General features: G+C 27.1%; 2 protein-coding genes and 2 long non-coding RNA genes across 6 annotated transcripts in view; 1 reads left to right on the top strand and 3 right to left on the bottom strand.

The window, feature by feature from the left end:
* Window positions 1-11237: 11237 nt before the first annotated feature.
* On the bottom strand, window positions 11238-21357 carry LOC136081768 (uncharacterized). 3 transcript variants are annotated; one of them, XR_010639089.1, is made up of 8 exons: window positions 21222-21356; window positions 15091-15155; window positions 14818-14949; window positions 14629-14745; window positions 14391-14524; window positions 14193-14270; window positions 13023-13164; window positions 11238-11904 (listed from the first exon to the last, which is right to left on the bottom strand). XR_010639089.1 is itself a non-coding variant. In XM_065799824.1 (7 exons), exons 5-7 carry the CDS (start codon window positions 14451-14453, stop codon window positions 13766-13768), a joined length of 288 nt encoding a protein of 95 aa, XP_065655896.1. In that variant the 5' UTR covers window positions 14454-14524; window positions 14629-14745; window positions 14818-14949; window positions 15091-15155; window positions 21222-21357; the 3' UTR covers window positions 13171-13765. The 3 variants fall into 3 exon arrangements, 1 of the variants encoding a protein (XP_065655896.1); XR_010639090.1 differs by lacking the exons at window positions 11238-11904; window positions 13023-13164 and adding an exon at window positions 13171-13912; XM_065799824.1 differs by lacking the exons at window positions 11238-11904; window positions 13023-13164 and adding an exon at window positions 13171-13912 and having other exon boundaries at window positions 21222-21357.
* Window positions 21358-43179: 21822 nt separating this feature from the next.
* LOC100201447 (uncharacterized) lies at window positions 43180-87289 on the bottom strand. Its single transcript, XM_065799823.1, has 12 exons — window positions 87149-87289; window positions 69797-70234; window positions 51971-52156; window positions 51099-51140; window positions 50606-50806; window positions 49691-49798; window positions 48999-49187; window positions 48791-48895; window positions 45361-45565; window positions 45018-45145; window positions 44882-44907; window positions 43180-43386 (listed from the first exon to the last, which is right to left on the bottom strand). The coding sequence occupies exons 1-11, from the start codon at window positions 87218-87220 to the stop codon at window positions 44896-44898; spliced, it is 1686 nt and encodes a 561-aa protein (XP_065655895.1). The 5' UTR covers window positions 87221-87289; the 3' UTR covers window positions 43180-43386; window positions 44882-44895.
* An 11810-nt stretch (window positions 87290-99099) lies between these two features.
* On the bottom strand, window positions 99100-104176 carry LOC136081767 (uncharacterized). Its single transcript, XR_010639088.1, has 2 exons — window positions 104044-104176; window positions 99100-99214 (listed from the first exon to the last, which is right to left on the bottom strand). It is a non-coding gene; the product is annotated as an uncharacterized LOC136081767 (long non-coding RNA).
* Window positions 104177-109073: 4897 nt separating this feature from the next.
* The window catches only part of LOC136081003 (uncharacterized), a 1735-nt gene continuing 514 nt past the window's right edge, over window positions 109074-110294 (top strand). Inside the window, exon 1 of the long non-coding RNA XR_010638804.1 lies at window positions 109074-109300. This is a non-coding gene — a long non-coding RNA (uncharacterized LOC136081003). The remainder of the gene's footprint in view (window positions 109301-110294) is intronic.

Below are 110294 nucleotides of genomic sequence, written 5' to 3'. Positions count from 1 at the left end.
TGTAAAAAATCAATTTTAGCAAATATTGCTCGTGTTAAACAAATGAATTTAAAATCGAATAATGAAGGAAAAAGTAGAAGAAAATCTTTAAGATCAAATAAAATGGTTTCCCGTGATGCTGAACAGGATAAGAAAAAAGAATTTTATGTAGCTGGTGGTTTTTAGTAGTTTTAACACTTCAAAATGATCTATTCTTTTTTATTTCTTGTTTTTTTTGCATAAATGTTTTTTTAGGGTTTTTTAAAATTCAAAACATGATAACTTAAGTACAGTTTATGTTTATGAGCTGAAATTTTCAGGAAATGTTTATTTAATATTGATGCTCCGGTTGACCCATGGGTTTTTCTTGGATTTGGTTAGATAAAAAGTTATTGCTATAAATCTATAGAGGAAGTCAAAAATTTTCAATTTTTTTAGTAAATTCGTGATAAAAAGAGTAATTTTCAAAAAATTTAAAAATGCATGGGTTAAACGGTATATAATAAGTTGTTTTATAACTGTATCGATTTTTAATCCATAATCTTTTCACTAGATAAAGATATTATGTTTTGAAATACAGCCTTTGTTGTTCTTTTTTCCGCCATTATGCATTTTTAATAAGTTTTAAAATTTATCTTTTTAAATAAAAATAATTATAACAGTTTATTAAAACAAGTTTTCATCAAAAAGATACATTTTATATAATATTTCACAGTTTCATTTTTTCCCTGGTGTACCACCTTAAAGTAACTGTGGTCAAAATAAAGTTTTTATTAACTAAAACTATTATAACTTAATCAATTCTTATCCAAAAGTTTATATCTTGGTATCAAAAGATAGATACAAGAGTTATCTACAAATTTATAAAGGTTTCTAGATTACGGGCGTATCCGGGGGCAAGAGAGGGGCACAAAACCACCATCTATACCGGCAATTAAGACTAACAATATTTATAAAAAAGTGTTTTTTTTTAATGAAAATGTAAATTTTTATATACAAGATGTTTTGTAATTAGCTATTAGACCACAGTCAAATATAGAAGTTTTATCATTGTCTTTGGGTGGATGTAAGGGTGATGGTTTCAAACGCCCTATTATCAAAAATGACTCTTTTTTTTTATAAATATTTATCTTTATAATTAAAAAGAAATCTAGTATCAAATCAAAAATTATATTTTACTACTTTACAACATCACTAGTAGCGCACCCTTTGTTTCAAGGGGTGTAGATGGGGAAGGAGGTGTGTCATCGTCCCCCCCCCCCCCCCACTCTTTTTACAACCTGAATTTTTAATGAGATTTGAAAAAATATTTAAATGTAATTAAAATAATAAACTTTAATATAAAAATATCTTTTACCAAAATTCAAAATACATCACATAATGCTTAGTGATAGTTATAGATGGTTCGCCATCTGACCTGAAAAAAATTTTAAAAAAACAAAAAAAGTTTTATAATATTATTTTAATTAGTTTACATCTTGGCTTTTAGTTAATGATTAAGATATTAAATTCCCTTAATGAAACTATATAAGAATCATTGTTAACAATAGACACGACGTGAATGTAAGCTAGACCGGTCTATCAAAAAAATTGCAAGTTCCACTACTCGCTTTATATTTTTGCAAGTTCCACTACTCGCTGTAATTTTTTTGTGCAAGTTCCACAACTCCGTGTACATATCTTTGCAAGTTCCACTACTTCCTGTACATTTTTTTTTGCAAGTTCCACTACTTGCTGTAATTTTTTCTTGCAAGTTCCATTACTTGCTGTAATATTTTTTGCAAGTTCCACTACTCGCTGTAAATTTTTTTTGCTAGTTCGACTACTCGCTATACATTTTTTTTGCAAGGTCCACTACTTGCTGCACAGTATATATATATATATATATATATATATATATATATATATATATATATATATATATATATATATATATATATATATATATATATATATATATATATATATATATATATATATATATATATATAGTCAAAAAATAGTAAATTCAAGTAGTAAGATAATAAAATGCATGTCAAATAGTCAAAGTATAATGGCAACATTAAGAAAACATCAACTCAATAAAACGTCAACTACAATGTCAGCAACTAGCTGGAACTTTTTCATATAATAATCAACAGCTTCAGAATCATTTTCTTTTCTAGTCCAGTAAGAAATAGTAATAGTCTTTCTGTGTTTTTTTTAACTGTCATTGCTGTATCGGAATCATATCATTCATAATTATTATTGATATAGAATGTATTAAATATATATTATATTATAGTATATATTTAATATATACTATAATATAGTATATATTAAATATATAATATACTATAAATATAATATACTAGAACTAGTGTATTAAATTTAATATACTATAATTATATTATATATGTCTATATATTTGTAGACAAATATTAGTATATTACTAATATATGATATATTCTAAATACATAAAAAAACAATATATTATATTATTATATGATATAAAGCTTTTTAAAAATGTAATAATGTGATTAGACTGAGCAAAAAACATGTATTATTGATTTAATATATAATAAATGTTATTTTTACATTGATACTTTATAAATGTAATATTAGTACTTATAGGGTAAAGGAAGGTATGTTCGTGATATATGTAATTTCGTGATATTTCGCTCGGCATTTGTAGCGAACATACCTATTAGTCAAAAACATCGAAATTGCGTCAAATGGTACCCCGGGGTACTACTGTCGATTCACAAATAGTCGTTGGGTGCGTGTGATACGTCAATTGTTTACTATCAGTTTGTACATTCTTTAGCATTATTTAACGTGCGTTCAGCACATTTGTTTGGAGTACTTGTCCAACATTTTTATTTCCAGACTTGTGTTTTAAGGTAAGTAAATTATTTTTATTAAATATTAAACTAGAAAAGATGCTTGATTTAATGGTAAAACTTTTGTTTTTTTATTAACTTCCTATAACTTATGATTCCTTATCGCAGTTACACATTTTCTTAACGTTTTCACCTCAAATGAATTTACATTTTTAATCATGTTTCTTTCATTAAATATAATGACATTAAAAATTGTTTTATTAAATATAATGACATTAAAAATTGACAAACAGAGAGATTCAAAGTACAGAAATTCAACCACACAGTAATACTGCTATACAAACATTGTTAGCTATTCCATCTGTAGAGCCAACCACACCTAACCCTAATAGGCCAAAAAGGGATTCAAGTGCAAAGTGTCTGACTCCTCCTGATCAACCTATTCCATTAACTTCAAAGGATTCTATTCCTGTATGTTCTAAAAAAAGTAAAAAAAATAAAAATGCTTCAAAAGATGATGATTGGGAGTGCGGTGTTTGTAAAAAAAGTTACAACAGTGATGTAAAAAAAAAAAATGGAAAAAAATGGGTGCAGTGTTCCTATTGTTTAGTACCTTATCACGAGAGTTGTCAAACATATGAGGAAATTGGTGAAGTATTTATGTGTGATACATGTTGTCAACAAGAATGTGATTTAGAAAAATAAGTTAATCAGATATAAGTATGGTTAATATTATAGTTATTATATTAGGAGTTTTTTGTAGGTCTGTTATTTTATTTTCTAAGCTACCTATGTTAAAAGTATATTTTTTTTATATATAAATATAAAGTAATGAAAGTATTATTATAATTTTATAACTTATAATTTTGTTAAATTTTGTGAATACACAATAATATTTAAATTTATAATTTAAATTATAAATTTAAATATTATTGTGTATTCACGAAATTACCTAACCACTATCACGAAATTAAATATCATATCACAAAATTACCTAACTTTTCTCAATGACTTTTGAGCTTTTATAAAAACTTATCAAAGGACTTAAAATCCCAAAACTGCATAGATTCTAGTAACTTTACTCTATGTACATCAAACAATTAAAGTAATTAAGTAAAATTACTGAAATTGACTTTGTAATTACACATCTAGTTAATTTATCACGAACATACCTTCCTTTACCCTATCACAAAATCATTGTATAGAAAAATCACATAAATTTTTTAATAACAATTATTATTGGCTTATAAAAACGAATATTTAATATCCTTTAATCCCCCTCCTTCTCCCCCAAACAGAAGTCAGAAAAACGAAATTTTGGTACCCAAAAAGAATAGGATTGAAAAAAAAAAGATAGTATCTTCAACATTTACTAAGCACAAGAAGTACAACACACTTTTTGATATCAATAAATAACACTTTAACTTTCGTCAATATAATAAAAAAATACTCTTTAAAAAAGATCAACTATTCTACTTTTAAAAAAACTTCTAAGTTAATATAAAGTTCTAAAAAAATATGCTACAAAACACCATCCTACCATACTGCCTAAACGCCAAGTTCTAAAAACGTGGAACAGTTTTTTAGCACAAAAATCGGTTCCGTAAAACACGGGATTTGACATACCTAATCATATCATTCTATGTTGAAGCAACATTTCAAGTTAAATACCAGGTAGCAACCCTTCTACAATTTCAGAAAAATCTTTTTTATTTTAATATATTTCAATACTTTAAGCATAAAAGAAAATATTTGATGAAAATTATTTTCAAAAATGTACACTGAATCTCTTCAGGTTACCTTAGAACATCGCTAAATAGTTAAATTGAATCAAAAGATAGCGGACATGCAGTTTGAGGGGCTCTAGGCCAACGAAAACTTGAGGCCCCATTTGTAAAACCAAAATGTTAATTCCAAAAAAATAATTTTCGTTTAATTTAATCAAAGATTTTATTTCAAGTTTTTAAAATATTGTTTACTATATACATAATTTTTTTTAAATATTATTCATCAAAAAAGCTGCTAATCAATGTATTTAAATTAATCGACTTCATTTTGTCTGCGTTACTTAATAACAATGCAAAACTACTTAAGGTTTCTTGTAACATAGTTGATCGCAAATCATTTTTTGTTAATATTATATGGAAAATGACCTCTCTACAGAGCAGCTGGATACCATAAAACATGCTATATGATACAAAACATCGTTAAACATGATTTGAGTATTTGGAAATGCAGCTTCCATTTTTTTTTTGCTAAGTAAGTTTGTACAAATCCAAATGAGACACTTAATGAGCTTGAGCATTAAAATGATCTTTCAATTATAGGTATAGATGTTCGATTTCTGCTATAAATTTTTGTCGATGTCTTATGTGAAGTCTTCCACCAGACGATCAACACAAATGTTCAGTTTATCTTTATTGATTCTTGTGTCGTTTAGAAAAAAAAATTGTCATTTAATTCCTAATAGCATTGAGCTCTTTTTTTCAAATTCATGGCAAAATTATTGATTATTTTAAAAAAAATTGCCTTAAACTCTTCACGTGGACTAAAAAATAATCCATGAAGATAATCACCGTGACAGATCCAAGATTTTTTTTTGTTGGGGGGGGGGGGGGGGGAGGGGCATGTTGATACCAAATGTGGTCAGCGTAATTTAAAATAAAACTCCTAGGTTTCTTTACCAGTCGTTCTTCGCTTATTGTAATCTTAATCTAGAATTATATACGCATATATATATATATATATATATATATATATATATATATATATATATATATATATATATATATATATATATATATATATATATATATATATATATATATATATATAGAATATATATATATATATAAATTAGTAAAAGACACTTATTTAACTTTTTTCTTCTACTTGAAGTTTCACCATTGCTAGATCATCAGAAAGAGTTATTAAATCTCAAAAAAAATTCAATTTATAGAAAAAAATGTTTTACAGGAAGTTATAAACTATTATAAAAAAAATTTAATTACTATATTTTTTTGGTTAACGGGAAGTTACAGAAAGTAATTATTAAATAAGTTTGGGAGATGATGTACCCAAGGTTGAACTTATAGACACAGATCTAAGCGAGGATTCTTTAATTGAATCTGATTTTGATCCAGGTGATTGGTATCATATAGAAGTTTCTGAAAACCCAGATTCAGTAATTGCAAAAAATCCAAAAATATTTCTCTTACTGCCACAGCCTGTGATATATCGCCAAATATTTTACAGAAGATTACAAATGCTATTCTATATCAATCAGGTGTTGACCTTTAAGAAGTTAAAAGTAGTCAGTCTACCGCATATAGAAAAATAAAAAAGAAAATGAAAACATATCAACCATTACAAAATAAGATCTTAAAGTAGCCATTGACGCATCTCCATATCCATGGATATGGAGATACGAATTATACATGCATGTATAATTCATTTCGACGGCAAGACATTGTTTGAACTAAACAAAGAAAAAATATTAAAGAGGGATAGAATGGCTGTTTTAGTTAACATTAATGGAGATTCTTATCTACTTGGAGTACCTGGCGTCATCCACCGGTGAAGTTCAATTTTTTGATATAATAGATTTAATTAAAGAATATCAACTTACATCAAAAACTAGAGGAATATGCTTTGATACAACATCATCCAATACTGGGACGAATATAGGGTCCGTTTCAAGAATATCGAAAGAACTAGATAAATATCTCCTCCAAATAGCCTGTAGACATCATGTGAACGAACTAAGAATGCTTTACTTTTGGAAATTAGTGACCAATGATAAAACAAATGGACCTGATAATCCTCTTTTCAAAAAATTTAAAAATATTATTGAAGAACCTAATTTTAAATATAATCCAATACAACTCTCACGGTTTGATTGGAATAATGTTAAAAGCAATCTTTTAAAGAAGGCAGCTGAGAATTTATTAACATTTTGCAGAGCTTACATTTGTAAACATTTATCCAACCAACTTTAATTTGTTCTAGATAATGATAAACTAAAAACTGAAATTTGGCTTATTAGAGAATTTAATATTTGCTTTTATGCAAAATGGTATTTACAATCTGAGGATGTCATCAAAGCTCCTTTTCTTGATATTACAGCCATACATCAAATGCATCTGTACAAGAAGGTATGTACAAACGCAACTGCTGTTGATGCTGTATTGGAATCTCAGTATAAACATTGTTGGTATTTGGACTCAACAATGATACCTCTAGCTTTGCTAGATGATGATTTAACATTAGAGGAGAAGATAAAAGTTGCATCAGCAATTCTGTCATTTGACATGCCTAGCTCTGACTATTATAAGCGTGAGAACAAAGTAAAACAAGATGTCAAGAAAAGTTATAAAATGAATACAAATATTGGAAAAAAACCATCATCCCTGTCTGCCTTAGTTGATGAAGTTTCTTACCTGATTTTTGACATGATTGGTCTTGATAAGCAACGAGTAAAAGACTGGCTCTCACTTCCACCAAACTATTGGCATACCCAATCATTCTTTGAAAGTTTTCAAAAATATGCTGAAACTTTAATACTTTTAAATGACCATTCGGAACGGTCTATAGGTATGATGGCGCAGTATATTTAAAGATATTCTAATGAAACTGAAAAATAAATAGATTGCTCACTGTAGAAAAAGTTCGATTTGTATTCAGATCACCAGGACAAAAATCAAGTAAAGTTTCAAAGATTAAGTTAAATGATGGGCTTGGTGTGATGCAGAAAAAGATAAAGAGATAAAAATTATCAATGTTAGTCGAATGTATTTTTATCTTTTCAGGGTTAGGGTTAGGGTTAGGGTTAGCATATATATATATATATATATATATATATATATATATATATATATATATATATATATATATATATATACATATATATATATATATACATATATATATATACATATATATATATATACATTTATATATATATATATATATATATATATATATATATATATTTATATATGTATAAATATATAGATATTGTATATATATGTATATGTGTGTGTGTGTATATATATATATATATATATATATATATATATATATATATATATATATATATATATATATATATATTATATATATATATATATATTTATATATATTTATATATTTATATATATTTATATATATATATAAATATAATTATATATATATATATATATATATATATATATATATATATATATATATATATATATATATATATATATATATATATATATATATATATATATGTGTGTGTGTGTGTGTGTGTGTGTGTGTGTGTGTGTGTGTGTGTGTGTGTGTGTGTGTGTGTGTGTGTGTGTGTTTATATATATGGCTATTTCCACGTAGGAAGAGATAAATTTCGTGTTTAAAAATATTTTTTTTCAAAAGGTTTTATTTCTTTAGTTATAGTTTAAACACCTTAAAATTATTGTTAAAATAAATTTTGAGTAGAAAATGTTTGAACCGAGTAGATAAATTTGATGAATGTTAGCAACTGTTTGTTCTTTTTATTATTCGGAAAAGCGAGTAAAACTTGAGGGCGAGTTATTGCAATATTTTAAACAAAACATATCCATGTTTTTGTTTAGAAAGAATCTTTGAGATTACATATATGTCTTGAGTAAAAAAAAGAAAACGCGCTTTAAAAAGAAAACTTTTAAATAAGCTTGGTCTTTGATATTGATTTAAAAGTTTTCTTTATAAACGCGCTTTAAAAAGAAAACTTTTAAATCAATATCAAAGACCAAGCTCATCTTTTAAAAACGTTCAACAAAGAGGAAAAGCATTGAAAAAAGTTTTAAAAGCACTACCAACTTCAAAGGAGAAACAATCTTTCTATTCTTTCAAATAGCTCTGCTTGTAAAGATAATTCGGGTCTACCTCCAGCATGTTCAAAGCTGTATGGTCTTTCTGAAAGCGATGTTTTAGCAGTTGTAAACTTTTTTAATGAAGATGAAGTTTCCTAAATATCACCAAACAAAAAAGATGTCACTCGAATTCAATTATCTGACGGAAAAGCAAACAATATTCAGATACGTCATTTATATTATACGCTAAAAGAAGCTTTCGAGTTATTCAAGGAAAAGCATCTGCACATAAAAATTGGACTCAGCAAATTTTGCGACCTTCGTCCACGCAATGTAAAATCAGTTACAAAATTTCCGCATAATGTTTGTGTTTGTAGTTTGCATGAAAATATGCGATTTGCCTTAAATGCATTAACAAAATCAATTCAAGCGCCTTCAATCAAAGTTGGATCTGAAATGATAAATAACTTTGTTTGTGAACCGTACACATACGATTGCGCCTATGACAAATGCGTTGCATGCAAAGGTATGAAACAGTTCGATAAACACTTGCAAACTGTTAATACATTTGGTTTCGAAGTATCCTGCGACGAGTGGAGAAAGCCTGAAACTAAAACATATGCAAACATCGAAGACATTTCAAAAAAGTCTACTGTAACAGAACTCATCCAACACATATCAGCGATGCGTGATAAGTTGGTTAAACACGCATTTGTAAAGAAAAACCAATCAACAATTTTTAATAAACTGAAGGAGGTTTCGATGAGTATTAATTCTGAAAATGCGGTAATCCAAGTTGACTGGGCTGAAAACGCCAGATGTTTCTTTCAAAATGAGCCACAAGCGGCTCGTTTTGGTCAAAATCAAGTTTCTATCATGACCCTAGCAGTCTGGAACATTGAGTTAAAAACATTTGCCATAGTTTCAGATTCAACTGATCATACTAAGTCTTCCGTTATACCGTGCATTGACAAAGCCCTTCACTTTATTCCTGATCAAGTCAAAGAAGTACACATGTTCAGCGATAATGCCACTTCTCAGTTCAAAAAAAAAAACATGGCTGCAATGGTTGTGTTTGAAAAACGTTTTCATAAAAAATTCTTCTGGCATTTCTTTGCAGCGATGCACGGGAAAGGAGTGGTTGACGGAATAGGAGCTACTGTTAAGCGAATCGCAGCCTCGAGAGTTAAAACTAGTCAATACGAAATCAGGCCAGCAGCAGATTTTGCTGAAGCAGAATTCACATGTCAGAAAACGATACAAGACAACAAAAAAATGAACTTGGATTCAGTTCAATTTTAAGTTATTCAAGAAAAATCAAAGGTATATCAAAATCACATTATTTTCATGTTCAGAATGATAATGTTGTTTCGATGCTTTTTTCACCTGAGTATAATTAAAATTTATTACAAAATAACAAAACTTTTTAAAATGATTTTAATTTCGTCTTTTTGTTTCGTCACTGAATGTTGCGTCACTGAACTGATAGTTTTTTTTCTGTAAAATAAAACGATATGAAAACTTTATTGTTTGTGGCTTTTTTTATGACTGCCTTATTGCCAAATGAATAAATTACAACAAAAAAATTTATTAAGTCAAGCAAGAATTAAAATTTCAGCGAAAACTCCATTTAAAAGTATGCTGATAAAAAAACACTTTTTTCCGCGTTGCGTCACTGAACTCATGTTTTAATTTTTGCTATGTAGCAGTGTTATGTTAATACAATTGTGTTTAGTTTATATTATAAAATTTTAATTCAAGATTGATTTAGAGTAATAAAAAATTATTTTTGAGTTATAGAAAAATTTCTATTAAAGAAAATCTTTCCGCATGATGCGTCACTGAACTATGGAATCGGCCATATGTATAAATAACCCCTCCCCCCCCCCCCCTCCTAAAAAAAAATTACTAGTTTTTTTGATTTTCAATACCACGAAACATTAATTTTTGAAGGGTAATAAAAAAACCATACAGTTTTAAACTAAAATATAGTCCTTTATATTTTAGTTTAAAACTGTATGGTTTTTATATAAAAAAGTGAAATAAAATATACTTAACCCCTCCCTCAAGAGGTCCGAAAAAGACCACTTTTTGGTCATTTTTTCCCCAAATTAATGGTTTGAGGGGGGGGGGGGGCAAAAGTGATCCAACAGCGCTCAAACTTTTTGAGGCTCATTTTTTATATATTTGCCTTAAATTTAGGGGGTATGGTTTTTTTTTTTTCAAAATTTACTTTTTTTGACTCCCCGTAATATATATATATATATATATATTCCCAGAGCGACGAATCTTGCAAATCTTAATAAGATTTCCTAATAAGAATCTTAGTAAGATTAGTAAGACTTGCAACACGTGCAAGAAAACTAGTAAGATCTTATTAAGATTTGTAAGTTTTCGTGCGATTTCTTAGCAAGATTTGTAAGATACGAAAGATCTTAATAAGATTAGTAAGATTAATCTTAATTTCTTAGTAAGATTTCAATTTATAGTAAGAATTCGTAGTGAGATTTGTAAGATCTTATAAGATTATTTTGTATTTATTCCGATCCTACAAAATTCCACTTTCGCGTAGAGAATTAATAAATTAATAAAACAATTAAGTACTTTAATAAATTTTTTCTAAAAACAAATTTATAATCACAATAAATAACAACATAAAAATACATTATAAATACAACATTGCTCATGTTAACAGAATATGTAATACATATACATATAATACTTAATACAACAAATCACTTAAGTGATTTGCATAATTATGCAAGACTATTCCATAATGCATAGACACTTTAAATGAGAAAATTGTATTTTAAAACCTCAAACACAAATAACGAAAGTCAACTTTTTTATAAGTGATAAAACTATGCAATATAAAACTGCGCGCAGTTTAACTGTTTAAATACTTCTGTTTTAAATCAAGTTCCATCTCATTGATACCGTTTACAGCTGTGTCAAAAGCCACTTCACTAAAGCGCTTTACAATTATATATGTTCACTAAAGCGTTTTACAATTGCGTTGCGTCTACACAAAATTGTTTAGGGTAGCTTTTTCTAGTGTTTTACCAATATAATTTATCTTTGGATCGACTTTGTAAAGTTTTAAATTTTCTGCACCAAGCCATTTTATGCCAAATTAATATTGTTTTATTCGTTTCCAACAATGATGCATATAGATCAACACCCTCCTGACAACAATGATGCAATAGATCAACACCCTCCTGAATCTATTTCATTCCAACAATGATGCATATATGAACACCCTCCTGAATCTATAGTTTAAAGAAGAAAAATTATTATTTTTATTTTTAACTAACTGTTATCAATTTTAAAGTTAATTTAAAAAAATAAAAGAAGTTATTACTCAAGACTAAGAATAACACTAAAGAGTAAAACTCTTTAGCACTGTTGAAGACTATGCAGTAAAAACAACAGTTTCACATGTTTGTGCACCCAGTGGCATTAATTTGTGTATATGCATCCATCATGCACTGGTGTTTAACTATTACTTTTATTACTATTACTGACATTATAAAAAAAAAACTATACATAACTGAGACGTTTGAATATGATGGCGTACAGAAAACAACTAACAGTCATATATAACATATAAGACTAAATTCATCAGATAAAAAAAGCTATTTTTATTAAAATTAAAAACATGAACTAATGAGGGTTTTTCCCTGTAGTCTTCAAATAAATATAATAATTAATTTCTTACAACTATTTATATTCTTCTCCCAGTGTTCCAAGGTAGGGAAAATGTTGTTTTCTTAGGAAAACAAACTTCAGAGAAAATCCATTTAAATTCTTTCGGAAAAATGCTTTAGTGCAAATATATATAAATATAATTACAAGCAACATTCAAATTATCAATAGAAGGCCATAACAAAAATCTGCTGAATAACATTAATAACATTATGCGTATGATATAAAACTGCTGAATAACATAATAACATTATGCGTATGATATAAAACTGCCATACGTCATGTAAGTTTGCCACATTTCTGATTTCCCCCTGATTTTTTCAAAATTGAACCCGATTTTCCTGATTATTCCCTGATTTTTTTGCAGAAACCTGAATTCCCTGATTTCCCTTGATCTGGCCGACACCCTATAATAACTTCCACAAAATCTTTATACATATTCTGAAAACGAAATACTGCATAATTTTTTAAAATATTGAAACTAATTATTTTAAATTGATTTCACAGTTGTTACAATATGGGAAATTATTGGGGTACGTACTTTTCCTTAAACAACTAAAATTCAACATAATAAATAAATCTTAACCAGTCTGTATAATATTATTATTAGCAACGCATATACTATATTTTATTCTAATATATTACATTCTAATATATTACAATTAAACATTTAAAATCTTACACTTTTATTAAATAGCTTGTTTTTGCTAACTCATCCGCAAGATTTGGCATCATTAGTTATTTTGCCACAAATAACATACTTGAATTTTTGTTTTTGCAACCATTAACAAGTTTTTGTTGTGTGATCATCATGTTCGTCATTTCTGAAAACATATTAAATTTAACTGAAAATTGCATTATATTAGACATACTATATTACATTAGGACATATTTAAGCATTTAAAAATTTTTTACAGCTTTCTTACTGTCAAATCGTCAAAAATTGGTTAAATTTGTGCAAAACATAAAGTAGTCCTTTTTATCTTACTTCACATTCCATAATATATATTTTATTATATAATTATATAAGTAGTTTAAGTAGAACGTTGGTGTTGCTCAACTTATCCCTAAAAATTATTAGTGGCTTGTTGAACCTGCTTGTCATTATTTGCTTCCACATATATATTGAAATAAATACATAATATTATTACAAGAATTCAGCAGCAAAAGCCAACCTATCTTTGCTTTAGGACACCATACAACTGCCGACTTGAATCTCATAAAGTATTGGCATGCTAAACTAAATATATGTAAAAAATAAATAGTATTTGTTCGATATAAGTTCATCATTTAGTTATTGTAATTACTTTTGGATAAATTTTGAAAATTTACATTTGGCAAGTTCTATTTAAAAAATAAAATTCATTCTTTTTTTTCTCATGCCTGAAATCCTTCAAATTTTGCAGGCTATTTATACATTTTCAATTATGCATTTTCCCCAGTATAGTTTCTTTTTGGATTAATTATATACATCTTCAAGTTTTCCAAACTAATTAATTTTGATGCCAAATTTATGCCATATTTGGGTGGCTCATTCTCAACAATGGAGCATAGATTAACTCCCTCATGTATCTATAGTAAAAAAAAAATTAAATTACTATTATTATTATTATTATGTAACTGTTATCTATTATTAAACTATAATCTATTATGTATCATTATTATTATGTCTACTCAATATATAACTCCTTAGAAGTGGCAAAGACTACACAAGGAAAACCATAGATGTTCAAACCACAAATTTGTGCATTTTTAAACCCAGTGTTTGATTTTCTTTCAAAGTAAAAAAAAAAATGAACAACTGTGGGTCAGGCCCTGTATTCTTCAAATAATTCAATAATTAGTCACTTACAATTGGTTCTATGCTTCCAACTGGTTCTATGCTTCCACAAGTTGTTGCAGTATGCCCAATGTTCTTTTCCTTAAACAACTAAAATTAAATATAAGAACTAAATCTTAAACAAAACCTGTATACTATATATCATACATACTATAAAGCATACATTTTATGATGTACTGAATAAATGAAAATAATTATTGTAAATCTTACGCTTTTGAGTAAAGATCTTGTTTTTGCTTGCTCTGCCGCAAGATTATCAACCGATTTTGTCATATTTAAGTTTTATTTAAATTTTCAAGGACATTTACAAGTTTAAGTTCTGGAACAACATTTTCATCATATTCCTAAAACAAATCAAATTTAAATAAAACTTCATTAAATTAGAGCAAGTTATTATATGGCATTTAACACCTATTTATAACATTATCGAAAACTACAGCTTTCTCACCACTGAATCATCAGGAATTTCCTCAATATGTGAATCAGTCCTTCTTCTTTTATTTAGAATTACATCATAAACACCCTCTGCAGAACTATGTGTGGGTGTTGCTACATGTGTATAAATCTGAAAGAAAAAAGTATATATAAATAGTGACCTGGACAGAACTTTAACTTTAATTAAAGTCAATAATCACACCTGCTTATTGGGAAGCTGAATATTTTCTTCCTCGTTAAGGAAACTTAGGGCATGCACACTCATTTCCAGCAAATTTTTCTTCAAGGTGTTCCTTTTTCGAGTTGACAAAGTTTTCATCTCCAATGGCAATAACTATTGAATCATAAAATTGATTGTTATATTTTACCTGAATGGTGCTACCAGGTTTAATTACAGAACCAGTTGAAATAATATTTGAGTTGCTTGAAATAATAGAATATTGCTGTTCTTTATAAAAAAATAGCAATAACTTACCATTACAATTCATGAGCTGCTTATTGCAATTGCTTCTTACCAATCTCTTCTCCATTATCAATAAACTAAATACATGAATTTATTATAAGAATTTAAAATTGTAGGAAAAATAATTTATTATAAGTATAGTATTTGTATTAACATTTAATAATATGAAAAACTCTGTTTAATATAAAATAACACAAATATTTGTTAAAACAGTTATATATATTTAACAATGTTCAAAAACTTAGTCATGCTCAAACTCAGATAAATAATTAATGACATAAATCATATCACAATTCTCTAAAACAACGCAATTATTTTTTACATTCTCACACTTGACATATTTCGTTTCTAATGACTTTCCACTATATAATTTAATGTGAGCAGTATGGTTAAATGTTGATTCATAAAAATCACTAAAGTCAGTACCATTAATAAGCTCATTTACAGCTGCGATCCAATATATACCATCAAAATAAAAAAAACTGCATACAACATGATCATTATTGCTCAATTGAGCATAATGCATCGATGAACGTTTTCCATTTCTATCATACATTGTGGAGTTAAACTCTTTGCCAATAATAATTATTCTAGCATAAGAATTTGTGGAAACTTCAGTTATAAAAGATTTTCCCAAGGAATTTATGCTACTGTTTACACTAGAATCTATATTTGATTTCAATTTCTCAACACTTTGCTTCTGTATAAATTTTCGGACTACTTCACTAACAATGTTTCTTGGACCACTTATCAGTCTGCGCAGTTTGCCCATGGCCGATTCAAAGCTAAATGCTGGGGTCTCTGATAAAATACCATATTTCTTAACTTGGTCCGGCAAATGTAAAAGTAAGTGGTTGTTTATAGTGTAACAATTTTCCAAAAATGAAGACAAATATTTATGATAATATTTTAATAGAAACTTAGCATTTTCAAGATGCTCTACATTAGTGGATTCCAGACAAATTTTTACACCATTTGATAAATATAAAAAATTAAGGTAGCTTTTAGCTGGGAGAAAACCAACTAATACAATCCGCCCAGAGTACAAGAGGAAAAATTTCCACTGTGATGCTTTCCAATCTTTAGCCTCTTTAAATGACTGTGGAGGCCTGTTTATTGAGCTCGGACTCAAAAAGGATAAATGAATTTGACTCATTTTATTTATGTCAGTCTCCTTAAGCATTTGAAATGCCTTCCAATAAAAGTATAATGATCTAACTGAACCTAAGCAAACATTATGCACATAGTCTATTGGTGCACCTGTTGGAATTTTCATTAACTTATGTAAGACAGATAAACCAGTTACCCCATTAGTTTTACTTAATATATCTTGTTGGTGACTTTCATCTGTTCTCAGTTCATATTTACTGTCACTGATATACAGGTGTCTGTAATTTTTATGAACACCTGGAATTTGACACACAGTACAGCCAAAATAACCATTATATTGCACCATATGCAAAGTATTAACTTTAGCAGGTAAATCAGCAATTAAATACAAAAAATTTACTTTCATTATTACTCCTCGAAATTCTATTTCAGTAAGAAATTTGTTCACAAATGTCTTCAAATAATTAGAACTATCTGTTTTAAAATTGTACTTTGATTTTCCAACCCATATACCAGCTGATATCATATTCTTATAGCTACTTCTGATTTTTTGTGGAAGTTGCTTTATTGAGCCCAAGATAGGCCACATGGACAGTTGTGAAGAGTTGTCAACTGCACCACCATCAATATTTACACAAAGATCAATTTTGCTGCTGCTTTCCTTGTTTCCATGCTTTGAAGATAAATAACTTGACAATAGATGCCAATTTTTCTGAAGAATTGTTTTCAGTTGTTGCTTCATATCAAGGATAACATAACTAAAATGGTTACCTTCCTTAGACATCAAAATATTCTTTTTATAATCATTGTAATAATTTTGTAAAGCATAGTTAGTTGGAAAATTTGCAGTGGGAAATATTCCTTTAAATAAATTATTAACACTTGCAACCACTTCTTTACTTAAACTGTGATCCTAAAAACAGTAGAAAACAGTTTTAAGTTTAGCTATAGTTACTATAGAATTAACTTTCATATTTTACAAACAAAAACTATACTTAATAAAGATATATGGTTTTATACATCACATATAACATAAAGATAATAATTTAATAATGTACTTAAGAATAATATAAAGTAGTTTTAGTAGTAATAAAAATTAATAGTAATTTTAGTTCAACCAGTCACAGATTAAGATAAAGTGTATTTTTTAAAGCAGAAACAGCATATATGTAGCAAAATAAATGGGGGCAGGATCAGGTATCTTTTATGACCCAGGGTCATACAAAAATACCCCCCCCCCCCCTCATTTATTTTATAAATCAGGGAAAATTCTACCCAATATCCCTAAATTGCAGAAATCTGAATTAACTGTCCTTTCCCTGATCTGACACTCTGTATTAGTATCAACAAAATATTAATTTATTGCATATACTATATGGTATACTAAATAAGGGTGTTAGCTAGCACAATGGCAATGGTTTTAAATTCCCAAAATTCAATGAATTTCTAATTTTCTGTAGAACAATAACAGTAAATATTCCAAATATTGCAAAAACGCTGTTTAATATATATTCCTGGCTAACACCCAGTAAATATATTTAGTTTATTGCACCATATAAACATTTATTACTTACTCTACCAAGGTTATTTAACTTTGAAATATAGCACCCTTTTGATATGCTTGTTCCATAAATAACAGAGCTAATATCAGAACTTTAAACGCTTGCAGAGCTAGTATTACTTGAATCGTAATCAATTATAAAATGATTTATTACAGGTGTTGAAGAACGTGGTAAAACCTCAAATGAAGATTCAACATCACATGTTTGTCCATCAATGTAATTATTAAATGAGTTTAGACAATTTAAACCTGTTTCAGATCCAGTAAAAGTGGATAATTCTAATTCATCATCACTTGAAGAATCACTAGTAGTTTCAGAGTAAATCATCATTTTTGGCAAAAATTAATTATAACTTATATATTATTATATACAACATATTATATATATATATATATATATATATATATATATATATATATATATATATATATATATATATATATATAAAAGATATATTTAATTTTCACTTTTTTAGGCATTATTTTCTTTTTTGAATAATATATTTATATATACATATATATATATATATATATATATATATATATATATATATATATATATATATATATATATATATATATATATATTTATACATATAAATATATATATATTTAAACATATAAATATATATATATATATATATATATATATATATATATATATAAATTAAAATAGAAAGATATTGATTATTGATTAGGATATATAGTTTATCCGTTAAATGAAATGAAGTAATTTTTTTTTTTAAAGGTACATATAACCTTAGACTAGATATATTATTTGCAAAAAAAGTAAAAACAAACTCAAGTAAAAAATGTAAAAAAAAACTCTCTTGGTCATCTCCGAAAACACTTAAAAAATTGGCGCAAAATAAATAACCGACGACCTAAAGATATTTTAAGAAAATGTAACTTAATCTAAATCTTACTAAGATCTTAGCAAGATCTTGTTAAGATATTTATAAAATTTGTAGTTTTTCCTCGCATTCATTTCTTATTAAAATCTTAGCAAGATCTTTTAAGATCTTTATAAGTTTTGTAGTTTTTTCCTTCATTTATTTCTTAATAAGATCTTAGTAAGATCTTAATAAGATCTTAACAAGTCATTCAAAGAAATATTTCTGACAAAACTTATTAAGATACTAATAAGTTCTTACTAATTTATATAAGATAAGAAATATCTCACAGATCTTAATAAGATTCGTCGCTCTGTCACTTATTCGGGTTCTTATATTCTTAATATATTCTTATATATTCTTTTGAATATTCGTTGAAATAAAAAGTAACTAAAAAAAAAGATAATATTGGTTTGCGAAAGGAGCTTAAATCGCTCAAGGGTAACCCCAATTTTAAAGAAATGTGTTGTGCAAATCAAAAACAGGAAACGTCATATTTAGAGACAGGTTGCAAAATTCAATAGCAAACCAACAGTTTTTGTAACTGTTTGAAAACATTACATTTTTAAATCGATTTAGACTTCGACTAAATTGATAAAAATGTCTATTAGTCTAAAATCAAAATTAATCGACTTTGAAAAATCGAATAGTCGATTTAATCAACTATAGACTTCCTACTAATCAACTTCCAACTAAAATCCTTATATTTTTTCATTCAATTAACTTTTCAATTTTTAGTTTTTGTTTGTTCATTTAATAACAATAGTAAGTGCTATTATAACTATTACCTAGTTTTTGTTTACTCTCCAGGGCCACTCCAAGCTGGCTCGGGGTCCTGAGTCAAAACTAAATTATAAAGCTCCAAAATATACAATTTAAATATACAATCACATTATAAATACGATTGTTATGACTTTTTACTGCGACTGTGTCACGAAATGACTTTTAATTCGAACCTCTTTTCCAAAAAAATTTGGATGTGTCTGAAATTTCTGAGGTGACAAACAAGTCAGAAAGATGCTTTCCAAGAGACTCAAAATTTTCTTTGAAGTTTTTTTCAACTACTTGCTACATTGTTAAGTATTTGAAAGCCCAGTCTGGTATTGAACTTGTATAAGGTTTTGAGCAGTCAAAGTGGATTTCTCTGCAGAAAAAAAGTTTTCTTTGTCTTGATGGCCCTGGAAAAAAAGTTTACATCAACATAACACAATTTCTCATACATTATAAAGTTTTCATGTTGTAATAAAAGAGTCACTAAAACAAAAAGCATATAAAGCATATATGACTAAAAGAAAACAATTTACACCTGGAGTAACTGGAAGATGTCTTCCTATTCCTTGACTAAGACGCACAGTACCATGGGGTGAAGGGACCTTGTTAGCTATAACAGAAGCAGCTACTCTCTCTGATGCTTTTATGTCTTTTGTGTTTAAGCAAGTTCTGTTATTCCTTATGTACAATTATGTGGAATCCCTCTTCCAATCAGCAAAAAGCATGCTGCTTTATGTTTCTGAACAACTGGGAGTTCTTTTGGCTGACTGGTTGTGTTTATTGTTCCAATCAGCTCAAGGTTTCTAAACCTGGCTCTTCCCACATAAAAAATCATGCAATCACATAGTGGTTCTCTTGTTGCAGGAAGAATCTTTATGTTTTAGTATTCAGGCAGTGAGGGAAGTTGAATATCTTCACCATTGTCTCTTTTTCTAAGGCCTACTCGACAGTTTTTGCAGATACTAATTGGGACTCTTTGATCTTCAAAGTTGATAACTTGAACAAAAATTTCTTGACAACGTTTAATTATAAAGTCAGTCAGTTGCCTGCTGGCTTTTTTCAAACTAAGAAAACAGACAGTTTTTCTGTTGTAATTATGAGTTTTTTCTTGATTTGGCATTTTAAACAGTTTTGTACTTGTATTTTGGTCAAAAGGCCTAAAGAAACTGTTTACTGGCCTTTGCCAGAATTTTAAAATCAACACAGGGCCTAGGAACTCCTACTTAAACAAGATTTAATAATCTTAGACATGTTACCTAATACACCGTACAAAGAGAGCTTTTGGAGAAGACCAGCATACCAAACTTTATTAAAGGCTTTAGAAATGTTGAGAGCGTTAGTCTTAACCTCTCCACATCTACTTAATGCACGATAAAACCTATCAGTTATTACCGTTAACAAAACAACAGTAGAACAAGAAGATTGAGAACCATATTGATGATCGGAGTTAAGTTATTAGATTTAAGTTATTAGATTTAAGATAAGAGATTATGTTTGTTGATTAAAGAATCAAAAAACTTGCTTGTTATAGTAAGAAGTCTAATGGGACGGTAGTTAGACAATTCAGATCGCTCTTCGGAGCATTTGGGAACGGGGATAACGGATGTCGCTTTCCAGTCGACTGAGAACCAAGACACTGATAAGCACTTGTTAAATAGTTTTGAAAGTATAGACAACAACTATGGAGAAAACTTCTGCAAAACTGCAAAAGGTATGTTGTCCGGACCATAAGCTGTAGAAGAGCCTAAGTAGGAAATAAATTTAGATACAGAAACTGGAGTTATACAAATGTCAAATAATGGATCAACCTGTTTGTCGGATGTATCCGGTAAAACGCAACTAGTAGAACCAAGAGATAATATTGATGAAAAGTTCTTAGCAAACAATTCAGCTTTGTCTTTAGGTAATGCATGACCTACCGTTGTTATACGGCCTGATTTGTTGCATTTTCCGTAAAAAATTAATAGGCCAGTTTTTTTACGGCAAATGTTTATTTTATTAAGATGGTCGAAGAATACTTGAGATTATCATCATGTAATTACATTATGCTATTCAATATTTTTCGCTAACTGATTCCCTGTTTCAGTATATTCCAATAACATATGAAACACTGAAATAGGCTTTAAAATAGCTATGTATCAAAATGCTACTAAAACAAACTTACATATTGCAAAGACTACTTACAACTCTTATGAGGAAATAAAAACAAAAGTTTGTCATTTTATATGTATTAAGGATTTGAGAAAAAATCTTTTATTAGCATCAACTATCAGTTCTTTAACTTTTTTAAAACTCTTTTACCTGATCTTTTCTTACAGAATCTGTTATTTCTTTTTGTAAATCATTATAAAAAAATATTAATAACAATTCGAGATCCATATTTAATTCCCTATTCTTGTTGATTCTCGCATGTAAAATCAACACTGCTATAATAAATCTTAAAAATTTCTTCTGCAAAACTTTTAATTGATAAAGAATAACTGCAATGTTTGATTAGAATAGGAGAAACAATATCTAGAATACTAAAGAGATGACAAATAAAATCTGACAAAGATTGACTTGGACATATAAGTCCACCTCTGGATAATATTTTCAGATATTCGTTATTTAAAACATCTTGGTCTGTAGAAACCATTTTTTGACCACAAGATCATTTAAATCTTTTTTTCAATTTTTAGCAATGTAGCCAGATATAGTAACAGCAACTTCCATGCTATCTTCAGAAAGCTGACACTCTAATATCTCTGAAGGCAATAATGTAATATCTTGCATAATGTTTTCTAATGTAGAGTATTCAAATGTTTGATAAATATTTTCATCCCAGAAATTAATATCTTCCTTTAGAAGACTTCTTACTGCTAAAATCTTTTCACTGCTGCAAACTTCTAAAAGGATCACTTTGTAACCTGGAAGTAAGAACAAATGTATAGCTTTCAATAAGCAAGTAAATCATCAATAAGAGATGCAGTTGCACGTAATGTTGTGATAAGAGCATAAGAAGTTTGTTTGGTTGAAGTAAAATATTCACATGTTGACCAAATTTCAATCCAATTTGCTATTTCTCTATAAAATGTGGGTTTTTTGATCTCCTTTTACAGCAGCATTGCCGAGCTAATTGGATTAAACATCTGCTTTGAATTAAGTGTGATAAATAACTTATGAAACAATGATAAAAATTGTGCTGCATCATTTCTTTCAGGAAAATAACTTAGTATCGCAGCTGTAGTTGTTTCATCAAAAATTGCTAATGCAAGGTGAATCCTGGAAACAATAAACATCTTGTTTATTGTTTCCAGGATGAGTGACCTGATAATTAATTTTCCTCGCTTTTTTCAAGTTTCCATTTAATAATTGGTCTTTTTCATAAACTTTATGAAACAAATCCTAAGTAATAAAACCAGCTGGAACTTCAACTTTGTCGCTGAGGAAATCAAACGAAAAAGAAGGAAAAACAAATTTTTTTCCATTCAACAAGTTATTCCTAACATTTTTTATTAAATGGATTATATCATATAATAGATATGTTTTTAAAACTCTATGGATGATAAATAAATAGTTTTCCATCTCCAGAATATGATTTATGTAACTCTGAAAATGCATTAACATTGGTAGAATGATTATCTGTAACAATAGCTCTTACTTTAAAACCTGATTGGTGCAATGAGGTAATGCACTCATCAATTTCTTCTTTCAACCATGATCCTGTTGTGCAAACTTCAGGCGATGATCTCACAATATAAGGAAGCCCTACAATCATAAAAACAACAATAACTTTATAAAGATTACTTTCTGAATCTTAACCAATATATTTCCCACTTTGATATTGAGCTGATTTCTGCAGATACATTTCATCCACAAGAAGCACACAATCACTTGATACACAATGTTTTTGTAACAAAACTGTTATAGCTTTATACGCATTTATATCACCACTTTGGATTTTTCTAAGTAAACTAAAAGATGGTAAAGGTATTCTAACAATAACTTATACAACTGTGCTGAAGAGTGACGTAAAATTAGCGCATAACATATCATGGATGCAGAATATGGAGGTCTGCCTTGAAGAGAATAGTATCTAATTTCATTTAACTCTGTCAAAATTGAATTCATATCATTGGCTTTATTTCTAATATAGACAAGAAAATTTACTAACATACTACAGTTTGTTAATTTGCAATTATGACCACTACGAAACCATTCAGGTAAAGAAATATGATAGCCTTTATGTGACAATGAAACATAAAGATCTTTATTTAAAGTTATTGACTCAAAAACAGTTGGCATACCTGATTTTTCATCAAAACATAGTTTATAATAAACAACACTATCATGAACTTTTTTAAATGTATAGCCTGGCGGAGAATGTTGTTCTGTCAAAGAATCAAGATTAACTATTTTATCAACACGTTGAAAATCTTTAAACTCATCTTTTCCTAAATATCTCAAAGTTGGTTCTTTTCGGGGCAACTTTGGAACCCTTAGAGTCGACGATCCACTTATTTCATCAGTATATTACATATTAAATGACTATAAAAGCATAAACCAATGCATGCAAGCAAATATTTATATAGTAATTGTTACAATATTATAATACAATATTTCATTCAACTGAAATGGCCACTTCGCTTTGTATTTTCAGTTTTGTTTTGAAAAACGATGAGCTCCGGTGGTTGAACGAGCTCATCGTTCAACCACCACTTCGCTTCTCATTGGACAATCCAAAGCTCATTCGACAATTCAAAGACAGCAAACTAAGAACATTAGTCTTATAACTCTTAAACTTCCAAGACAAAATCAAAATTCTCAATGCTGTAAATTATCTTAAAGGAACTGGCCTATTCATAAATGAAGACTTCGTTCAAGAAACAATATATCATCAAAGAATGCTATTGGAAGAAGTTAAAAAACTAAGAATGAAAGGTAAATACGCCATTTTAAAATACGATAAAATATTTACACGAGATTTTAAAAAATAGCGCTACACAACTTTTGTTTTACTGAGTAAACGTTTTCAATTTTACATTCTAAAATAATGGCAATAAAAAATGAAACAAAAGATTTTGAAATGATGCGCTTTAATTGTATTTAAAACTGCGAATAATATACTCAATGACGCTGATACGCAAATTTTTTTCCAATTTTTGGTACGCAATTTTTAATTCTCGATATTTTGAAACAGAGCTTTTTAAAACTGAACTTGAAGCTTATAAAAATAATTTTACGGTAATTCACAGAAATATAAGAAGCATAAATAAAAATTTTGACAAACTTATACATTTCCTAATTGATTGCAATCATTTATTCAGTATGATTTGCGTAACAGAAATTTGATGTTCTGACGAATCAATCCAAAATAACTCTAATTTTCAAATTCCCAATTATAAATTACTATCTTCTGATAGGAAAGCATACGAAAAAGGAGGAGGGATCGCAATTTATGTTCGGAATGATCAAGTGATAAAAGTGAAAAAAGATCTTTCCATTTCTAATCCCGGTAGTTTATGTTTTCATTATTTTTCAGGTGCCCCAAGAAGTCCTAACGGTCTTGTCACAGAGCATCGCGGAAGTGCATTTAACCGGGAAGTTCACGCCTCTCTCCTTACAATGACGCGAAAATTTGTCCAGAGCTCGTTTCGAAGTAGTGAGGTCTTTACAATAGAGATCATCAACTCCAAGTTTGAAAATATTATAGTCTCTACCTGTCATAGACCACCTGAAGATGATATTAAAAAAAGTTCTAATTATATAGAAGAAATTTTTCTCAAAATCAATAAAGAGCAAAAAAAGTTGTTCTATATCGGGACTTAAACATAGATTTTTTAAAATTCAAAGAGTATCCGATTGGTTAATTTTTTTTCTGAATATAATACTTTCACAGATATTTTTCTAAAACAATATAATAATCATTTTCCAATCAAAGAAAAAGAAATCAAAGTAAAACATTTGAACTCCATGGATCACCAGCGGAATCAAAAAATCTTCAAAAACAAAACAAATACTATATGTTAAATATTTGAAAAACAAAAATGAAGATAACCTATAAACAATATAAAAATCTTTTTTAAAAAATTAGAAAACATTCTAAAAAGTTTTATAATTCTAAAGTACTTTAAAAAACAACTGGTAATACCAAAAAACATGGAACATCATGAAAGAAATAATCGGAAAAAAAAAATAAAAACAAACAGCTTTATCAGATAGAATTATTATAAATGAAACAGAACACAACGATAAAACTCTATTGCCGAACAATTCAACAATTTCTTCGCAAATATTGGCCTTAACATGGCGTCTAAAATTTAAATCCCAAATAACTCCTTTGAAAATTATTTTACTGATCTAAGTAGGGAACTAACTTTCGACGGATTAAGCTATGAAGAACTCAAAAATGCAAAAAACTCACTTGTTAATAAAGAATTCGTTCTAGGAATCTTTATAGATCTATCGAAAGCATTTGATACTGTTGATCATGCTATCCTGCTCAAAAAATTGGAAAAATATGACGTAAAAAATATTGCATTACTCCGGTTTAAAAACTTTTTGCTAAACAGACAGCAATGTGTTAATACTGATGAAAATATCTGCTCAAAAATGCTTAAGATTAAATGTGGCGTTCCCCAAGGTTCCATTCTAGTTCCCATATTGCTCCTAATATACATTAATGAACTTCCAAAAGTCTTAAACAAACTTGATGTCACAATGTTTGCAGATGATACTAATTTATTTTATTCATCTCAGTCTTTTAAAGAACTTTTTGAAACAACAAATATTGAACTTGAAAAACTTAATATCTGCCTAAAATCTAATAAATAATCTTTAAACACAGAAAAAACCAATATTATCTTATTCCATCCCAACCAAAAAAGAAAAAAAATACCAAATATATTACCATTGCTAAAAATAGAAAACAAAAATAGTGAAAGAACCTCAACAACTAAATTTCTAGGTTTACTAATTGACGAAAATATTTCATGGAAAGCACACATTGACTATTTAAATACTAAAATAACAAAAAACATTGACGTGCTATACAAAGCTAGACCAATGTTATCCCAAGAAAATCTAAAATATCTTTATTTCTCATTTATACAGACCTATTATACATATGGTAATATAGCATGGGCAAGTACCAATAAATCCAATTTGAAATCACTTTATCGACATCAAAAACATGCCGTTAGAATTGTCTATAAAAAAGATAAATTCACTCATGCTGAACCTTTGTTAAAACTCCTTAATGCGCTAAACGTCTGTAGAATAAATATTTATCAAAACTTATTGTTTATGCTGAAATGTAAACTCGGGCTTGTCCCATCACATTTCTTAAATGATTTCTTTAAAAGTAATAGAAATAAATATGACACTCGAGAAGTAGGAAACTTTATAATACCGTTTAGAAAAACAAAACAATCGCGTTTCACAATTTCATATCGCGGTCCCTATCTCTATACTAAACTGATATCCAGAAATGCCATAATGACAAAATTAGATAGTCTAGATTGTTTGCAAATCTTACTAAAATAATTCGTTTAAAATATAAACAATTATATGAATTTACACTAAACTAATACTGAAACTAGAACCAAAATTAGCGTTGAAACGAAATTTCCAAAAACATTAATAACAAATATCAATACAAAAAATATATTAATCAATAATAATTTTATTTACGCCTAATCACATATTGATGTGTACAAAGTCTAGCATTTATCATTTATTTATTATCTTACATTTTATTATATTTGAATCCAATATAAAATGAACGACCATTATATTTTGTTAAGCTAGAAACATGTAAAACGAAAATACAAAAAATATTACTAGTACAAGCGGTTTCTTGATGACAAGACCATCTGGTCTTCTGCAAGTTTCCCGCGTTCTTTTAATAATAATGATACCCTGTGGTTATATTTTTTTGTATTCTATATAATTGTGAGATTTTTTTTTTTTTTTAACGCGTCACGGTACGAAAGAAGGCATTAACTTCTTGGTTAAATGCACTTCCATGGTACTCTGTGACAAGACCGTTAGATCTTCTTGGAGCACCTAAAAAAAAACAAAAAACAGCTGTCTGTTTTCTAGGAAATTGTTTTAGCAATAGATATGGAAGTATATAAGCAACATAATGAGAGAAAAACCATAGAGAAGAGTAAGACTTGACTTGGAATTGTCAAGAGGGAATAAAAGATTCAGTGCCAGCCTGAAACCAACATGTTACATAAAAAACACATTTGTCAGCAGGAAAACAAAAGATTTCTACCCTAGGGCTATCACAAAGAAAATCACATAAAGAGTCCCAGTCAGCTTTATAGTAGTCGTAAGAGATACGATGATGGGGGATTCTGATGATAAAGAAGAATGAGATATTAGTTTTAAAGAGATTAAACCGTGATCAGAATCACCTAAGGGTGAATTTAGAGAAGCTGAACTCTAGCTAGGAACAAAAACAAGACATAAGTTGACTAGAGAAGGTAGATATTTCAGATTGTCTGAAAAATGATTTGAAAAATTGACTATTTTTGTTAGAGATTGAGAAAGGCAAAATTTATGAGCCTTTACACTTGCAGAGTCACTAGAACCAGGTCATTCAGTGTGATGGGCATTAAAGTCACCAATAACAACAATATTGGCTATATATATATATATATATATATATATATATATATATATATATATATATATATATATATATATATATATATATATATATATATATATATATATATATATATATATATATATATATATATATTACATAAGCGCGCGCAAGAGGGGGTACTTGCCCCCTCCTGTATTTTCTAAATTTAGAAAAAAAACGTCGTGTTTCTTACCAATAAAGGTTGTTACTATTGTACGGTTTTGGTAAAGATTAATTTTTTGAATCTTATAAGATTCAAAAAAATTTTTTTTTTTTTAATAATGTTTGCAAATAGAGCAAAAGTCTAGTCACTATTTGGAACACATCAGGCCGTCAAGTCCTTAGTGAAAATGCAAAAAAAATTATTTTAGAGTAAGTATTAAGCAAGTAATTATCATAAGGACAAAAGTCCAGTTAGAAAGCTTATAATTTAGTGGTAAAAATGGGCAGGACTTATTTCCGTATGTTTTTATCGATAAGGGTTTCCTTGTATAACTTCGTATCTGAACCCCAAAAGAACTGAGTTACTTTAAGGAACACATACAGCTGTAAAAACGTGAGTGAGAAAGAAGCTATAATTTTATTGGAGTTAGTTAGACAATGATCAAAAAAGTTAGACAGGTGCCCAGTATAGAAGATTGAGTGAAGTGGGGGAAATTCTAGTCACTGATCATTTATATCTTTTTTTTTTATATATATATATATATATTGAGTGCCCCAAGAAGTCCTAACGGTCTTGTCACAGAGCACCGCGGAAGTGCATTTAACCAGGAAGTTCACGCCTCCTTCCTTACCGTGACGCGAAAATATGTCCAGAGCTCGTTTCGAACCTGGATCTCCTGCTTATAAAGCAAGCGTTCTAACCACTGCGCCACGGCCGCACAATATATATCTCTTATGCCATATGAAATATATATCTCTTATGCCGCATGAAATGTATACCATTTTAGCGCAGATATTCAATTTATATATAGTTTATATCTAAATTTTGTTTATACTGCTTTATTGAAAATATTCACTCAATAGTTTATTAAGAAATTATAATTAGTTTATATTATATTTGTTTATATTATGGTAATAAAACTCTTTCAGTTTAAAATTTTTTTTTTTTTTCTTTTTATGTTATGTATTTGCCAGTTAGTAAAAAAATTTTACAATCGTAATTAATAAAAGAAAAATTTACATGACTGGGGCTAGAAGAAAACAAAATTAGTCTTATCATTAAGCCCCGAAAAATGCATCATTAAAAAATAACATTTTCCAAGAAAATGCAAAAAATAAATAAAATATAAAATGTTTTACAATATTTAGCTTTTAAACTTTCAAAATATTTAGTAATTTAAAGAGTTAAATTTAAGAATTGGTTAGTAAAGTAAGAAATTATAAACTAAAAAATATAATTTTAGCTGGTTCAATTTACAAATAATTATATTTGAGTTAATCTCAATTCTTTATGTTGATGTTGTTTTAATAAGAGTCAACAAACAGTTATACGTGGAACTATAAGATTAATAAACACAACAAAAGATAAAAAAATTACAATAATTACAAATTACAATCTAAAGTTTGAAAAACTGCAATAAGATTTAATTGAACCTGTCATTTCAAAAAGGACATAAGTCCAAAACTTTTAGCATTTAGTTTATAAGTTTGAATTAAAAATTTCTGTATGATTTATGTTTTTTTTATAAAAAACAAAAAATACATAAGTTATATACGTTCTTTATTTATCTACTTCTATGTTTAATTTCTTTAGCAACGTAGACATTATTTTAATAAAAATCATATTTTTGTTGATTTTGAAAAGTTTTAGTAAATGGACTTGTACCCTTTTCGAAATGACAGGTTCAATTACAAGTTAATTAATTGTTAGTATTGTTCGTAAATAATATAGTAAAAAATATATATAAATATAGTAAAACATAGTGAAAAATTAAAAATTTTAGAAGAAATTTAATTCATTTTCAATTGCCATCAGCATTTGCTTAAGGTCTTTCCAGGTTACATTTTCATTCAATAACACGCCTAAAAACTTTATTAATTGTTCTCTTTTTATTAGTTTATTATCAATAAACAGATCCGGTAGTTTTAGGGGGAAAATATGCTTTTTTATGAAGACGATGGAACAAAGTGTACTTAGTTTTATTAATGTTTAAAGACAGTTTGTTTGACTTAAACCATTGGGTTAATTTTTCAAGTTCCTTATTTACCGTTTGAAACAATAAACTTATATCTTTGCTGGAATTAAACAAGTTGGTATCATTAGCAAACAAAATGGAGCTTAAGATGTTAGAGAATTTATTTAAATCGTTTATATAAACAAGAAATAAAAATAGTCCTAATATTGATCCTTGAGGGACACCACAGGTATTTGTTTGATAATCCGTTTTTCCTCCATCATATAATATGTACTGCTTCCTATTAGTTAAATAACTTTCAAACCAGGACAAACTACTATTTATAATACCATATCTTTTGAGTTTTGATAGAAGGATTTGATGATTGACTGTATCAAAAGCTTTACTTAAATCAATGAACACCCCTAGGGTATACTTGTCTTCATTAAATGCTTTATATATATCATTAACAAGATGAGTGATTGCATGCTCTGTGGTATGACCAGATTTAAACCCAAACTGTTTATTATAAAGAATATTTAACATTTGAAAAAGAATATAATCTTTTTTACCCTAACCCTAATATTTCTAATAAATCGTAATATTAACGTAGGGTTTTGTATTTATAAATTCATTTGTAATAACTTGATCTAAAGAAGTTTCACTTTCCCTAGTTATTCGTGTTGGTTGATTGATTAGTGGAATATAGTTATTTTGAAAAATGATGTTAAAGAAATTTTTAATGTTTTTATTTTTTTTCGTAGTCTAATATATTGAGATTGATATCACCAACAATATAAACCGCTTTATTTATAGATGTTTTGTTTTAATTATATTTTTGATGTGAAATTTCCTGAGGGCGGTCGGTATAAAGCATGGACGACAATGTTTTTTGAGGTTTTATTAATGATGCATAACGATTCGTAATCATTTGTGATTAAACTTGAATCTGTTTTAACTTTGAATAATATTGAATTTTTTATGTATATACACAAACCCCCACCTTCCTTATTCGATGCTCTTATTTGATGAATCACTTTATAATTAGGTAAATGAAAATTAGAATTGTTTTCAGTGTTTTTATCGTGATACCATGTCTCACTTATACAAATTATTTGAAATTTAATATCAATGTTATATAAAAACTGTTTAAACGACTCAAAATATTTTTGAATACTTCTAATATTAATATGAAGTATTGAAAACAAATTTTTCTCCATACCATTATCAATTTTTTTTGAATTTGGGTTATATTATAACGGGTTAATATTTTTAATTATTTCGTTATTGTTATAAAAATTAATATCAGGATCAGAATATTTATTTAAAAGTATTGACTTTTTAGATTCAAATGAATTAAAATTTATGTTTGATAAATCAATTTCATCAGCCATTTTAAAATCGAAAGTAAATCCTTATTAAAATATTAAAATTCAAAAATTAATATATAAAATGTTAGAAAATCATTTAACATGATTTTTTTTTAATAAATTTTCTTACAATTAACTTATCATAGATAACAACAGAATATTTACCGTTTTTCCTATTAGTTCTGCTGTCCTCGAGAAGTTTTTTTCTTATTGAAGACGTTTCCAGCGAAAAATCCTCGTTAATATAAATTTCGGATCCATTTAGTTTATTAGCATTTTTACTTTTTCTTTAAAGTTAAGTAATTTGATTACAATTGTTCTTGGCTTTACATTGCCAATTGAACCAGTCCTGTGAACTCTTTCTATGATAAGGTTTTTTACATTAAGATTGTTTTCAAATAGGTTTACTATTTTTATTTCTGTTTCATCCCAACTTTCATTTTCATTTTCTTTGACTCCTTCAATTCAAAGATTATTTCGCCTTTGGCGATCTTCTAGTTGTCTAATTTTATTTTTTTCGTTCTCTCCCATGTTTGTATTTGATCCTATTTTTGAATTTAGGCTCATTTTTTCTTTTATCTTTTTTTCTAATGCTCTAACTTTTTTGTCGTTGCAATCTTGGTAAAACGTTAGATTTTCCTCGATTTCTTTTTGAGTTTTTTCATATTTTATTAATTGATTGTTAGTTATTTTAAAATCGGTATTTCGGTTTTCGTTTTCTTTTTATAAATCTTCACAAGTTTCTTTTAATTTACTAATTTATTTTAGCAATCCATCGATTCGATTGTTAGATAGTTTTAAATTTGCACTTATTAACGCTAATATATCTTTTTGTTGCTTACAGAACATTTCTTGAAATATTTCTCGAACTAATATAATCGAGATTTCGGTGATTTCTTTTTTGATAGAAGTCATATTTGATAAAAATACAACGTATATATGATATTAAATTATAAATAAACAAGAACTTGCAAATTTATCATTTGTATCTTTTTTGATAATTTAATTATTTTTCAAACAACAACGTCCGTTCACTTCCACGTTTTTGATAAATCATAATGTATATCCTTCAGGGGAAGTATTTGTTTATATTTAGTTTATAATTAATTATAATTTATACCGTTTAAATGGAGCTATTCGATTTAACTAATTTTATAAATGATTATGATCTATGCCGTTTAAGTGGAGTAACGATATATATATACTCCTAGTCGGCGCATACAGGGATATGTTTTTTTTCTTCCCGTTTTTTTTTTTTTTTATACTATTTCTATCATGATTATATATTTTTTTATATTCATTTTATTTCTACTTTTATTTATACATGTTTAAATTTATTATTTTATTATAAAAATATGTTTTTTATATTGATTTTTATTATTTTTATTTATTTACGATATATTATATTTCACTTTTATCTATTTACAAAAACGATTAATTACAGTAATATTACCATATTTAAACCTTGCCGTAACCCAAACCCTAACCCTTAGCCTGACCTTGATGCTGACCAAACCCTCAGTCGATGTAACAGCACTCCCATGCGAGTCAGTACCGCTTATAAGCGGTACGGTTTCGTTACAAACATAGTTTTTGGTGATGTTTCGTTACGGTTTCAGAAAAAAAATTAATAACTTGTTTGTACGGTTTCGGAAAAAAATCGTAATATTAACGTAGGGTCATTTCGGATAAAGCGAGCCATCGGATAAAGCGAGCCGGTCGCCTAAATATTGCAATTTTACAAAATCAAATTATGCTTTCGATTTATAACAATTTATTTAATATTAGTTATTCATTTTAAAGTCTAATAAATATTTTAAAAACAGTTGCTAAGCAATTATTTTCGCGGTGATGTAAATATAATCATTCGAGTAGTAACAAAACGTTTTTTCGCTTTAAGACCTTATATTTTGTTTAGCTTCAATTAAGAAAAGTGAGTATTTCATATTTGACACTATTTATAGTAAATATGATTGTAATATTAGTAATATGAGAAACTATTTCAAAAAATACAGTGTTGATATGTATTTGAGCGATGATAAAGTTTTTTAATCGAATTTTCAACCTGGCTCGGTTTTGCATAACTGTTAGATAAACCGAGCCAAGGGCATTCAGGTAAACCGAGCCATTAGCTCACTTTTCCAAAAATTGCAATAATAAATAAATGTAAAAAATATTATAAATTTTTTTGCTTTTTGACCCACATGAATTGTTAATTTATTGGAATTTTTTATGATATTTTTACAGAATGGTACGTTATCAACCGATCACGGCTTGAAGAAGCCAAAAATCTCAAGGAAAACAAAAATTGTCCGAGCAGCTAATAAAGATAATATTAATGCATCTAATTCTAATACTTGCCTAGATAAGCAGCATGAGCAACATGTCAATACTGATATTGCTGGTAGTACTTGTTTACCTACCACTGATGAAAATGCAATTGTGTCAATTGAACAAGCAGACCTCAATGTGTCTTTCGAAAACTTGATGCCAGTGCCACACAGAGATCGACCACAAAGCAGTCGGCCACGTAAGAAACCACCATCTTATGAATTGACATCAGAAGAAAATGTTGCATTTATTCAAGAAAGAACCAAACCAATAACAAAAAAAGCAGCTAAAGAGAAAGAGACCAGCAAAGAAAAGAAACAGAAGAAAACTGTTAAACAGAAGGTTATAAAGAAAAAGAAAGAATCCAAAAAAGAAAAGAAACAAAAAGAAGAGGACATTTGCAAATATTGTGGGTTTGCATATGGTGAAGCAACTGATCCTCTCATTGATGATAAATGGATTGAGTGTGACGCGTGCCGTGATTGGTTACGTGAGAGCTGTATCGAAATAACCGTGCGTGGACAACTATGTGCTGATTGTGTTCAAACAACAACTAAGTAAATTAACTCTAGTTAAGACTTGATATTTTGCATTTTGTACTGCATCATTTATCTGCAGCTTTAGCAGTATTATTTTTATTAGACTAGTCGCTGACATTTTTATATTGCTTTTGTTCTTTAAAATTTTTGCATTGTATGCATTTAAGGTTAATGTTTGCAAACTTTTAATACCAGTTTACTATATCGTAGGTAATAAAGTTAATATTAATATAGTAAATATTATTTGTAATAATACTTCCAATTTTGTAAATTTTTGTCTGAAATAAAAGCTAAATGGCTCACTTAGAATAATCATATAAGCTATTGGCTCGCTTTACCAATAATGGTGGCTCACTTTATAAATTTGTTAATATAAAGCGAGCCTTTCCTATGTATCATATATAGTTTACTTGGCTCACTTTATATTAGTGTGGCTCACTTTACATTATATCATAGTTTAAGTATCTTTTATAGAGTATTCTAGTACAAGAAGTATTAAGATATCTCACATAGTTATTAATACACACTTATTTTAGTTTTATTGGCTCGCTTTATCCGAAATGACCCTACTATTAAGGTGAAAAAAAATTGTTCAAGGATTCAAAACTGTTTTAAGATAGTCAAAGTAAAAATATTTTGAAAAATGTTAATTAATCTCAACAAATTTTAACTAAAATAATTGAAATTTAATAAAATTAATTTTGACAACAAATTATGCGCAAAGAGTTGTTGATAAAATAATAAAATGAGATGGTGATAAAATATTTAAGGATCAACAATAAAAGAAATTTTTCGTTTGCTCAAATCTTTTTTTTTTTATTTAAATTTTTCTCTAACTAAAACATTAATTTTTTAGTGGTTTTATTTAACATAAAGATAACGCGATTAAGATCTCTCGAACGCGATTAAGATCTCTCGAACGCGATTAAGATCTCTCGAACGCGATTAAGATCTCTCGAACAAGAAGCAGACAAGCTTAAAGTGGAGGTTAAATTACGACATTGGACTCTTTGTAAAATGTAGTATGAAATTTCCTATTGATCTCACATATTGTTTGTTAACTGATCTTTACTAGCCTCATTCGCCCTACAATTTAAAAAGTGACATTTTTAAATACCTACTATACTCAATGGTTATCATATTTACCTAGATAAAAAGGTGTTTTGGATATTTTGTGTCTAATTTCTCCAACCAGTTTAAAGGAATTTAAGGTGCCTTCATAACTTACCTTTTCATAAAGTATAAAATTTTTACTGAATTTGCTAAAAATGATATTAGCTTAGCATGGCATTGTGGGGCTTAGCTAGATGTTGAACACTTTGCATCAACAATAAGAGATAAAAATATTCTTTGTCAGATAGATAGTTCAGTAAAACGAACTATTAAAAACAACTGAAAGAAGCTGTATGCAATTATTTTTACAATTTAGGAATTGTCCTGCAACGTTATGAGTATAAAGTTGAGAGAAGAGACGTATTTAAAAAAAACTTTTGAAATAGCAGCTGAAAATGCCCGTTAATTATCACATTGCAGAATTATTTATTTAACTAGTCTGAACATGCTCTGCAAGAAGATACTGTAAAAGGTGCCAAAAATACTGTTGAATTCTCGATCATAGTCGATGAAACAGCAGATATTTTAGGAACTGAACAATTATTACTGAGTGCGGTTTGTTAAAACGTCTCAAGAAAAGGCTATAATTTGAGAGGAATTTTTTATAGATATTTACCGCTGAATAATATGAACGTTGCTATGATATCTGATTATATCATTCAAAATTGCAAAACATTTGGCTTTCTCCTTAATAATTTTCTCGGTCAAGACTATGATGGGTGCTCCACACTGGCTAGAAAAGAAAATGGTATTCAGGAAAAAATTTGAAGGATTTACCTTAAGGTCGCTTTTGTTTACTACACTTCACCTAAACTTAATCTTGTAGGTATTGTTTTAAAAGATGTTGCGGTGGTACAAAATGCTATTGGTACTGTTGAAGCAATTATAATAATTGATAATATTGTTATTTAGACAAAGGAATTTACATTCCTTTATTCGTTTCTCTTATTGGCTCGTTGGAGAGTCAATTTTGTGAACCCAACAGTGTATAATTTAACTTAGTATTTCTGAATCCGTCTAGAATAATGCAAACTAAATTTAACATTTTTTAAGACGATATTTCTACAACTAATAACCTATACAACATAAATAGTTTTGAAACTGAGGCCCTGAGTTGGTTTGATTTTGGAACGCTCAAGAACATAACAGTAGCCAAGATTTCATCAACTTATTACCTTTTACAAAATTTTATCCAATTATCAGGTATGCCTTACTAGTGTTAACTTTACTAGTAACATACTACTACTCTGTGTACGCCAACATGCACAGTGAAGCGATTGTTTAGAGCATTACTTTGAGTAAAAAAAAAGGTCAACGACGTCAGATGACCGTCTGTCAGGATTGTGCATGCTAGCGTACATAGAGACAAAATAAACTGCAATAAAAAAGACTATATAGATAAAATTGTTGGTACGTTTGGTATTGATACCAGACGACTTCAATTCTTGATAAAAAATGAATTTGATTTTAAATCAAATTAAAAAAAAAGTTTTTTTTATGAGTACTACGTTTACTATAAATATTCATTGTGCCATTAAAAATTGTTGCTGCTATAGTACGTACTATAGAAGCAATTTTTATAATGGCACTATGAATGTATATAGTAAACGCAGTACGCGCAAAAAACATACAGCATATTTAAAATCAAGTTCATTTTTTAAACAAGAATTGGAGCAAAAAAAGACAATATTACATTACTGCGTACTAGTACACCGTTATTTACTACTGCGTCCATTCGTCCGTGACAAATTTATACTGTCTTCTTTGTACTTTAAAAAAACATATATATTTTTATTTATTGTATATATTTCATAAATTTAACATATTAAACCGCAAGTAGAAAATAAGACAAAAAAAATATATATTATTGAAAATATTTTGTCCCCCTTTAGAAAATTTTTTTGCGGGCGCCCATTTCTATATATATATATATATATATATATATATATATATATATATATATATATATATATATATATATATATATATATATATATATATATATATATTCTTTTTTTTTCGCTGTTTATATAAAAATAAAATAATAAAATTACAATGAAACTTTTACGTTACAAAAAGAATATATATAAAACAGACAGGGACTCAAAGAAGATACGGATGACTGGTGTCACCACAATCTCTTCATAGAGCCCCTTTACAATAACGTTTTAAGCCCACATGGCTTTAGTAAATTTACAATAAAATATTTTTTCTGAAAAATACTAGGTGAAGAATAAAAACTCATATATACATCCTCATATGTACACATACACAAACACATATACAAACATACTTGCACACACATATATAAACGTACTTGCATATATATCAGAAGTTTAGGAGATGCAATTTTATTTGTCGTTTAAAAGAGGAAGTGCTTTTCAAATTTTTTATATTGTTATTTTTTAATTAATTCCATAATGACGGACCTTGGTTAAAAATTGAGAATTTTGACACTTGTGATTTTACTCTGCTCAATTGATAGTTATGGTTGCTATTTGACCGAAGATTGTATTTTTGTGAAAACGCCAATGTAAAAATATCAGAAAATACTTTTGGCAGCAAGTTATTCTTATATTTATATATAAATATTATTATTTGAAGCGAATTAAGTTTTGATATATTTAACATATTCATGTATTTCATTACAGGGTAAGGGTTTTCTAATCTTTTTAAATAGTAAACCGCTTTACATGCGGGGTTTTGCAGCCTCTGTAATCTTAATAATTTAGTTTTGTGTGTGTTAGCCCAAACAATATTAGCGTAAGAGAGATGACAGTGAACAAAACTGAAGTAAAGCATTTTGCGTGATTTATAATCAAGAAAGGCCCTAGATTTATATAATACACTTATAGCAGAAGATATTTTTGCTGCAATAAGACTAATATGTTTTTTCCACGATAGGTTCTCTTCAAATATTACTCCCAAAAACCTTGTATAATTTACTCGATTTATTTCATTTTTATTAATTGTCAGTTTTGGTAATTTTAACGGAAGATTAGTTGATTGTCTTATTTTATGGAAGAGAGTAAAACTTGTTTTTTTACATTTTAATGATAACTTATTCGCTATAAATATATTATTACTATATAGCTATATATATAAAAATATATAGCTATATATATAAAAATGATTTTAACAAAAATTTAAAAAATTGTCTTATTTATTAGAATATTTACTCAATTTGTGCTGAAGAGAAACTTTGGATATATATACATATATATAAGTTAGTAAAACATTCTGTGTATTATGCATGAGTAACATAATTTTTAGTATAATATGGTAATACAAGCTTTGTTGTTTTATTTATTTTTAAACGTTTAATTGTTTAAAAATCTGTTAGTTTACTGAAAGATAAAAGCCTTATTTAATTATTTATTTTATACTATTAAAAACATGCATATACAATTAATCCATTTTTTAATAATTTAAACTCATGTTGTTAAACATATAGACCTGATTAGTGCCAGCTCGAGATTATGAGAATCATGGCCTAAAAATTGTTTTAAACAAGAAAAGTTAAAAATATTAATAAAAAATTTAAATTAGTGCTGTGGTTGTAACAGACTCACCAATATTTGAAGAACTTAATTAAAATCATATTATTTATATATGCAATCAAATTACAAAAAAAAAAAGTCAAAAAATTTATTTTCTAGCATCCACCCAACCCACCCTTTTAGGGGTCTAGGTGCATATAAAAAGCAATTTTTCAGACACCCCTTGATAGATGTGAATTTAATTTTTTTTTTTTACAAGTAATTGATAGATATCATAATAGGGAACAAAACAAATTCAGAGTGGGCGGACATAAAACCTGGTGGTCAATTTAGCGCACTGCGAATAGTCATAGCGCCATCACTTATATATACAATGGTGGCCAAAAGTATGGAAACTTTTCAAAAATGCTTTTTATTTATTTATAAAAAATGCAACACTTACTAAATATTATGCATATGTTTATTGAAGTCGTAATACAACTTTTTAATAAAATAAAACATTTTTTTTTATTAACATATACAAAAAAAAATTAAATTTTTAAATTAGGCCTGGTCATAAGTATGGAAACTTATGACCATTTTAAATGTTCCCTTGCAAACAATCTACCCATCTTAATTTTCTTAGAAATTAACGGTTTTTTGACAGCCACTCTTCCAAATAAGCCCGCATCATTTAACCTTCTACGAACTGTCCTGTCAGATAATAAAACTCCATGCTGTTCCAAGATTTCTTCTTTTATATCGTTTGATGACTTTCTAGGATCTTTTGTAGAAGTATTTTTTATAACTTTATCCAATCATTTGGTTGTTTTTCTTGGTCTTTCAGGTTTCATTTTCACTTCCACAGTTCCCCTTTCTTTGAATTTTTTAATAATTTTTGAAACTGTACCTTTTTGGAACTTGATAATTTCGAGAAATATCAATTGGTTTATTACCGTTTTCAAAACACTCAACTATTTTATTTTTAATATTACTAGAATAAGATTTGTTTATGTTTAGTGACAAGTTTGAACAAGTTTCCATACTTTTGTCCAATCGAAATTAAGAAATATTAGTATGTAATAAAATGTCTTAGAAAAGACAAGTTCAAACTTGTAGTTGATATAAAGTAGACTATTGCAAGTACACTCGGGTTGAATAAATTTCGTTCTATTTAATGCAAATAAAAAAAAATGTAATTTTAAAAAAATTTCCATACTTTTGGCCACCACTGTGTGTGTGTATATATATATATATATATATATATATATATATTTATATAAAAAATCAATTACTAATCTACACTACTCGAATGTTTAACGTATCAACGATATTTTAATAAAAATCTAATAAAAATTTCATTTTTTCCTATTTCATTTATTTATTATTTATCATTTATCTATTAGTCATTTTAATAAATCTACCGATCATTTTATTTAATTTACTGATTCTTTTATCTGATTTATTTAAAAAAATAATTAAAGTACTGATTAAAATTTATTCGTTTCTGAATAATAAAATACTGATCATTTTATTAAAAGTACAGATCATTAAATATTGACATAAAAATACTATTTGTTAAAAATGAACACAATTATGCACACATGTGTAGATCATGTAAGTTTATCTTAAGTGATCATCATAGGTCAATATTTAAATCTTGCATCAGATCCAAATTAAACGATTGATAGAGTTGTTATCAATTTTAACCATCGTATATTATTCTTAGAGCCATCCTAATATATACGTATATTTTCACCAATTTTCAACCATTAATATCAAATTTTTCACCAATTTTCAACCATTAATATCAAATTAAACAATTAATAAATGACCATCAATTATTAATTGATGGTCATTTATTAATTAACTTGACCACCAATATTGTAATAATTTTTCTACATAAAAAATGTAAGGATATATTAAATAGGAATACGTTTTTTTTAACTTATAATATTTGTACTTATAAATATCAACTTAAAATTAATATTTAGAAAAAACAAAGCAACCTGTAAACGTTCATTTTGGTCTTGCCCAATAATTATGCACTGGGTACCTCTCATCAAAAAGTTTCACTACGCATTCAAAAACGTTATAAAAAAAATTATTAGTAAATACAAATATACAAAATTTTATTTTTTATAAATATAAAAAGCTAAAAAATAAATCAAATATGAATACACACACATAACTAAAAAAATAATAGTAACTAATTTAAAAAACAATATTTATCTGACAGGAACAACTAGCCCTACTTCTCGAGAAACATATAATAATTTATTTCCATTTATAAAGAAGAAAAACAAATGATTATTCTTTTCTTCAAATTTAAAATAATTTTTAATAAATAGAATGAAGTCGAATTTGTAAGGTGTTTATTAAGTTAAATGCTTATCTAAATCGATGTCCACTGAGTAGAAATGGCGGAACGAAGTGTTTTTAAAATACGTTTTATATTGAATAAAACCGATTTTTTTTTAATGAAAAAAAAATTTAAAAACCGAGCGTTTAAAAAGAAAAAGAAATTGATTAATTAAAATAGTTTTATCTAAGAATGTTTAAAACATAAATAGAAACGCATAGTTCTGCAAAAATAGAAATAATAAAGGTTTACTGCTTTATATTTGTTAACAATAAAATTAGATTCTCCATAAAAGTAACAAAATTGAATTATAAATAATTACAAATAATTGCATAAGAATGCAAGATAATTGCAGCATAAAATATGCCATATCCAAGGGGTCATAACCATTACTGGGTTGATTAAAATGGAAAAAATCAGCATGGAACTAGTAGTCATTTCTTCAAATAACTATTTCAGCAATCATAGCCTAGTAGTAAAATATTGGCAACTTTTCAAACAACGATTCCAACGATTTGAAATCAATAATAAAAAAAAAGCAGTTTCTTTTAACAAAAATCCAAAAAAAATATATAATACTGTTAATTGATTATTAATATACAGTAAGGACGGAAAGAAGTTTTATTATTGAGATTTATTATTATCTGTTAATTTAATATAAATTAATTTAAAAGGGACTTGCTAGACAAGAAAAAATGAGTAAAAGAAAATTCAAAATTTATTAACTACTTTACTTACTATGTAACTACTTAAAATAGGTACTTTACTTACTATGTAACTACTTAAAATATCTAACAAGAAGGTATAGATTAAATATTACAAAAACAACAGGTTAATAAAAACTTTAAAAACAAGCATAATTTTATACAGGATTAAAGCGAGTTCTTTGAGTTAATACATTTAATGTTATAAAATAATTAAAGAAAACATGATACATTCTTCTTATATATATATATATACATACCTCTTTAAAGTCTTCATAAAATTGATATAAGATCGATTTACTACTTCATAAAATGCATCACTTGAAATCTTAATGGTTGATCAATAACTTCATGCTAAATACGTCTTTACCAATAACAGACTTCGTTAATTATTTCATAGCTATGGTCACATAAAAGATGGCTACCGTAGTGCATTAAACGTAAATGCAGTACTCTACCATCAAATTTAAATTTGATGGTGTTCTACTATTTGATGGTATTCTACTGTTAAACATTTTGTTTACTAATAAACATGTTAAAAATTTTTTTTAAAAGAGAATGTGTTGTAGTGTTCAAGAGTAAATGTTAGTAATTTAAATAGAATTTAAACATTTAAACAGTAATTTAAATAGAATTTAAACATTTAAACATAATAAACATTTAAATAGTATCCAAATTTTTTTATTAAAAAAAAAGGTTTACTTTAAAAATGTGGACTTGAAAGTGGCACGTTGAAACATGTTTTTTAGTAGGTACTAGTTTAGATGACTAAGTTTTCAAGAAAAAAAAAATCAATAAAAAGCAGAACAAAAAAGTTTAAATATTGCTATCATAATCTGTGTTTGATTTATTACCACAAAGGAATGAAAACAATTTAAAACCAATACGTTAATACGTTTTGAAAGTTGAAAAGTTATGTTTATTTTAGTTAAAGACAACAAAATTACACATTCATTAGAAGTAGAAGATTTTATATTATTAATATCATTAAAATATTTATAGCTCAAGCGTAATTGAAAAGAAGCTTCTTGAACATCATATGTAATAATTGAAGATAATAAGTTGAAAATGAAATTTTATACACCTTTGTTATTAATAAAAGAAAAATTTAAATTAAAAAGTTGCAATAAAAATGTAAAAATAAAGGAACATAACACAAAATACATGAATGACCATACGATAGGTCAGTATTAAAATTTCTGAAAATAAACAACATAACAATTTTCCAAATGTTTTAGCTTGGTCTTTATTATATCCATAAGTATTAAAAAACAAGTTGTGTTCAAACAGCAATTCGTTTCCAGGATTCGCTGGCGCAACCTAGAAAGGACATTTATGGTAACATCTAAATTCGAAAACCTACATATATTCAAAAGGTTTGTGCGAAACAAGCAATAAATTAAATCTTACAAATAACTTTTCACAAAATATTAAAAAATTATTTATTATTCTTTTACATTTAAAAACTTGGTATTGAATGGTTGCTGTTGGAAACTTTAATGGTAGGTATTGACAGGTTGGTAGTGGAAACTTTAAGTTGGAACTAAGCAGTTGGTAGTGGGTAATTTTAATGGTTGGAACTAAGCAGTTGGTACTGGATCATTTTAATGGTTGAAACTAAGCAGTTGGTACTCGGTCATTTTAATGGTTGGAACTAAACTGTTGGAAGTTGGTAATTTTAATGGTTAAAACTAAGCAGTTGGTGGGTGGTGGATAATTTTAATGGTTGGTACTAAGCAGCTGGTAGTGGGTAATTTTTATAGTTAATATTAAAAGGCTGGTAGTGGTAAATAGAAACTTAATGGCATAATCAATGATCGCAATAAAAACTTTTCATATAACTGAGACAAAGATAAGGATAGTAAACCAAAAATTAGGGCTACGTAAGAAAAGAAAACGATAAAAAAATCAAACATTTGTGACCTTAAAAACTAGAGTGCTATGTGATAAAATAATTAAGCACACAATAATACTAAATTTTAACAGTTATAAAACCCAATAAGAAAGATAGTTTTATAATAAAAAGGTGTAAATAATATAATAGGTGTAATAATATTGTTTTTTTTTTTTGCTATCAACATAATAATATTGTTATTTTTATCAAAATAATCAGAACTAAAGTGTATTAGATTAATACATTATTTTTAGTATAGGTAGGCGGTAGGTGGGTAGGTGGTAGGTTATCAGTTGTCACCAAGACACAGGTTTAATGCAGATAGATTATCATTAACTGAAAACAATTTTTTAATTAGGTCAACTAAGCCAGTGCTTGTAAAGATTATAAGTAAAATTTTTGTTTTTTTATTTACAACACACACAAAACATTGTGAAATATTGTTTTCTGTTAAGTAAATAGGCACATCAGCTATACAATGGGTAAAAAATTAATATTTTTACTCCATGAGTTAAAACATTATAAGCAACTAATAACATTTAAACAACCATAGCTAACTGCTAACACAAGTTTCAAAACTGTTTCAACCTATAAATCCTTAGTTCTTTAAAATTGGTTGTTATTAATTTAAAGATGAAATGTGTTTTTAAAAGTATTTAATTGCATCAACTTTAAAGTAAATTTTTATATACTATTTAAAAGTATTTGTCAAGTTTATAAAACTAATTATGCAGTGTTACATATTATGATACTCTTGAGAAAATGAGCTGCAAATGAAATTGATGTAGCTTTTTTTTTACGTATTGTCAGTATAAGTTTATACAAATCTGATTTAATTGACCATGAGCTTAACCTGTTATCATATGTACACATAAAATGACAAAAACAAAAACAACAACAACAAAAGTTAGTGAATCTTACTTAATTCATTGACATCATGAAAGTAACTAAAAAAAAAAACCCACAAAACTTTTATGCAAAAAGTGTTATACAAAAAAAAGATTAAGTTTTAAAGTAACTATACTAATGATATCAAAGTAAAAAATAAAGTAGTTACCAGTTTCTTCATTTTATTAACATTTGAAATATGAGCAGTTTGTTTTGAGTGAAATTCTTTATCTGTGGAGTCTGGAAGAAATGTCTGACAAGCAGTACAAACAAAACCAGTCAAAGGAACAAACCACTCTGAAAAATAATATGAAACTTTCATATTATTATAAATATTATTTATTGAATTAATATTCAAACTCTAAAACTAAAATTCAATATAGAGAAAAGCTTATATTTTTTATTTTTTATTATAACTAATAATGAAATTAAATGTATTAACTATTCTTTTCCTACAAAATCAAAATAGATTATTTTTTCAGTTTATCATTTAATTGAAGTCTTATATTTACTTTGATCTTTTTCATCAAGAAAGTCATCTTTTGTTAGGCTTTTCTTTGAAGAGCTTGCCGAAAAATCCTGTGGAGCTTGTCTTTTGCTTCCAACAAGAGGAGTAGCTTGATCTGTTAGCTTGTAACTAGCTGGAAAATCTTTGTTATTCTCTTTGTGCCAATGTTCAATTGCACACTGCTTGGTTCTTTCCATAAGGTCTAAAATCTTTTGAAATTAACAAAAATTAAAATCAGTTAAAAATAACCAAAAATTGTTAATAATAATAACTTTCAAAATAATAAGCTATTAAAAAAATAATAAATAAAATTAGTTATTATTATATTCAAGTCGTATTTTAATAAAAACTTTAATCTAACATATAAATACAATGACTAAACAAGAGAATTTTCAGCGATGCCTATTTTTAATTGCTGTTTACAAATAAAACTATTTTTATTTGCTGTTTAGTAATATATAAAAAAAAAAAAAAAAGTTAAAAAGAAAAAACTTATTATGTATTATGTAATACTTAAAATCTATTTTTAATTAAAAGGTTGATTTGTGTGCGTGTCAGTGTAAATATATGTATATGGATATATCCTAATTTCTTCAAATTTTACTTTAAGTTCATAATTATTATAAACCATATAACTGCTAAAAAATCTATGGTAATATGGTAAAACCTTACTTTGCTTAGAAAATTCACTGATTGCTAATTTTTGGTGCTAACTGTGTTGGTTGCCAGTATTAATTTGAAGGCAGAAACTCTATGTTTATGATAGTTTGAAATATATTTAAGAAAGTGTTTATCAATAAGTTTTGATTTCATTAAAATTTCTACTTATCACTAATGGCTGAAAGACTACAGAAACATCTTTAATGAATACAAGATATTTTTAAAGATGCAAACCTACATTCATGCATATAAATGCATAAACATATATATATATATATATATATATATATATATATATATATATATATATATATATATATACATATATATATATATATATATATATATAAAGCAACACCAAAATTGGAAAACGTGATAAGAGTCAAATAACTAAAAAAGAACAATTAAAAAAAAAGAAGAACAAAAGCAACAACAAAAAGATGAACAATCGGAAATATATACCTTATAATAATTATTATCTTGACACATAAATATTACATTTCGACCAAAATCTTATAAAATTTATCACCAATGAAAATTTTGTTAGACCTCATGTTGGTAAACTTCAACTAACCAACATCAGGTCTAACAAAAATCTTTTCTTTTAGTTCAACTTTATTTAGATAAATGAGAAAACTTTAGGCAAAGGTTTTATAAATTGTTTCATTAAACTTTAGGTGTAGTGGAAATGATATCTTTTTGGATCCATTAAAGTATTATGCAAAATGTTCTTCTTGCCAAAATTTTTCTTACAAGCCTTTGTTTTTTAGACCAATAATAATCCCTTGCTCACATATAAAACAAGGGACGCTGAGAGTGTCCTTAAGTTATTCAATCATATGGATGACATGATCAATTTGTGGATTAAGTTAACAAATATTTTTTAAGTTATTAACAAACTTGAAATTATGTGTAAAGTCTCTTCCAGACTTGTGCATTTTTATAGATAAAAGCTTTCTTTAGCTGACCAAGGACAGAATTAGCTTTTGATGATATTATTTCAACATGCATGTCCCATTTAAAGTTCTGTGAAATGCAAATGATAAGATCTCTTTTGTTGTAAGAGGAATTGAGAAACTGCATCCATTGTGGAGTCAAGATATAGTATTGGTGGTTAGGATTTTTGCTTTTGTTGAAGTGTTGTTGAAGACAAGGCAATTTTTGTAGTTAAGACGTAAGCGCAAGGTTGTAGTCCAAGATGTGATTTGATTTATATCATTCTGGAGTATAACTGGGCTGTCAGGGGTCGAATTGTTGGAAATAACTTTGCTATCATAAGCATATAATTTCATTGGATTACTAACTAGGTCTGTAATGTCATTGATGTATAAGACAAATAGAAGAGGTCCTAGAAGAGATCCTTATGGAACACCACTAGTGACTGGTAACCAATCTGAAGTAGCAGAACCCATAACAACTGGTTGTGTTCTGATAGAAAGAAAAGACTTTATCCAATTAAGTAGCATATGAGACATCATAACCAGAAAGTTTGTGGAGCATAAGATTATGAAGTGTGTTAAATGCTTTTTCATAATCTAGATATAAAGCATCTACACTCTAGCCCTTTGCCATTGAATATGAGATCTGATCTACAGTTTCCAATAAATTGGTAATGCATGATTTATTTGGAACAAACCCGTGCTGATTTTGAGAAAAAAATTAAGATTTAAATCCCTTTTATATCCATAAAGACATTTAAATCTCTGCATAGCATCAAATTATATGTTAAATGCTATCATATTGACTGAATGAGCAACAAGTAATGTACCATAAGGACTTCTATTGTGTAACAGAAAATATTTTAGACTAGGTTATAATGAGTATATAGTTAAGAATATAAGTCTGTATTATTTTTTCTTGTATTCAATATGGAGTTTATTCATTACGCTGCTAATTGCTGCATTATGATACTAAAAGGTAATATTATGACAGTATACCATACCATGTTCTTGTTTAAAAAATTGAGCAAACTATTGATTTCTTGTTTTATAATGGCAAATAGGTGTTCCAAATACAATGCTTTTCTTTCAGTTTACAACCATTTAATTCTACTTTTTTCTTAGTCAAACACAAATCTCCCACTAAATCATTCAAATTAGTTTTAGTAAAAAAATGTGGCTTTAGATTTTCTGTAGACAAAAGAATCATCACTTTTTTTAATGTTATACATTTCTCCAATGCCAAAAGGGCCCCTACAGTAGAGGAGGCTGCATTTTTTTGGGTGTGGTTACAAGCCTCTCTCAACTTTAAAGTCTGAAACATAAACATTGACAAACAAGAGGTTTAACTACCAGAGGTGTGGTAGGGGATTTTGGGTGGGTACTGTAAATTAAAAAGAAAATTCTTACTCCTATACAAATCATTTTTTATCAAATAATCACATTACCAATTTTTACACCTAGATATGCAAAATATACTTTTTCACAAAGTCAGTAGTATTCCATTGGTATATTTTAAGTAATAACCAAATAATTAACAAATAGTGAAAAATACTTGTTGGTTATTAGTGGTTAGAATTTCTTTATTATTTCATTAACTAAAAAATTTAATCCTGCCCTACTGAAAATTTTCTGACCAATTGTAAACTTTACTAATTCTAAAAATTTTATATAATTCTCTATTATAAAATATAAAATTTTATTAAATATATTTGAGTTTAAGAAACAGTTTTAATCTCTAGTTTTTAGCTATTTAAATTTAAGTTTTTTTTGTATGTAAAAAATTTAAAGAAATTAGAGTTTAAAAAGCTAAAAACTCATTTTATTAGAAATAACCTTAATGTGATCAATACTCTGTTTATGTTCACTCATCTTTTTAGCATCAATCAAATGAATTTGGCAATAAAGGCAGAAGGCTTCTTTATATGTACTCTCTCTGTCCTAAAGTAAAAAAAACAACTTTGTGAATATAACTAATGCAACATACAACAAATTAAAAGTAAAAAATAATTATATTTAAATTCTAATAGAAATAAAAAGCTACTTTGTGCTCTCTTGTCTTTTGATGCGCTTCATGATCTTGAGAAGTGCGAAACTCTTTATAATTACATATACGACAATAAAATTTACTCTTGGGAACTGGCCAATATGCTCGCATAACACTTTCATATATGCCCAAAATATATGAATCAAGATCTACAGATGTTGCTTTTAACTTCATCTCTTCTTCAGCCTACAAAAAAGAAACAGTATCTTAAAACTTAAAACTTGTAACATCTTTAAACTGCTACCCACCCAATCCATTGAACCATGTTCCATATATCCATTGAACCATGTTTCTTTCTTTTTGTTTCTGTTGTAAAACTTAATCCATATATGAAAAAAATTGGTGCAAAATTTTTGCCTAAAATGTTGAACAATTTCAAAATACTATTTTTATACAGACCTGTTTTCTACTATATACCTGTTTTCTCAAATTTTTTACTTGTTGTTTTTTGAAACGTATTAACTTTTCAAATTAATTTAAAAATCAACCTTTCATACTATCATTCTACTATAATATCTAAAACTATTTAAGTAGTAATTTTAAACAGTTGTAGATTTTTATCTAATAATATTTATACATTAACTCTTTTATTTGAGAGAGCTTAAAGTAAGTTTTAAGGTAATAAATATTATCTAATTAATGACTTCAAAAATAAATAATTGCATATACAGTAGTACATAAATTTATACTTCTACTATTGGTATCATATATAATGGAGCAGATGCGTTTGGACCAGATATTCTGTTTTCTAGAATCAATTGTGCTTGCTCTTTTTTTAAACAATATAACTCATCCAGCTAAATTAAAAATAAACAAATTAACTAAAGCAAACAAATAAATATCAAATTACATTTAACTAAACAAACATAAAACTTCTATAAGCCAAATATATAAAACCCTATTTTGATTATTATTATTTTTATTACTATTATTAAATATTATGAATCTTATTCAACTAAAAATAAAATATAACAGTCAATTAAATGCTTGTAATTTTCTAGTGCAGATATGTACATAAAATTTAAGATGGTAAAAATATAAAAATCGATTTATACAACTTATAATTATAACAAAATAAAAAACTTTAATAAAACACACTTTAAAATAAAACTTTAATAAAACACACTTTAAAATAAAACTTTAATAAAACTTTTTAGTGATTTTATTATTGACTAATGTTAAATTTAAATATTTAAACTTTTTAACAAATATCGAATTTTAACGTTTCTTACAATACGCAAAAAACTTAAACTTAGGAATGATTTTTCATTGGTTGATTTTAAAATAATCACACATATTTCGTTGGTTGATTTTAAAATAATCACACATATTTAGTAATCTTTGTTATCATTATTTTAATATTTATAACACTATAATATTGTTATTATTTTAATTTTTATAATACTTGAAAGTGTTTAAGTAAACAATAAACAAAAATATGTACATTTTGATTGTTAATATTTTTGTAGTTACAAATTTATTGTTTTCTTTATTTAAATAATTTTTAGAATATGATAAATTGATCTTTCCATTAAAACAGTGAAAACAGATATCACAATTTGCAATCACTTAATTTGCGCCTTGTAAATAAGAATAAAATTTACCTCTTTATGCCACAAAGTATTATAGTGATTATTTAACTTTTCTTCACTCAAAAAATTAATTTTGCATATACCACATGAGTGATGCCCAATACCACCTGGTTTATGGCGCAATCCATCTTCTCCCTTACTTTGCAAAAATTCCTTACGAGCAATTTCTAAACAAACTTGTGAGACATCTTGGTTTTTTCCTGTTTTCTTAATCTAAATAAAAAAATGTAACAAAGCAATTTGAATCAATGCAATGTTACAAAAAATTAACAATATGTACACATATTCTCTCTCTCTCTCTCTCTCTCTCTCTCTCTCTCTCTCTCTCTCTCTCTCTCTCTCTCTCTCTCTCTCTCTCTCTCTCTCTCTCTCTCTCTCTCTCTCTCTCTATATATATATATATATATATATATATATATATATATATATATATACATATATATATATATATATATATATATATATATATATATATATATAAATATATGTATTTATAATAAACTACCTTTTGAAAGAACTCATCTGAAACATCAGCCGCAAGAGCTCTCTAAAATAAAATTTAAAAAAAAGTTTGAAAAAAAAAGTTTTCAATCTTTGCTCTTAGAGATTATCTTAATTATTAGAGATTTGGAAGATGTTTATTATTTTTTTATTTATAATATTCTATTTAAAAATAATAACACTTAGAATCATAACAAGAACTTTTAGTTTTAAAATTTGATTATAGTAGTGCCATAGATGTGTTTTGTTAAGAATGTATGTTCATACTGTAGTAAATAAAAATCAACTTATAATGTATTAAATTTGATTGTAAACATAATAATGCAAAACCAATTTCGAAAAACTTGATAAATCTTATCATAGTAGAAAATAAAGCGTTTGATAGTGACATTTAAATTTTAATTAAACTTTTAAGATAACTTCCATTCCTAATAATTTAAGTATTGCACGTCTAACAATTATGTGGAAGTGAAGTTGAATAAATATTTTAAATTAAATAAATTCAAAAAAGAAATCAGATAAAAGACTTTTACTGTAAAATGTCCTCATTTAAAATTTTGATTTGGCAATTCTGTTAAAACAAGTTATATAAAAACTTTTATGATTTTATGGAAACCTGATCTTACTTAAAGCAACCTTTAAAACATTGATTTTAGTAATTTTTTTTGTTTCCTTTTATCTAAAAATTAAAAAAAAAAGTTGTTTTTTCCCAATAAAATCATTAATTCTAGAAAGAAAATTTTACCAAAGAAAAACAAAGAAATAGATTTTTATGTTATAAATTTTATTATTAAAACAAACGTTAATCAAACCCATATGAAAACCTAAAGATTTTAATGAAATGTGTATTCACATTTTAAAAATAGAAATTTTTACCTCTCTCATAGCTCTATCATCTTCCTTTGGTTTTTTGCTATCTTTAAGAGAAGATTTATCACTTGGACTCGTGTAATTTGAAGAACTTCTATTTTGTTTGCTACCATTTTTTCCAACTCGATTCATGTTTCTTGAGCCTGAGCTGGAACGACTTTTTGGAGAGTTATTTTGTGTTCGGGTATTATTCTAAAAAAAATCAAGTGAAATGAAAACTTAAACAGTAAAAAACTTTATTATATTACTTAAACTTTAATTTTATATATGAGTGTTTGTGTGTGTGCATATATACATATATACTTTTATATTTATTCATTTTATTTCCCATATTTTGTATTATTTACAATAAGATTTATAATTTATAATATAATACAGGACTTTAAGAAGATTGTAATGATAAAGCCTTTTAGAATATAAAATTGCATTGCCTTTTACGATAAGAACATCTATATATCTTATAAAATTAATATGTAACTAAAATATATAACCATTAGATGTATCATAAATTAAATAACATACTTCAAAATAAAAACTCACAATAAATCATAACAAATCAATATGTAGCATAACAACCGAAAAAAAAAAAATAATAAAAAAAAAAATCAAGATTATTTTGTTGAAAAAATATTTTTTTTATAGATTGTTTGAAAAAGGAATAGGTTTATTGAGATCAAAAAAAAATCCAAATAAAGCAGTACTATTTCATTCCAGAGAAAAGATCCACATTAAGACGAAAATAAGCATGTTTATTTTTGCAAATTTTTCTAGAACGCTATTATTACATAGATTACATTGGCTTTCGGGTTAAATTTTGTAAAGATTTACAAAAAACATAAGGGGAAGTTCTTTACGCTTCTACATAAGGCATAAAACATTATATACATTTAGTTGATAAACATTTCAGGAGTTCATTTCTTTAAAAAGCAGTTCAGAATTCGAAAAATGATTTTTAAATTTATTATGTGAACTGTGTTTCTAATGCTGATATAGAAATTTCAGTTTAATTTGTGTATTTCTCCATATGGGTGAAATTTGGAACCTTTAACTCCTTACGGTTCTTGAGATATTCAGGATTCAATTTTCTTATTTATGATGCAAAATACTTTTTTGTTGCTAATTAACAAATTAGCAAAATTTTATGAACCAAATGAGGTATCATCCTGAAATTTTGTACATAGACAATCTTCCACAAGGCAGTTACATATTTTAAATTAAAAATTTTTATAACCACCTTAATTACATATAAATTAGATAATGAAGGCATATATTTTGGGGTATTTTGACAGTCAAAATGGTGATGTCACCTTGATTTTTTTTTTTTTAAGGCATTGTTATAACTTACAATAGAGGAATCAAACATTAATAAAAAATATATTACTGCATTTTTCAACTTTTCTAAATGCAGCCTTTTAAGTAAAGCTTATGTATATGCTGAGTCAGCGTAAAATTTATTGCTAACTTATGACAAAATTAGCTATATTTTAATTTTATATTGTAAAAAGATATTGTTCAAGTTTTTGAGGGCAATAATAAATTTATACTTATTTATATATTTTTTTTGTACCTGGGGAGAGCTCATGGTCTAAAAGGAAGGGGGGTAGGGGTCAATTAAGCATTTTACCAACTCCCTTTTCTTTTTTTATTAAAACATAAAGACAAGTAACTGGGAGAATTTTTTGAGTATCCAAATTATGCCAATTACACATACAATTACACATACAATTGCACATACTCACATAAAGTTATATCTTAACTAAATTTGAAAAAATATAAAAATAATAATGCATTAGAAATTTTTTTTATAAATCTTCATTATAAAATTTTGTTCAGTAATTTTTTCTAACACAGTTTCTGAAATTTTATATATGCGACCATTTGTTGTAGATGGTGGATCAATGGTACATAAAACATGATTTGATGGGACCCAACACATACCTTCTTGTGCAGGCTAAGAAAAACTTGGGCTGGGACCATGTGGATGCATAAATTGAATTTTATAATCTCCTTCTGTTTTATCTTTTTTGGTTATAATTCCAATCCACTAAAAATTGACTTATTTGGAAGCTATATAATCCATATATAAACTTTTGCACAACCAGCTCATTTGGTATCTGCACAAGGTTAAATGTCTGAACATCAGCTTGTTGACTCATCCTTCTAAAAGATATTGTACATTTATTAATTGGTATAAAATAGTGGAAGCATTTTGTTCCTGGCAAGGTTCTTTCCATAGTAAACCTTGATTGTAATGATGATCGAACTTCATTTACTTCTGTTTTATAAACCAAAATAAATTGAATGCTTTTTATTTTGGTTACACAAAATTGAAATATCTTATCTACATCTAAAATCTGTTCAGTCACTGTCTTTTTCAAACTAGCTTGTGCAGTTATTCATTTTACTGTGCCCCCAATACCATCACAAGCAGATTTACCATGGCTTGTGGCAAAAAAATTTTATATTGTACACCATATCCATCAGTGAAGTATTTAATATTACTAATTTGGAGAATGTTTGCTTCAATATAATTGATGAACTGTTGTATTTTATATACAAAGTATACATCATGCTCAGCGTCATCAGAAATTAGTTTACCATTTGATTTATAGTATATAATAATAGGATGAAGTGTACATTTCAGTGGTTACTATGCACATTATCCTGAACAATAAATTGAAAGTTCTTTGCTAAGTCACCCAATATTATACACTCATTGTGATCTAATAACTCTTTACAGTTTTTAAGGTACTTGGTCTGACTTTTACCTATAAGTGAGTGAGATGTTAGTTTATCTATTTTATTGGATATGAGGTCAATGTCTTCAATATTGATTTTTTGATTGATCTACACCTTGCCATTGGTTAATTGTTATTTCTTTATCACTGTTGCCAAATTTTACTGTTAAGAATTCTTTTAAAGCAGTAATACCAGGAGATAGTAGACATCAATGCAACATGCACTCTGGATTATCCCGATTGCAAACAATCATTCCCATTATATCTCTATAGTCAATTTTAAGAGCATCAATTAACAACTAAATATTCTGATTGTAGATACAGACACAAACATGACAAGTTTGTAGTTACACACCATCTTGGGTAAAGGCTGCAAAACTTTGAAAATCCATCATTTAAATTAGAATGTTCAGATTTAAATGCTACATAAAATTTTTTTAAATTAATCAATATTAGTCTATTTTGCATGTGTTGCATGTACTCTATACTGACAAAATCTTTTTTTCCAGGCATCATTTGTGCATACTTGTCACTTTGATAAAAGCTATGAACAAAATCAATGGTTTCATGGGAAAGCGACTTTCCTTTTTTTGATGATGATGGTTTATACAAAACTCCATGTTTTTTTTTTTATAGCTTTTCTAGACTCGTATAAGGTAAATAGATACATTAAAAAATTCTGCAGATTTTGGGAGAGACCATGATTCTGGAGTTAATGTTAATATCTGTATTTTTGCGGAGTATGATGACACTTTTTTTAGTTTATCTTTTAATTCATTTAAAAGTGAGTTTAGATTGTCAATTTTATGGTTATCAATTGAAGAAGTTAGTGGCGTACAAGATAGTGTCAATCTAATCATAGGATCAATATTATAAACTTTATTTTTTTTTTGTTGTTGTTGCTTCAGCTATTTGATCAAATTTTCATTTGGCAGCTGGTAACCGTTGGTGTTTTGGCACTGATTTAAGCTTAATAGGTGACACACCTATAGATTCAAGATTTTCATTGAGAGATGCATTTGATGTAGTTCATGTCCAGACTCAACCCTGCTAGAGCATTGATCATTTGATTCTAATTTTTTATTTAAGCTCTTTACCCTTTTGTAACAACTACTGCATAATTTCCACCCAGGAACAACAAGAATATCTTGTGTTTTAAGAGTTATTGCCATTGATAGATATCTTCACATTTCCTATATAAAAAAAAAGAAACAATCATTTCTAAAAACTAATATCAACAAAGCATCATTGTAAAGAACATATTAGTATATTAAATTTATATCTTAGTAAATACTAAGATATAAAACAATTTAATTCTAAATTTATAAAAATATTTGAATTTTCTTCTTAAAAAAGCATTTAGTTGTCTTTACTTTATTTAATTTCTATTTGAATCATTCTAATCATCAAAATAATACTAAAATTACATTTTTCTTTCGATTTCCGTGTTTTTTGAATAGATTACAGGATTTCTGAAATTTTCTTTCAAATGCAACTTCAAAGTGCTCTCTATGATAATAGCAAACTGTTGTAAATAATTTTCCACAATCAAATAAACCAGCTTTCAGTAATAACTTGTGTTTTTCATCACTTGAAAATGTTGATAGGTCTAAAAGACTTTGTCTTCTTGTTAAACCTCGCTTGTGACAGTCAACAGTACATTCTAATCCAAAAAAACACCTATCCATATTTTTAACTTTTAAATTTATTCAAAAAATCTAGTTTTAAAATATTTTACAAAACAAATCTTTTTTAGAAATACCATTAACATTATTTAGTTTATGGTAAATTATTTATACATTTTATTATAACATCCATATAATTGGATGTGCCATATTATATGACTTCCTCTTATACATGTTTAAAAGGTAATTAATTTTTATTTTATTTACAGATCATATAGTAATCATTTAACAATTATCAATTAGTTAAGTAAATATAAAAATCCTGCAAAGTAACAGGAAACTAATATTTACAACATGAAATCAGAAGCAATAATATAATAATGAGGAAATAAAAGGTTTTATAAATATAGCCATTTACAAAAAAATGTCTTCCATAAATGCATTTAGATTACAGCTAAGTAAAGATTTTATAATTAAAAAAATGTTGGTCTTTTCAAAAAAATTATTTACAATAAATGAATTTGTTATTTCTAATTATTGCTCCATAATTGCTCCATTCAAATTATTGCTCCATAAAGGCCTCCAAGTAGTTTAGAGGGAGGAGGGGGGAAGAGGGAAGCCTGATCACCTGATTGAAAGGCCTCCAAGTAGTTTAAAAGAAAAAATTTTAACAAAACAAAATTTTCAATTTTGAAAAAAATATTAAATTTAAAAATATAATTAGGTTTTTTTTGGAGGAGGGGGAGGGGGGAAGAGGGAAGCCTGATTGCCCCACCTCCCCATACTTTGAGCCTACCCTAGGCACAAAAAAACAACATAAATAAAGTATAAATTTATTATTGCTTTCAAAAAGACTTTAACAATAACTTTTTACAACGTAAAATTAAGATATAGCTAATTTTGTAATAAGTTGGTAACAATGATAAATTATATATAAACTAGACGTATAGATGAAGCCGCTTTTTTTTGTTTATAACAATAGTCCACCATTTGTAAAAAGGACTAAAGCCGAAGTGTGAAATAAAAGTTAAAAATGTTTAAAAAAGTCAAAAATTTCCAATAAGTCAAAGATATTTCAAAAACAAAATTTAATAATTATAAAATACTTAAAAAAGTTTTTTAATGAGCCTATGTTTACTAAAAAGTATTTTAATTCATAAAAATGCTTCAAAAGCGCCTGTCGTTTTACTTTTATATTCAAAACTTTATTCTCTTTTTAATCCAAAATAAATTAAAGAATCATAAATTATTATTTTACAAGTATTATAATTTCCATTTAACACTTTTACATAAATAGTATTCAAATTAAAAATACATTTACTTCATTTAAGAAAAGAAAAGTTAAAAATATTTGTTTACAAATTTAATCTGCCATATGTAAAAAGGGCAAGAAGCGGCTTCACTTTTCGGATCGAAGTTAGACATCTAGTTATATAATATATCATTTGTTGGCAATATATTTTTATGCTGATTCAGCATATATATAAGCTTAACTTAAAAGGCTGCATTTAAAAAAGTTGAAAAATGCATGTTTGATACCTCTATTGTAAGTTATAACAATGCGTCAAAAAAACAATAAAAAAATAAAGGTGGCATCACCATTTTAAACGTCAAAATACCCCAAAATATAGCCGTTATTATATAATTTACATGAAATTTAGGTGGTCAAAAAAATTTTTAATTGAAATTTGTATTCACCATGTTTAAGATTGTCTATGTATAAAACTTGCTAATTAAGAACAAAAAAATAATTTTCAAAAAATGCTGAGTCAGCATAAATAAGATAATCGAATCCTGAATATCTCAAGAACCGTAAGGAGTTAGAGGTTCCAAATTTCAGATTTTCCTAATTTTCATAAACCCTAAAACATTAAAAATTTTAAAAATCCAAAACATGGGATGGCATTTTTTGTTTTTTTTTCCTTTCGACATGGAATTACCCATATAACCCTTTCTGGCCCGATGAGACATAAATGCCACGGCCCATTTAAAACTATATAGAGGTTCAGCTTTTGTTTATATCCGCTTAAAAATTAATGGAAAAATTAGTAACATAATTAGGCAATACTTCAAAACAACTTTTGTCTCATTCAGGGATTTTTTTGAGTTAATTTTTTTAATTTATAAAACAGTGACAATCAAAATATGTTTCTTAGATTTAGTAACAATATAATTTGTAGTTTTTTAAAGGATCATGCTATACAGTTGAAACTTTTTTTATATATTACTTAATCTTAGCAGAATAAAAATAATACATACTTTAGATCTACAGTATCATTCTTGTATTGTATTTTTTTTTGGTAATTAGTTGTGGGACAAATATCAGATTCAGAGGATGAAGATTTTGTATTAGTAGACCGAATTCAAGCTGAGCAAGATGACAAAGAGCTAAGTTTTTCTACCAATTCAAACAATGAAAATAATAATATAGCATTGCTAAAGATAAGTTTATAGAGATAGCATTGTAGTTTATAAATGGATGGATAATACACCAGGGCATGTGATATCTAACTTTCATGGCACTGAAAAAATAGAGATCAAACAAAAAAATAAAGATGGCAACATTGTGATGATTTTATGTCCTCAGCCGGTAAAAAACTATAACACTTAAATGGGGGGTGCTGACAAAGCTGATATGCTTTGTTCTCTTTATGGTACATCCAGGAAATCTCTAAAGTGGTGGCACCGCATTCTTTTTGGTCTAATTAATAATACTGTTTGCAATGCTTATGTTGTCTAAATGTAAGGAATGCAAATTTTGACGAAAATAAAAAAATCGGAATTAAAAATTAAATTTTTTCGGAATTCGGTCGAATTCTTAAAATATTTTAAATTTTTTTATGTCTATAAAATAATAAAAATAACTTATTTGAGATAATTCATTGTTATTTATTGCATAAGAATACCTTCTTTAAAAATAAAAATTTAAAAATAAACATAAAGTTATGCCAAATTCAATTAGTACAGAAACTTTCTAATACAGTATATCATTTAATAATAAAAAATTTAAAATTATTATTTCATTTGCTTAAAATATGCCTTGAGAATGCAGAGATCACTTAAAACTGTGTCTCCGAGTCTCGTTCAAACTTTTGTAGAAAAGTTACCAGCAATTGAGAAGGCTCGCTCAGACTCCACGCTCGATGGCAGAATTAAAATCAAATGTGAATAGACGGACTCTATTTTGCCATGAACACCATTCTCTTCAAAGAATTTTAATTCAGATTTAATTTTTAAAATTAAGCTCCAATTTATTATTTGTTGAGTTGAGTTAGACGTTATGTTGGACGATATAATCAATTGAACTTTGTTCTGCATACTTTTACATTAATGTTAAGGGCTTAGTTTGTTCTTCGAACATCACTTCTATCACATTGTCAGCTTCTGACTGCTCGTCTGAAGAAGTTTCCATGTTAGTGTTAAAAATCAATCTTTGTGCAAAGTTTTCAATAACTTTGGTTACTGTTCTTTTCAATGGTCTTGTGAAAGATACATGAATCTCACTTTTTCCACCATTGTGTAAATACTGAAGAGTTCCAGACATATTAGTTCTTCTTTAGCTTATTCGGTCTTCTAATTTCTTCTTTAATTTTAATGAAAGTTCATCGAATCCAAAATTCTCATGCATAAAAGAAAATGACGCATCAGCAGAAAGCAGATTTGCATCTTCTCGACAAAGGGCTTCAAAAGTAAGCTTCACTGGGAGAAGTGCAGAGATAATGCTTTTAATCAACAAAATTTCAGCATCTAGACGAACGATATCAGATGCAATGTCAACCAATGCTTTTCTAACACAGCTTTCTAGGTTGTTAAACCTTTCAAGCATTTTGATTAAGCTATTCCATCTAGTTCTAGTATCCATAATAAGTTTCAACTGTTTTCCAAATTCTTGTTTCACGTATACTTGAAGAATATCATTTGATGTTCTCGAAAAACGAAATTTCTTTACAATCGAATGATCTTGATAAGAAAAGATAAGAAAACTAAATCCAAATCTTCAGTCTCAATAAGCTCAGCTTCATTATAAGTTTGTTTAATCAAGCCAACATTTTCATCTTCAATGTATTCCTCATTCGATTCATTGAAGTCACTTACTTGATCTTCTACATTAACATTTTCTGTACATGTTTTAGCCACTAATTCAGTTGTATTCAAATTATTATACAGGACATCAATTACAGCTAAATGTATCGCATGTGCAAAGCACAACTGCTGATTACATGGCAAAAGCTGTCCAATTTTTTGCATCACAACTGCCCCATCAGTTGCTGTAGACATAAAGTGTTTTTTATTTTGGAATTGGAAACTACATTATCAAAACGAATTCAGGAATTCTCGAATTTCTAGATGCAATCCCTATCTACATGAAATTGAAAGATAATAATATCAGTTTTCTCAATTTTCAAAGATTAGTGGCACAATCATTAGTAACAATAAGTAAACCACCAAAAATTGGTCGACCAATTTCATCAAGTTGATCATGCAAATTGTCTACTAACAAATGAAGATATTCAAATTTTCCTATTCCAGTATAAATTCGAAAGGAAAATCTTAGCATCCATTGGCCAGAGCATAGTTCTAGTTGAGGAAGGTGCGAAGTATGCTCCAAAAAGATAATTGAAGTACGACCTTTCATAAAATGCAGCGCATGCAATTTTATTTATGCATAAATGTTAAAAGAAATTGTTTTAGAGAGTATTATAAGTAATATACAAAGTTTTTTTTTTTATATAAAAACATTTCGTTTGTAATTATTTTACCGGGCTAAGAAAATCTACATTCCCCTAAAAATGGTTTTCACCAAAAAAGCACCTATTTAATATTACTCTAAAATCCAATGACACCAGTCACCTAATCTTACTTAGCCACCCAGCACTACTCTCCATATACTTGGACAGTATACCAAAATGCAGCTCATGTGTAAATGTAATAAAAATAATTTTTATTACTCTAAATCAATCTTGAATTAAAATTTTATAATATAAACTAAACACAATTGTATTAACATAACACTGCTACATAGCAAAAATTAAAACATGAGTTCAGTGTTTTTTTATCAGCATACTTTTAAATTCAGTTAAATTCAGCAAAAATTAAAACATGAGTTCAGTGACGCAATATTCAGTGACGAATCAAAAAGACGAAATTAAAATCATTTTAAAAAGTTTTGTTATTTTGTAATAAATTTTAATTATACTCAAGTGAAAATAGCATCGGAACAACATTATCATTCTGAACATAAAAATAATGTGATTTTGATATACCTTTGATTTTTCTTGAATAACTTAAAATTGAATTGAATCCAAGTTCATTTTTTTGTTGTCTTGTATCGTTTTCTGACATGTGAATTACAGATATTTGCAAATCTTGTAATGCGAACGCAAAATCTGCTGCTGGCCTGATTTCGTATTGACTAGTTTTAACTCTCAGGGCTGCGATTCGCTTAACAGTAGCTCCCATTCGGTCAACCACTCCTTTCCCGTGCATCGCTGCAAAGAAATGCCAGAAGAATTTTTTATGAAAACGTTTTTCAAACACAACCATTGCAGCCATAATGTTTTTGTTTTTGAACTGAGAAGTGGCATTATCGCTGAACATGTGTACTTCTTTGACTTGATCAGGAATAAAGTGAAGGATTTTGTCAATGTACGGTATAATGGAAGACTTAGTATGATCAGTTGAATCTGAAACTATGGCAAATGTTTTTAACTCAATGTTCCAGACTGCTAGGGTCATGATAGAAACTTGATTTTGACAAAAATGAGCCGCTTGTGGCTCATTATGATAGAAACACCTAGCGTTTTCAGCCCAGTCAATTTGGATTACCGCAATTTCAGAATTAATACTCATCGAAACCTCCTTCAGTTTATTAAAAATTGTTGATTGGTTTTTCTTTACAAATGCGTGTTTAACCAACTTATCACGCATCGCTGATATGTGTTGGATGAGTTCTGTTACAGTAGACTTTTTTGAAATGTCTTCGATGTTTGCATATGTTTTAGTTTCAGGCTTTCTCCACTCGTTGCAGGATACTTGGAAACCAAATGTATTAACAGTTTGCAAGTGTTTATCGAACTGTTTCATACCTTTGCATGCAACGCATTTGTCATAGGCGCAATTGTATGTGTACGGTTCACAAACAAAGTTATTTATCATTTCAGATCCAACTTTGATTGAAGGCCCTTGAATTGATTTTGTTAATGCATTTAAGGCAAATCGTATATTTTCATGCAAACTACAAACACAAACATTATGCGGAAATTTTGTAACTGATTTTACATTGCGTGGACGAAGGTCACAAAATTTGCTGAGTCCAATTTTTATGTGCAGATGCTTTTCCTTGAATAACTCGAAAGCTTCTTTTAGCGTATAATATAAATGACGTATCTGAATATTGTTTGCTTTTCCGTCAGATAATTGAATTCGAGTGACATCTTTTTTGTTTGGTGATATTTGGGAAACTTCATCTTCATTAAAAAAGTTTACAACTGCTAAAACATCGCTTTCAGAAAGACCATACAGCTTTGAACATGCTGGAGGTAGACCCGAATTATCTTTACAAGCAGAGCTATTTGAAAGAATAGAAAGATTGTTTCTCCTTTGAAGTTGGTAGTGCTTTTAAAACTTTTTTCAATGCTTTTCCTCTTTGTTGAACGTTTTTAAAAGATGAGCTTGGTCTTTGATATTGATTTAAAAGTTTTCTTTTTAAAGCGCGACTTTTTAAAACTCTTAATTTTGCTTTAGCAGCATAAGCTGCTTTTTTATTAGGATCAGCTTTCAATTTTTCTCGATATCTCTTAGATATAACTCTGGACATTTCTTTCTTTTCATCAGCATTCCGAGAAACATAATTAGCTTGGTATTCTGCATAACGTTTTTTTTTTACTTCTAATTTTAATTCCATTTCTTAAAGATTCACAACTTTATAAGAAAATGTTAACATAAATCCAAAAGTTTACCAATATTTATTAATAGCCCTTCACACTACTAAAATGCAAAAATTTATTCGAGTTTGAAAAAATTTGAAAACCCACAACGAAATCTGAACTTTTGGATGATATTTTGACTTCCTTACTGCGCTATTTTATAAAACGCTAATTATCCCGTCGATGGGTTCAGTGACGCAACAGCTTTTAAACTAAAACTATATGTTAATACAATGCTTTTTGACCAATTTTTTTTTTTTAGTAATGATTAAAAGTTTACATTAAAATATATAATTTCTAAAAAAACCTCGCCATAAAGCATAATTTCATTGCGATAATTAAACTTTTTTAGCTTTTAGTTCAGTGACGCAACGTAATTTTTGCAGATGTGTAAGTGACAAAAAAACACTTTAATTATTTTTAAAGAGTAAAAGTTTTTTTACTCAAGACATATATGTAATCTCAAAGATTCTTTCTAAACAAAAATATGGATATGTTTTGTTTAAAATATTGCAATAACTCGCCCGCAAATTTTACTCGCTTTTTCGAATAATAAAAAGAACAAACAGTTGCTAACATTCATCAAATTTATTTTAACAATAATTTTAAGGTGTTTAAACTATAACTAAAGAAATAAAACCTGTTGAAAAAAGATTTTTTAAAACACGAAATTTATCTCTTCCAGCGTGGAATAGCCATATATATATATATATATATATATATATATATATATATATATATATATATATATATATATATATATATATATATATATATATATATATATATATATATATATATAATATATATATATATATATATATATATATATATATCTGTGTGTGTGTGTGTGTGTTTATAAAATAAATAAAAAACTATCAATCGCGTAATTATTCGGAAAAAAAATTGCTGAAGTAATGTATTCCTTTTTAAAAATTTTAAGCAAAGGCCAACGTTTGCATATGCAAAATGAAAAAAAGAAACCTGAAATTTGTTTTGCTGTCTTTTTTTAAAAAAAAATGTTTGCACATTTGTTGAGTTTTCACGCCCTGATATATATATATATATATATATATATATATATATATATATATATATATATATATATATATATATATATATATATATATCTTTTAAACTCCAAACTTTTCAATCTATAATTATTTTATAATCACAAATAATGGCGAAAAACTTTGACACGAAAACAAACTTTACATAAAAACTTAAATTTAATAGTTTAATCAAAAGTACTGATTTCTATAAGTACTAAAATAATTATTATGTTAAAAGTTTAAATAAAATAAAATTTAAAAAGGGTTTTAAAAGCTGAAACATTCATTTGAAATTTATAAAAACCATTGGACAAAAAATAAAATAAATACTAAAACATAAATTTTTTTAATTGTAACTAATAACAATAACTAATTGGAATGTATTAATATAAATGATAAAAACTGGGCTACTTAACTCAGTTTTTGAAAAATGAATTAATTCTAAAATGACATATTTTATTAATGTAGCTGTGTATTCAACTTAAATTTCTGTTTTGTATAAAAAATAAAAAGTTCAAAAAATAAAGTTTATATACAATACTGAATTCATTAATAATTTTGGAACAACTAAAATGATTATAAAATAAATGCATATAAAATATGGGTCGGACAAAATGACTGATAGATATCATTTTTTACAGAACATGTACTAGACAATGTCCGGTGGCTATTTCGACCCCTGTGTGTGTGTGTGTGTATATATATATATATATATATATATATCCACTTTGGCCGGCTGAAATAATATACTTGAAATAGGAAAATAAAATAATTTTAATTCATAGTCTAAAAAATACAAAAACCTAATATTAACTGACTAATATTTGGTTGAATGTCCTTTTGCTTCATGTAATTCTTTTGATTCAGAGCTTTTCTTTGCTTAAAAAGTAAATAAACGAATTTTAAGAAACAAATACTATAGAATGAGTTTTACTCATTCTATAATACTTACACAATGTAAACTTATTTGCATTGTGTAAGTATTATTACACAATGCAAATAATATTTGTTTCTTAAAATTTGTTTATTAACTTTTTATATTAATGCTTTGAAGTTTCAAATAATTTCCTCCTTAAGTGTGATGTAAAAAATGGCTTTGAATTTAGAAAAACAGAAGCAAAAATTCAACTACTTGATATTAGTAATCAGTAATAAGAAAATTAGATGATTTTTATTGATATATTTGATTTTAAACTTTTTTATTATTACAAAACTTTGAAATGACAAATTAAGTAACAGAAATAATAGGCAAGAATGTTTTAAAAATTTAAAATTAAAAAAAAAAGCAAACTTTTCCTTCTCAACATTCAGATTAGCTACATTTAACATATGTATGTATATATATAGGCCTCGGCTTGAATGGCAGGCAATTGCCCGGCTCCACACCCATGTAAGTCATTACATAGGTGTGGAATAAATTTTTCTATTTTTGCCTAAGCTAAATTTCACCTGGGTAAACACAGGCGAAATATAGCTTGGACAAATATAGGATTTCTTTTTTAAACAGCAAAATTTAATGTTTTTTAGATTGAGTCCTATTTTACTAACCAAACAAATAAAAATAGTAAAAAACATCTAGTGCATTTTAATATATGTAAAATATTGTTTTAAGAAGTACTACATTTTTTATAAAAAAACAAAAAAATGTTCATTGTTATATTTTTGTGAGGGTCTTTAAGATAAAAAAGTTTGTAATTGAAGAATTTTTAAAAATGTTTTGAAATGTTTTAAGAAGTTTGAATGACCAGTGCAAGAATTTCATTAAAAAATATCTTTAAAAAAACAAAACAAAAAACAATAAAGAACTAAAGAGTTTTAGTAATATTTTAAAAGCTATTAAAATCTTAGATTTTTAATTCAAAACTATACATTATAAACCCTACATATATAAAACTATACATAAATAAAATATAGGAAAACCCAACTGTTAGATCCAAAAAGAAACTGAAATTCCTTTTATCATGCTGTCCTAAATCATAAAAAAACATGATTGAAATCATTGTTAGTGTGGCTGGCAGAGGACAAAAATGCAAGAATACCAGTTCAATTGATCATCATTAATGTGAAAAAAAATAAATTTGTTTCAGCTAAACTAGCTTTGAAAGTTCAAGATAACCACAATATCAGAGGGACACCTCAATTAAAGAAACACCTAAATCAAAGAAACACTTCAATCAAAGAAGACCATATAACATCACAGTCTATAAGAAACAAATTAAAGAACAAGGTTAAATTAAGGTTACAAGGTTAAATTAAGAAGAAAAAAATTTACTTAAGTCTAAAACAAATAAAACATCAATTGAAGTATACAAAGAAGTACAAAAAATGCTGATATATATGAAACAAGTTTTGGTATTGGATTAGTCAAAATACAGCCTCATTTCATTGGATGGATGCTTTAATGTATTGTGATGTTCTAACAGTAATTATCTACTACAACATTGAGTGCATTGTGCACTTCTTCTAATTCTTCTAACTTCTTCTAACTACCAACATGCATACGTAGAGTGAGGACTGAAGAAAATATTGCAGTTGTATCTGCCAGTGTTAGTGATGACCATGAAATGTTGATTTGCCACCATTTGCAGCAATTGGGCCTCTGCTACCCCACTACGTGTAAAATTTTGCAAAAGGATTTGAGTGTAAAACCTTATAAGATACAGCTAGTGAAGAATTGAAGCCACACGACCTTACAAACGTTTAACATTTGGTGAGTGGGCGCTGGCAAAGTTGGAGGAAGATCCACATTTTTGTTGAAAAATTATGTTCAGCGACGAAGCTCATTTCTGGTTGAAAGGATACCTTAACAAGCAAAATTGCCGCATCTAAAGTGAAGAGTAGCCAGAAGCATTGCAATGCATCCCAAAAAAGTCAGTTTGGTGTGGATTGTGGGCCGGTGGCATCATCAGGCTGTACTTCTTCAAAGACGACAATGGCCGGAATATTACTGTGAATGGCGAGCGCTACCGTGCAATGATTACAAACTTTTTTTGCCCGAAATGGAACTTGGCTGTCATGTGGTTTCAACAAGACGGTGCCATATGCCACACAGCACACAAAAAAATGGCCCAACTGAGAGGCGAGTTCGGTGAACAGTTTATCTCACGTTTGGGGCCAGACAATTGGCCGCCCAGATCGTGTGATTTAACGCCTTTGGACTATTTTTTGTGGGGCCATGTTAAGGCTAATGTCTACAGGGATAAACCAGCAACGATTGACGCACTGGAAACCAATATTGAAGCATTTATTCATGAGATATCGGCTGGTATGTTGGAGAGAGTGTGCCAAAATTGGACTTTACACATGGGCCATCTAAAGCAGAGCTGCAGCCAACATTTACATGAAATAATCTTTAAATATAAAATTATATTGATCGTTCTATCGACTCAAAGATTTCATCAATTTTTCAAACTTTTTGTGTTTTTTGTTTTTTTAAAATCAAATCCTATACCTTTAAAAAAATCACCCTTTATAAATATGTTCATGGACTACTAAGAAGAAAAAAATTAAGACTTCTAGGTTAGAGGAACAATCATTTTTTGAACCTGGAGTCCTTAGGTATACTGGCGGCAAGGACTCTGAATTCATTAATGTTTTTCTTATAGCAGATCTTAAGTCAACAAACATGTTTAGAGCTTCTGAAAATACAGACTTGGAAAAAGTAGAGATATAAAAGCCGGCACCCTTTTGGGACTCCGCATCCCTGCTACCAGGATAACATATCAAAACATAATCATATGAAAATAATACTTAAAAGCTATACTTAGCAACAATTTTAAAAATAAAACTTCAATCTTTAGGAATGTTTATACAAAGAAATATATACAAAAAGAATTTATAAAAAGTCCTCATTTTTATAAAATAGGGTCAATAAAAATTTAAATTCATTTATTTTTTCATTCAATTGAATGACTACTTTTTTTAAATTTTAAACTGGTACAAGAAAAAACTTTTTTTTTCCTAATATCTCAATAAATTATATATCAATAAAATACTTTTAATTCCTGTGAATAACGTATAATCAGCATTACAAAGTGTTATGATATAAATCTTGTAGGAAATTTAATTTACTTATTGGTTAGATATTGTAAAACATTCTTTTGTTAACTTTAAATGAGTGCTTTTTATGTAAAAGTAAATAATTGTAAAATAAGAACATGTTTCTACAACATTGAAATTACAAGATCTAGAATCGCAAAACTTTTAACACATTTCATCTTGCAAGTTTAAAAAAATTAACTTTCGTTTTGGTATATTTTTTATTATCTTTAGCCTAATAAAAAAATTAAATATTGTTTTTACTAAATCAGTTTGCTTATCATAAATTTAACAAACCAATTGTTCTTTAATATAATACATAAAATGAATGGATTGAAAATAAATATTTCAATTTACAAATTATTATAAAGTAATGCTTCATGCCAAAAAAAACCTTTAATAATTCTAGATTTACTTTCTGCACCGTGTTTTGATAGCTTTTTCTGCTGCATTTTAATAACATTTTTTTTCAATTACTTTTTTACTTTCATATGATAGCTTAAAGATAACTTGATAAACATATAAAAAAATTAGAAAAATGTTTAAACATATTAAAAAAATCTTCAATTACAAACTTTTTTACCTTGAAGACAGTAACAAAATTGTAACAATGAATAAACATTTTTTTAAAGTATTGCATAATTATGTGATATTTATTTTTGTTTATGTAAGTAAAATACAACTCAACATAAAAAACATTAAGTTTTGCTGTTTAAAAAAAAAAAAACTGTATATTTGCACAAGCTTAATTTTGTCAGTGTAAACTGACTTACACGGGTGTGGAGGCAGGCACAGACAATTGCCCACCATTACTGTCAAGGCATATATATCAAATTAAATCAATATAAACACTACACTAACATAGTGATATGTGAAAAATTATTAGCTTTAAAGTATTAATTGAAACACTTTTAAATTTAAAAAAATTTTCATGCTATTATGTTTACTGGTTATATTTGTTTATTACTTGTTAAGATTTCATTTCTCTTTTCAGTTTACAGTTAGCTCATTTTTAATTTTCTCTTCAGTTTAGTTTGATTTTTTCAGCGCATTTTTAATACACAAATTATCAAAATATGCCTAGTATGATGGTCAAGTTGTCAAAACAAAATATCATATGCATGGTCAGATAAAGCTTCAGACTGTGCACCTTCCCTCAGAAGGCTTGAATAAGGTATAATGTATATTTCAATTAATGACAAAATATTTATAAGATGTATTGATATTTATGCTTAACATATTATATTTATAGGATGTATTAGTATTTATGAATAGACCTGATCCTGGAATAGTTTTTCAACCCCAATCATGGCCCCAAATAAAATTTTTACATATTTAATTTTTAAAATTAAAGTTTAACGTTTTCAAAACTAACTTTAACTTTATGTACAAAAAATACGAAATCTTATTTGAAATGTGAATAATGTGAGTTAAAAAATATCAGATTACTAACTTGATAAGATCTGTTTTTATCCAGTGAAACTTGTTCCATTAAAGATGGTATATTTTTTGACTGATTCCATGAAACTTTTTCATCTTGCACTCTATTTTGAATGGAATTTCGATCTGTAATGTTTGGACTTCCTAAAATTCCATCCTGACGGTGCATAGATCTTGGCGAATCATCAATTCTTTGACCATTACCCAAAATTCCCATACCTTGACGCATCCTTCCCTGATCATTCCTATTATTTAAATTGTTAATTGAATTGAATCTGTTATTTCCATCAGATGGAGTTGGCATTAAACCATCTTGTAAAGAGAAATTTTGGTTGTTTGAGAAGTTTTTTCCATGGGAGTTTGGTGGAGGTTGCAAATACCCATCTTGCATTCTTGGTGGAATAGGAAAAGAGTTATTTTGTGGATTTGGTAAAATTTGTCCAGGAAAACCCTGAAATAAAAATATTACTACAAATAAAATAATATTAATAGCACTTTATTCACTTTGTTAAAAACTTTTTTTATAAAAATTAATAAAGAGTTTCAACTTCAAAATTTAAACCCCCCAAAAAATATATAGGATTATACTAGCAAAAACATAATAGTATGAACAAATAAAATTCTGCAAAAAAAAAAAAAAAAAAAAAAAGTTTTTAGAGACAATTCAAAAAAACTTATTTTAACTTATTTGAGATGTATAATTCTAATGTTAAAGCAAACATTTTTATACTTGGATGTTAAATGTTGAATAAGCGGCCTTGTTCGTCAAGGTTCGTGTTTTGGAGTTATAGAGTTGAGAGAGGGTTATAACCACAAATACCCTCCTCATCTGTAGTGGCCTTCTCGGCCTTGGGGAGGCGAATTATAAAAGGAAAAAAATATATATATATACTCTTTACATAACTTTATTGGTAACTTAATATTTTTGTGGTGTGCATTAGAGGTTTATGTTTAAGCTTTTAATAAAGTTATTAATTTAAACATTTTGATTCTTAGAAATGAAATGCTTCAATTATAGTGTGGCACTCACAACAATTTTTTGATATTGTTTACATTATTTGTATAACAAGGTAAATACAGTATTTTTCCAATAGAGGATGCCACCTTAAAAAACTGCATCTTTTATATTTTTCACGAATTTAAGTTATGACTATAATAAAAAATTTGGGGTTTATATTATCTGTGGGCATTTCCATTTCTATGCTTTTTTCCTCTTCTTTGTTTTAACAGTTAGTAGCTGGGACTTAAAGCAATATACATACTTTTATGATTATCTTTAAGAATAATTAAAACAAAAATATTTTAATCATATTTTAGACCTTTAAATATGTATATTTTTTATCATTTTATATTTTTTTTTCATGTTGATGTCACAATAGTTTGAAAAAAGATTTTCTGAACGTTATACTCCAGCTAGAAATATGTCCTCAGAATTAGGAAAAATAAGGTCAACCAAATACTGCCAACATTAAACCATTTTAGGTCAGGTATTTTAGAAATGTTAACATAAAATTGACAGGAAAAAAAAACTGCTTGAGTTTGCAGATTTATGCAAACTCAAACAGTTTTTTCACTATTTTGTTCTTTTAATTTTTGCTTAAAATTTGAAAAACAAACAAATATTTTGTCGATTTTATTTTTTAATTTAATTGTTTGATTTAAAATTAAAATAAAACGTTTGCGTTTGAATTTTAAAAAGAATGTTTTTTTTTCATTTAATTTTAATAATTTTATTTAGAATTTTAATAAAACATTCATTCTGCTGCTATGTTTTTAAACAATTTGTTCAGAATATTTAAAAAAAGTTCTTTATTTCATTTTTTTTTCATTGTTCGGTTTTAAATTAAAAGATTGCAATTTAGAATTTATTTAAAATGTTCTTAATGCCATTTTTTTTTTAAATTTTTGAAAAGGTTAGTTTTTCCAGGTTTTTTTGTATTATTTAATTAAGAATTCAAATAAAATATTTAACTTTTATTTATTTAATTAAGTAATTATATCCTTCAGATTTTAAATAAAAGGTATGTTAGGCCCTTATGTTCAATAAACTATATCTAAATAAAACATTTGTATATTCATTTTAATTTAATTATTTTATTTAGAATGTAAATAAAGCTTATTTTATTCTAATAAAATTGAGTTATAAAATTCAAAGGTAAGTAAAAAATTGCAGACTTCAGACACTGTCAGGTTGGCATTGCTGAATGCCAACCCTAATTCTGAGGGCAGAATATTGGATGACTGCTATTTCTCATTGAAAATATATTAATTATGAGTTAAATGTTCATGCTTTGAAAACATTTTAATGCTTTTTTTTATTATTTTAAAAAAAAAAAACATTCAGAATGTTTGTACTTTTATTTGTTTAATGTAAAACATAGGCAGAGTGTTGCTACAACAACTATCTTATAGCCTGCTGCTACATCGACCACCTTATAGCCTAATAAAAGTTTAAAAACTTAAAAAAAATTTTTTTAAGTTTTTAAACTTTTATTGGTCTTTAAAATAAATTAAAAAAAAAAAGACAGAAACTTGACATTTTATGGAAAAACTTCAAAACAAACAAGCAAGAGTGTATATATATATATATATATATATATATATATATATATATATATATATATATATATATATATATATATATATATATACATATATATATATATATATATATATATATATATATATATATATATGTATATATATATGTATATATATATGTATATATATATATATATATATATATATATATATATATATATATATATATATATATATATATATATATATATATATATATATAAGGGGTGTACACTTTATCTTTTGGTTGGTTGCCAGACAAGCGACACAAATTAACCAGTTCGTTAATTTTAGTCACCTACCGATTGGCAGTTAGGTCATGATTGCCAAGTACCAACCCTAATTCAGAGGGTTAATGCTTATCAAATGCTTAAGTCTTGCTTGTCTATTCGCTTTGTAGTCAAATAACTAATGTCTATATATAACATAAAATATTATATAGACAATAACTATTCGAATACAAAGCATTTAGTAACCGTATTGACTTTAACTTTAATTTTTATTTCAATTTAAATGTTAGCAACTCTGTTCATTTAACTTTTACTAAATAATTATAAATAATTTTCACAGTGCTTCACAGTGCCTTTTAAATAAAAGAGGTAACTACAGTAAACTTATTGATTAAAAAAATGTATAATAAAAAAACTTGTATACATTGAATAAATTACATTTACTAGGGAATTCTTTACAGATTAAAGATATTGAAGCTTAAAAATAACTAAAACTTAATAAATCTCAAAAAAAAAAACTTTATTTAACTTAAACTAAAGGTTGTTGTAATCATTATTTTTATTATTATTAAAGACAAAAAGAATATAAAAAGAAGCAAAACTTTCTAAAAACTTTCATTTCGTTTTTTTTTTTTTTTTCCTAAAGTAAAATTAAATAGATAGCCAAAGATCAAAAGTTTATTTATTTAAAAATTAAATTTGTGCAATTACTATTGTTATTAAGAAATTTTTACTTTTGTTCATTTATTATTTAAAACAATTAACTTTTAATTGCTAACTAGCTTGGTTAAGTTGACTCTAAATGAATATTATAAAAACATTTTTTCGGAAAAACAAATTTTTCATACATTAGATTAACTTTAAATTGAGTTTCCCAAAAAGTTTTGATTCATCTTTTTAAATCTAAAGCTCTACTAGTTATATTTAGTTCTTATAGTTATAAATAACAGTTTTAAAGACTAAACGAGTTATGACACATAATTACTTTTTAATTTATTTTATTGTCATGAAGAAAAAATGAACTCTGTAAAATATACAAAAAATTAGTTTCTACTGCATTTGAAACCAAAACTTTTTTTCCTATTTTTATTAAAAAAGCAAAATAAAAATAAAAAACAAATATACTTTTGGGACATTTTTTTGGGTGCCTAACCACTTCAGCAGTACCAAAAAGGTCTAGGCTCATCCCTGCATATATAAATATAAATATAAATACATATATATATATATATATATATATATATATATATATATATATATATATATATATATATATATATATATATATATATATATATATGTGTCAGCCTTGTTAAGAAGCGTTACGCAGCTGGCATTTTGATGTGAAAAGGTGATTTGCCTGTGAAAAGGCAATTTGCCTATGCGTTCAGCAGTTTTGCGTTATACAAAAACTTTTATCTTTTAGAATATTTAAATTATCTTTTGATACCATTTACATGACGTTTATTCAGAAGAAATAAAGTCGTAAGTAAAAGCATTAAACTGCAAAACTAATAGATTTTTTGTTAAAGAAACAGAAAAGAAACAAAATTTTAATAATTTTTTTGTTGTTGTTAAAAATTAGTTAAAGAAAATAAAGTGCTTTAAGCTTTATCTTAAGGAATTAAATATATAAATTCCTTTTAAATATAAAAATTATTTTTTGTCATAATAGTTTAAAAAATGCACGATTTATTTTGATGTAAATATTTTATTAATAAGATATTTTATTTTAAGTTTATTGTCAATTCAATAACGTAAAGTTTTAATAACATTCGTTTAATTTATGAAAATAAATTATGATCACGAATATGTTATTGGTAACTGATAAATAATTTAAAAAAACTCTTTATTGTTTAAAAACATTATTAAAAAGAGTTCACAAAAAAAAAAAAAAAAAAAATTTTATTAACAGTTAATAAAATAACCAAAAACCAACTGTAAAATTATAAGAAAATAAACAAATATTATGCTACATTTTATGAAAAAATATTTTGTACAAAAAAATTTTTTCAGTTCATATTTGAAAAAAATAACAAAAATGATTTTTCAAATAGGAACTTAGATTTTATTTGTAACTTTTGTTATAGTGAGAAAAAAAAACTGTTTTATGATTATTTTATGATTTTTAACGTGTTAATAAAATAACTTTAATTACAATGCGGTACTTGAAAAGACGCTAGTGACGCAATATAACTTCTAACAATACAAAATATATTTGGTGAGTTGAGTTACTTTGAAATGCGTTACATGTTTTCGTTATGCAGCAAAATCTTGTAACAAGGCCTGATATATATATATATACATATACATACATATATATATATATATATATATATATATATATATATATATATATATATATATATATATATATATATATATATATACATATATATATATACACACACACACACACATACATACAAAGTTAATGTTATTAAATTATAAAGCAATATATTTAGTTGATATAATAAAAAAAAAATTTATTGAACTGAGTTTTATGGTTGTCTGCAATTATCAGCCTTGTGTATAATTGATAATGAAAAACCTTTTAAAAAATTGGTGGGTAATTTTATGTCAAATTACCAAGACCATGTCACAATACATCTCAGATTTTCTTAATTTTTATACAGTTGAGAGTACTTACTAATGTAAGAATTCCTTGAAATTTTTAGCCTCTGGATAGAAGGTCCTGAAATATGAACATTTTACTTATAGCAGATAATGGCTAGGCCCCTTTTGTTCCCTCAGAATTGAAAATGTTTATTAAGAGGTTTCAAGTCACATAGCATTTACAATATTTGATCTTTTTACCTAAAAATTTGTACCTGGCAATTTTCAGCTGTGAAGAATCCAATGATCAAAAATAAAAATTAATTAATATTAAGTAAATTTATTTATTAATTTAAATAAATTCAGGCAATTATTTATATATCTGTTTTTATTGCCGAAAAAACCCATGTGGCCTTGATAATATCAACAACAACAAAAATTTTATACGTCATTCTATATTCATTGATCTTTCAAAAAATATAAGGGTTTTGATCTGCAAATATATGAATTTCTATATATATGGAGAATTGAACATGCTACCTTTTTGTAGCGGAATATTGCAATTCATTTTTCTCTACCTTTCAGACTAGCCGAGCTTAGAAACTTTTTGGATTTTAGGAGTGCTGATGAATGTGCATGTTAAAGTTGTTTCCACGGCCCAAGAAACCAGGGAGGAGGGTTATATGCTCACTTTTTGTAGCAGACTCTTGCAATAGAATTTTCACTACTTTCCAGACAAAATAGTGTTCTGAAAATTTCAGCATTTGTGTAGTCCTGATAAACATATACTAGTATTGTTTCAAGGGCAGACGTCCAGAGGGTCCATAGAGCTGGGGACCTGGGGCCATGCCTCACTAATTTTTTTTAGAAAGTTTTTTTTTGATTTTAACAAAGTCAAGATAACTTTGAAACTATAGTCTTCAAAATTTTGTTTTTTCCCTGTTTTATTTAATTACTTACAAAATAAAATACAAAAATATAAAGTGTTAAGATTGTTTTAAGATTTGCTTAGATGTGTAAAATGGTCAGAATATACATGTTCAACTTTTGTTACAGGTGCATCAGTTTACTGGTTTTTTTTTTTTTATTTACAGGTGCAAGGTCAGCACCTGTAAACAAAAACACAACATATACCTATAGATACCAACCTATAGATACCAACCCTATAGATACCAACCCTAATTCTGTCTATAGATACCAACCCTAATTCTGAGGGTTGGTATCTATAGATACTATTAACTTTAAATAAATTAAAATATAGGTTAAATTGATGATAGTTCTTAGTTTCAGGAATTATTCTACTTTTTAAATCTTTTCATGATGATGGCAGATTGTTAAAACTTGTCATCTGTTATTCCAGATCTCCAAACTATTTCTTTTCTGCCATCTTCTCCATAACGCTCAAATCTCTTCAATTATTTTAACAACAATTTATTTTATGACAAGTATCATTTGACAGTTTTCCAAAATCACAAGAACCCATTTTTACTGTAAAACTGACTAATAAGTAGCATTTAAAATTAAATTAAAAATGAGAAATCAATAGCAACTAATATAAATAAATTAGTGATTGATTTCTTTTTATTAAGTTTCTTTAACAAGGTTGTTTATATGTTATTAATTTGTTAATGTTAAAAGTGTTAATGATAAATTAAATAGGTTATAAATTTTTTCTATGCTAATGTAATGACAGGATATTTTTTTGTTACTGTTAATAGCTTTTATTTAATTTTATGTAGTTTTTATTTTATGAATTAGCAAATATCAATCAAAATAACAATTTAAAAGATGATTTTTTTTTTTTAATAGATGTAATGTTATGGCAGGATGTTTATTTTTACTGTTGGATTTTAGTTAATTAAATAACTTGCTGTTCACATTTTAGTATAAAAATGTCAACTAATTTTACTTAAAAAGTTTAAAATTATACGATGTAAAATCCGGTTCAAATCATTATTTTAGATGTATGACCAAGCCTTCCCAGGAGACGCATGCAGTTTCCAGTCTCGTTTATTCACAAATAAGTTTTTTATTTAGACAACATTTAGTTATTTAGTTACGGTTGTTTGCAAGTTTTATATATTAGGTGTTTCAATACTTTTCGGCCACAAAGATATTTCAAAAACAAGGAAAGCAAAACTAACAAAATAGGAAATTAAAATAAATTTATATAGAAAAATGTAAAACAAAAATTAATAATTAAGGTAATTTCTGTACTCTTATATTTTTGTTTTTTTAGGGTGGTTCTCATTTCAGCAACAAAATGGATACAAGCAAAAAAAAAAAAAAAAAAAAAAACAGTTTCAAGTTGACATTAAAAAGACTCATTTTCCTATAAATTTATTTATTTTTTTTTAAAAAGGAAACCGAAAATAAAAATTGATTATGAAATGATTTCACATCAGACGGTACGACATTTGCTGTCATTGTTGAATGAATACAGTCAGTTTTATGGTACCCTCGTAAGAGTGTCGGCTTTTTTTCTGCTAATTTAACCAGAAAAAGTTGTATTTGTATACCACGCTCCTTCACAAGGATTTCAATTAACGACAACCAGCAACAGACAAGAGGTTCTCCAAGATTGTGTACTTGAACAGGTTTTTAATCAATAATTAAGGAGTTCAACCAGCTGACAGAACCCAAATCACACTTTATGGTAATATATTCGAATCCCCATTTTGTTGCTAGATTAATTCCTTTTGTCACGGCTTACAACTCTGTGAGATTAATATGAGCTGTGTCATCTTGTTTCCTCAGTCATGTACAGTCTTCTACTATTTCCCCAGCCACTTCAAAAACTATGCCAGCAGTTAAACTGCTTGCATCGCATCACACTGTTGCTTCAGAGGTGCAGGCCTTGTTTTAAAAAACGAATGCTTAATGCATTAGCTTAATGTGAGTTTGACGTCATAAAATTCTCTTTATCTTTTTATTTATAAAGATATCGAAACTATCGCAATTTAATAAATTTCCGCAAAATGCAACCAAAAAAAAATAACTCAACAAAAAACAATAAAGAAATGTTATATTGGAATTTTTCTTTTCTTTAAATTTTTTAAACTATTATTAAATAATTAAATGAAATATTAATTTATTGTCTATTTATCAAAATTTTTTGATTATTTATCTAAATATATTTGATTATTTATCAAAATATATTTGATTATCAAAATATATTTGATTATCAAAATATATTTGATTATCAAAATATATTTGGCATATGTCATTATTTATCAAAATATATAGTATACTATATACTTTGATGAAAAAAAATCTCAATAAAGTTTAATTTTTTTCAATAGTAAATAACACTTATATCCAACATAATTGTCATTCAAACTTTTTTACATAATCGTCAAAGTGGTTTTTTGTAAAATTAATTACTTCTTTTATCTTACCGCTAAATAGAGCAGTGTAAAAGTTAAAAAAATATCAAAATTGCTTCATGTAAATCGCTCTAGGTGTACATAATTCGTATGTAAATTGCCAGCAGCCTAACGCTTTAAAACAAGCACTGGAAATGTTTTTGACATTCCAGAACCCATGAAAGGGATCTTCCTTTGTAAGTCTTTCCAATAAACTGCTTACTAATTTGACAACAGGTTCATTCACCAAAGATTCATAACTACTCGACACCCTTTTTAGCTGCTCAAAGGGCGCAACCAGTTTGCTATAGGAAAATATTCGGTCAGCTGTCCACAACAAGAAAAAATTTGCTGACATGTCACATTTCCAACAGACATGCGTGCATTGTTTGTGCATTCGCAATCCAAGCAACTACCACTGACAAGTTTTTCCAGCAATTTTGAATCCAAGTCATATTTTTTCAAGAGTTCTTGAACCCTGCAACTTGACACTATGTTATTATTGATGATCTCATCAATAAATGAATCTGTCCCAGACTCAACAACTTTGTCTAAAGACAATACCTTTCTTAAAATTTTAACTATTATTCTGGGTGCTATATTCAAACCCAAACCCAATCTTGTTAGACAGTAATGCTACCCTTTATATTCCACAAATTGATATTTACATAATGCATTCATTAACACGAATCTGCAGGTATGCTTTCTTTAAAACAATTATGTTAAGATTTTCTTAGCATCGCCATCTGCAATACAACTGGATACAAATTGATTAACTTTGTCACAGCGATAGCACGTTATGTTCTTTTGTCTGCTTTCTTGAGGAACTTGTCCTAAGATTACCAAACTTCTTAATTTTTAAAAAACCTGGTACAGCAACATGGTTGATATTAAGCATGAAGTTTGCAGTTGTTTTCTTGCTTTGTCAGGTAATCCGAGAATAGATGCACACCTTATCCACTTTTCGCTTACATGAGATGATATTAGCATTGCTCAGCCTTGTTAATTCTGCTAGATGTATTTATGAACTCTTCGTATGCTGTCAGCAGAGAAGGCAGTAGTCAGTGCATTTTTCACTTCATTGTAGATTTCTTTTATCATATCACTGAGGCTTTGATAAACAGCAAATACCTCGCTAGAAAGAAATAAGGGGGATCACCGCATGCAACTTGCCAACTTTTTGAAGTTTTGCTACTAGTTCCAATTTTTGTATCCATTCTGAAAATTCACCTAAACCATCGTACTGTGACACTAAATCCCCAAACTTTATCACAATAATCATGACTGAAATGGCTTTTAATAAGTTTATATTTGTTGTTTTTTTTCTTTCTGTCTTTGTGAATATCTTTATTCAATATATATACATTTGTAAATATCTCTGAGGGTATAATAAACATTACAAACATTATTTACAGTATAATATATGACACACCCACAATGTTCCTTCTGACGCAACACAATAATAGTTTATATATAATACAATTATTTACACTAATTACAATTTTAAAAAAGATCCATAAATACATAATGATCAAAAACCAAATGGAACAAGTATAAACCAAAGTATAGTTTATTTTTAAAATTATCTTTACTTTGCTAAGGTTGAGAAAATTTTTTTTTGGAGAAAAGTAGTTGTCTGCCCTCAAAACAATTTAACACATATTCAACAGGACTACAAAAATGCTAAAATTTTCAGAGCTCCAGTTTGTCTGGAAAGTAGTGAAAAATATATTGCTATATAATAAGATCCCGTTATAAAAAAGAGCGATACATGACGCAACTCCCCCTTGTTTCTAGGACCCTGGGAATAACTTTTACTTGCACATTCATTGACACTACAGATATGCAAAAAGTTTCAGAGTTTCAGCTAGTGTTAAACTCTGAAAACACTGAAAGTCAGAGATTTAGTCTAGGTAGTGAAAAATCAATTGCAATTTTTCGCTAAAAAAAGTAGGGGCTGTGCCCCATTATCCATATATAGAAATCCATATACTTAAACATTAAAATCTTTATGTTTTCTGAAAGATCAATAAATTTTTTCTCGACATCATCAAGGCCACATGATTTTTTAAAAATGTTTTTACATTATGAATTATACACAATGGCTGAAGATTGCCGACAGGCATGAAACTAAGAGTTCCATAAAAAGCTGTTTTTATGCATTTTATGCAAAAAAAACAATGCAAAAAAAGTTGATTGTTATTTTAAATAACAATCAACTTTTTTTCAAGAAGGTTTCAAGAAAAATGGCACTATCTGGAGGTAATTTTAATTTTTTGAAAAAACTACTTATATTTTTTTGCCTATTACTTACTGTATTATGCAATCATTTTTAGAAAGTCCTCAAAAATGAAACACTTAAACATCTAAATTATTTGTAATTTTTAGTAAATTATTTATAAATGTCTCATTAAAAGATACTGGGCACATTGTCCAGTATCCATTAATAGAACATTTTTAGATAATTTAGTAAAATTTATAGATAATTTAGATGTTAAAATGTTAGATGTTAAAGATGATAATTTAGATGTTTTCATTTTTAACAACTTTTTTAAAAAATCATTAAAGAAATATATTGAAATATACTTTTATAAACTTTTACAACAAAAAAGTTAAATAAGCCTATTGTTTTAAAATAATATAAATGATACAATCTTTATCTTTAAACTTTAAAAATATAAAGAAAGTTTTAAGTTGTATTTAAAATAATTCCTATTATAAAAAAAATTCCTCAGTGGCTAAAGATATGTCTAGACATATTCATGACAAAAAAACTGAAGATATGGCCAAACTTTGACAGATGTCAGACCAAGTAATAAAGCAAGTAAATAATTTTCATTGAGATTATTTATATAGTGTGACAGAGTATGCTGAGGTGGAGATATGGGTTCATATTTTGCTAACTTATAAAATTTTGCTTTTTATTTTAAGTGTATATAGTTTTGAATTTACTGTTTTTGTTGTTTATTAATAATTATGTCATTATAATAATTAGTTATTATGATTATTTGAAATTTAATTGAATAGGTGCATATATCAACGGGTATAAGATATTAACTAACATCAGGCTTGGACGGGAATGGCGTGCGATTACGCGCTTTGTTTGACCACACACATAAAAAAAAAATTATATAATTTGACCACGGTTGCTTAGACATTTTTGACAATATTTTTAAAGCAGTTGAGAAATGCGTTAAAAAATATTAACAAAACTAAATTAAAAGGAACATTAAATAAATATAAAAAAAAAGAATATTAACGAAAAAGATAAAAAAAACTTTAACTAAACTAAAAAAAATTGAACTCAAAGCGATAGTTATTTTAAGTTACGTTTTTACGTTTCAAATAATTAACTTTTATCTTCTGTGATGTTTTATAAAAGTTTCAGAAACGCGTTTACAAATCACTTTTAACGACCATTTAATAAATAAACAAGAGTATTATATATATTATTTAATTATATACATATATATATATATATATATATACATATATATATATATATATATATATATATATATATATATATATATATATATATATATATATATATATATATATATATATATATATATATATATATATATATATATATACCAAATATTTAATAACTAAATCTATTTTAAAGTCTTTTTAAAGTAGTAATTTTCAATTGTTTCAAGCAATGATTAGTAAAAAAAAAAAGCAATTAGAAATAGTTCTTACTAAGCGAATTCTTTTAATTATTACATTATTACAATGCAATGTTATAATTTCATAAACAAAAGAAATTAGGTTATTAAAGCGTTTCGCAGCAAATGGAAGATTTGTACAGATTAAAAATTAAATATAATTTTAAGTATTGAAGGTTTTAAAAATGGCATCGGCTCCAAAAATAATTAAATTTAATAAGCCAGTATCAAAGAGCTTAAAAACATTTCTGTTGTGGGGGAAAGAGGAATTTATCGGTTACACTGAAGAAAACGGATTAGTTATCAAAATATGGTGTAAGGTTTGCGCAAGAAACAAGTTTGCTATTTTAAGTGATCGTTCAGTTAGAGGAGTAATGGTTGGTTCTTTGCAGGCGTTTATTGAGGGAAATAGTGTGGTAACAAAACATCAGGTAAGATTAAAATTAAAAGCTCATTTGAATTTGCAAATACAGAAAATAATTTCAACTAAGTTTTTACTTTATTCACAAATATTAAGTACAATATTTTTCCCGCGATAATTTATAAATTTGTCTTTATATTAAGTTTTTAATTTTTAAATTTTGATTTTTAAAATAGGTTGATCGTCATCTTGAAGGTCATATCCATAAACTGGCGCTGGAAATCGATAAGAGAAACCCAACTGAAGAAACTGGAATAGGCCACATTATAAATCCAGATAACCAGAACTCTTTATTTAATAAGCAAAACATTCGTGAAGCGTATTTTAAGATGATAAAAACAGCATACGAAATGGCTTTAAAACCAAGCATGCCCCATAGCCATTTTGAAGTACTTATCAAATGCCAAAGACTTAATGGTGTGCAACTTGTAGAAGGAAAAGGCCACAATCGAGCAGGTAAATCATTTTTTAAATTAATTTGATATTATTTAAGAAATTAACAAAGATCAAATTAATTTTCATTTGTATTTAGCACGTCAATTTATCTCCTGCATTGCTAATGCCATTAAAGAAAAAATTGCTAAAATTGTTAAAGAGAAAAACTTTTTCTCCATACTTTCTGATGGCTCTCAAGCACGAAAAACAAAGGATGAGAAAGAGTTGAAATGGTTCTCTCTGAATTAAAGTTAAACAACGCTTTGTTAGTCACAGAAGACGAGGATTGACAAGATTGGTACATAACTGGCCTGCAATTATTGTAGGCTTTGAAAACGCACTTGTCAATCGCAATACCACAGCAGAAATGAGCGCTAAACTTTTCGGAATCTCCAAACGTTTGCATGACTACCGACTGTTATGCATGTTTTGCGGTTACTTAGACGTCTTAGAGAAATTGAGCCCGTTATCATTGGTTTTCGAAAAAAAAACGTTAATGGAGCACGAGGTAAAACCAGCCATAGATCTAACTAAGTATTACTTGGTTGAATTAAGTAATGAAACAATAGACGATATACTTGATTCATATTTACTAAAATTTAGAATCAAGTACAAAGATGATACAACTACTCTTGTTTCTTCTTATTTCAAAGATGGCCACGAGTTAAAAAAAACAAATGCAGAATTTGTTGACATTGAGCTTTACGATATGACTAACATTAACTTTGATAGTATTAATGCTGCTATAGAAGTTAGAAAAACTGCAGTCAACATCATTAAACCATTAATAGACGATAGATTTAGTTCGTTGTCAAACAAGGTCTTTGAATCAATGAGTTGGTTGGATCCCCAATTTTGGACAGCAGACAATATGTACTATGTACAGCGATGCTAGCATCTCTTTATTAATAAGGGAATTTAAAATTCCTTTAGAATACGCAGGATTAAAAGTTGAAATGGTTCTCTCTGAATGGAATTCTTTTAAATTATTAATAAACACAGAGTTTATTAATAGAAAAACTTTCCCAAACCTTCTTCTTCTTGTTGAACTAATAATGTGCATTTCTTGCTCAAACTCGTCAGTGGAACGGATTTTCAGTATACTAACCCTGATACTAAGTGATCGTCGTTTAAAAATGAGCAACCAGACAATGGAAGACGCAATATTGATAGCCGGGAATGATCCAAATTTTACCGTAGAAGAACGAGATGATATTTTGAATAGTGCCCTCAATATATACCTAAATAAATGCAGGGGGGTTCGCCTTGAATCAATGGAGGGCACTGATGCTGCACTAGAAACAATCGATAGTTCCGACGAAAGCTCCATTGACGACGAATATAGCTCAACATCTGAATCGGACTATTAAAGTTATTGTATTTGTCTTCTCAATTCCGTTTTTTTTAATCCAACAAAATACATTTAAAAAAATCAGAGCTTTTACATTTATCATAAAATATACATGCATGTCGTCCATAAAGGCTGTCACAACAAATATTAATTATAAGTAAAAGATCATTAACTCTCTTCCGCGGATATTTTCATTCAAAAATAAAACACTATAATACTTTTAAAATCACTGCGCAAGAGTGCAAATAATTTCTAACTTCTACCTATTAGTTCAACTGAACATGACGTCTATTTTTGTCGACTTCTTATACAATAAAAAAAAAATTCAATTAGCATTCTTGGATATTTTAAATACAAAGTGTCCACTTTTAAGAATCATTGCAAGTAACTAATCGATTTATTTAAAAATGTTTTATATATCGCATTTTATTATTAAAGTTTAAAAAAATAGTAATAGTATTTAAAAATCTTCACGTAATATAAAAGTTTTTAAAAAGATTAACGATCAACTTGAAATACAATAAAAAGTTATTTCTAACGCTATTTTAAACAGTTTTTTATCGACTCATTTCTAAAACTTAAAAGCAACCGTGGTTATATTTTCAAAAATATATAATATGCGTGGTCAAACCAAGCGCGTGATCGCACGCCATTCCCGTCCAAGCCTGTAATATGCCAAAATGTTTATCTTGATCTTTTTTTTAGAAACTCATCATTGATAATTCCATAAATTTCAATTAACTTTCTGAGTTGTTAATTGAAAAATTGCATTTAAAAGGTTTAGGTTTCATTTTAAAAATAAAAATATTAACATACCACAAGCCTTCCCGGGAAACGCGTGCGGTCTCACGCCTTGTTTGTCCACGCCCAAAGTATTTAAGATTTGCAAACAGTTTCATTTTTAGCCATATTTTAGAATGCTACTTGAATAATAAGTGACGGGGCTTGAATAGTAAGTGACAGAGCCCCGGCCCCATCACTTACTATTCAAGCAGCATTCAGCAATCCAAAGGCAAAAGCCGACACATCTTTGCAATATGACGGTAAAGCACGACTTGTACGTCAGACCTGATATCCTTTGAATTTCACAGGCTGATTATATGATTAAGATGGAATTTCTAGCAATTTTCATTGATGACAAATTGATAATTAATCTATGCACATATAAAATTGATAATACGCACATACAAATTTATAATTGATCTATGCACATATAAAAACATATAAAAACTTACACTATTAAATTTTCAAAGAAAAAAAAATTTAATCGAAAAAAGTTCAAAGTATTTTGGTTTTATAATGAAAACTTAAATTTCTTAAAATTTTAAAAATTGTAAAAACTAATACTATTTTTAAAACTATGTAATTCTACTAGACATTGCATTGGATTTTTTTTGTCAACATATTTTATATGATTAACATAGATGTACAGTGCATAAAAAGACTTAAAAATGAGGGGTCTTTCACCTTCAGAATTTAAGTGGATTTAAAGTTATTGAAATTTTTGTGCAAAAAAAACTGATGGATATTTGACAAAATGCCTTGTTTTTAAGTATGGAAATTTTGCTGTGAACACGGCTGTTTCAAACAAGCTTTAAGGTTTATTGTTTTTTTTTAATATTCACTTAGGGGGGGGGGGGAGTGTTACTAAAACATTTATAACTTTTGAAATATTAGAGATAATTTTGTTCTGTAAAAAGAATATAAACACCAATAAAATGTTTTACCTTATGACATTGAATGAATTAATAAAAACTTTCTTCAATTTCAGATTAAACGCGGCAAATGAAAAACTTGGCTAAATTTTGGTAATTATTCATCACTTTTTATAAAATAAAAATATATGATTCAGATATTTATCATTAAAGTATACACATTGTACAGTCACTATAAATCAAAAGAATTTTTACTTAATCCTAATTATTAACTGAAACAGGCTTGAAGTCAGTAAAGTAAATCGCATTATTTTACTCAAAAAATATTTAAGGTCGTGTGATTGTTTTAAAATAAAAACAAAAATTTATGAATATTACTAGATAAATTTTTTCAAAATCATCCAAGTTTGAAAACACATTTGATTACATAGCTAGCGGTACAGAAAAAAAGTTTTTTGATTTTCATATTCATAAAAAGTTTAAGTATTACTAATTTTGTAGACTTTTCAAAAATATTATCTTTTTATTCAAAATGAATAAAAACAAAAGTATAAATGCATTAAAAAACAAATTTTTGGAAAAAAACTATAGAACAGACATTCATTAACAAGTGTTCCAAATTTCAACCATCAACCATGTAATTATGTTATCAAATCTTAAACGGTCTAAGATAGGTTTTCCAAATAAATTGCAAAACACAGAATAGCAATCCCAAATTAATAGCAATATTTTTACTACTTTTATTTCATTCAATGTAAATATTTATTTAACAAGAAAAGATAAATTTTATTAAGTGGTCTTAGGCATGAATAATATATAAGAGAAGCCATAATAAACATTGTACTTTCTGTATAAAGTTGGAAAAAAGTTGAATCAAACAACTTGATGCAAAAATCCTCAAGGTTCTAGTTTAATTATAAAAAAAGATATAAGAGAGTAAAGTTTTTGTAAATCATTATCAAATATTTTTCGTTGCACTGTGGAATTAACTTTACAGCATTTTAAAATATTGTGATGTGAATGTTATGTGAATAAAAAAGATATAACAATAGTTAAAGATACATTATAAAAATAACAAATTAAAAAAAAAAAAAATCTTACATCTCGCCTTCCCATTAAATCTTGTGCCATGCTGACGTTTTGATTTATTAACGATAGCAATGGAAATGCCATTATTTAATGCTAAAAAAATTGTTTTATATAAAATTACATTTTTAACCATTTAAATTAGAATATAAACTGAATGAGATTATATGAAACCCTTAAACAATTAAGAATGAAGGGCTTTTATATATATGGATGGATAATTTTTTGTATTTACTAACTTTAAATAAAACTGTATAAATACGAAGCAATCTTGTAAAAATAAAAAGTTACTTAAAAAATAAATAAAATACTACCTAAAAAACTTAAAAAAAAAAAACACTTAATTTAAATGATTAATAATAAGTTTTAAAAATTTCTTATAAATTAGTAAAACAGTACTCTGGTGAATACACTCATTTTGGCGTAAAAAATGAATCGCAGCGGACCTCATAGTAGTACAGTAATCCATCACATATCAGAATATGTGAGCCGTGAACTCACACGCTATCAAAAAGACTAAAACATGATCACTTTTTTTCTATTAATTTGCTGTTGCGAAAGGTGAACTAAATTTTAATAGAATCTGAAATATATTCTAAAAAGTTGTTACATTCAGGGAAATTTACATAAAACACAAATACTAATATATAGTAAAAATCTAAATTTAGGTTTACTATTATTGTTGCGATGATCATTATTATGTTGTGTAAAACTACACAACATAACAATGATAGTAATATTAATAATAATATTAACAACAGCAACAATAATAAGAGTAATATATAACAACACAATAATAATCATAATTTAAAAACATAAAAATGAGGAAAATATTCAGTGGGCATCGGACGTCCAAAGACGTTTAATGCCCACGTATAGTTTATACGTATCTCTCTAGTTTATACGTATAAACTCACTAGTTTATAAACTCACTAGTTTATAAACCCACGTATAAACTCTCTAGTTTATTTATTACATTTGTAGACTTAAAAAAATATTAACTTTACATGTACATTATTTTCCATAATATTAATTTACATGTATATTTACATTATTTTCCATAAAAAATAAAAACAAAACTATTTTGATTATAAAAATATAAATAATATAAATTTTATAAATTTTACTAGTAAATTTTACAAGTAACACTCTAGTGTTACTTGTAAAATTTATTTAAAAAATATATATATAAGTTATTTGTAAGATAAACAAGTAACACTATACAGTGGGTGGCCATTGAAATAGGGCCATGACGTTTTTTGTTATATTGTCAGCATTAATTCACCTTTTAAGCGTAAAATTCACAATTTTTCATAATTATTTACGACATTATTACAAATTATTGTGTAGGCAACAGTATTTTGTTGCTAGCAACAGTGGCGGCGTTAGGGTAGGGCCTGGTTGGGCGATGGCCCAGGGCGCCGAATATAAAGGGGCGAAACTAATTGGTTATTTTACCCTTTGCCTTTTTTTTTTGAATGGGGTTAAATTGAGCTAGGGGCGCCGTAGAAATCTCGCCCAGGGCTCTGCTTTATTTCTTGATTTTATTTAGATTAATGAAAGACTAACATTTTTTGAAACATTTTTTTTTCTGCTTTATTTCTTGATTTTCTTTAGATTAATGAAAGACTAACATTTTTGAAACATTTTTTTTCAGGTGCGCTTTTCTGATGAATCCACGTTTCAGATCTTGGACGACAAAGCCTCATTTGTGCGACGAAGGGTGGGTGAAAAATTTAATCCAAACTACATTATCGAGACAGTAAAATATCCATTGTCAATTATGGTGTGGTCCGTTATATGTGGTAAGGGTACGGGAAGGCTTTACATAGTCCAAGGGACAATGAGGCAGGACCAATACAAAGAAGTTTTGGAGCAAAAGCTCATTCCTCAAGTCTCGGAATGGTTTCCAGATGGCAAATTTATAATTATGCAAGATTCTTCCCCATGCCATACGGCAAAACCCATTAAAAAATTTCTTGGAGAGAAAAAAATTCCACTGCTGGATTAGCCAGGAAATTCCCCGGATCTTAATCCTATAGAAAACCTGTGGGAGCTATTAAAACGGGAGGTTTCTTCAAAAGAACGGGTGAAAATAAAACCCAACTTATTAAAAACTAATTGAAGGTTGGCATCGAAACCCTCACATAAAAGAATTAGCACAGAAATGCATTGACAGCATGCCACGGAGAGTAGAAGCTATTATAGCAGCAAAGAGTGGATTTACAAAATATTGATAACATAACAATTTTTATATATAAAAAAAAAATTCGTTTGTTTTTATATTTATATTTGATAATAAACAACTATTCTTTCAATTTTTAATTATTTTTAACCGTAAACCTTTATTTTTTTTTACATTATGGATAAAATTTCACAAAAATGTGTAGAAAACTCGATGGCCCTATTTCAATGGCCACCCGCTGTAGTGTTACTTGTTTATCCGACAAATAACTTTTTTTTAATCATAGGGGAGACCGGGGCTAGTTGGCCGCAGGGGTAAGTTGACGAACTGCGTTTATCTTCAGAGCCTTTCATCAGAATGTGACAAAAATTACACAAAAACCTCCTTATTGACCATTTCATCATTCACTGTGGTATCGTCAGAATTTGCGCATGCGCATGGGAGATATTGAGATTTATGCGTTTTTTGGACAAAAACGTAACTTTTAGAACATCGCTTCCTTTTTACTTTACAAAGAAAATAGTTAGTCGTATGAAAAAAAATTATTGTAAAAGTTCCAGTGACAATTGGTTTACTATATCCAGTCAGACTTTTTTTTCAAAGCTGCCTTTTTCAGGATCTATAGACTGTTTATTAAAAAAAAAGCTTTCGGGTAAGTTGACAAATTTTTCACGGGGTAAGTTGGCTCATAGCATTTACTATGGAAAAAAAATATATATTTTTATAAAATTAATTTTTTTTTTTTTTAACTTTTAACAATATTGAAAAAATTAATTCTTACAAAAAAATAAAAAAATAAATTTTTTTAGTTTTTTTTTTCACGGATAAAAAGTGGGCTACTGTTTGGCTTTTATACGGACTAATATTTGGTACCAGCTAAAAGTAATATTAAATTTTGGGATAAAATTGTTGCAAAACTTAATAGTAAAAACATTTCTAATAATTTTGCACTTAATAGTGCATTAATAATTATCTTTAAACTTTGCGCCAATTTACCCCGTGGTGGGGTAAGTTAGCGGTTTTTTTTGTTTGAGGGCCCGGAAAGGCCCCAAGAATTTTTTTTGTAAATGAATTCAAATTTTATAAGTTACCCTAATCCATACTCTTTAAGACTACACTTTAATATTTAAAAAAAAATGAACTATTAGGGTTACAGAGCTCATAATGATGCTCACGGGTGATGCGGAAGTTATCGGACAAATCCTAATTTCATTATTTGAGCATAATAATTAGTTTTTGTGGTTTTATGCGTAGGCATAAACGTTCTATAAAATATAAACTTTATTATTTGAAACACAATTATTTAAAATGAGGTTAAATGCAGCTGAACGAGAATCATTTCGAAATCGACTAAAAATGTTTTTTGTTAATAAACCTAATATTAAAAAAAAAAATCGTAAATCATTTTGAAAAGGAAGGATTTGCTCGAAGTACAATATATGATAACCTAAAAAGACTTGAAACTGTTCAATCGTTTTCTGATAGAAAGCACTCTGGTCTTCCAACATCCTGGACTAGAGAAAAGAAAGCTGAATTAACGAGACTTGTCAATCGAAAAGGGGTCAGTCAGAGAAAAATAGGTATTAAATTCGGTGTAAATCAATCGACAATTGGTAGTTAAAAAAAATGAATATTAAATATAGAAAACGTGAAAAGATTCCAAAATACACTATAGAACAACAAATAAGGGCAGAGAAAAGCAGGAAACTAGTTAACCAACTCTATAACACAAAATCGCTTCTAATCATCGATGACGAAAAATACTTTTGTTTTGCAGGGGACAACATGCCTGGAAATTCTGGATACTACACAAACAACAAAAAGACATGCCCAGAAAGTGTTCGTTTTATAGGAAAAGAGAAATTTCCAAAAAAATTATTAATGTGGATAGCCATATCTGACCGTGGTATGTCCGAGCCATTGTTTCGCACTTCCAACGCTGTAGCGATCAATTCATCAATCTATATTAATGAATGTTTAGAAAAACGACTTCTTCCATTTATTCACAAGTATCATGGAGACTGTAACTATTTATTTAGGCCAGATTTAGCAAGTTCTCATTATTCTAAAGATTCTCTAAATTGGATGGACCAATATGTCTTTTACGTTGATAAAGAATCCAATCCCCCAAATGTGCCTCAAGCACGACCAATTGAAAATTTTAGGGGACATTTGGCACAGAAAGTTTACGAGGGAGATTGGCAAGCTTCAACAGAGCAAGTTTTGATTGATTGCATTAAATTAAAACTACAAGAAATTGATTTAAACTTTTTACAGTCGCATATGAAAGGCGTCAGAGCAAAATTGAGATCAATTGCAGATGGTGGTTTTTTTTTCATATAAAAAATAATATATTTTTATTAAAAGATAAATGCTTTATTTAAAAAAAAAAATAATAGTAGTTCGTTTTTTTATTTATAAATAAGTTATTGACGTTTTTATTTTGTTCGATAACTTCCGCATCACCCGTTAGAGTAAAAACCGAGCCAACTAGCCCCGGTCTCCCCTATAATTGCGTAATTGCTATATTTCTATAATTATATTGTTAAGTAACTTAATTTTTAACTTAAACTTAACTTAAGTTTATTAAAATGGTTTGTTGCCCAAATACAAATAACATTTATAAATATATAGTATGGTTATATATAATTACAATCCTAATATATATTTGAACTGGTGAATGTTAAAAGGGTGGAAGTCCAACTATGTAAACTTTAGGAAAACTAAAAAAAACTGTATTCTCCCCGTTGTAAATTTTTGTTAATGGTTTAATAACTTTTTTTTTTTGAAGAGGATAATGATTTTCACCTTCAAAAAAAAAGTTATTGAACCATTTACTTTACATTTGAAAAATTATTAAACCATTAAAAAATTTACTACGTGGGAAAATGCAGTTCTTTTTAGTTTCCCTAAAAGTTAAACTAAAAAAAGTTTACATCATTGGACTCCGGCCCTTTTAACATTCACCGATTCATTTATAATTGCTATAAATAGATAATTATAATCAATATATGTTAATTATATTTATATACTTATAAGATATGCATTTATTTTAAAATTACTTAAAATATATATTATTTTACTGTCAATGACCATATATTAACTGAATTTTTCAGAAAATTGCTTGAGCCAAACATTCTATAATTGGTGACAAGTTTATACTCCATTTTAAGAGCTTCTTGAAATGACTTCTGCTCGTCTTATTGCAGTAGATAATATTTCAAATAGATAATGTAACAGATATTTTTTACTTACTACTACAAAATCATTTATAGATAAGAAAGAAAATACAAGGCTTCACCATACAAATAGTGAGGACTTTTTAGATATGTTTAGCGATGTCGAAGTACGGTTGCCTAACGCAACAATTAGCTATATCTTTTGCAAACTAAGATCTTTAAAAAATAAGGCTGCGAATTATTTAGAAAAGTAGTTAAATGGTCAATTAACGTAGCACGTTTTTTATTAGTAGTAAAATATTTTAGTTTCGCACTTCCAATTAATTAAAAATTTTTAATTAAGAATTTAAAAGCATTTTCAATTTTTTTATTACATTTTTTTAGGTGATGGTTAGAAATTGCAATCCCGCTGGTTCCGCGGAAGATTTGAAGTTACTGAAACCCCTGCTTGAATACCCAGATTATTAATTAATTTTCATATGCATGTATACTTATATATTTTTATATTAAAGATGGGATGAGGAAGGGGTGGGGGAGAAAGAGATAAGATGTCAATTTTTGATGGGGAAAATTTAGATAAGTATATATATATATATATATATATATATATATATATATATATATATATATATATATATATATATATATATATATATATATATATAAACTTATCTAAATTTTTACTAATTTGTTAATGCTCTGTTCTTTAAGCACATTGAGTATTCTTGTTGTAATAAAAACTAACATATTTGACATAACTTAATATTTCATTTAGAAGAAACTTGTTATACACAAATAAACAGCGAGAGTCCGTTAATAATTATTTTTTATTATATAACGCCTGTTGTGATAAAAATTTAACATTTTTTTTTAGTTCAGATTAGATTTAGGATTATCATGATTACCCTGCTCACCCGTACTTTACTATATATGTGTGTTTTTGTTCTGTCTGAACCTTTGGGGTAGTTCACTTCGTACGGTACGGTACTACGTATAGTTTATACGCATGCCTACGCATTTCTTTTACCCGTAATAGAGCGATTTGAAAATATTTTGAAATAAATTTGCCTGTGTTTCGAATCGTTGTCTTTTAATAAATAAATAACCTTACTTTTTTTTTTCTTTCTAATTTTTTTCTTGAGATGCCTCTAGGAATCAAGATTTTTGTGAAACCCTAATATAAAATTTTTTCTAAATATTGTCAACCTGGTACACAAAAGACGCAGAGAATAATGCTTGTAGAATACATTAGTTTATATAAAACTTTTTGTTGAAGAAAAAATTGCAAAAAATAAACCTACTTTTTTGCATATTATGTAGAAAAGGAGTTTTAACAAACAAAATCTTTTTTTTTATTAATTTGTTATTGAATGAAATAATTGTCAATTTGTTCAATTGAATGTAATATTGTCAAAATCAGCATAAAGTACTTCATCTCTTGAGTACCCTGTTGATATCTCTTGAGTACCCTGTTATTCTAAAATTTTCACTAAAATTAGGATCCATCAAAATTTTTGTTTCCGAGAAAGAACCTCAAGAATTCATCTAAATTTAAAAATATATTTTTACTCAGAAATGTTTATTTTTAAACTTTTTTTTTTTTTTGCCGTGAAAATTGATCCACCCTAACCCATAAGTTGCTATTTGTACATTTTTGTTATGTTAGAACCTCGGGCGTGTTGCTGGCTCACTAGTAAGTTACTATACATAAATGTTTTTGTTTTTTTTGCTGTGAAAATTGCTCCACCGTGACCTGTTAGTTGCTATTTATATTTATTTTTTTACTTAACTACTATATAATGAATGAATGGTAATATTGTGACTACTATACAATCATTAATTTTAATTTTTGTATTCCTTTAGATAAAATATTTTTCTCAATACATATCCAAAATCTCCCGTTCAATGTTACTGTATTGCTTACACAAGTAACTTCTTTTAACTAATCTTGGTCAGGTTCAGGATTGCATTTATTCTAATGAATTGTCTTTAAAATTATCTTTTAAACACACGGTGCATAGAAACATACTCTAAGACCTTGCAACACATCCCCGGAAATTTTTTTTTTGATTATCATTAGAAAACATTTCCTCATTCAAAAAATGTAAATGATAACTTTTTTTAGTGGGGGCCTGGGGAGAAATTACATATTTTAGGGGAGTGCGGAGGAATTTTGTTGCTCAAGATAGGTAAATAAGAGCATGGGGCATACTCAAATTTCTAGTATGTTAATACTGGTGTCGAATGAGGATAACTTGCAAAAAATAAGGGTAATTGGAGCTAAACCAACCCCGCCCCTACCCCTAACTGCCCCCTTCCTAAAACTACGTCTCCTTTAATCGTAAAAATTTTTATTTGTTCTATCACAAACTAGATCAAAATTCATTGACAGAATTAAAACTTGATCAAAAAATCTCTTTTCGTTTAAGATTTATAATTATGCAAAGCTTAAAATTACCCCCTGAAATAACTTTAAGTTGTCTCAACTTTTAAATGAAAATTTTTTTTTTGATGCAATTTGAAATCTGTCGATGAATTTTGATCTGGTTTAATACAAAACAAGCAAAAAATTGAAAAGTGTTTTTAGGAACCATACCCTGGTATAACCTGGTAAAAGTGCTTTGAGGAACCATACCTGCGGAGGGCTATTAGGGACGAGAAGGGTTTGCTACAATTATTTATTACGGTCAAAAAAAAAAAATTCTGGTCTTTATGGTAAGATTATGATTGATATTTTACATTTCAAAGTCATACTAAACATTTGTTCATAGGTTTAATATTTTACTTTTTACAAACTACATTCCTGCAAATAGAAAGCTACTTTAAAAGTGCTTGTAGTTGTAAGCACTTTTAAAGTAGCTTTCATAGTTTGGACTATGCTCTCCAACTTTTATCATTCGCCAAAACTGATTGGAATCCTGATGAATGGATTCAAGAGCTTGTTCGGTCCAACAACCTAAGCCAATGAATAGTATAAGTATAAAAGAAATGCAAGTTTAATTAATAAATATTCGTCGTAAATTATGCAAATTTACAATTCAACTGTTGAAATAAAGTGTTTAATTACTAAGATTATAAATTATTTTTTATCGAATTTAAAAGTTATTTATCATACCGAACACTCCACCTTTCATGTCGATAAATTCGATAACATGTAGCTCAACTATGTGTACCTTTAAAGGAATTGTAGCCCTTAGATTTCTATAGCTCGAAGAGAACTCCTCTAAATCTTTAAAATATGTGGAGCTTAATGATTTTCCAAAACAACTATGGACAATTTTTTTAAAATCTCTAAGTACATTAATATATTTGGCAGCGGAAACTCCAAGACTAGACTCTTGAAAAGAAAGTTCGAAGCTGTCTATGTTTTTAAGCAATTTATTACAAGCATTGTCTTCCAAACAATGCTCTTGGTAGGACACTTTGCAGATGTTTATCTTAGACAGATATTGGTTAAAATACTGTAACCCGCACTCCTTGTTTTCAAATAATATTTTTTCAATCTCTTTTCAAACTTTGTCTACAACACCTAGCAGTATATGTATACCAGGAATATTTACAAGTTCTAGTATTTTTTTGTTTTTGTCGCCTGTTAATAAAGAGGGATTAACAAGATTTGTGTACTTTTTTGCTTTTTTTAAATTTGCACCATCAGCCATCCATTGGTCGTACAATCTACACAAAGACTCTAGAGTATAATGATCAGGTTTTTGAAAGTCAAGAGATGGCGTCATGCAATACGGACAAGGGTGCTTTAAGGTTGCAGTTTGTTTTCCAACCATTTGAAGCAAAACCTTTAGATCTTCAGATACTGTGTAATCTAAGGATGAAATGTTTAAGTTACCCAAAATTAACCGCATATTATGTTATTTTTCGTTTAATGAAGGCAAAATGGCTAATATAACAGTTTTGTGAATGCTTGAATTTTTAAAATCTTTGCACGCATATCCGTCACACTTGCTCAGTTTCTCTGGAATTTTATTATTTTTTAACTCCTGTTTTAGGGTTGTTGACAGTGTAACTTTAAGGAACTCCTGTCCTCCATCTTCATCTAATTTGATATCAACATCATTTGTTCCTTGACTTCTGTGATGAAGCAATAGTACATTGCTACAAGCTCTTCAATGTCATTGCAATACACAATAGGAGTATCTTTTTCTACCAACTATACATTCATAAAAAATCAAAATGAATGATACAAATTGCAATCTTACTATAAAAACATATTTTTTGGGTAATAGTTTACTTACCTCTTCGCTTTCATTTAACTCTAATAGCAATGGGAGTTTATCACAATTGAATAATTTTCCAATCATTTCGTTGTTCTCAATCAGTTTAATATTGAAACCAGATTCCACACTTTTTCGTCCTGCTTCACTTCTCAGAAATCGTGCAACTTCAATCATGTTGCAATTACTTAGAAATTATAATGAAGTAATTACAAAAATTGGCTTTAAACTCACAACAAATTTATTTTTAAAAGTATTTTTAAGCAACAAAAACTTACCTAGAATGTAGCTTTAATTAAAATTTGTTCAATTTATCTAAAGAGAAGAAAAGTTTCTCAACCTCAGTCTTTCCGAAAGAGACAGTGAGTTGCTTCGGACAAAAAGTTTTCAAAGCTAAGGTGATCCCTGAGTCATTTTTGCTGAAATCTTTGATAGAGCTGGACAGAACTTTTCCTTGCGTTGTTGGGGATGTTGATTTTGCAATGGCAGTCAAATTCTTTTGTCTTTCTAAATTCGTACAGGGATGTGGAACTCCTTGTCCCACTTGGGCATAGCAATCTTGACAAAATAGTCTTTCTGCAGGTTTATTTGAAAAATCTTCAGTGCCTTGATAAACAAGTTTTCCCGACACGCATTTAATCATAGGGGCCAATATTTTTTCCATTTTTGATTTGCGCCCGTTTTTCCAAATAAAACATTCACATTTTCTCCCTCTAATAACTCTGATATTCAGGTATAATTTTATAGCATATGTATGGCAACTATAATAACTAAAATAGCGAAACTAAATTTTAACTTGTAAAGTAAATTAAACATCAATTACCTTCATAACACGGTCGCGTAGTGAAGTACGGGGTCGGGGCGGGGTTGGTTTAGCTCCAATTACCCTAATTTTTTGCGAGACATTCTCATTCGACACCAGTATCAACATACTAGAAATTTGAGTATGCCCCATGCTCTTAGTTACCTATCTTGAGCGACAAAATTCCTGAGCACTCCTCTAAAACGTGTGATTTCTCCCCAGACCCACACTAAAAAAAGTTGTCATTTATCTGCCTCCAATTTTTACCGACCAAATTGTGATCAAAGAAGACTGCGTTACAATGTTTTTAGGAGTTTTCCTGGATAAACAAATTACATGAAAACATTATATTGATTACATTTTTACCAAAACTTTTGAAAATATTGGAATTTTGTATAAAACTAGATTATTTAAATAAAAAGAGCTTGTCCCAACATTATTACTCCTTTATCCATACCTATTTAGTTTATGCAAATATTGTTTGGGAAAGTACTGATAATAATCGATTGAAACATCTTTGTAACCGTCAAAAGCACGCAATTCATTTTATTAATTTTGCGGATCGTCTTTCATTCAAGGCCTTTATTTAACGAAATGAGATTACTTACTACATTTGAATTAAATGTATTCAATATTTTATGTTTTGTATGTATGTGGAAAAATAATTTAGTTCGCAACGCTTTTAAAAATATCCTTACCTTAAAACTTATCATTAAATATACCCTAAGAAATAATGATTCGCCAAACCAAATTTTTTTTCCGAACCAAGTTTAATCAGTTTTGTATTGATTATCGTGCACCATATCTTTGGAATAAAGTTATTTTGCAAAGTTTTGATTTGCCTTTATTTTCATGTTTGCGGACTTAAAGGAGACCGTCGGAATAGAGGTTTGATAAGACAGCACTTTCTCCGTAAAATTAATGGTTTCCGTATTTCATTTTTTCCGTTCAAATTAACGGAAAAACTCCGTTAATTCAGCAAATAGACAGTTACTTAAACTTTTACAAAGTTTACACGAAAGTCGAAAATAAATGAATAGAATTTATGTTGTTATAAAAATGTAATTCGACTATTAAGAAACTACTCGTATTATAAATTACTAAAAATTATAATATAATACACTTCAAATACAACATAAAAAAACTCAGTAGTTTTGAGTACTTTAGCCACTTACAAAACATTTAAGAAAATCTATTTTAATCATATAGATCATATGCAAAACGTGCTAAGTCTAAAATATATCAATTTCTGTTGATGCGCAACTATGAGTAGCTCAGTTTTTACTAGTTTTTTTAAATTCAATTTACTTGGACTTATCACGTTTTCCAGATGAACTCCTCATATATTGATGAAATAATTATCATAGTATTAATAGTTATAATAAATATAAACAAATTATATTATATTATAGTAGTTATAATATATATTATATAATACTTATGATAACAAATAGTTTTCTATTATGACAAATTGTACAATATTATAATAGTTATTATATATATTATATTATAATAATCATAATAAATAAAAACAAAACGTCTTTTGATCTGTTTATACTTTGTCCATTCAAACACCGCTAATTCGTTTACAAAACTCAAAACTGTTGGGTGAGGTCCGAAATACTGTTTTTTACCAGTTTTTTTCCGATTTAATTTCCTTTTTCAGGATTCATTTTTGCAATACATCTACACAATAATTAAATCAAATTATTAAGTCATTATGAAGTCATTATTTACATGAAAAAAAGAAAAAAGAAAAGAAAGTAATGTTGAATATATTTAAAAATTGTATGGAGAGCGAGCATGTAGAGCGTACAGTTGAAGATAATCAGGAGGCAGTGATATAGAAGAAAGTGTAGATTAGAAGTAGATAAAGTTAGAGAATACTTTACAGATAATATAAAAAAGCTATGGATATTTATAGATTTTTTATAAACAAGTATGAAAGATATCATCACAAATGACCCTGATCATTGTACTTTCGTGATTTGGCAAAAAAGGAGCACTTTTTTAGGTACGTGGAAATCGCGATTTACGAAACCGATTTTTATGTTAAAATTTTGGTTCTCGTTTTTTTAACTCTTTTTAGGCAGCGTGAGACAGACGTAGTTTTGTGGAGTTTCTTTTTAGAAACATATATACACATAGATACTTTTTAGAAAAAAGAAAAACTAATCTTGATTTTTTAAATACTTTTATGCATGGTTACAAACTTTTTTATGGGATATTTTGCTCCTCAATATTAGGTTGATGTTCTTTCATGAATTTGTGGTCGAAGAAATGTAGAGTCCGCCTTGTTTATTATTAAAATAGTTTGCTTCATGCATTTTCTATGCACATGCCAAATTTCAACGAAAAATAATTATAAGCAATTAGTTTAATTAGTGTTATACCAAGTATACCACTTTTTTCAGGTAGCCTTAGGCAAACGGTTTTTTGATGTGGTTCTTTTTAGAAACATATATAAACCTTAACGACTTTTGAAAAGAAGAAAGGTTTGGCTTGATTTTTATATAAATATTGTGTATCGCTACCATACTTTTTTATGGAGTATTTTGCTGAGAATTTTGCATGAAAATTTGGTTGATGTTGTCACTTGGATTTGTAGTCGAAGAAATGTAGAGTCCGCTTTTTTTATTATTAAAATAGTTTGCTTTATGCATTTTCTATGAACATGCCAAATTTCAACGAAAAATAATTATAAGCAATTAGTCTAATTAGTGTTGGACTTTAGGTACCTAATTTCGGTTTTTCTGTTGGTTTATTTTTTGGTAAGCGAAATCCGGGTGGGGCCGAAATCCGGATAAGGTGGCGATTCAAATAAAAATCTTATTTTAAATTATTTTAATTTATATTATTAGATTAAATTTAATATGGACAAGCTTAATAAAACTGTTTTAGATGCACTAACAGATAGTAAGTTCAATTTTTTTATTCATGATAATAGTATTAACAAATATTTTCAAATCCAAAATATAATGATTAATGTAAAAAGTTTTTTATGTAACATATAAAAAAAGATTAATGTTTCAGATTAAAACTGTTGGTATTCAATTGCAACAGTTTTAATATTTTAAAACACTAACATTTAATATTTTAAAAACACTAAGAAATTTTGTTAAGATTAAATTAATGAAGTATGTAATATACTTATTTATATGTGGTTTATAATAGCCTATTAAACTATTGAATTGATTGTTAACTGTTAGTACCAGTTGACAATTTTATTAAGATATCACATATAAATAAAAATATTTCATATTACATTAGTTTAATCTTAACAAAAAACTTCTTCGTGTTTTTAAAATATAACAAAAGATATCATTATTATTGTCTTTTATTATTTTTGGATTATATACTTCTTTATCTATGGATTATTGTTTAAATCATTATACAAGCATGTCTAATATTTATTTCTTTTTAGATCCTACCTGGCTTTTTGTAGATTTTTTGAGATTTCATTAGTATAAATCACATAAATTTTGGGTTTATTCATTAAAAAAACATTAACATAATCACAAAAAGAAAATAGTATACAATAAGTTAATGTTAGTAATTATTTATAATATCTTTCTAATATAGAAACACTTAAAAAACATAAGTTAATGTTTTTTACTTATTGTATACTATCTTTATCTGTGTTTATTGTTTACATAAGTTTATAACTATTCCTAATGTTATCTTGTTGCTTATAAATATATTATCTTTATATTTTCATTGTTTATTTTCATTTCGTTAGTATAGTTGTTGCACCTTAAGCAGAACAGCTTTGACGATTGTTACATTTGTAACTTACTGTTAATAATTTCAAATTATTTTGTGACAACTTTTTTTGTTACTTTTAGTCGAATCTACACAGCATATCTCTGGTAAGTTTGTATCAGTTTGTATATGTTAATGATTATAGAATTTGCTAAAACTTTTTAATCTGTGAATAGATTTTAAAGATTACTAATTTCAAAGTCATTATTTGCAATATTTATTTTTTATTACAAATTTTGAATTTCAATTACATTTTTGTCTTCAACGAATCGTAAGTTTACCAATTATTACTTTTTAATATGTGTATATATTTTCGAAGACTGAAATATAAATTTTTTATTAAGTATTTTTTAACCTCTTATATCAGATGTTGTTTCTACATCTGATATAAGTGGTATGTTTACAAAGTTTTACTTTTTAATATGTTTATGCATATCTTAGCAGTTACAGTATTTATTTTTAATTACAACTTTGAAATCATTAGTTACATCTTCAGCGACTACTAAGAGCCATAGTAGTCACTGAAAAATTAAAAAGTAATAATTGGTAAACTTACGATTCGTTGAAGACAAAAATGTAATTAAAATTCAAAATTTGTAATAAAAAATAATTATTGCAAATAATGACTTTGAAATTAGTAATCTTTAAAATCTATTCACAGATTAAAAAGTTTAAGCTAATTCTATAATCATTAACATATACAAACTGATATAAACTTACCAGAGATATGCTGTGTAGATTCGACTAAAAGTAACAAAAAAAGTTGTACACAAAATAATTTGAAATTATTAACAGTAAGTTACAAATGTAACAATCGTCAAAGCTGTTCTGCTTAAGGTGCAACAACTATACTAATGAAATGAAAATAAACAATGAAAATATAACTATTAAAATATAAAGATAATATATTTATAATAGTTTTTAAACTTACTAGTCATAGTATGACTAGTAAGTTTAAAAACTATTATTTGCAAACATGTACATACCTTTCTTATCAATTACAAATTTTTATAAAAACTTTTTTTATCTTTAGTTCCATGTACACAACCTTCTGCTTGTAAACTTATGATTTAGAAATGTTTCTGAATGATTATTGAATTTATGTTTCTATTTATATACATTTTAATGCATTAGTATTGTTATTCCTCAAAGTGCAGTGGAACGAAATTTTTACTCTCATTAACATTTTTAAAGCTATCATTGATTAATACGTTGTTCATATTATTTGTTCAGTCTATCATTTTCACAATTAATTGTTTTATATTAAATTTAATATAAAATTGTTTTATATAAAATTCTTTTATATAAAATTGTTTTATATTAAATTGTTTTATATTAAATTGTTTCATATTACATTTTAAAACAGAACAGCTTTGACGATTGTTAAATTTGTAACTTACTGTTGACAATTTCAAATTATTTTGTGTACAACTTTTTTTTTATTTTTAGTCAAATCTACACATCCTATCACTGGTAAGTTTGTATCAGTTTGTATATGTTAATGATTTTAGAATATAGAATATTTCAAATGTTGATAAATGTGAAGAGTATTTTGCATACTTATTTACTATTCTTGTTTTAGTTTATTTAAACTGTTTGTTTGACTTTGTTAATAGTTATTTGATTTTAAACTAGTTTACCTTATGTTTACAGTTCCTCAAAATTATACTTGCATTATTGTTGAAATAATAGTTTAGTTTTTTACATTATTTATAATGTTATTAATTTCTAATAAATTATTATATATTATTTCTTTGTTTAGGCAAATTGAATTTAAACTTTAATATATTAAGTCTTTATATATACTTTTTAGAGGCATTTTAGAGTGGATACTCCAACTTGCATCTTGTAATGTGGTAAGATTTGTAAAGTTATTTCTCCCTTTTCAAATAAACACAATTTAAAATATTTTTTTTAATTTTTATTGACATTTTTTTTTTAAGTTGGATAAGACTGGGAGGGGGGGGGGGTTCGTTGGGCATGGCACATGTCCCACCTCTAATGTCAATTTATACACCACTTGTATATGCTGTAAAATAAGAAAATGTAATTTAAACTTTTTAACACAAAATATAATCATTGTTTTTTAGGTTAAAATATTTATAAGAATGTAACATCCTTTACATGTGACATCCTTTAATCTAAAATAGAACACTAATATTTGGAAATGGAATGGAAGCAAATCAGACTTAACTTTTTAACACAAAATATAATCATTGTTTTTTAGGTTAAAATATTTATAAGAATGTAACATCCTTTACATGTGACATCCTTTAATCTAAAATAGAACACTAATATTTGGAAATGGAATGGAAGCAAATCAGATTAACTTTTTATGTATAAAGATAACATATTTTATCAGAAAAACACTCTTACGTGTGAAAAACTTGTATTTTTTTAAAGTTACGATGGCTTTCCGGTACTCCCTCTAGCCCTTTAAACACCCCTTTTATCTGCAGAGTTATGTGAACTTGTAGCCTACTCTTACATCTATCTTTTGATACCAAGGTTTAGGCATTTGGATAAGATTTGACAAAGTTATAATAATTTCAGTGGAAAAAAAAAATTTTTGGAACCAGTTTCTTCAATAAATCCATATATCGAAAATTTGCGACTAAAAACGACTCATAACTTTTTTTTACATTGTTCGTTTTTAATAATTTTTTCATCTTTAAAATACTGTACTGAAGGGCTTTCTAATGATATATAACATTCTAAGATATGCTCAATCGAAAAAAAAACAGTCTACATACCTAACTTTTGTATAATCAATCCATGATTTCAACTGGCAGTTTTTCCACGGAACTTTGAAAACATCTATTCGATTGTTGGAAGTAGTCGAGTTAGAAATTTGGCATAGAATATATATAGAACATATATATATATATATATATATATATATATATATATATATATATATATATATATATATATATATATATATATATATATATATATATATATATATATATATATATATATATATATATTCAAATATATATATATGACATGCTTTAAATAAAACCTAAAGGAATTTACACCGTATTCAATTGCATACACATTAAGCAATCAATAAACAAACACACATAAATTGAGTAATTTTATGTCAAAGGATATTTGACAATATCATCACATAAACTAATAAATCTATATACCATAAGCAGGTTTGTCATTTTATTATATCGAATTACAATTTTATTTCATTATTCTAGTATTTTCCAATGGGTAAAAGTAAAGAAATACCAATTGAAGTTTGTTCCTAAATTATTGCTTTATATAACCATACTTCCAAATCACATAGGCAAAAAAAAATTTTTAATTTAAAAATAATTAATACATATAATAAATAGCTGAAAAAAAAAAGTAAATTTAATCAAAAAAATCAAAAGCAGTGATAAAAATAGCGACAGTTATTGGAGTTTCCTATAGCTCTGTGACCAAGATTATTAGACTTTATAAAGAAACAGAGGAATTTACTTCATGATCTCAAAGGGGTCAGCCAAAGGTTACTTCAAGACAGACTTAAGAATACGACGAAAGGTATTAAAGTCATATATATACATATATTTTTTTTGTTATTCACCTCCTCAAGGCCGATAAAGCCACTAGAGATGAGGAGGCTACTTAATAGTGGTTATAAACCTCTCTCAACTCTATAACTCTGAAACACGAACCTCGACGAACAAGGCCGCTGCGCGGAGAAACAAGTTACATATATATATATATATATATATATATATATATATATATATATATATATATATATATATATATATATATATATATATATATGCTAACAAGTTTTTAAAAGGTATTAAAATTTAATGACATTTATAAATAAAATGTAAGACACACAGTTCATCATTCCTATATCCAAAATTAATATAAATATTAAGAAAAGAAGAGTTAGCACTTTTCAATTATCTTTAGCTTATTTTTTGCAACACATGTCTTTGATTTTACTTTGCCTGTTACTTTGTTACTGCAATCAAAAACTATCGATATCTTAGAAGGTTTGCACCTTAATACAGCTCTTAAAAATAAACTTGTTACTATCAGAAATGATATATATATAATTTTCAAAATAGCTGCTACCAAGCATCATGTTTACATCCTAATAATATCCCTAACTCTTAAATCAATATTATTTCCTGGATTTGAAAATATTAATATAGCTTAAGAATACATAATGTGAGAGGTGTTTTTCTGTTATGCGTCTGCTAAAAGGCTATACAAGAACAAAAATGTATTGATAATTTTATTAACAGATTTTCTATAAAAAATAAAAAATTGAAGATTCATTTTAGTGATTAGTGTTTATGCTGCTTATTCTAACACACACTAACTACTTTATATAAAAAAATTGTTTTCCATTATCACCACTCTTCTAATAATCAGCTAACAATTATGCATGGAAACCCTTGGAAGACCAAGACATCAATGGCGCCCTTAGCATTATATATATGATTTGTGGTCATTGTTCAGGCAAACACTGAAAAAAAAAACTGCCCCCTTCCATCTTTACTTCATGGTCCAATTCCGCCATTGCTCCAGCCCCCCCCCTCCTTTTAAAAAAAAATTTGTCTTGTGGGTGTAATTGCGTCACTTACAACATGACACAAGGTGCTTTTTTTTTTGACGAGGTAATGAAAAACCTGCGTCCGCCCCTGCATATACATATGGATATAAATATTTAATATATATCAATGTATGTAGCTATATACTATATATCAAATGTGTCAATATGTAATATACTTTGATATATACTATATAGCTACATACATATATATTTAATATAATATATATATTATAAATATCGAATATACTGTATGTCCTACAAAGTAGGACATCGTTAAAGCTATTGAAAATTAGATAAAAATCTCTCGCACACACACGTAATAGCTGTACATGTGTGTGTGCGATAGAGAGATTGTTATCTAATTTATAACATTAACAATGCAAAAAATTTAAAATAAGGTTTATATATCTTATAAATATAAGTCTCTCTCTCTATAAATAAATATATATACATGCACATATATATACATGCACATATATATATAGATTTAATGTGGAAAGTTTTTAAATAATTTTAATATAAATTATTTTTCTGTTAAGATAAAATTATTCAATCTTAAAAATCTATTATACAAAACAAAAGTAGTTATAAATAAGGTAGCCATTCCGCAGGTATTTTTTATAATCCAATTATTCAGATATAATTGATATCATTGTATAGAGCTTGAGAAGACCTAAAAAATGAGGGGTCATTCGGCCTTTGAAGTTAAGCAGATCAAAAGTTATAGAACTTTTTGTAGTGGAAAAATTGATGATTTTTTGACTAAAGGTATCGGGCTTAAGTATGGAAAATTTGCAGTGTTATGGCACCAAAAATGAGAGTATTTTTAGGTCATATTGACTTTTGAATAACTTTTGAATCCTTAGTTCATTTGACTTGAAATTTTAAATAGTGATCTAAAATTGACTAAAGTGTTTTTACTTATTTAACTAGTCTTGGAGAATAAAATTTAAGGTTATATTATAAAAATTCCATGCAAATATGCATAAAGGATCATGGAATCCAAATAATATATCTTTTTAAAACTATTACTTAATTTACAGACCAATAAGTAAACTACTTTGTAAGGGCATTGAAATCTGTCAGAGTTATTCAGAATTACCTATTTAACAGACACAAGATTCTTTAATAAAGTTAAAATGTAATTTTAAATGAAAATGACTTACAGCAAATAAACTTCTTAAAACTTTGAGTACTTACAACAGCAATAGCAGGTATAACAGCAGAAACTCTACCTAAAAATGTAATAAAATTATAATTAAAAACACTTATACACGATGTGTTAAAAATACTTTGTTAATTCGTTTTAAAAATTATAAATTAAAAAAAATTATAAATTAACAATTCTAAGTAAATAAAAATAAAATAAGAAACTTCCTCTTTAAGATTGTTTATATGAACTATTGACAACACCTAAAACGAAAAAATGAAAACAACATAAAAAAAGTTTGTTATTCTAAAATTTATATCTTGGCTTTTAGTGAATGATTAGAAGTAGCGAGTTTCAGTAACGAAACAACCTAATAATCATCTTTAACAATAGACAATATATAATATAACAATTAGGGGTATACGCTGAAAAAGCAATCATGATTTAATTTTGCAACAGACTTTTTAATGCACTTAGCAAGCATTACTTTAGTTTTAGGGTATTTAAAGTAATTTGTAAAGAATTCTGACAATTTTGGCCATGTCAAGTCATGTTTATCTTCGCAAATTTCTTCGCAAATTTGTAAAAAGTGGGTATTTCTTAATACAAAATTCGGGTGTTTGAGGGAAACAATACCACCTTCAATATTTAAAAAATCTAACATATTCTTGGCAGTATCAAATGGTTTTTCCAGCAATAATTTGGAAGCTAAAATTAAAAGTAAACCTAAATAAAATTAACTCAAAACGAAGAAAATAAGGGATGGATCAATAAAATTTGCTTTCAATAAATAAAAGTATTAAAATACAAAATGTTTGTGCTTATGTTAAAAATTAAGGGAAGTAGGTCTAATTAACTCAAAATTGTACTATAACTTATATCTTTTACAAGTTCTTGCGCATTTCCATTTTTGTTCGCTTTTGAACTTTTGAAGTTGACATGATTTTTCGTTTTTTGTTTTGAAAAAAACAGTTTAAAGAAGGCCAATCTGTAATCACAATAGTCTACTGAATAGAGACTAAAGCCTATAGCCAAACTTACAGTTTTGATAAACAATCCAGAGTCCAATCCAGAGAATGCCTTTAAGAAATTTAGATTATTTATTTTTAATTTATTAACATTTTAAGAATTTCACTTCCAATTTAATTTTTAGAATACGAATAAGGATGTGAATAAGAAGTTTTTTTATTTTGAAAACAAACAAAAATGATGGAAAGAACAAAACCAAGATTTTTATACCATTTAAAGCAGTTATATATTATTTTTATAAAATGAACCGTTCTATTTAGCTACTATTTAAGTTTTTAATAAAGTGAAAACTTTTCACTTAATTAGATTTTCAGAATTTTTAGAATTTCACTTAATTTTACTGAAAAGACATCATCAAATTTCAAAAAGCAAACGCAAAAATTTAGTAAACAAACGCAAAAATTAAAACAAAAAACGTCATAAAATACGCAGAAAAAAAGCATATAATGCATACATAATTTTAAAACAAAATTCCTAAGTATCAAATCTTCGAGAAAACATAAAGAAATACTTGATTTAAAGAGAGGAAAGGCTATACTTGCCTATTGGACAAGGAACCTTTAAAAAAAAGTTTTTTTTAACTAAATTGACCTTGAAGCTTTTAAACGTTGAGAACTAAAAATTTTTGTATAAATTTGAAAAAGGCTCCTATTTCCATTCGACTCATCATTCTTTTTTTAATCTATATGGAAATTTTCATGCAAATTAGATGTGTTTTAGTACTTAGGAGACCTTATCTTCATTAGATACTTTTTAAAAAACGTGTCCGCGGCAACTTTTTTTTAGCAAAAGTGGTCTCAGCATATTTTTTTTGGTATCAACATATTGTGTCTCAACATATTGGGTTTATTGGTCTCAACATATCTTTATTCGCTGCATGGTTCTTATGGTGAACGGACGTGTTTTTTAACTGAGTAAAAACAAAGAAAAAAAGTTATAATAAAATGAAAAGATGGCTTCAAGAGAAATTAGCGAGATATTCTCAAATTTGATATCGAAAAATATATGTGAATATTACTTAAATAGTATCGTAGAAATATGCTCTGTAATAGAATATCACCGCACCTTAGAATATCACCGCACCAGTAGAAATAATGAAAACGAGGATGCGTTTTGAAGTAATAGAACTTAGTAGGGTACCGAGTGCGTCCGAATAATACAAGAACGTTCATAGTTTATAAAAATAACGCAACAAATACATAAATGAAATTCATTATTAATATGTTGGTATATACGAAGTCCGCAAGACATAGTACTATAATTTAATTTTTAATTCTAAAATTGATAATTTTCTAGTAATATTTTACATATTTTACATATTTTCAACCAGATGAGGGGATGTTACATTCTAAGCACTATTTGGTTTGTTGTTTTTTAACAAAATACAAGGGCGATGTGATATTCTACACATATAATAGTAGCATGCCAATATTTCTTAATTTTATTAAGAGGAGGTGATATTCTAACATTCTAAGCACTATCTAGTATGTTGTCTTTAAACAAAATACATGGGCGATGTGATATTCTAAAAATATAATAGTATGTTTCTTAATTTTATTAAGGGGAGGTGATATTCTAACATTCTAAACACTATCTAGTATGTTGTTTTTAAATAAAATACATGGGCGATGTGATATTCTAAAAATATAATAGTATGTTTCTTAATTTTATTAAGGGGAGGTGATATTCTAACATTCTAAGCACTATCTAGTATGTTTTTTTTAATAAAATACATGGGCGATGTGATATTCTAAAAATATAATAGTATGTTTCTTAATTTTATTAAGGGGAGGTGATATTCTAACATTCTAAGCACTATCTAGTATGTTGTTTTTAAACAAAATACATAGGCGATGTGATATTCTAAAAATATAATAGTATGTTTCTTAATTTTATTAAGGGGGCGTGATATTCTAACATTCTAAGCACTATCTAGTATGTTGTTTTTAAACAAAATACATGGGCGATGTGATATTCTAAAAATATAATAGTATGTTTCTTAATTTTATTAACTGGGATGTGATATTCTATGATTCTAAGCAACAAATGCCGCTATCTAGTATGTTATTTTTTTAACAAAGTACATGAAGGTTTGATATTCTAAGCATTTAATACTGATAGTATATAATATATTTTTTAATTTCATTAAGTTGATGTGCTGTTCATAGATTCTAGGCTGCAAATACAACTATGATAATTAGAAAGAAAATACATTGAAAATGTTTGTTTTGTAGTTTTTGATTATA

Source organism: Hydra vulgaris, chromosome 06 (genome assembly GCF_038396675.1).
Source record: "Hydra vulgaris chromosome 06, alternate assembly HydraT2T_AEP".
In the NCBI taxonomy this organism is placed as follows: domain Eukaryota; kingdom Metazoa; phylum Cnidaria; class Hydrozoa; order Anthoathecata; family Hydridae; genus Hydra; species Hydra vulgaris.
The sequence above is the reverse complement of the archived record's forward strand: the minus strand, read 5'-3'. Positions and strand labels throughout refer to the sequence as shown.

Excerpts from the sequence above, each read along its gene's own strand:
- LOC136081768 (XM_065799824.1), bottom strand. The coding sequence starts at position 14,453 with ATGACAAAATCGGTTGATAATCTTGCGGCAGAGCAAGCAAAAACAAGA. Across the intron at positions 14,271-14,390 it reads CAAGATCTTTACTCAAAAGC|TTGTTTAAGGAAAAGAACAT; the intron begins GTAAGATTTACA and ends ATTTAATTTTAG. Across the intron at positions 13,913-14,192 it reads TTGGAAGCATAGAACCAATT|ATACATGAGGGAGTTAATCT; the intron begins GTAAGTGACTAA and ends TTTTTACTATAG.
- LOC100201447 (XM_065799823.1), bottom strand. The coding sequence starts at position 87,220 with ATGGCATTTCCATTGCTATCGTTAATAAATCAAAACGTCAGCATGGCA. Across the intron at positions 51,141-51,970 it reads ATGATAGAGCTATGAGAGAG|AGAGCTCTTGCGGCTGATGT; the intron begins GTAAAAATTTCT and ends ATTTTATTTTAG. Across the intron at positions 48,896-48,998 it reads AAAAGACAAGAGAGCACAAA|GACAGAGAGAGTACATATAA; the intron begins GTAGCTTTTTAT and ends TTTTTACTTTAG.